This window comes from Ovis canadensis, chromosome 14 (assembly GCF_042477335.2).
Source record: "Ovis canadensis isolate MfBH-ARS-UI-01 breed Bighorn chromosome 14, ARS-UI_OviCan_v2, whole genome shotgun sequence".
NCBI lineage: Eukaryota > Metazoa > Chordata > Mammalia > Artiodactyla > Bovidae > Ovis > Ovis canadensis.
Genome location: NC_091258.1, coordinates 78,419,186 through 78,561,552, shown reverse-complemented (window position 1 = coordinate 78,561,552; position 142,367 = coordinate 78,419,186). Strand labels below are relative to the sequence as shown.

The 142,367-nt window shown below is 51.6% G+C and overlaps 2 protein-coding genes across 6 annotated transcripts; one reads left to right on the top strand and one right to left on the bottom strand.

Annotated features, from left to right (window-relative positions):
* Positions 1–29,065: 29,065 nt before the first annotated feature.
* LOC138419380 (uncharacterized) lies at positions 29,066–107,466 on the bottom strand. Of its 2 annotated transcripts, XM_069552233.1 has the most exons (5): positions 106,912–107,466; positions 71,054–71,153; positions 53,487–53,611; positions 44,205–44,377; positions 29,066–29,467 (listed from the first exon to the last, which is right to left on the bottom strand). In XM_069552233.1, the coding sequence occupies exons 1-5, from the start codon at positions 107,112–107,114 to the stop codon at positions 29,442–29,444; spliced, it is 627 nt and encodes a 208-aa protein (XP_069408334.1). In that variant the 5' UTR covers positions 107,115–107,466; the 3' UTR covers positions 29,066–29,441. The 2 variants fall into 2 exon arrangements, with proteins under 2 accessions (XP_069408334.1, XP_069408335.1); XM_069552234.1 differs by lacking the exons at positions 29,066–29,467; positions 44,205–44,377 and adding an exon at positions 52,162–52,262.
* Positions 107,467–107,665: 199 nt separating this feature from the next.
* On the top strand, positions 107,666–130,510 carry PEG3 (paternally expressed 3). 4 transcript variants are annotated; one of them, XM_070289276.1, is made up of 10 exons: positions 107,666–107,878; positions 111,578–111,651; positions 113,629–113,702; positions 115,752–115,917; positions 116,153–116,242; positions 116,931–117,077; positions 117,156–117,256; positions 119,469–119,571; positions 120,054–120,146; positions 120,622–130,510. In XM_070289276.1, exons 4-10 carry the CDS (start codon positions 115,902–115,904, stop codon positions 127,035–127,037), a joined length of 6,966 nt encoding a protein of 2,321 aa, XP_070145377.1. In that variant the 5' UTR covers positions 107,666–107,878; positions 111,578–111,651; positions 113,629–113,702; positions 115,752–115,901; the 3' UTR covers positions 127,038–130,510. The 4 variants fall into 4 exon arrangements, with proteins under 4 accessions (XP_070145377.1, XP_070145378.1, XP_069405607.1 ...); XM_070289277.1 differs by lacking the exons at positions 107,666–107,878; positions 111,578–111,651 and having other exon boundaries at positions 113,608–113,702; positions 115,442–115,917; XM_069549506.2 differs by lacking the exons at positions 107,666–107,878; positions 111,578–111,651; positions 113,629–113,702 and having other exon boundaries at positions 115,275–115,917.
* The last annotated feature ends 11,857 nt before the right edge of the window (positions 130,511–142,367 follow it).

Genomic DNA, 142,367 nt, shown 5'->3' with positions numbered 1-142,367 from the left:
GCTCTGCGCCTTGAGGAACGTTTCCTCCTTACAAGGCAGCCTGTGTTGGATTCTGGGGGGAGACTTGCCCTCTTAGTAACTGCTCACAAATGCCAGTTTTTGGGGCAAGCGTTACCCAAAACACAGATATCAATGGAGAAAGGGACGAATGTCAGCTCCCCAGTAGGAGGATGAAAACAGGACAGGGTGTGACGGTTGAGGGCCGGCTTGGGAGCACAGCTGAACGCTGAGTCCCTGCAGTGAACTGGGCAGTGTGGGGTGGCGCTGGGATGACCACACGCCGCGCGCTGAGGCTCTTCACAGACACAGGTGCCATGGGACTGGGCTCCTTCTGCGGCCTGCAGGCACCTGCAGCATGGATTTTATGTTTCACTGAAAGCTTTTATAACTTGCAGCTTCTTACAATGTGATGGTACAGATTCAGCTCAGTTCAGTTCAGTCGCTCAGTCGTGTCTGACTCTTTGCGACCCCATGAATCACAGCACGCCAGGCCTCCCTGTCCATCACCAACTCCCGGAGTTCACTCAGACTCACGTCCATCCAGTCGGCGATGCCATCCAGCCATCTCATCCTCTGTCGTCCCCTTCTCCTCCTGCCCCCAATCCCTCCCAGCATCAGAGTCTTTTCCAATGAGTCATCACTTGGCATGAGGTGGCCAAAGTACTGGAGTTTCAGCTTTAGCATCATTCCTTCCAAAGAACACCCAGGACTGATCTTTAGAATGGACTGGTTGGCTCTCCTTGCAGTCCAAGGGACTCTCAAGAGTCTTCTCCAACACCACAGTTCAAAAGCATCAATTCTTTGGCGCTCAGCTTTCTTCATAGTCCAACTCTTGCATCCATACATGACCACTGGAAAAACCATAGCCTTGACTAGACGGGCCTTTGTTGACAAAGTAATGTCTCTGCTTTTTACTATGCTGTCTAGGTTGGTCATAACTTTCCTTCCCAGGAGTAAGCGTCTTTAATTTCATGGCTGCAGTCACCATCTGCAGTGATTTTGCACCTCCCCCCAAAATAAAGTCAGCCACTGTATCCACTGTTTCCCCATCTATTTCCCATGAAGTGATGGGACCAGATGCCATGATCTTCGTTTTCTGAATGTTGAGTTTTAAGCCAACTTTTTCACTCTCCTCTTTCACTTTCATCAAGAGGCTCTTTAGTTCTTCTTCACTTTCTGCCATAAGGGTGGTGTCATCTGCATATCTGAGGTTACTGATATTTCTCCCACACTATTGATTCCAACTTGTGCTTCCTCCAGCCCAGCATTTCTCGTGATGTACTCTGCATAGAAGTTAAATAAGCAGGGTGACAATATACAGCCTTGACGTCCCCCGTTTCCTATTTGGAACCAGTCTGTTGCACATAATAAACGCTGGAGAGGGTGTGGCACAAAGGGAGCCCTCCTCCATTGCTGATGGGAAGGTAAGCTGGTACAGCCACTATGCGGAAGAACATGGAGGCTCCTCGGAAAACTAAAACCGGAACTGCCATGTGGTTCAGCGATCCCAGTCTTGGGTATGTATCTGGAGAAAGCTCTAATTTGAAAAGATACGTGCAGCCCAGTGTTCACCGCATCAGCCGTCACAATAGCCAAGACAGGCAAGCCGTCTAAATGTCCATCAGCAGAACGGACGAAGAAGATACGGCCCAGATACACGTGGAATACTCCCAGCTGTAGGAAGGAAGGCATGGAAGCATGCCACTCGCACCAACGCGGATGCACCGAGAGACTGTCATGCTGGGTGAAGCAAGTCAGACCGAGCTAAACAAATACCACACGCTATCACTGATACGTGGAGTGTAAAATATGGCAGAAATGAGCTTATCTACAGAACAGAGACAGGCTCAGCGCCGTGAGAACGCAGTCGGGGGTGGGCACGCGGGAGGGATGGGCCGGAGTTGGGCATGAGCGGAGGCAAACTGGTCCACAGAGAGGGGTGGACAACAAGGTCCGACGGTAGAGCGCAGGGAACTGTATTCAATATCCCACGATAAACCACGATGGAAAAGACCGGCAAAGAGAGAATGCCTGTACACACATGTGAACCTCTGCCGTGCCGCAGAGCCTGGCACCACACTGTGAAAAACCATACTTCAGTTAAAAAACAAAAACAAAAACAAAAACAACGATGAGTCTATTGTAGACTTTAACACATCGCCAGAAAAGCTCACCAGGGTGGATGTGTCCACCACCGCAGGCAGAAAGGAGCTGGATCTCCTGGCAGTCCAAGGGACTCTCGAGAGGCTTCTCCAGTGCCACAGTTCGAAAGCATGTTCTTCGTCGTGATATCAAGTCCCTTGACTACCATGTCTGCAGGAGTGAATTTAACCTGCTGTGGTTTTTCCTTGCTAGCCACACACATTTTCCTTTACACAGCCACACACACTATTTAACTTCTTTTTTTAAGCTGTGACAAAGTACAGACCACACAGACTTTACCATGTGAACCAGTTTTTAGCACACGGCTCAGTGGCATTAAGTCTGCTCACACTGTTGTGTGACCATCAGCCTGTCCGTCTCTAGAACACTCTTCGTCTTGCAAAACTGAACTCTGTCCCCATTAAGCACGAACGCCCCATTCTCCCTCCCCAGCCCCTAGAAATCACCACCCTGCTTTCTGTCTTTATGAATCTGTTCTAGGTGCCCCATACAAGCAGAATCATGCAAGATTTGTCTTTTTTCCACTGGCTTATTTCACAGCATAACGTCCTCAGAAGACTAGAGAAGACTCCTGAGAATCTCTTGGACTGCAAGGAGATTAAATGAGTCCATCTTAAAGGAAATCAGTCCTGAATATTCATTGGAAGGACTGATGCTGAAGCTGAAGCTCCAATAATTTGGTCACCTGATATGAAGAGCTGACTCACTGGAAAAGACCCTGATGCTGGGACAGACTGAAGGCAGGAGGAGAAGGGACAACAGATGGTTGAATGGCATCAGTGACTCAATGGACATGAGTTCGAGCAACTCTGGGAGTTGGTGATGGACAGGGATGCCTGGCGTGCCGCAGTCCATGGGGTCGCAAAGTCAGACACGACCCAGTGAGTGAACAGCAAGAACATCCTCAAGGTTGGTCCATGTTGTAGCCTGCGTCAGAGTTTCCTTGCTTTTCAATGATGAGTCATATTCCGCTGAATGGGTGGACATGCTTCATTCATCTGTTCACCCACTGAGGGACACGCGATGGTTTTTACTTTTTGGCCACATGAACAATGCTGCTGTGAACACGGGTGTGCAAACATCTCGTCAGGATGCTGCTCTCGACTCTTGTGGGTGTACACCCAGGGATGGAATTCTAGGATCATATGGCAATTCTTTCTTTTTTGGCCCTGCAACATTAACTCCCCTACCAGGAACTGAACCCCTGTCTCCCGCAGTGGAAGCACGGAACTCTAACCACTGGACCACCAGGGAATTCCCCATACGGCAATTCTGGCAGTAGCGTTTTTGAAAGTCCAAGTGTTGGTTGCTCAGTTGTATCCGACTCTTTGCCACACCATGGACTGTAGCTCGCCAGGCTCCGCTGCCCATGGAATTCTCCAGGAAGGACACTGGAGTGGGTTACCATTCCCATTTCCAGGGGCTCTTCCTGACCCAGGGATGGAACCTGCTTCTCCTGCATTGCAGGCAGATTCCTTCGTGTTGGAGCCACACCTCCAGCCTGTTCTCCATACCGGCTGCACCATTTTACATTTCCACAACCGTGGGCAAGGGTTCCAATTTCTCTACATCCTTTCCAGGACTCGGCACGGTCCCCCATTGGTTCTGGGACCTCCGTGGGTCAGAACTCCGAGGCTGCCTGAGTCCCTCAGGCGTGGCTCTCCAGTAGGCACGGGTTCAGCCAAGCTGGGCCTGAATCCACGTGCGGTGGGTTAAATCTACAGCTGATGAACCTGCGGATATGGAGGGCCAGCCATATTTTCTGCTTTTGTTTTATTTAAAGGAATCATTACCATCCTAACGGGTGTGAGGTGGCATCTCACAGTTTCTACATGGTTATGTCCTCTTCTTTCACGCTTGCGTGCTTTCGCGACCTGCTGAAACAGCTCCTCGCCTGTCCATGACGATAAGAACGTTCGCACCGAGCCTCGCGTGGAGCTGCAGGCAGGAGACCGCTGCTGCCCACACAGAGGAAACTCTGTTCTTCACCGCCGTCCTGGCTGCGGTTGCTCACGGAGGAAGCCGAGCCAGCATCCGACTGAAAAGACGGTTCATACGGGGGAGAAGTTTCTCCCGGAAACCCATGGCCCTTTGGACGGAGCTCTCAGAACGTCCCCATTGAGCCTGTGTGCCAGATACATCAATCTACCTCAGGATTTTCCCTGATTAATGAGCGAAAGGCCAGACCGGAGCCCCAGCTCTCCCTGTGTTTGCCTTCTCACTCAGAAAGTGAACGGCCTTCTCGGAAACAGTGAAACACAGCCAGCGTTCTGGGAGACACGCACCCCCCCCAAACCGTAAACATCTACAAGACTAGCTGTCTGTCCTGTAGGTTACGTGCCTGGAGCCGCTTACCAACCAGTTTCTCTCAACTTTTCTGGGCTAGAAACAAAATCTTGATGCTTTCACTCCCTGCGCCGAGTGACTTTATCGGGACCTTGAGGGCCTCAGGCGTTTGCAGCCCACTTCCAGAGTCCGGCGTGATGTCGGATCACAGTAAAAGACCGACAATAACTGATAATACCTGAGACACGGAAGTGGGTCTCTTGACACTCACTTACTACATGAGAAGCCTTTCTGATTTGTTACCGTGCCTTCTGGGCACGTCTGTCCACGCATCTACAGAAACACGGTGAGGCGGGTCCTGTTCTTTCTCTCTCTCCTTTTCTTTCTGCTTCTCTTTCCCCTTCTCCCTCTCCTTTCTTTCTTTCTCTCTGCTCCTGCCCTCCCTTCTTTCTCTCTTCCTCCTGATTCTCTCGCTGTGGGTAAGGATTCTCCTTTTTCCCCCCTCAATGCACGCCCATTAGTGGCCCAGCAGAGCATGCCTTCTGAAGCGTGAGCGCTCACGGCCAAAGATGGCAGAGGTGGCAGTGAGTTCCTGAGCCTGGGATCGGTGGCCCCCGTTTTCTCCCCGGGCCTGTCCTGAGGCCAGTCTGTCTCTGACAAGTCTGGCTCCAGAACCTCACCTGGGAACCTAAAGCCTGCCTGTCTTCCCTCAGATCTGCCCGCTATCTCCCCCACATCTCTCTGAGCAGCCGGAGTCCTACCCCGTGGTTTCGGCGGCTCGCTGCCAAGAATGCTGCCTGTTAGACACAGGCCTCTCCTGGGCCTGGTGTCTCAAGCTCCCGAGGAGTCACGGCCTCCAGGACTGTGGCTCATCCAGGCCTTGGCCTCCGCGTGAAGAAGCCAAAGACGCCGTCTCTTTGGGAGGGCGCAGCCTCGCACCGCGAGGCACAGCGGGGTGGCTCAGGGTGGTCTGGATTCCAAGTCTCCCACTTGCACCCTTGTGCAGTGAACGGCCCAACCAACCATACACTGCAGCCCTGTGACCACTCCTGCCTTTAGCAAGACAAGGGAGAGCTTCCCACTTCGGCTGCAAACGCCAAGCTAACGAGCGCTGAGCGCTTCCTGTGTGAGGCACAGACCCACGTGTGGAGTGTGTCGAGAGGGCCTGTCAGCGCCACTGATCGTACACGCCTGCTCACGCCGATAAAGGGTGTCATCTCTACCGGCACCTGTTCACTCCCTCAGCCAGTCGTGTCTGACCCTTTGCGACCCCTTGACTGACCCCAGAGCGGGCCAGGCTCCTCTGTCCACGGGATTCTGCAGGCAGGAATACTGGAGCAGGTTGCCGTGCCCTCCTCCAGGGGACCGTCCCAGCCCAGGGTTGGAGGCCAGGTCTCCTGCACCGGCAGGCGGATTCCTCACCACTGAGGCACCAGGGAAGCCAACGGTAGCACTTGCAGTGGCTAATTAATAAAGTCCACAGGGCTGCCCATGCCCTCACGGGCCCTCCTGATCAGAGGAGGAAACACAGGCTCTGGCAATGACAGAGGAAAGGCGTGATGGATGAGGATGAGGCCAGCCTGGGTCCACGTCCCCACATCCGACCAGATGCCAGAGGACCTCCCGTCTTCCTTCGTGAGCCTCAGGGGCCTCATCTGTGAACCGGCGGGGTGCGGGGGAGAGCTCCCCTCAGCTTTCAGGGTTGTCATGAGGGCTGAAGGGCAGGCACACAGCAGGCGCCTAGCGGGGTGCAGTCAGCCAGTGGGGGTGGGCACCCCATCCTCTAGGGGCTTCCCTGGCAGCTCAGGCAGTAAAGAATCCGCCTGCAACGCAGGAGAGCCAGGTTCAGTCCCTGGGTGGGGAAGATGCTTTGGAGGAGGAAATGGCAACCCGCTCCAGTATTCTTGTCTGGAGAAGCCCGTGGATGGAGGAGCCTGACGGGCTACAGTCCACAGGGTCATAAACAGTCGAACTCGACTGAACAACTCACCAACAATAGTTGATGGGCAGTGCTGGTTTAGTTTCGGACGTCCAGCAAAGGGACTCAGTTATATACACACGTGTCCGTTCTTATTTAGATTCTGTTCCCGTGCTGGCCTACAGGGTACTGAGTAGAGTTCCCTGCGCTATGCAGCAGGTCCTTATTGCTTGTCTGTTTTACATACAGCCCTGCGTGTATATAAAGCCCAGGGAAGAGCTCTTTGTGTCTCTGTTTCATCCGCACACCTCGTCCATGTGCACCCGGCACCCAGCGCGCCCTCGGAGGCTGCTTGCGGAGTGAATCAATGCGCCCGTCGTGATAGAAACCTCAGACGTGAGGGTCTCGGGCACACACCCGTGTTTCCCTAACACTGCATCCCTGGCTGCAGGGAGAGCGGCGGCCCCAGCGGGCTTCGATCATATGCTGAATGAACCCGATCACTGGGCGCTGAAAGGCGGGGAACAATGACCCCGGCTCTGGCAGGAGGCCTGCGAGTTCTCCAAGGCCTGCGGGGACCCGGGCAGCCCGCTTCCCTTTTCTTCTGCAGTGACCCCTGTCTAATGCCGCGTCGGAATGTGCACAAAGGCCGGCCTGACCCGGTGACGGAGCCGGAGCAGAGGGGTGGCAGGTGTGGATCTGCCCGGCCCCGGCCCGCCGCCCCCTTGCCCGGACCCCGGCTTCGCGCTTTGTCTTGGTGTTCCCGCAAGAGCCTGCGCCTGATGCGTGCGCGGCCGGCCGTTGCCATGGCAACCGCTGCCTGATCAGCCGGCGGAGACGAGGGCAAGGGGGGGGCCGCTGCGGGCTGGAGATTTCCAGTTCTGAAGTCAGACGACATCGGGGTCCACAAGCCTGGCTATCACGAAGCAGGTGCTTCTTCCTCTTTCCTAAACTTCTTACTTTGTATTGGTCGTTACAGCCAATTAACAATGCCGCAGGTGGACCGCGAAGGCACTCAGCCCTACATACACGCGTGTCCATTCTCCCCCAAACTCCGCTCCCATTCAGGCTCCTACATAGCACCAGCAGAGTCCCCTGCGCTCACAGGAGGGCCTTGCTGGCACTCCATTTTGAATGCAGCAGTGGGTGCATGTCCGTCCACACCCCCCATCAACCCAAAGTTCATTCTAAGTCTGTGGGTCTCTGCTCTGTAAGTAAATAGTTGACAATGCTGTGTCACTTTTGAGGTATACAGCAAAGTGACTCAGTTATACACACACATATGCAGTCACAGAATCAGTTCATAGACACATATATTTTCTGAAGACCACAATATCGTTACTACATCTTCAGAGTTGGAAAAGGTGTATGTGGGGGCAAGCGAGCTTCTAAATACCAAGCTCCAGAGTTAGGGCAGATAATGAGGGGTACCACGCCTGTGTGTGCCACACTCCTTCAAGTGTCTTCCGGCCACGGGGGGCTCCGCCCTCCTCCCCAAGGCTGGAAGCAGGAAGATCCACCCCTCGCGGCCCTGTGTTTCGAGCACGATCACACACGAGCGGCCCACCTTCCGAGGGGAACCTGTCCCCAGATTCCAAACGATGCCAGAGAACAGAGAAGAGAGAAAACATTTCGGGAGGATGTGAGGGCAGCACCTTGGAGAACTCGGAGCAGAGAGGGAGAGACAAGGGGTGGGAGGAGGTTTACTAATCATCCAGCCACTTGGGCACATTTCCTCATCCTTGCTTTTCTTTTTTTAAAAAAGTGTTTATTTTCAATTGTAAAGGAAGCCAGCCCTGAATATTCATTGGAAGGACTGATGCTGAAGCTGAAGCTCCAGTGAAACAGCTGGCTCCCTGGAAAAGCCCCTGATGCTGGGAAAGACTGAAGGCAGGAGAAGGGGATGACAGAGGATGAGATGGCTGGATGGCATCACCAACTCGATGGGCATGAGTTTGGGTAAACTCCAGGAGTTGGCGGTGGACGGGGAGGCCTGGCGTGCTGAGGTCCATGGGGTCGCAAAGAGTCGGACACGGCTTAGTGACTGACCAGCAGCAGCTTTTAACTGGACGACCATCGCTCTATAATGTCGTGCTGGTCTCTAAGCAGCCCCAGGTGCGCACGGGGCCCCTGCCTCTGAGCCTCCCTGCGCCTCCCAGCCCGCCCCACCCCCAGGTCATCAGAGCGCCGTACAGCAGCTCCCGCAGCATCCACGTCACGCGTGCTGGTGTATGCGTGCCAGTGCTCCCTCTTGCTGCTTTCTCAGCGTGTTTTCATTCATTTGGCTGAGCCGGGTCTTCGCTGTGGCCCTTGAACTCCTACCTGCAGCGAGTGGGACCTAGGCCCCTGACCAGGGATGGACCCCAGGCGCCCTGCACTGGGAACACCGCAGCCTTAGCTACCGCACCGCCAAGGAGGCCCCTCACTCTTGCTTTTCAGCGGCTCACCACACTCCACGGACCAACAGACATCAGTTAATCTGCCTCTTCTCCCACGGGTGGACCTTTAAGGTGTGTGTGTGTGTGTGTATGTGTGTGTGTGTGTGTGTTTTGCCCTTGCTACGACAAGCAACCCTGGATGTCTCCAGCGCCTGTGACAGTGTCCGGTACGTGGATTCTGCTCAACAAACATTTGTTGGACGGGTGAGGGTCACAGTGAACCAGTCTCCTTCCACACGGTGAGAGTCTGTGCTGGGCACAGACCTCAAGGTGGATTTTCTGAGTGGTCGAGGAATGCCCATCACCAGCTCCTCTAGACACTGTCCAGCTGCTCTGCAAGTTGGCCTTATGCGTGCTGAGCGGCTCAGTCGTGTCCGAGTCTTTGTGACCCCACGGACTGTAGGCCCCCAGGCTCCTCTGTCCATGGGATTCTCCAGGCAAGAATACTGCAGTGGGTTGCCATGCCCTCCTCCAGGGGATCTTCCCGGCCCAGGGATGAAACCCGGGTTTCTAAAGTCTCCCACTCTGCCAGGCAGGTTCTTTACCACCAGCGCCTCCTGGGAAGCCCGAGCGACGTGTGTGCAGGAGTTTAATCCAGTTCTTGTCTATGTAACACGGAATCATACCATCGAACCGCCTTCAGAGCACAGTTTCCTCATCACGCAAGCATTTATGTCTTTGGGCTCTAAGACCCGGCCGCGACAGCACTTTCGAGGCCCCACACAGATGAGGACTGTGGCACTGGTCCTTCCCCAGCACCTCTGACCGAGCACCCTGTGGTGCGTGCACCTCTGTGAGCGTCTGCAGGGGGCAGATTTCCAGGGGTGCGTTTGCCGGGTCAAAGAGCAGGCGCATATAAATCTGGATGCCTTCTGCCCAAAGAACCTGCCAGGAAGGCTGTAACAAATTGCATCCTCCCACTAGCCTGTGAAGGCATCAGCTTTTTCTTTTTCACACAATCACCAACTCTCTTTGTCTATATTCCCATTTTTGTCCACTTGACAACTGGAAAAATGACTTGCCAGTTTGGTTTTCATGTCTTTTTTTTTTTTTGGTGTACAAAGAGGTTGGAATGTTATTTTGTAATCTTTTTAACATTTCGACTTTTTCCTATAAAGACTTTCTGTCCATTCTGAAATACTATACTTTAAAATTTATTTTCACCCATATGTGTATATATATATATTAGCAATGCTTTATTTTTAAAAAAGTTTTTGGCTGTACTGTGCAGCTTGTGGGGTCTTAGTTCCCTGACCAGGGAAGGGACCCGGGCCCCTGGCTACGAGAGTGCGGTGTTCTAACCACTGGGCAACGAGGGAATTCCTTCTCCCATGTTCTTAATTCATTTCCTTGTAAACAAATGGACATATAAAGCGTATCGTTTCTTTGGTTCCCGTTGGGTTGCCAGTGGCCTTACGCACTGGGTGACTTTATTTTGTCTGACGTTGCTTTTGACCTCTTCTCGGCCTACAATCTCAGCTCTCTGGGGGCCAGGCTGGTTTACCTTTTCCTCTCTGTGGCTGTAAACTCAGCTGTAAACTCAGTGAGCGGTGCTCACCGAGCCCCTTCTCCACGCAAATTATACAAAGACTCACCCAGGCTTTCTGATGGGGAGCAGAACATTGAAAACCTTCAGCTCTCTCTCCGCCCAAATGCTGCCCTCTCTCCTCCTACTCAGATTCTTTTTAATTTATTTTGTTTGATGAAAGCACTCGCTGTTAAAAACAGATGCGGTTTTTTTCCCCTATTGGAGTCGAGTTGTGTTACAAGGCTGTTAGTTTCTACCGTGCAGCGAAGTGAATCAGCCCCGTGTACAGATACACACCCCCTGCCTTGGACTCGTTCCCCACTTGGGTCTTCGCAGGGCAGAGCTGCCCGAGCTGTTCAGCAGGCTCCGTTAGGTGCCTGTCGCGCGCACGCATCGGCACTGCGCATGCGCCAATCCCAGTCTCCCAGAGCACCCCACCTCGTCTTCCCCTCTCGGTGTCCATACATTTGTTCTCTACGTCTGGGTCTCAGGCAAATTCCAGGGTATTCAGCGTCCCACTAACTGCCTGTCCCTTCAAGAAGATACACAGAATGCTTTCTGCACGCGTCCCTGCGTGCTCAGTCGTGTCTGACACCCCACAGACTGCACCCCAGCAGGCAGGAACACTGGAGTGGGCTGCCATGCCCTTCTCCAAGGGGCCTTCCCGACCCAGGGACCGAACCCTCACCTCCCAATCTCTTACGTCTCCTGCATTACAGGTGGATTCTCTACCGCCTGAACCACTGCGAGAGCCCCAGACTTCATGCCAGTCCGTGATGGCAAGTGAGTAAAGGCACAGAGCCCTCATTTGGAGCCAAACAGACTCCACTCCCTTGTCCACTCATTGTCTTTCTGAAAGTGCTCGAAGGTCCCACCGGGCATTCTGGGCAGGGATCTGACGTTCACTCTTTACGACAAACTCTCTGCGCCTCGTGTGACCCTTGGTACGCAGTGCGCAGTGGTCCTTCCATAACCTTTCGCTAAATGAATCTGAAACATTCCCGTTTGAAGGAGCAAATGTCCCCAACAGCTTGGCTCTCGGACCGAAGAGCGTGCCTTTCCCAGTGGTTGTTTTTCTCTCGTACCACCGGCTCTGGGCACAGTGGATCCGTGTTTGCCGAATGAATGAATAGACAAGTGAGCACAGAAGAGACCATAGTGGGTGTCACTGGTGCTCAAAAGACACGCGACTCCGTGCAGGTCCAGGCAGACGAATTCACGGCCTTCTGCCAAGCTCCTGCTCGAGTGTGTTTTAAGGGACAGGACAGTGGCTGTCGCAGGAGGCCTGGGGGCTGGGTTGTCGCCTTTCCCCACACTCCCCCCCAAACCTCGCGCTGCCCCTGCCCTTGAGGAGTAATTACCTGGTGGAGAAGGAGGCAGGCTCCAGCTGTTGCCATGGAAACCGCAGCCAGGAGCAGGGGAGGGAGGGGGTCGGGGACTGCACCAGTGAGGCTGGAATTTTCCAGGCTCTGACGTCAGCTATGTGTGGTGATGGGGATGCTGGGGAGGTTCAGGATGCCAGGCAGCATACCTCAGGTGCATAATAAACATCCACCCACAGGAGCGAAAGTTTCTCTCCTCCCTGCAGGGCACAGACCTTCGCGTCTTCTTGTTCTCGGGGCGCTGACTCACGGGAGCCGCACATGCTAACTGGGAGCTGCGACCCCCAGGGACGGAAGGGCCTGGGGCCTCTCTGGGTCCCACTCGGAGGCTGGAGGCCCAGCAGGCAGCCTGCTCTCACGTGTCTCTACAGAGGGGGCTTCCCAGGTGGCTAAGCGGGAAAGCATCCGCCTGCCACTGCAGCAGACGTGAGCTCAATCCCTGGGTCGGGAAGGTCCCGTGGAGGAGGAACCGGCAACCCACTCCAGTATTCTGGCTGGAGAGTCTCATGGGCAGAGAAGCCCGGCGGGCTGCAGTCCACGGGTCACGACGACGAGTCGGACACGGCTGAGCGCGCACACACACATCTATATGGATATGGATACACACACATCTATATGCGTATGGATACACTCGTTTCTAAATTGGCTACACTGTATTCCTCCAAAGGAACGAAGCACGATCGGTTCCTGTTGGTAGACATAATTCCGCTACAAGGAGTATGCCCAGCCCCCATCGCAGGGCGGGGCCTGGCACACAGAGGGCCCTGAGCACGCTCAGCAGTAGGCAGCCTTGCACCTCCTCCCATCCCTGGGGTGTTTACCCACAAGCAGAAGGGCTGGGCTATAGAGCAGCTGCTTCACCCTCAACACAAATGACATTTTGGGCCAATTACTCTTGGCTCAGTGGGTCAAGAATCTGCTTGCCCATGCAGGAGACACAGGAGACCCCAGTTTCATCCTTGGGTCAGGAAGATCCCCTGGAGGAGGGCATGGCAACCCACTCCGGTATCCTTGCCTAGAGAATCCCACGGACACAGGAGCCTGGTGGGCTACAGTCCCTGGGGTCACACAGAGTCGGACATGACTGAGAGACTTTTTGGGGGTGGGGGTAGCTGTCCTGTGCATTGTGGGATATTCAGTAGCATCCCTGGTCTCTAGTCACTAGATATCACAGCATCCGTCCCCACACCCCAGCTGTGACGATCGAGAGCGTCTCTGAGCCTTGCAGAATGTCCCCACAGGTGGAAGAGGCAAGGCGCACCCCCCCCCCCCCCGCCCCGGTCAAGAGCCACTGGCTACAGAGAATCCGCCTCTCCAGCCTTTCCAGACAGATCCCTGTCAGCCTCCTGTACTTCCTCCTGTCTGCTCTCCCCCTTCACTGGAATTCTCTGGGACAAGGGGCCTGCCTGGGTTTGTTCTGCTGGAGCAGACCCTGCAGATGGATACTTTTTTGGTTCAGTGAAGACCCAGTTCCCAGAGCAGACAGCTCCTGGTTCTCCTGGTGGCCGAGGATGAATTTGGGGCTCAACGTGAGTCGAAAAGAGGGTTCAGGCGGTTAACGGTTAGCTGTTGTACAGGGTGTGGACAGGACGCAGGGCGAGGAGGAGCCTCTGGGGCAGCTGGAAAACAGCAAACGCGTCTACACCTTTATAGACGGGGAGGCCTGACCCCGAGACAGGTCACACCGAGATGGGCCTGCACGGACGAGCACTGTCAGGCAGGATGAAACCCGAGTTTGTCCACACTTCAGGAGGACGAGAGGCAGTGCCCACGGGGAGGAAGCCAGCCCAGAGAGAAGCAGACTGGGAGCCCAGTGGGTGACACGGCCTCCCCTCCGAGTCCGAGCAGCTGTCGGTGAAGCAGTGGGCCCAGCGAGGGCTCTGCCACTCAGACACGCGCCCGGCGCCTCTGGCATCACCAGCGCACTGACTGGGCACCCTGCTCTGCCAGGGCTGGCGGGTTCCCTGGGATCGCTGCCAAGACCAAGAACCCTGCCAACTAGGCAGGCCAAGCGCTTTTCCTTTATTCTAGTGCTTGTTTATTTATTTACTTTGGCCGAGCTGCGTCACTTGTGGAATCCTGTTGACCGACCAGGGATGGAGCCCAAGTGGAACCTCAGGGTCCTAACCCCTGGGCCGCCGGGGAAGTCCCTCGTTATCTTTGCCACGGCAGTCATCTGCTGGTGTGCTGGCCCAGCTATTCTGGAATAAGAATAGCATCTGTGTGTTCAGACACTGGGTGACTGCTGAGCCGGGCAGGACGCAGGAGCGCCCAGGAGGCTCCTGGCTGGAACTGTACTTTACAAACATCGGCCTAAGCTCAGAAGCTCCCACCCTCTGGGCACCTGCTGCAAAGAGCCAACTCACTGGAAAAGCCCCTGATGCTGGGAAAGACTGAGGGCAGGAGAAGCGGGCAGCAGTGGATGAGATGGCTGGATGGCGTCACCGACTCCATGGACATGAGTCTGAGTAAACTCCGGGAGATGCTGATGGACAGGGAGGCCTGGTGTGCTGCAGTCCAAGGGGACGCAAAGAGTCAGACGCAACTGAGCGACTGAGCAGCACCAAAGACAAAGCTAGACAGGGCTTCCCTGCGGGCTCGGTGGTAGAGAACCCGCCTGCCAGTGCAGGTGGCTGGGGTTCCACCCCTGGGTCGGGAAGATCCCCTGGAGAAGGGCCTGGCAACCCGCTCCAGTGTTCCTGCCTGGGAAACCCCAGGGCCGGCAGCCTGGTGGGCCACAGTGCGTGTGCTCGCAGTCGGGTCTGAGTGAGTGGCCAGGAGGAGGGGTGGGACGGGGAGAGCGGTGAGGGCGGGGCTCCCGTCCACTCGGGAGGGGCAGGCGCTGCTGAGGGTGGGCGGGAGCGGCCGTCTCGGGTGCAGGCTCGTCCTCTCCTGCTGACGGCCCCTGGCCCTCTGTTTACTGCGTCTACTCTCCTCTCACAGGCGGGACGGTGGACCGCAGACACCTCCTCCACCCCCGTCTGTCTCTCACCCAAGCCTGGGGCCTCGGAGGCGGCCTTCCCTGACTCGGGGCCTGTCGATGGCGGTCTCGCCGCCTCTGCTCCAGAACGCTCCAGGCTTCCCTGATGACTGACCATCTCTCTCAGCTCCGGCAATGACCTCTCCGTGGCCCTGCCTCCTTCCCCAGCTAAAATTGGCCCTCACGCCCTTCGAGTCATACTCCTGGCGCTTTTAAGTGACTCCCCTCCCCACACTGAGGCCCACAGCACACAGGAGCGGCAGCATCTTCCTGGAGGAGGGGCCAGCGGGCTGGCGTTGGCAGGATCTCTCTGGCCGGCTAGTGAAAAGCATTCTAGGGGCTTCCCTGGTCGTCCAGTGGCTAAGACGCTGCACTCCCAAAGCACGGGGCCAGGTTCACCCCTGGTCAGGGAAAGAAATCCCACAGGCTGCAACTAAGAGCTGGTGCCACCAAATAAATGCATTAAATAAATATATATATATGTTTTAAAAAAGCATTCTAAACCTCAGTCACTATGGAGAACAGTGTGGAGGTTCCTTAAAAAACTAAACAGAACTTTCATATGGTCCAGCAATTCCCTTCCTGGGCCTGTTCCTGAGAGAAACCCATCATTCCAGAAGACACACGCACCCCAGGATTCACTGCAGCACTATTTATTAGTGCAATCACCGGGACGTGGACGCAGCCTAAATGTCCATCAACAGAGGAATGGATAAAGACGATATGGCATAGATATACGATGGACTATGCCTCAGCTGTAAAAAGGAAAGGAACTGGGTCATTTGCAGAGATGTGGATGAACCTAGAGTGTCAGACACAGTGAAGTCAGTCAGAAAGAAGAAAAATTACCACATATTAACACATAAATGTGGACTCTAGAAAAATATGGTACAGATGATCTTGTTTGCAAAGCAGAAACAGAGAGAGAGACCAAGAGAAGAAATGTACGGGCACCGAGACGGGAGGTGGGGAGAGGGAGGAAGCGGGGGGTTGGAACTGACGCTGCGGTACTGTGGACAATACAGGGGCTGATGAGAACGGACTGCGGAGGACAGGAAGCTCTGCTCAGTGCTCTGGGGTGGCCTGAACGGGAGGGAAGTCCAAGGCAGAGGGCAGGCGTGTGGAGACCCAGGCATACGTACGGCTGACTCACTGCTGCAGAGCAGCAGCAAGCGCAACCTTGCCAAGCAGCTGCACACCGATGAGATTCATTCAGAGAGACCCCCAAACTGCCAGGTGCGGCCGTGCCCACAGACATGCGTGAGTGTGGAGGCGTGCAGACGAGTGTGGCTGGCACGCTCGCAGTGTCAGGGCAGAGACCAGCAGATGCACAGGCGTCACGTTGCCTGGGCGTGCTCGGGACGCCTTGCACAACCCAGGTGGCGAGTGCTCATTGAACATTAACTGTGCGCCGGATCTGTGACAGCCCTTCAGGATAAGATACTCAAACACCCAGACGTGCACTGCGGGGTCATCAGCCTGCCCTACAAATTGAGAACAACTTGGTAAACACGGGGCTTCAGCCTCTTATCTCCAGAAGCGCTGGGTGATGTGTAACCGCTGTTTGCACACAGGGGCGCTGCTCATTTCGCTCAGTGCAGCTAATGGCGTTGTGTTTACGCAACAGACCGCCCCTGCTAACGGAGGGCGACGGCGACCCGTCCGGGGGTAAAGGGCCCGGAGGTCTGAAATCTGCTTGCAAATGGGTCAGCCTCTCCACCCACAAAGGAGAGATAAACAGACAGGTCGATGGACATCACAAGGGAAGCGGTTACTGAACCCATGGCAGATGTGTGACTCTTCAGGGCAGGGGTCTCTCCTTTTCTCCATGGTTAAAACCTTGGCATGGTTACAAGGGAAGTGATCATAAAAGAAAACTATAAGCATGCTTTAGAAGTATCACCTAAAATGTGCTTCTTCTGGGAACGAAATTCTGTCCCTCTTTATACAGAGGAGAAAAAAATGTAATGCCACATGTATGTTTCTCCATTTGTTATGTGTAAGGTCTATGTGTTTATACAGAAATATATGTGTATAAGATATGTATGTTTGGGTCTCCCTGCTGGCTCAGTTGGTAAAGAATCCACCCGCAGTGCAGGAGACCCAGGTTTGATTCCTGGGTCGGGAAGGTCCCCTGGAGAAGGAAATGGCAACCCACTCCAGTATTCTTGCCTGGAGAATTCCAGGCACAGAGGAGCCTGGTGGGCTGCAGTCCACGGGGTTGCAAAGAGTGGGACACGACTGAGCTACTAAATTACCAAGATATCTATGTTTACAGAGATAGAAGTCTAGGAATTCCCTGGTAGCCCACTGCTATAGACCCTGCGCTTCCGATGCAGAGGCCTTGGTCGCCAGTCCCCACGCCTCATGACACAGTCAGAGCAGAAGAACAAAACGCCCCAAACGCACCAGCAGAGAGGGAGATGCACGCGTGTACGTGCATAAGTGGAAGCAGTGACAGCTGTTGCTTTCTTGGGCTCCAAAATCACTGTGGACTGTGACTGCAGTCGTGAAATGAAAAGATGTTTCCTCACTGGAAGGAAAGTTATGACAAACCTAGACTGTGTACTGAAAAGCAGAGACATCATCACTTTGCTGACAAAGGTCTGTCTAGTCAAAGCTATGGTTTTTCCAGGAGTCATGCATGGATGTGAGAGTTGGACTGTACAGGAGGCTGAACACTGAAGAATTGATGCTTTTGAACTGTGGTGTTGGAGAAGACTCTTGAGAGTCCCTTGGACTGCAAGGAGATTCATCCTAAAGGAGATCAGTCCTGGGTGTTCACTGGAGGGACTGATGTTGAAGCTGAAGTGCCAATACTTTGGCCCCTGATGTGAAGAGCTGACTCTTTTGAAAAGACCCTGATGCTGGGAAAGATTGAGGGCAGGACGGGGAAGAGGCAACAGAGGAAGAGACGGCTGGATGGCATCACTGATTCGATGGACGTGAGTTTGAGCAAGCTCGGGGAGATGCTGAAGGACAGGGAGGCCTAGTGTGCTGCAGTCCATGGGGTCACAAAGAGTCAGACACGACCGAGTGACTGGACAGCAACATCTATACATATGCGTGTACATATAGCGCTGTGGCCAGGAGTCAACCTCATAAACCACACGGATCAGGAGCCGTGCCTCGGCTGCTGTGTGAGGTTCTGGCCCCTGGATGCTCTCAAAGCTCCCCCCAGCCATGATTCTCACTTTCAGTGCCGGCCCCCTCTGCTCTCCTGACAGCGGCCCGGGCTGGTCCGAGAGGCCAAGGCCAGACCCCGGGGGCAGCCACAGCCCCTCCTCTCCTCCTCTGCTCCCTGAGCGAATGGTGCAGCTTCGTCCCTGTCTCCCCACCGCCCCACCCCTCCTCCGTCCATCAAGCAGACAGCGACCTTTCTGACGGACACTTCGTCAATACTGTACGCACCAAGGTCGTGACACCTCTGCTTTGGTCTTCCCGCTAATCCGATTGGAAGGATTGATCCCTCGTTACTGCAATCCAAGTACACAAAGATGTGGACAGAGGGGACGGTCACACCATGCTGGTGAGATAATTGGAAACAAACCATAACACACAAGGGTGGCGTGTCAGGGACTGCCCTGGCGGTTAGCACTCTGTGCTGCCCCCAAAGAGGGGACTGGGTTTGGGCCCTGCTTGGGGAACTCACATCCTCCATGCCACTCAGCACGCCAAAGTAATAACAGCTAGACTTTTTAAAAAAGAATGGCCTATCAGATGAGAACTTAGCACTGTAATGAGCAAGAGAAAAGACCCAATTCCCCTCCTGTTAAACATGTACATTCTCACGCGTCAAATAGACAGCCAGTGGGAATTGGCTGTATGAGGCAGGGAGCTCAGCTTGGTGGTCTGTGGCGACCTAGAGGGGTGGGACAGGGTGGGAGGTCGGAGGGAAGTTCAGGAGGGAGGGGACACCTGTATGCCGGTGGCTGATTCATGCTGAGGTATGGCAGAGACCAACACAGTATTCTAAAGCAGTCATCCTCCAATTCAAAATTGCTGCAGTTCAGTCGCTGAGTCATGTCCAACTCTTCGCCACTCTGTGGACGTGTAGTCTGCCAGGCTCCTCTGTCCGTGGAATTGCTGCCGTGGGTTGCCATGCCCTCCTCCAGGGGATCTTCCCAGGGATGGAACCCGAGTCTCTTGCGACTGCTGCATTGGCAGGTGAGTCCTTCACCACCAGCGGCCCCTGGGAAGCCCCTGAGTTCCCTAACCAGAGACCAAAGTCATGCCCCCTGAGGTGGAAGTGCAGAGTCTTGGCCAGTGGACCACCGAGGAAGTCCCTTAAATGCTGGAGAAGACTCTGGAGAGTGCCTTGGACAGTAAGGAGATGAAACCAGCCCATCCTAAAGGAATCAGTCCTGAATGTTCATCGGAAGGACTGATCCTGAAACTGAAGCTCCAATACTTTGGCCACCTGATGGGAAGAGCTGACTCCTTAGAAAAAACCCTGATGCTGGGAGAGACTGAAGGCAGGAGGAGAAGGGGGTGACACAGGATGAGATGGTTGGACGGCATCACCCATTCAATGGGCGTGAGTTTGAGCAAACTCCGGGAGTTGGAGACGGACAGGGAAGCCTGGTGTGTGGCAGTCCATGGGGTCGCAAAGAGTTGGACACAACTTAGCAACTGAACAGCAGCAACATCTTGACTGCACTGGCTGTTGCGTGACTGACCACCACGACGAAGACAGCTAACTGTGCAAAAAAAAGGACAAACTGCAGCATATATAGTTTATACCTCAAAGACCTGAAGGGTTTCTTAAAATTTCAGCCTCACAAATATTTGCTTCATGATGAGAAGATGGCTCTCAGTGAACAGAATGCTGGGGGTGTCCCGGGGGTGGGGCAGGGAGAAATCCCCTCTGCAAACACTGATTAGCCGCCTGCTGTATGCGAGGCTGGACCCTTGAACCCACAGACAGCTGCCTCCAGAGTGCTCACAACGGTCGTCTCTGCAGCCTTGGTTTCCGTGAATGGCTGGCGCGTGATGTGCTGATCTGAGCAGATCTGAGCTCATAAAACAGATGGGGAGGGGACCCAAGCCTTCAGTGCTCACGGCCTGGTTTTCTCCTACCTTAAAATACGTTCTCAGTGAGTTCTTTGGGGAGGAGTAGGCTGTGGGCGCGTGGGAGCCACTGCCTCTCGTCTGAGTAAGAATTCCCTTCTCAACAGGAAGAGCTGTGTCCAGCTTCCACAGCAAAGGGAGTTGCTGAGAGGACCTTGGGCAGATCCCAGACTCTCCAAGGAGGCTACAGGCCCAGAAGTGTGTCTCCAGGCGGGGTTTCCAGGACCTGGTGTGGCTCCTGGGTTGGTTCTTCCTCCCTGCTACCATCTCCTCCTCTCCCCTGGTTACACATACCAGCTCGTTTCTCCACAGTTCCCAGCCCAGTGACCCCACAGCCCAGAAGCCCCTTTGGAGTCGCAGATAAACTCCAAACCAGAAGAGGCCTGACATTCCCATCTAGAGACGTTCACAATGGGCATCATGAGAAATGAGAGACCAAGTCCACTGGTACATCAGATCCAGCCACACGTCCCCCCTACAATGTAGTAATACCTTCAGCCATTCCACGCGCCCTGAGTAACTCCCCAATCCTCCCATCCTCTCTTAAAACTCTGCCATCACCCTGGCCTCCCTCCACAGTGGTATTTTAGACCCGTGGTCTCAAACGTGGTCAGCCAGTGCAGGAGGTGCAAGAGATGCGGGTTCGATCTCTGGGTTGGGAAGATCCCTTGGATAAGGAAATGGCAACCCACTCCTGCATTCTTGCCTGGAGAACCCAGTGGAGAGAGGAGCCTGGTGGGCTACAGTCCAGTTCGAAGAGTTGAACCTGACTAAGCACACACACACACACACACACACTGGACGTTTCCTAACTTTTACTTTGCATGTAACATTTTTATGTGAATACCATTTATAAATAAATTCATAAAAGTCCATGAGAAGAATTAACTCTATCCTTTATTTCCAGCCAGCTCCCCTGGTATCTCTCTGTCCCCTTCTTTTCCTCCTGCCCCTCCTTCCCTGAAGCCAGATTATCTTTCAACCTTGTAGCTTTAACCAGGAGCCTTTCTGAGTTGGGGGCGTTTGGGCACTTGAACCTTCACAAAGTTCAGAATTGATCTCATCCTGTTCAACAAAGCTTATCCATCAGCAGATCCAGCCAAGGTTGTCTCTCAACGATCTCTCTGGTTACTGTCTAAATCGCTCTTGTAACCTTTCTGCTTTTTCTGATTACACTGTACACAAAAATTCAAATTTTAACCTGTCACGGGTAGACCAGCTGCTCCAAAACTGGATGGCTGTAAGGGGGTCAGTGAACAAAGGTTCTCAATGGACGTTTGGCCAAGAAGATGGACAAATGGCCAATTAGCTCATGAAAAGATGTTTGCTATCATTAGCCATCAAGGAAATTCGAATCAAAACCACAGTGAGATACCTGCCTCATACCTACCGGGGAGGCTATAATCAAAAAGACAGATTTAAGGAACTCCCTGGGAGGGGGGTTCATGTTTGGGAATGCATGTAAGAATTAAAGATTTTAAAATTTAAAAAATAAAAAACTAAAAAAAAATAAATAAATTCAACATTCAAAAAAAAAAAAAAAAAAGGAACTCCCTGCTGCTGCCAAGTCGCTTCAGTCGTGTCTGACTCTGTGCAACCCCATAGAAGGCAGCCCATCAGGCTCCCCCGTCCCTGGGATTCTCCAGGCAAGAACACTGGACTGGGGTGCCATTTCCTTCTCCAATGCATGAAAGTGAAAAGTGAAAGTGAAGACACTCAGTTGTATCTGACTCTTAGCGACCCCATGGACTGCAGCCTACCAGGCTCCTCTGTCCATAGCATTTTCCAGGCAAGAGTATTGGAGTGGGTTGCCATTGCCTTCTCCGAAGGAACCCCCTAAGCCATGGTTTTTCCAGTAGTCATGTATGGATGTGAGAGTTGGACCATAAAGAAAGTTGAGCGCAGAAGAATGCTTTTGAACTGTGGTGCTGGAGAAGACTCTTGAGAGTCCCTTGGACTGCAAGGAGATCCAACCAGTCCATCCTAAAGGACATCAATCCCGAATATTCACTGGAAGGACTGATGCTGAAGCTGAAGCTCCAAGACTTTAGCCACCTGATGCGAAGAGCTGACTCCCTTGAAAAGACCCTGATGCTGGGAAAGATTGGAGGAGGTGGAGGAGGCGACAGAGGAGGAGATGGTTGGATGGCATCATCGACTCAATGGACATGGGTTTGGGTGGACTCCAGGAGTTGGTGATGGACAGGGAGGCCTGGTGTGCTGTGGTTCATGGGGTCACAGAGAGTGGGACACGACTGAGCGACTGCACTGACTGAGGGAGCTCCTTGGTGGTCCGGGGGTTAGGAAACCGTGCTCCCACGGCAGGGGCACAGGTCCCACCCCTGGGGGAACTAAGGTCCTGCAAGCTGTGGTTTGTGGCAAAAAAAAAAGACGGCTTTAAACAGGTACTGGTAAGGATGTGGAGAAACTGGAATCCTGGTAAAATGCTGGTGGGCATGTAAGATAATGCAGGCGTTTTGGATGACAGAGGCAGCCCCTTGAAAGGTTATGGGTGGGATTCCTGTTTGATCCAGGTTTTCCACTCCTAGAGAAATGAAACCTAGCTTTTTAAAAAAACTTGTACTTAAATGTTCACAGCAGCATTGTCCATAATAGCCAAAAAAGTGAAAAAGCTGAAATACCCATCAACTCATGAGCAGATAAGTAAAGCATGGCCTATCCACACAGTGAAACACATTTATCCCTAAAGAGAAACTCAGTGCTGAGACATATTAGAACAGGGGCTTCCCTGGGGGCTCAGTGGAGAAGAATCCACCGGCAGTGTGGGAGACGCAGGTTTGATCCCTGGGTCGGAAAGATCCCCTGGAGAAAGAAATGGCAACCCACCGCAGTGTTCCCGCCTGGAAAATCCCACGTTACATGTAATAACATGTTACAACATACACGAACTTGAAAAATTAAGATAAGTAAGTAAAAGAAGCTGACCACCCAAGGCTGTATGTGACTCAGGACAGGACATCTACAGAGACAGAAGGTGGGTCAGCGTGCTGCCCAGGGCCCAGGGCAGCTGAAGGACAGGACATCTACAGAGACAGAAGGTGGGTCAGAGGCTAGCTAGGTGGCTGCCCAGCGCCCAGGGGAGCTGAAAGAAAGGGACAGTGGCCACGAAGGAGCCCAGGACTTCTTTCTGGAGGGAACGTCCTAAAATTCACTGCGATGGGACTTCTCTGGTGGCCACGTGGCTACGACTCCGAGCTCGCAGTGCGGGAGGCCCGGTTTGATCCCTGGTTGGGTAACGAGATCCCAATGCAGCAACCAAAGGTCCCACGTGCCGCAGCTAAGCCCCTGCTCAGCCAGGTCAACAAATTAAAAGCAATTAAACACAGTAACGTTCACTGTGGTGGTGCCTATATGGCTCTGTGAGTATTCTGGATGAACTATAGAGTCTGTGAAGGACATCTCAGCAAAGCTGTTATGGAAACAAACACAGGTGAATTCCCACGTGTCCAGCTTTGCTCTGAACGCACGACAACGTTCCCTTCAGCTGGGCGTAGGCTGGCATTAGGCGCCACAAGGTGAGATATCCACACGCAGCTGCTATCTGCACACTGGGACCCCCAAGAGACCCTCGAGATGGGAAGTGGGACCCGAGAGGGCAGGACACTCTCCCCCACAAAATGAAGAGAGTGGGGGGAAAGAAGTCAGTGAAGGGTAAAAATCAGGGACGCACTCCACCAAACAGATGGCTGGCATTTGGTCTTTTTGTGGTCTGGAAAGAGGTTTCCAGAACACTGACTGGGCTGTGCTCTTTCTGAGAAAGTCGGCCCCTCCCTGGGTTGGATGGCAATGTGTATATTGCTCGGATTCCAGCCCAGCATCCAGCTCGTTAATCAGGGGAAAAATTCCGTGGTGGGTCGTTGAACTGGGGTTTTATCTGGCAACGGGGCCTGATGTTGACATTCAGACAACTTCTGGTGGACTGAGAGTCTCCAGTCAGAACGGCTTCTGCCATCTGAACCTCTTCGATTTGTTTCAGTTGGGCCCAGATCCTTCCTGTGGCTACAGATACTGTCTTTTTTTTTTTTTTAATGTATTTTATTTATTTTAATGGGAGGCTAATTACAATATTGTGGCAGTTTTTGCCACACGTCAACATGCATCGGCTGTGGGTACACATCTGCCCCCCATCCTCAACGGCCCCCCCACCCGCTCCCTGCCCACCCCATCCCTCTCAGATGTCCCAGAGCACCCGCTCTGAGTGCCCTGCTTCACGCGTCGGACTTGCGCTGCTCACCTATTTCACATTCGGTAATACACATCTTTCAGCGCCGTTCTCTGAAAACATCCCGCCCTCGCCGTCTCCCACAGAGTCCAAAAGTCTGCCGTGCACACCGGCATCTCCTCTGCCGTCTCACACATGGGGCTGATGCGGACGTGAGGGCCCTAGACGATGCTGCCAGGTCGCGGCGGGCGCCACCTCGAACCTGAGTGTTCTACTAGCCGAGGCGGCGCACCGCCGTGATTTCCTATTTCCTGTCTTAAAAGAGGTGGGGTCCCTCAGTCATAAAAGGGAGCGTGACGCTGCCATCGGAAGAGACACGGATGGACGGAGCAGCTGTCACACAGGGTGGAGGAGGTCAGACCGAGGGCAAACAAGCATCGCGGCGTCGAGGAAAGTGGCACAGACGACCTCCTCTGTAGGGCAGAAGTAAGAGTCCCAGACGCAGAGAGCAAATGCACAGACACCAAGGTGGGCAGGCGGGCGTGGGGCGAGCTGGGAGGCTGGAGGGACGCGTGCCCCTGTCTGACACTGCGTGTAAATGAGAACCTACTGCAGAGCTCAGGGAGCGCTACTCAGTGCAGCGTGGAGACCCCAACGGGAAGCAGGCCCGAAAAGGAGGGGACGCCTGCACACGTGCGGCTGATGTGCCCTGCGGCGCAGCAGAGACTCGCCCCACACTGCAAAGCAACTAGAGCTCAATAAAAACTAACTGTTAAAAAGGACTAAGGACTTAGCTCAACGTCTGGCACAGCCTTCAGAAATATGAAAGAGGTCTCAGCTGATATAAAACATGGTCTAAATCTGCCTTTCCAATTCCTATCTGACAGCTTCAGCAAGATCCTCTCTCTGCGGAGCACAGCATGCGGAGGCCTTTTATCACAAGCCAGACTTTATTATTTTGGGTTCTGGAAGGACTGATGCAGAAGCTGAAGCTCCAATACTTTGGCCACCTGAGCTGAAGAGAAGAGTCATTGGAAAAGCCCCTGATGCTGGGAAAGGTTTCAGGGCAAGAGAAGAGGACGACAGCGGATGAGATGGCTGAATGGCATCACTGACTCAACGGACATGAGTCTGAGCAAACTCTGGGAGATGGTGAGGGACAGGGAAGCCTGGTGCGCTGTGGTCCCTGAGGCCACGGAGAGTCAGAGACGAGTGAGTAATTGAAAAGCAACACTGAGCTAAAGTCAGACCTGTTTCTCCCAATCCACATAAATAAAACCTGATTCACCTACAATTACAAAACATGCGGTGGGACTGATTTCACTAATACATTGCGTGCCGCCCAGTACATCAGAAATTCTCCTCTTTCAGCACGTTGTTGATGTAAAAGCTGTTGACAGATATCTTACATCCTTTCACTCATACTAAGTGGAGAAGGCAGTGGCAGCCCACTCCAGGATTCTTGTCTGGAGAATTCCACGGACAGAGGAGCCTGGTGTGCTGCAGTCTATGGGGTGCTACAGAGTCAGACACGACTGAACACGCACATTCACACCAAGTGGAGCCCACCATGTGGCCCATCTCAAGCCAGCCCAGCCATGTCTGGAATGCTCAGCAGCCACAAGTGCCCAGCGGCTGGTCTCCTGAGCAGTCCGGCCCAAAAGCACTGTCTGAGCAGGGAAAGCAGTGTTTGGAGCGGAGGACAGGACTCCTGGCTTTCGATTCAAGGTCACGGCCAGAAAACTGAAGAGAACAGTTTCGAAGCAACAGGATGAAGGCGGGTTTACTAAACATGGCAAACAGTCAATGAGCACAAAATAAGTAACAAACCTGTGAAGCTGGCGCCACAAGGATGGGAAAACGCACGTACGAGGGGAGCTTTCACGGGACCTAAGACGGAAATGGCCAACCCAAGGCAACTATGTAGAAAAAGGGGCAACAGCGCAGGGCTTTATTTCATCAGTGCGCGGAGAGTCACGTCACAGAGAGAGCTGAACACCGCAAGTGGAGAGGCGGGCGAAGGACGGGGATCGACCATTTACAGGAGGATGTGCACACGTGCGGTAAACACAGCACAGACCCGGCATCATAGTTCTGATAGCGAAACAGACGCCCGGCGCAGAGCGGCTCGGGGAAGGTGACCTGTCCAAGGGGCCAAGTGGAGGAAAAAGGTCAGAAAGGTTCCAAGGAAATGGACATTCTCAAATGCTGGTGGTATCCGGTCATAGGTACCACAGCCTAAAACGTGGGTGCGCCTTGTATTTACGGCAGCTAGGACATGGGAGCAGCCTAGATGTCCAATGGCAAGACGAGCGGGTAAAGAAGCCGTGGTGCACACGCACAAAGGAGCATTACTCAGCCACGGAGACCAAGCTTCTGACTCGGTTCTGACGAGGCGGACGAGCCTAGAGCCTGTTCTACAGAGTAAAGCAAGTCAGAACGAGAGAGAAAGACAAACATCACATATTCGCGCTATATATGGAGTCCAGAAGGATGGGACCGGTGGACCTATCTGCAGGGCGGCAGTGGAGATACGGACGTAGAGAGCAGCCTGTGGACACAGCAGGCGGGGAAGCAGCTGGTGGGATGCGCTCAGAGCAGTCCTGAGACACCGCCACTACCCTGTGTTGAATTAGACAGCCAGTGGACACCTGCTGCGCGACACACCGAGCTCCAACCCTGCGCTCTGGGGCGGCCCGGAGGGGCGGGATGGGGCGGGAGGAGGGAGGGAGGTTACATGTGCAAACCTATGGCTGATTCATGTTGACGCATGGCACAGACCAACACAACACTGCAAAGCAATTATCCTTCAATTGAAAATGCATTTATAAATACACAAGTGTGTGTGCTTGGACCTAGCACGTCCATTTCTGGGAATCTAAAGTCTATGAACATTCACAGTATCCAGAAATCTACAGAGCTCTTTGGGATGGCAAGAAGTTGGCGACAAGTGTATACACTCATGCACGTGATCACTGCATGAAATGAACTCTTTCTGCCTAAAAGATCTTGTCTCTTGAGGAACATCAGATGTCATAATACGTTCAATGAAAAGGCAGGATAAATATATGAGCAGACACCTCAATGCCAATTTTGAGGAAAAAAAACCCATCCATTCATGTACTCACCCATATCGGAGACAGACAAACCAAGGCTCTGTGACACTTTGCACCAGATGCTGGGGACGTTTTGAAGGATGAACACAAGGCAGGTCCTTGCATATGGAGCTGCCAAGAGAAAACACAGCCTCAGAGCGAAATCCAGCACCATCTAAACACAATGTTTCCCTCTGTGCCTGTCTGAGCTGGAGAAATTCTCCGGCACGTGGAGACCGCAGCCCCAGACTGCTGCCTGCAACCTCTGTTCATTCACTCCAGTGCCCACCACGAGGGGAGGCGACGAATGAATGATGATGTCGTCACATGGCGATTACCACACACAGCCAATGCCACCCTAGACGACGGGGACAAGTCTCAGGAGTAGGATGCCAGCCAAAGGCAGCAAGCTGTGGGCTGAGGAAAGGTCACAGAGGTCCCCCCCAGGACCCCAGGGGCGTGACGCCCGCAGGCGGCCACTGTTACGTCTCGGCTTGGTTTAACTTTCTTCACTGCTCTCCCGTCATCTGGGGCTTTCCAGGGGCCGCAGTGATAAAGAACCCTCTTGCCAACGCAGCAGACGTAAGAGACGGGGTTCGATCCCTGGGCTGGGAAGATCCCCCGGAGGAGGAAATGGCAATCCACCCCAGTGTTCCTGCCTGGAGAATCCCACGGACAGAGCAGCCTGGGGGCTACAGTCCCTGGGGTCGCAGAGAGTCGGACACGCCTGGAGGGCCTGAGCAGGCACCATCATCTGAGCGGGCCACCCTTCCTTCCCCCTCCCCGTTTCTCCGTCACCCACGAGTGAGCTGTAATGTCAGGGAGAACTAAGCAAGCCGTTCCCGAGACTCCAGAGTTTGTCTTCCCCGGAGGGAGAATTCTCTGTGACATGTAGACAGAAAGGACAGGCCATCGTGGGGGATGGGCTGGGCGGCTTGTTCTTCAGAAACGTGTAGATGATGCCCCACAGTGTGCCCACATGTTGCTTGAACCTGCAGGTATTCGTTTCTGTGGGGCTTGGAAAACTCCAGTCCCGGAAGCTTCTTCCTCAGCGCGCCCCCCCGCCCCCCGACCCGGCAGCTGTTCCCACAGCGTCAGCCTGAGCCTGAGCCCCTCACCTGCCGCGGGCAGACCGTGAAACACCCCAGCGGGGAGAGCCGAGGCCTTCTGGGAGGGGCCGCAGCCCACTGCACCCCCGCTGGAGCGCGTGCCACCATCCCACGCTCGGAACCGACTTCACAGGAAACCAGGTCTCCACCAGGCCTCCGCATCCCCGTTTCCAGCTTCTCAAGGGCTGCAGGTGCCATCCACGTGGAGACTACGGTGACCTGGGGAATCTGACGTCGCTGAGGTTAAGGCGGGAAGTGAACGGTGGGGATGAGACACGTGGCTGAACCGTGCATGAATGCTCTGGAGTCTCCACGCCATTAAATCTGGGTGGGCCTACAAACCTGCATTCCTAACCTGCTCCCACGGGATGCTTCAAATGGGCCACAGCTGATGTTTCCAGAGTGACCGGCCTTAACCCCGTGGCTCAACGGTAAAGATTCTGCCTGCAATACGAGAGACCTGAGTTTGATCCTTGGGTCAGGAAGATCCCCCTGGAGAAGGGAATGGCAACCCACTCTAGCATTCTTGCCTGAAGAACTTCATGGACAGAAGAATCTGTTGAGCTACAGCCCACGGGGTCACAAAAGATTTGGAGAGAAAGTAACTTCTCCCTGGAGGAGGAAATAGCAACCCACTCCAGTGTTCTTGCTTGGGAAATCCCATGGACAGAGGAGCCTGGTGGGCACTGTCCACAGGGTCGCCAAGAGTCAGACTCGACTGAGTGACTGAACGATCCCGCCTAGCTCACCTCTATGAGCCTCACTGCTTGCTGTGGTCCACAGACCCAGCACGGGCGTCCCCTGGGGGCCTCTGTAGAAGCACAGGATCTCAGGCCCCCACCCCAGACCTTCCGTTATGGATGGAGTTGCATCCCCCAAAATTCACGTGTTAAAGGAGGTGATTACTAATAAGTTTTTTTTTCATTTAAAACATTTTAATGAATGTTTATTCTATTCCCCCTCTCTCCTCTCCCCACACCATATCATCCTCTCCCCGGCTCTGCTCAGCCCCCACGTCTCCATCCCAGCCCAGACCTCGCTCTTGAATTTCCCTGTGTTCCACACCATACGCGTGACTGGACAGAACTCCATCTCCACAGATGTCAAAACCCACGTCTTTGTGGACGACGAAAGGAGTCTTCTCTCTAGGCCGTGTCCCCACTTACGCCACGGAGGACTCTTCTCTTATTTTTTTTCTTCCAGTTTCACGGAGATATCTCTGACATCCAGCGTGTAGGTGTAAGGCATACAGTGTCACGGTTTGACTCACAGACATCATGAAGTGATTATCACAGAATTTCCATCGTCTCATTAGCTGCAGAATAGAAAAAAGGGAAAAAACCACGTTTTTTTCTTGCGATGAGAACATTTAGGATTTACGTTTCTTTTTTAAAGCGAATTCTGTCTATTTATCTGTTTGGCCATGCCGCCTGGCCTGTGGGATCTTAGTTCCCCGACCAGGGATTGAACCCATGTCCTTGGCAGTGAAGGCCCAGCATCGCAGCCACCGGGTCGTCAGGGAGTTCCCAGGATTCACTCCTGTTACCATTCACACGGACCACGCAGCAGCGTTAGCGATACTGATCACGCTGTACCTCACACCCCTAGTACTCATTGAAGGGCTTCCCTGGTGGCTCAGAGGGTAAAGCGTCCGCCTGCAATGTGGGAGACCGGGGTCCGATCCCTGGGTCGGGAAGATCCCCTGGAGAAGGAAATGGCCACCCACTCCAGTCTTCTTGCCTGGAGGACCTCATGGACAGAGGAGCCTGGTGGGCTGCAGTCCACGGGTCGCCAAGAGTGGGACACGACTGAGCAACTTCACTCACTCATTGATCTCACGATCCGAAGTTTGTTTGTACTTTCTGACCCCTTCATCCAATCGTCCCTCTCCACTCCCCACCTCAGATAACCACAAATCTGATCTCTTTTTCTTTAAAAAAAATTTTTTTTATTTTTTATTGAAGGATAATTGCTTTACAGAATTTTGCTGTTTTCTGTCAAACCTCAACATGAATCAGCCGTAAGTATACATATATCCTCTCCCTTCCTTTTTTTAAAATAAAGTTTTTCAAAGGCATCGTTCGTTTACGTATCTGGCTGTCCGGGGTCTTAGCTGGGGCATGTGAACTCTCAGCAGTGACACATGAGATCTGCTTCTCTGACCAGGCTTTGAACCCAGGCCTCCTGCAGAGGGAGCGGGGAATCTTAACCACCGGACCACCAGGGAAAAGTCCCTGATCTCTTTTTGCAGGAAGCTACCCTTCACTTTCTTCACGTCTCTGATTTTCTTTCTTTTTTTTAAAAATTTATTTATTTAATGGAAGGATAATTGCTCTACAATACTGCGTTGGGTTCCGCAACACATCAACACGAGCCTCTGATCGTCTAATCTCGGGATGAGGTCAATGATGGGCTTCTCTCCTCTGCGCCTAGAATGGTTTTAGGCAAACAGCATCCTTGGGAGAGTTGAGAAATAGAGGTTGTAACACCATTGTCAAAGTTGTATGGTTCACACGAGGAACCCGGTAAAGAGAGGCTATGTCTGGGCCAGCGTTTCTCAAACCCGAGGGTCATGAGAACCCCTAGAAGGGCCAGTCTGTGCTCACAGTGGTGGCTCCCACCCCCATAATTTCTGAACCAATAGGTCTGGGATAAGGTCAAAGGACGTGCATTTCTAACAAGTCCTTGGCTGGCCTCGGGAGCACACTTTGAGAGTGTTACTTAGTGTGTGTCGCTCTAAACACTCTAAACTTTAGAGTAGCAGATGATAGAAAGAGTCTGAAAGAAGACAGGTCACTGAGGAGTAGCTGTGAGTCAGACCTGGGGCAGACACTCACACTCACAGCCTTGAGGGGATATGCACAAGGGCAAAGCTGGGTTAGAAAGCTGTGCCACACACAAACATACCCAGTTGGTTTTTTTTTTTTTTCTAGTACACTTCATTTTTTTATAGCAGCTCAGGTTCACAGAAAAGTTGAGCAGAAGCATGAAGAGTTCCCACACCCCTGGCCCCAGGTACACAAGAGCCCACTCCTGACGTCCCCTCCCCCCACCCAAGGGCAGGACGTTTGTTTCAGTCACTGAACAGTGACGAGTCATTGTCAGCTAAGGTCCTTGGGCTGCACTGTGGTGCATTCCTGGTGCGGTACTGACATCTCATAAGTTGTTGTTGTTTAGTAGCTGAGTCACGTCCAGCGCACTGTGACCCCATGGACTGCAGAATGCCTGGCTCCCCTGTCCTTCACCATCTCCCAGAGCTTGCTCAAACTCGTGTCCACTGAGTCGGTGATGCCATCCAACCATCTCATCCTCTGTTGTCCCCTTCTCCTCCTGCCCTCAATCTTTCCCAGCATCAGGGTCTTTTCCAATGAGTCAGCTTTTCGAGTCAGGTGGCCAAAGTATTGGAGTTTCAGCTTTAGCATCAGTCCTTCCAACGAATATTCAGGACTGATCTCCTTCAGAATGGACTGGTTGGATCTCCTTGCAGTCCAAGGGTCTCACAAGAGTCTTCAACACCACAGTTCAGAAGCATCAATTCTTTGGCTCTCAGCTTTTTTTAATGGTCCAACTCTCACATCCATACATGACTACTGGAAAAACCATAGCTTTGACTAGACGGACCTTTGTTGCTAAAGTAATGTCTCTGCTTTTGAATATGCCGTCTGGGTTGGTCACAGCTTTTCTTCCCAGGAGCAAGCGTCTTTTAATTTCCTGGCTGCAGTCACCATCACTGACTCAATGGACATGAAATTTGAGGAGGAGACAGTGGAAGACAGAGGAGCCTGGCAAGGTGCAGCCATGGAGTCCCAAAGAGCCAGACATGTTGGTTAGTGACTGAATCAACAAACATCAAATTTTCTGTAAAACTCCATGTGGAGATGTGCATAGAGAAAAATACTGGAGAAAACTGCACCTAGATATAACCGACATTTTTCACTGGACGGTCTGATTATGGAGGAAAATGTGCTCACTGACATCCAGAGCCCTGAATATATTCATTCTCTGTGATCAATTTTTGGAGAGACACACACACACGTACATAGATAGAACTATTTAACGCCCCTTTCCCACCCGGAGATATAACAGGTCCCTGAGGAAAGCAGCACTGTATCTCAGCTTAGTTCACTTCGGTGGATTCCCTTTGCTCTGGAAGCATTGCCAGCGGTTGGTGGGCGCTCCTCCAGAAATTCTACCCAGGCGGGGCTGAGAGGACGGCAGGGCTTCCCGCGGCCAAGATTCATTTGCATGAGGTTTTGAGTCTCACCGGCTGCCTTTAGAAACGAGGCAGACTCTTCCTTTGAATATATGTGCATACGCTGATCCGTGTGTGAACACAAAGGAACAGAAGTGAAATTCTTCTCGCTGACCCAGCCACGATGGCCTTGCATTGTGTGATTCGGTTTAACCAAGCATATCCGGAACCAGATGGCTTTTGTGTATAAAAACCTGCCCTGTGTGCACACAAGCAGTTTTGTTGCCCCCTGGACCCAAGCAGGCCCCCATTCCATCAGGAAGAAAAAGAGGAGGCCGGGATTTCGCTCCAGAAAGCTAAGAGGACAGCTGAGGAAGAAGACCGTGAAAGAGTGGGGTCTGGAAGGGAGATGGCTGGCGTGAAATATTTTCATGATTTGAACACTCATGTCTTCGGAACAGAGGTCAACGTTGAGTCATTTCCAAGAAGTTCAATTGCTTCCTGCGAGGGAGGCAGAGTATGTGTTGCTTGGCTGAGCTGATGAGCCACGGTGCATCCCTGAACTAAAATAACGATGACTGGGCCAGGAAGCGACATCCACGCGCCTTCCTTTCCAGGACCGCCAGTCACCAATCAGACGTCTGTCTCCTGACTGAGGGGGTTCCCTGGTGGCTCGGACGGTAAAGAATGCGCCTGCCAACGCAGGAGACGTGGGTTCCCCTGGAGAAGGGAAAGGCAACCCCCTCCAGTACTCCTGCCTGGGGAATCCCATGGTCAGAGGACCTAGTGGGCTACAGTCCATGGGGTTGCAAAGAGTCGGACACGACTGAGGGACTAAACAACGGCAACTCCCAACTGAGTGCAGATGTGGCCAGTGCCTTCTGTAACACTGAGATCTGGGAGCCCTGGTGAGGACTCGAGCTTCCGGGTGTAGGAAGGAGGAACAGGGACTGAACAGGGGGAGGGCTCTTTTCTCAGCCCAACTCAATACAGCGCAGGAGAGGGACTTCCCCGTGGCCCAGTGGTCAAGGCTCTGCACCTCGACTGCAGGAGCGCGGGTCCCATCCCCGACTGGGGAAGGTGCGGCCAAACACACCCACACAGAGACCACAGGAGAATATGTTTCTGATCGCGGGGCTGGGGGAGAAACGCTTTGTTGAAGACAATCCAGGGCTTCCCTGGAGGTGTAGCGGTTAAGAATCCGCCTGCTAACGCAGGGGACACAGATTCAACCCCTGAGCCAGGAAGACGCCCCTCACGGCGGCTGCTGAGCCTGGGAGCCTGCGCTCTGCAACAGGAGAGGCCACTGCTGGGAAGAGCCCAGGCGCAGCAACAGAGACCCAGCACAGGCAGACAGGGACGGGAAGTGGGGGAAAGTCACTCAGTCATGTTCAACAGAGACCCAGCACAGGCAGACAGGGACGGGAAGTGGGGGAAAGTCACTCAGTCGTGTCTGACTCTTCGCGACCCCATGGACCATACAGTCCCTGGGATTCTCCAGGCCAGAACACTGGAGTCAGCAGCTGCTCCCTTTTCCAGGGGATCTTCCCAACCCAGGGTTCAGCACTGCAGGCAGATTCTTTACCAGCTGAGCCACAAGGGAAGCCCAAGAATACTGGAGCGGGTAGTCTATCCCTTCAAAAATGAATAAAAAAATCTGAAAAAAAGCACAAGCTGGAATCAAGATTCCCGGAAGAAATAACAATAACCTCAGATGTGCAGATGACACCACCCTTATGGCAGAAAGTGAAGAGGAACTAAAAACCCTCTTGATGAAAGTGAAAGAGGAGAGTGAAAAAGTTGGCCTAAAGCTCAACATTCAGAAAACGAAGATCATGGCATCCGGTCCCATCACTTCATGGGAAATAGATGGAGAAACAGTGGAAAACAGTGTCAGACTTTTATTTTTGGGGGCTCCAAAATCACTGCAGATGATGACTGCAGCCATGAAATTAAAAGACACTTACTCCTTGGAAGAAAAGTTATGACCAACCTAGATAGCATATTCAAAAGCAGAGACATTACTTTGCTGACTAAGGTCCGTCTACTCAAGGCTATGGTTTTTCCTGTAGTCATGTATGGATGTGAGAGTTGGACTATAAAGAAAGCTGAGGGCCAAAGAATTATGGTTTTGAACTGTGGTGTTGGAGAAGACTCTTGAGAGTCCCTTGGACTGCAAGGAGATCCAACCAGTCCATTCTAAAGGAGATCAGTCCTGACTGATGCTGAAGCGAAACTCCAATACTTTGGCCACCTGATGTGAAGAGCTGATTCATTTGAAAAGACCCTGATGCTAGGAAAGATTGAGGGCAGGAGGAGAAGGGGATGACAGAGGATGAGATGGCTGGATGGCATCACCGACTTGATGGGTGTGAGTCTGAGTGAACTTCATGTGTTGGTGATGGACAGGGAGGCCTGGCGTGCTGCAGTCTACGGGGTTGCAAACAGCCGGACACGACTGAGCAACTTCAGCGAACTGGAAAAAAATCCCAGGCAATCCAAACATCAATAAGCAGAGAGAGAGTGCTTCACCTTATCCCATCCATGAACACTAAGGCAAGAACATGAACATCCCCGTCACAAGGAAGCTTTAACGACTGGTGAAATGGGCACTCACACTTTAAGGAGGGCGAGACGAGAGAGATACAGACAGAGAGCCTGTCCTCTGCCCTTTGGCCTCCTCCCTCCCCACTGATGTGTTGGGCCTTGGCACTTTGTGCTGACCTCCTCTCCCCAAAGGCAGAAATACCTGCTCCACCATCAAGATCAACCTTCTTCCTTCTGGAGCCAGCCATGCGGCTCCTCAGAAGATAACATTCCTTCCTCAGTCCTGGAAGGGGTCAAGATGAGTCTGCGCTTGCCGTGTATGTGCAGACATCTCTGGGGAAATATATTGTCCAGCCACTCAGGCATGTCCAACTCTTTGTGACCCCATGGACCACAGCACGCCAGGCTCCTCTGTCCTTCACCATCTCCCAGAGTTTGCTCAAACTCACGCCCATTGAGTCAGTGATGCCATCCAATCATCTCACCCTCTGCCATCCCCTACTCCTGCCCTCAGTCTTTCCCAGCATCAGGGTCTTTTCCAGTGGGTCGGCTCTTCATACCAGGTGGCCAAAGTATTGGAGCTTCAGCTTCAGCATCAGTTCTTCCAGTGAATATTCAGGGTTGATTTCCATTAGGTTTGATCTCCTTGCTGTCCAAGCGACTCTCAAGACTTCTCTAGCACCACAGATGGAAAGTATCCATTGTTTGGCCCTCAGTTTTACGGGCAAGAACAATAAATCTTTTCCCCTTAAAGACTGGTACAGAACTGACTGGCCTGATGACCTGGGAAGAAACTGAGCTGCAGCTAATGGAAGCCCTTAACACACACTTGCTCATGACCCTGATAGTGTTACGACACGTTACTTGTATTCTGCCTGCTTTATGAGGCGACTACTCCTTCAGTGACCGATGTGTGACTGAGGCCCCCATAAAGTGACTGGGGGACTTGAGCAAAGCACCAGAAATACAGTTCTGTAAGGTCAAGGACCCTAACTCCCCATACGGGAAGGAGCAGCAAGAGGGAGCCTGCACCTCAATACGCTAGCAAGACGGCGGGGCCATAAAGAAGGCCGAGGGCCAAACAAGTGACGCTTTCGGACTGTGGTGCTGGAGAAGACGCCTGGGAGCCCCTTGGACTGCAAGGAGGTCCAACCAGTCCATCCTAAGGGAGATCAACCCTGAAGATTCGTTGGAAGGACTGATGCTGAAACTGAATCTCCAGTACTTTGCCACCTGATATGAAGAGCCGACTCACTGGAAAAGACCCTGATGCAGGGAAACGTTGAAGGCAAAAGGAGAAGGGGACGACAGAGGATGAGATGGTTGGATGGCATGCTTAAATAGACAAGAATTTGAGCAAAGTCCAGGAGATAGTGAGGACAGGGGAAGCCTGCTGTGCTGATGTTCCTGGGGCTGCAAAGAGTCAGACACGACTTAGCAACTGAACAACAGCAGGCTGTATATGAAATCGCTAAGAGAGTAAATACTGAGAGTTCTAATCACAAGGGAAAAATATATATTTTTGCATTAATTTTGCATTTATATTAGATGATGGATGCTCACTACACTTATTATGATCATCATTTAATCATGCATTAGTCAAATCACTATGCTCCACCCATACGTGCTATATCTCAGTAAAGCTGGAAGACGTAAAAAGTGGGGCGGAAAGGAGACTTAGAGGCCAAAACCCAAGTGAAACACCATTGCTCTGACAGAGGTGAACGACCACACTCAGCGTCGGCAGGAGTAGGGAGGGTAAATGGGCCCTTTCAGAGCAGCCAGTGGGACCAGGTACAGACACAGGCGATTGCGGCCTGACGGGAGCATTTCAGCAACAAGCCTCAAAGCGTCAGGTGTCCAGGCGAGCCCTTGGGCTCGGCACCCCTGCTTCTGGGAATCTGCTCAACCTGAAAATCGGGAAGGTCTGCCTGTCTACACGGCGGCCACGCTGACGCTGTAAGTGACCGTGAGGCTGCAGAAGCGGGAGCGCGGAGAGAACCCACGAGGTGTCGACTGCCGTGGCAGTACAGCGACTCACCGTCAGGAGCAGGAGCCTCCTTCCTTAAACATTATAAATGGCATTTTAATGCCGGGGTTGGAAAATTGTAATTAACTCCCACTCTAATTCACTACTGAAAACTGTTATCTCTCAACTCTTCAGCTAAGATATTTAATTACCTACTGAAGCGATAAATTGCTTGAGAAAGAAAGCGGGATAGAACAGAGGACACGGCGATTCCAGTTCTGACCAGTTATCTTTCCTTCGTTCATTCACTTGCATGTACTCTTGAAGGGCTCTGTGCAACAGAGATACAATAGCCACAAATTCAAGCCACATAGGAAACTCTGCGCCTTCTAGGGACTGCTTTCATACCAAAAAAAAAAAAGAGATGTGAAATTAAGGACACAAAATATTGAACAAGGAATTAAAAATCTTTTCCACTAACTTTTTGAAATCTACTGTGTGTTTTGCAATGAGAGTCCATCTCAAATTGAACCAAATTCTCTTTTTTCAAAACTTTTCCTTGGATTGGAGTTGATTTACGACGTTGCCTTAGTTTCAGGTGTACATCAAAGTGAATCAGCTATGTGCGTACATATATCCACTCTTTCTTAGATTCCTCTCCCACTCGGGTCACTGTGGGGTGCTGAGTAGCCGCCCCTGTGTTCCCCAGCAGGTCCCCATCAGCGACCTGTTTTACACCTAGCGGTGTGTACATGTCAGTCCCACAGTCCCGATTTATCCTTCCCCACCCTTGTCCCCTGGAAACCGTAAGTTTGTTTTCTACACCTGTGACTCTATTTCTGTTTTGTAAGTAAATTCACCTGTAGCATATTATTTTACAGTCCACATATAATGAATATCATATATTTGAGACCAGATATATTTCAAGCTCTCCATGAGCTGAGGGTGGCCAGTGGCTACCATGTTTGATGCCCCACGCTTACGGTGTGCTGAGACACCTTTGAAGCCACGTGTGTTCACCTTTAGAGGCTGAAAAATTCCAGATTCTGCAGGTCTTTCTCCATCTCCACAGCCCCGTGCCTCTGCCACGGCCCTGGCTCCAGTTTCCATGGCAACAGCTGCAGCGAGAAAGCTCTGGAGGGATGAACAGAGCAGAGCAGCTAAACCAATGCAGCCCGGCCAGGGGAAGGGTCCAGTGGGGACCTCCCCGCCCCCCAGGCACGTCTCAGGCACCGCCTCTGTGCCTGGGACACAGCGTGAAAAAACAACAGCAGTAGCAGGCAGGGTCTCTGCAGAAGGTGACAAAACCGGTTTCTCCGGGGTCTCAGCACACAGCCCCCCAGCGAGCCCCAGGGGTAACCAACACTGTTTGCTTCACCGTTCACACACCCTTGCGTTAGTCCTCGTGGTGATGTCGGGCTGGGTCCTTCCTGACTGCCACACCTAGGGCTAGGAGTCTCGGCCATGGGAGACGCCACCTCCCTCAGACAGAGTCCTTTCGCTCACTCTAACTCAAGTTCTCACTTGCCGGAGACCAGGGACTCTCTGAAAGCAGCAGGAAAAGCCTGGGGACGCTGGGAACTCCTATTCTAGCCCAGGAGGTGGGCTGCGGGCACGCACGTGACGTGACGGTGGGGTGAGGAGTCCTAAGATGAGGACTAGCTCAGGGTCCTGGTGCAGACGGTGAAACACGGGGGGACGGCTTCGACAAGGAGGTCTGGAGGCCCTCCCCAGGGGCCCAGCGCTGGGGCAGGTGAGCGGAGGAGCCGCCCGCGGAGGGCACAGCACACCGTGCCGCGTAGGCCCTGAGGCTGGAGCAGAGGGCGCCGGCCGGCAGGGCCCTGAACTCAGGGCGCCCGCTCTGGCGTCCGTGAACAAGTGGGAAATCGTGGAGCGGCAGCGCTTGCTCTCTGGTTTCTGTGGCCCTCAGCTGGGGCCGACTCTCTGCGACCCCCCGGACTGTAGCCCGGCAGGCTCCTCTGTCCAGGGGAGTCTCCAGGCAAGAACACTGGCGTGGGCTGCCATTTCCTCCTCCAGGGGATCCTCCCGACCCAGGGATCAAGCCACATCTCCTGTGCCTCTTTACCACTGAGCCACCTGGGAAGCTCTGAGTGTCCATAGGATCCATCTTTTTTAAAATTTGCTCTCTGATTTCATCGTTGGTTATTTTTTGCGGAATGTTGTTCAGTTGCCATGTAAACATTTTTAAAATTTTTTAACTGGAGGATAATTGCTTCACTACATGGCGTTGGTTTCTGCCGGGCGGCGACGCACATCACCATGACACAGAGGTCCCCTCCCTCTGGAGCTCCTCGCCGCTCCCCATCCGCCCCTCTCGGCCACCACAGAGCACCAGGCTGAGCTCCCTGTGTGGCACCGCAGCTCCCCGCCAGCTGTCTGCCTCACACACAGCAGTGCGTACACGCCAATGCCACTTTCCCGGATTTTTTTTCTCATTTGTTTTTCCGCCGTCGATCTGTTTCATGGCACTGTGGCCACAAAAGATGCTTGAGACGCAACGTCTACCCTCTTACACTTGCTGAGGCTTGTCTCATGCCCTGGGAGGCGGCCAGTCCTCGAGGCCGCCCATGTGTGCTTGAAAAGAATGCATACTGCTCTGTCTGGGGCTGCTTCTGGCCATACGGTTCAGATCGATTGTGCGCCCACTAGACGCTGGCTCTGGGTTGGTGACTCACGTGTTATACCTCTCTTCTCGAGCACCTCGGCTGTTAGGGTGACGCTGAGGCTCAACTGGAGCAACTTAGACACGCAGAATGACTAGCACATGGTAAACCCTCTGAAGCGCCAGTACTTCGGCCGCCTGATACGAAGAGCTGACTCACTGGAAAGGACCCTGATGCTGGGAAAGACTGAGGGCAGGAGGAGGAGGGCAGGGGATAAGATGACTGCATGGCATCACTGACTCAGTGGACATGAGTTTGAGCAAACTCTGGGAGATAGTGAAGGACAGGGGAGCCTGCTGTGCTACAGTCCACTGGGTCCCAAAGAGTCAGACGTGACTGAGTGACTGAACCACAGAAAACAACCCTCACAACTGCTAGTCTCTCCTGCCTGCCTTCTGGAGAAGACAGGAGGGATCTATCTGCTTTCCCATACATGAAGAGTGATAAAACCTACATTTGAAAATGAGGCAGCAGGGAGGTTCCGTCGCTGTACAAGCGACCATCAAACTATCCTGGGGTGGGCACAGCTGTCAGCACCATCAGCCACTGCCGGCCCTGAGAATCAGGCCCTGAGAATCAACCCGCTCAGACGGGGCCCCTGCCAGCAGGGTGCCGTCTGCCACTGCGGAGCCCCTTCAGCAAAGCAGGGAGACCCCTGCCCAGCCAAGGGCAAAAAGAGAAATCTGAATACATTAAATATGTGTCTATATATTTTTTTAAAGTATAACAAAATTAGGAGATAGGGAATAGCATACTTACATCACTATATATATTAATTTATATATAGATATATATATAAACAGGGGGTCTTCCTCAGTGGTCCGGTGGCCGAGAATCTGCCTTCCAATGTAGGGGGCATGGGTTCCATCTTTGGTGGGGAACTGAGTCCCCACAGGCCACAGGGCAGCCAAGCCCACGTGCCACAACTACTGAGCCCGCAGGTCACACCTAGAGACACCCACGTGTGCAACAGAGAGCCTGCGAGCTGCAAGGAAGACTGCGTGCAGCCGGAAGTTAAAACAAATAAAAGCATGTAAACAACAAGGGCCTACTGCGTCGCACAGAGAACTCTCTGCAGTATCTTATAACCTACAAGGGGAAAAATCAGGAAATACGTGTGTGTGTGTGTGCTCAGTTGCGTCCGACTCTTTGAGACCCCATGGGCTGCAGCCCGCCAGGCTCCTCTGTCCATGGGATTCTCCAGGCCGGAACTCTGGGGTGGGCTGCCTTCTCCAGGGGCTCTTCCCCACCCAGGGATGGAACCCGAGTCCCCTGTGTCTCCTGCTTGGGCAAGTGGATTCTTTGCCACTGGGACCATATGCCAATCTAGTTATTCACCTGCAGGACCTCCAAATGTGACCCTATTTGGAGAGGGGGGTGTTTGCAGAGGTAATCCAGTTAAAATGAGGCCATAGGGTGGACCCCAGTCCAGTACGACTGGAGTGCTTTTAAGAAGAGATTTGGGGACAGATGGGGACGGCAGAGGGCTTCCCAAGTGGCACCAGTGGTAAAGAACCCGCCTGCCAATGTAGGTAGCCACAGGAGACGTGGGTTCAGTCTCTGGGCTGGGAAGATCCCCTGGAGAAGGAAATGGCAACCCTGTCCAGTATTCTTGCCTGAGAAATCCCATGGACAGAGGAGCCTGGTGGGCTACAGTCCATGGGGTCACGAAGAGTCTGAGGTGACTCAGCACATACACAGAACCCTTGCCCCGCAGAGGGCAAAAGCCCCGAGGAGCCTGCAGCGGATATCTGCAGATAGACAGGTACAGAGAGGGCCACAGGCGCAGACCCGGAGATGAGAGCTGCCGGTCAGCGGGAGGGGAGAGCCCGCGGCCACCTTTCCACACGGCTTCAGAGGGAGCCCGCCCTGCCGACACCCCCATCCTGACCTCGCAGCCTCTGGAGCCAGGAGATAAAATGCTTCTGATGCTTACGAGGCCTGGTCTGTAGCACTTTGTACAGCAACCCGAGGGAACCCCCACGTCACCATGAGAAGAATTTCAACGGCGCGCGGGGTAAACCTGCCCCCGGCACGTCTGACCATCGGACCCCCTGCCCCGCTCACTAGCTGGATGAGTAAGGAGGGGTCACCCTGCCTTGGTTTCTGAGGCTGCCGTGACACACGACTGCTGACTGCTCAGTCTCTCTGTCATGTCTGGCTCTCTGCCACCCCGTGGACTGGAGCACGGCAGGCTTCCCTGTCCTTGACTGTCTGCCCAAATTCACGTCCATCCAGTCAGTGATGCCACCCAACCATCTCACCCTCTGTCGTCCCCTTCTCCTCCTGCCTTCAGTCTTTGCCAGCAACAGGGTCTTTTCCAATGAGTCAGCTCCTCGCATTAGGCGGGCCAAGTATTGGAGCTCCAGCTTCAGCTTCAGCCCTCCTGCTATGAACCTGTCGCCTGGTTCAGGGCACCAGAAATGTGAGAAGAAATAAGGTTTGAGAGGCACAGAGTGGAAGCCAGTTCATGGAAACCTCTTCTAAACATGAGAAACGTGAAGCCTGAAAGCGAAGATTCGATTGCCACCGGTGCCTGGCCCCACGCCAGTCACTCCCTGCCGGCCGTTTACCCCTCCGCAGGGCATTGTCTGTGATGATACCGTTTTGGTAAACTGTGGCGTAGATTTTTAGCAGAATCTCTGCTTTGCTCGGGTCAGACTTGATGGACAGACAGAAAGTAAGACCGTCTGTGAGGATGTGCAGACAAATGTCTGACGCGTGTGGGGCCGACGAGGTCTGGCGGTTCCAGTCAGAGTGGCACATACAGTTTCCTCCGACACAGAGACGACTGAGGAAGGAAGTGCTTCAGGGACCTAGTTCTTGTATGTGTTCGTTCATCAGAAAGAGAAAGTCAGAGTGTTAGCCCCTCAGTCATGTCCGAGGGGCATGTCTTTGAGACCCCGTGCAGTGTAGCCCACCAGGCTCCTCCACCTATGGGATTCTCCAGGCCAGAATACTGGAGTGAGTTGCCATTCCCTTCTCCAGGGGAATCTTCTCAGCCCAGGGATCAAACCAGGGTCTCCCTCACTGCAGGCAGATTCTTTACTGTCTGAGCCACAGGGAAGCCCTCCTTCATCGGTCCATCCATCAATTACGCTAGTGAAACAGTGATCTGATCGCCCCGTTTTTCAGCACCATCCTGTACAGCATGACGGCAATTTGAAAAAGCATTTCAACTGCCCTTGGGTATGATTTAGTTTCAGATCAGATTTACATTTTTTTTTTTTTTCAGAATTATCAATCACATCAGAATCCAAATATGCCAGAGACTGAAACATGCCCGTGGAAGCCAAGTTTCAGTCTGAAAGAAAGAAAGTCTGGCAGGGCCTTCCGAATTCGAAGACAACAGAAAACACTGTTAGACAAAAGTCATAATGAAAAGAAACAGAGCTATCACAGCCAAAAAGATAGAAGTCATGAAAACAACTGCAAAAGATGTTGGGTTTTTTTTTTCCCCTCATTACAAGAACCCAGAGCTCTTCCAAACAGGAAATTAAAAGCAGAAGGCAACAGGGCCAGGAGAGCAGACACAAGCCAGTTTCTGGGCCACCAAAAAGTGGGCCAGGAGGCCAGCAAGAGCTTCGTCTCCATAAACTCACGCTGAGTTTACAGGAGACACGATTATGGTAACTAACACCACAGACACCCGGAGGACCGCAAGAGGCTGCGTGGACAACTGTACGCCAACAAACCGCTCAACCTAGAAGGGATGGGAGGGTTCTCAGAAACACACAATTTACCAAGACTGACCCAGGAAGAAACAGACTTGTGACTACCAGCAGCAGAGTGAGGAGGAGGAGCAGTTAGAAGCAGGGGGTCAAAAGGGACGGACCTCCAGCCACAGCCATGTGGAAGGGACATGATTCAATGGACAGGAAGCGGAGCAAGCTCCAGGGAGCAGTGGAACACAGAGGGGCTGGTGTGCTGCAGTCCAGAGGGTCGCAGAGTCAGACACGACTTGGCGACGGAACAACAGTATGCGGAAGGGACGTAATACGCAAGCTGACTACTGGAGCGGGCTGCCATGCCCTCCTCCAGGGGATCTTCCTGACCCAGGAGTCGAGCCGGGGTCTCCTGCATTGCAGGCAGAATTTTTACTGGCTGAGCCACCGGGGACACCCATAGCTGACAGTATTGTATGATAGGTAGGAACGTTCTTAAGAGAGAAACCCTAAGAATTCTAAACATAAGGTGAATGTTTCCCCTTTACTCTTTTCTCCTTTTCCCTTTCTCATATCCCTGTAAGAAGGCAGCTGTCAGCTGACCTCCTGTGATAATCATTTCACAACAGACGTAAAGCAAGCCATCACGCTGTGCCCCTTAGACAGTGATGTATGTCAGTCATTTCTCAACGAAACCTAAAACAATTAAGCTAGGGAAAAAACTGCTGATTTTAGGAAGGACTTTGAGCTTTCATCATGAACTGGTGCGACAAGCCATCTTTCATTGAACATGGTTTTCTTCCCCTCAAAGTGTGATCTCAGTAATATTTACAAAGAGTCCACTGACTAGGCCATGGCAATACATAGCTTATCTTGAGATCGAGCCTCATTATTTCGAACACTAACGTTTGCACATCACCGTTTTGTTTGTAAACAGTTTTCAACCAGAACAGCATTCCTTGCATCAAACAGGTTTTCAAAGGAGGAAAACATACCTTGAGCTATGCAACGCGGCAGAGGCTCGGCGCAGAGCACAGAAGGCCGTGTTGACTCAGATGATACATTATTCAAATACAGATGCACTAGGCCAGACAAGAAGGAATATTTACTCTCTGAATAACTCTTTAAGTAAATTCCATGGGAGCTGTCATCATCCTCGTCTTGGGCACTTAGGAGGAGGTAAAAAAAGAAATCAAAGTGAGGAAACAAATGTGCCTTATTTAAACAGAACTGTATATAAAGAATTAATTTAAATAACAGGGGAAGTGTTTACTAAACCAAGTGGCAAATCACACTCTCCACGCCAGGCGCCAACTGGGACGCCGAGTCCACGATTCTGCCCTGGACGCTGCGGGGACTGTCCAGACGCGGCCCCCCTTGGGCTTGTCGCCCTGGGGCGCTGTGTGAGACAATGTGCCTGGGAGCTGCTGCCTGCCGCGCTCTCTCTCGGGGAGGTTACTCAAGAGAGGAAAACAAGTTCTGAGCGGCTGTCATCCACTGCAGAAAACATTCTTGCAGCTGTTCGGGAATTTGAAAGCGAAAAAGCAGCCCCTCTGTTTCAAAAACACTGATAAATCCGTGGATCTGTAGGAATGCGTCTTACGCCACTCACTCCCTTGATCTTGACAGAGGAAGAGGCGCCTTTGCGGGGTCTGAGGTTGCTCACTGTCTCCGTGTGTTGCAAGAACAGTCACCATCTTTCCTATCTGGGGCGCCCATCTCATTTCTACCATTTCTGAAGTGGTGGAAAAATGTACATGCCACGACCGTCACCTTTGAAGCCAGCTTTTATGGACAGCTGTGCACTGCTAGGTATGTCCCTGTTGCCAAACTGAGACCCCGTGCCCAGCAACCTCCTCACCGTCCACCCCCGGGCACCACCGTTCTCCCTCTGACTCTGACTCTGGGGGCCTCATGTAAGTGGGAACATACAGCTGCTGTCTAATCACTCTGGAGCAAAATTATTTTCAGAAGAAGGGGCGATGCAGCCAAAACCAACAGGCAAATGTGCGCAACACACAGGAGGTGCGTTCCAGAGGTGCGCCAGGCCGCCGACTCATAAAATACTGCATGTCACTTGGGTGACACTTTTTGTTATTCGAGTCATTCTGTGGCATTTGGGGGGTGATTCCATGCTGCCTGTACACTCATCCTGAGCACATTTTCACGTGTGTGTCACGTCCTCCTGTTTGCTGTTTTGCGTTCTCTTCCTCAGAGGGGCCCCCCACCCGCCCCCCACCCCAATTGCCCAACTTCAAAGCCTACTAAGCCCGGATCTCCTCTGGGTCAAGTGCTCGATAACTTCTCTCTTATGTTTCAAAACCCAGACTTTGAAACCAAACTGAGACGTCATTTCCCGCCTTATCAGGCAGATAAAGATGAAAGAATTGATACCACCCAAGGTTGACAGGGGACTGGAGGAAGGGGTGTTGGAGAGGGACGGCCGGTTCATCCTTCCTAGCAAACATTCTGGCGGGGATTATAGAGTTTAGAAAGCACATTACCCTTTGATCCAATAATTCCACTTCTGGGACTCTGTCCCTGCCCGTCTGTGTTCACACAAGAGCACCCACCCACGCGGGGCTGAGGTGAGGCCTTGACTCTGACGGTCAGGAAACCAAGAACAAGGACCTGTAACACAGCCCCAAGCGTGTCAGAGAAAGCGCCTCAACAACAACTTTTAACCTCTGTGCAAGACCAGACTCATGGGCGCGGTGGGGATGAGCTGAGCGAGGAACAGTGACACACACACACCACCGTGTGTGGAGCAGACCGTCACGGGAGCTGGTGCCCAGCGCAGGGAGCTCAGCTCAGCGCTGAGGAGCCATCGAGCAGACCCGGGCCTAGCAGGCTTGGAAGTCTGGCAGTCTGGGTCGGGGGCGGGTGCAGAGCCTCTCTGAGGAAGACAATGCTGCTGCTGCTAAGCGGCTTCAGTCGTGTCCAACTCTGTGTGACCCCATGGACGGCAGCCCACCAGGAGCGGGCTTCAAAGGTGACGGTCGTGGCATGTACATTTTTCCACCACTTCAGAAATGGCAGAAATGAGATGGGCGCCCCAGATAGGAAAGATGGTGACTGTTCTTGCAACACACGGAGACAGTGAGCAACCTCAGACCCCGCAAAGGCGCCTCTTCCTCTGTCAAGATCAAGGGAGTGAGTGGCGTAAGACGCATTCCTACAGATCCACGGGTTCATCGGTGTTTTTGAAACAGAGGGGCTGCTTTCTTGCTTTCAAATTCAAATTGAGAGAGCAGCATTGACATGTACACACCACCATGTATAAATCAGATCACTGATACGAAGCTGACGCACAACACAGGGAGCCCAGCCCGGGGCGCCCCATCAGCCTGGAGCCCTGGGGTGGGGTGGGAGCTGGGAGGGAGCTTCCAGAAGGAGGGGACATATGTATGCCTATGGCTGATTCCTGTTGATGTATGGCAGACACCAGCATAACACTGTAAAGGAATTATCCTCCAGCTGAAAAGAAGCTTTTAAAAGATGAAAACAACTTTTAACAAAATACTTAATATCATAAGAGAATGTTATATGAAAAAAATTAAAATTCACATATGTGCCATGATCCCAATTTTGGGCAAAAGAAAATAATTCGCACTTTCCTGATTCATCTACAAGTTGTACTGGGTATTGACAGTGTGCCTGGTGTTCTGACATGATGGAGAGGGAAGACGGAAAACGTCTCTGCCCTCCGGGGGGGCTTCCTTTTAGTGGGAGAAACAGAAGACAAGCCAGCCATCGGGACAGCCATGCCACAATGCATAGAGAGGCTGAAGCGATGAACTCCAACAAGCAGCCCTAATTCCCTTCCTGGACAAACACCCCGGAGAGACTCTCCACATAGGGCAAGGAGAAAAACACCAGAATGAACACTGCAGCCTCTCATTTATCTGCCGAAGGCTCATGCCAGCTTCTCTAGTGTGGTGTACACTAGCAAAAACCTGGCGGGGGTGTGGGAGCCTGAGGTCACCAAGGAGAGAATGGACATGTTAAACAAAACAGAGCGCCTTCACACACTGCACAGGCCTTCGAATGGACGAACCGAAGCTCCAAGCTTCCACACGCACACATCTGGGCAACATGACTCCTGCACCAGGAGCCGAAGTCCCAACACGCCGCCATCACGGACGGACGCTGGCAATCGCCTCTCCAACAGCACTCTCCCACCGCACTTGTTTAAAACCATCTTTTTCTTTCTTTCCCTTCCTTCCTTCCTTTTTCTTTTTAAAGTGGACTAGAATTGAATGAGCATAGTATAGTTGAATTGGAGTATACTTGAACCCATCTCCTGCATTACAGGTGGATTCTTTACCGAGTCACCGGAAAGCCCAGTCCATCTACGAAGCTGCGTTAGTTTCAGATGGACAGCAAAGTGATTCGGTTCTATATACGTTCATATATATTCAGTTATATATATATTCTCTTGAATACACTCGTTTCTATTATGGTTTATCATAGGATACCAAACATAGCTCTCTGTGCTATGCAGAAGAAACTTGTTGCTTATCCATTCTAGGTAAAAAGCTTGGGGGCTTCCCTGGCAGCTCTGCGGTAAAGAACCTGCCTGTCAAGGCAGCAAACACAGGAGGCTCGGGTTCCATCCCCTTAGGAAAGATCCCTTGGAGGAGGAAATGGCAACCCACTCCGATATTCTTGCCTGGAGAATCCCGTGGACAGAAGAGCCTGGTGGGCTACAGCCTGTGGGGTCGCAAAGGAGTCAGACACCACTGAGCGACTGAACACCTATGTAAAAGCTTTACAGCTTCTCTTCTTTTTAAAAAACATACAGAAAGGCTATATCCTATTTCAGATGACTTTTCCTTCTGGTTATGACTTGCTGTTATCTATTTTGTGTGTTTATGTTAATCCCAGACTCCTGATTTTGCCTTCCGGCCCCCTCTCCCCTTTGGTAACCCAGTAAGCTTGCTTTCTGTGTCTATTTCTCTTTTGTAAACAAGCTCATCCCTATCGCTTTTCAAAGCCCCCCGCCCCCAGGCCATGCCCCGGGGCATTTGTCTTGCTCCGCCTGGCTGGCTTCCTCAGTGCGATCCTCTCCAGTCGCACCCATCCATCTTCTTTCTCTGCGTGTTTACAGCTCTCCTTACTGTTTTGCCTCCTACCATCCATAATTCAATTAAAAAGGGCGGTTCAGGGAGTCGACTGTCTGCTGCAACGTGATGCCCACTCGCGGGATTGCCGACCCTCCCAGGAGGAATCTAATACTCGAGCAATTAGACGGGCCGTCCGCCTCCTCTGTCAAGAGGCACAGAGACGTGACAGCGAAGTGCTGGCCCGTGTTTCTCAAACCCGAGCATGTTTACCTCCGGAGCCTGGAAAATTCCAGCCTCGGAGGCTCCCTCTCCGCCGCTTCCACCGGCTCCCGCCCCTCCCACGCCAGGCGGCAGTTTCCATGGCGACCGATAAGCCTGCCCGCGGCCGCCGCTGGTACCGCAGAGAACAAAGCGGAGCCGCGATAATGACATTGCCTGGCGGGGGATGGGGCCAGCCTGGCCGAGGCCGCCATCCGCGCCCCCCACCCATCCGCTGCACCGACGAGTGCATGCGGGACCACATTTCTGCATTCCAGAAAACCTTCTGTTTTTTATCTTTGGACTTGAAAACTTCTTTCCATTGAGATAGAACTGAGCTATCCTTGTATAGGTTTAAGGCGGGCAGCGTCTTGAGCTGATACATTGAGGAGTCACAACAGGCTCACCACTGTCCCCTCCGCTAACACCTCTATCACAGCACATAATTCTCATTTCTTTTTCTTTAAGAGCAGTTTCTCTTCCACTGAAAACTCCTAGAGCAGCGTAATTTGGAGAATGGAGTTCTCCAGGGCGACGGGAGGATGGGGAGGCTAGAGGGGTCCATGGAGAGGATGAGGGACGTGTGGCCGACTGGCCGATGTCTGCACAGTTGAGGGGCGCCCCCGGGACCCGCGGCGGCAGCCCCTGAGAACTTTGGGGGCTCCTCCTCAGATGCTAATGGGCGCGCCAGGGTGTCTGAGACTCCAAGGAACTCGAGAGCCGCTGGGCTGCACTGCTGATGAACACCGACTGGGATGGCTGATATTTCCGCGTTCTTCCGCAGTATTAGGGAAAGACCCGAGTGGAGTTCTCTGCACTGTGTCCGCACTGAGCCCCGGGGTGTCCTCCAGCTCGGGCCCACATCCGCCTACCAACCCTCCAGGTCCTCGCCCACCCAGATGGCCAGGGGCTGGGCGGAAGCGGGGGGGGGGGGCGGGGGGGGCGGGGCGGAGGGGGAAGGGCTGCTTAGTGGGGTCCTTTGGGGGCAAGTATTTTGCTTCTAGATACAGGTGGTAGTGGTACACCGCTGTGGATGCACCAGACGCTACTGAATGGCTCTCTTTGGAGGGGACACGTGGCTGGCTTTATTTTGGGGGGGCTCCAAAATCACTGCAGGTGGTGACTGCACCCATGAAATTAAAAGACGCTTACTCTTTGGAAGGGAAGTTATGACCAACCTAGACAGCATATTAAAAAGCAGAGACATTACTTTGCCAACAAAGGTCCGTCTAGACAGCATATTAAAAAGCAGAGACATTACTTTGCCAACAAAGGTCCGTCTAGTCAAGGCTATGGTTTTTCCAGTAGTCATGTATGGATGTGAGAGCTGGACTATAAAGAAAGCTGAGCGCAGAAATATTGATCTTTTTGAACTGTGGTGTTGAAGACTCTTGAGAGTCCCTTGGACTGCAAGGAGATCCAACCAGTCCATCCTAAAGGACATTAGTCCTGAATATTCATTGGAAGGACTGATGCTGAAGCTGAAACCCCAATACTTTGGCCACCTAATGCAAAGAGCTGAGTCATTTGAAAAGACCCTGGTGTTGGGAAAGATGGAGGGCAGGAGGAGAAGGGGACGACAGAGGATGAGATGGCTGGATGGCATCACTGACTCAATGGACATGAGTTTGAGTGAACTCCGGGAGTTGGTGATGGACAGGGAGGCCTGGTGTGCTGCGATTCATGGGGTCGCAAAGAGTCGGACACGACTGAGCGACTGAACTGAGTGACTGGCCGATTCAGGGGATGTATGGAGAAATCAACACAATATTGTAAAGCAATTATCCTTCAATTAAAAATTAATAAAATTTTTAAAATCCTCATTTTTTTCATATAGATATCCGCTGTGAAGTTGCTCCATGATGTGGGGGCTCAACCCTGTGCTCTGTGAGGACCCACAGGGGTGGGAGGGGGTGAGGGGTGGGAGGGGGCTCTGGAGGGAGGGCACACGCTGCACTCATTGCGATTCACACTGCAGTATGGCAGAGACCAACACGACACTGGAAAGCAGCTACCCTTCAGTTAAAGAGAAATTAAGGAGAAGCATCAAAAGACATCCTTATATGTGGGACCTAAAAAGAAATCATACAGATGAAACTTACAAAACAGAAAGAGACTCACAGACCGAAAGTGAACTTATGTTCGCAGGGTAGAAGGGACAGTTCGGGAGGATGGGAAGGCCACGGACACGCTGGTGTATTTAAAATGGAGAACCAGCAAGGACCTACTGTGGGGCACAGGGAACTCTGCGCAGTGTTCTCTGGCAGCCTGGATGGGAGGGGGGTTTGGGGAGAATGGATACATGTAGATGTACGGCTGAGTACCTGTTGTTCACCTGAAACTATCACAACATTGCTAATGTCACACCCCAGAACAAAATAAAAAGTTTAAAGTTTGAAAATTTTTTTAAAATTTAAAATTAAAATAAAAATTCTTAATTTTTCGATTAAAACTTTTACTGCTAACTTTTCCTGGAGTCTAGTTAATTTATAGTGCTGCATTCGTCTCTGCTGTACGGCACAGTGAGTCAGCCACACGTTTCATATATCTCCTCTTTTTTGGGGTTCCTTTTCATCTAGGTCAGCACACAGCACTGAGTAGAGTTCCCTGTGCTATACAATAAGTGCTCATTAGTTATCTATTTTATATGGTTCTCTTGAAAATAGTTCATTTTATGGCATGGGAATTCCACCTCCATAAACCTATAAAGCAAAACTTCAAATTCCACGCATTTCAAACCTGGGGGCATTGTTTACAAGAAACCTTGATGATCGGAAAGTAAGAGAACGGCTCTCCCTAGACCGCTGCCGTCCAACAGAGATAGAAGCCAAGCCATGTGAGTGAGTAAGCGACTTTCCTAGTAGCCATGACTTCAAAAGGGAAAGCAAAGAAAGCTAGAGTGAACGCTAGTCATGATTCCATCTCACTCACCACACCTGGAAACAAGGAAGCGAGACCAGCAAAGCCAGCGCCGTTTCCATAGCCCTGCAGCCAACTGCTCCCCAGACCTTGTGGGTTCTGCCTGGTCTGGCGGCTCAGGCTCCTCGTGCAGAGGGCACAGATATGATCCCTGGTCAGGGAACTAGACCCCACGTGCTGCTGCTAAAACCTGGCACAGCCAAATAAATAAAATTTTAAAAAAGAAACAGGGTTTTCACCAGCCCATCCTATTCACCTGTTGTTCAACTGACTGCAAAACCCACCCTCACTATTGTGCCCTCTCTAAGGAAAATCTGCCAAACCACCATCTGCTGGGCCTTTCAGCCAATTCTTGCTCTTAGGATAAATTCCACCCTCTGCAAAACAGTCCACGGGGGTTTCCCAGGTGGCTTAGTAGTAAAGGACCCACCTGCCAAGGCAGGAGATCCAGGTTCAATCCGTGGGTCGGGAAGATCCCGTGGAGCAAGCCGCTCCAGTGTTCTCGCCTGGGAAATCCCATGGATGGAAGCTGCAGTCCCCAGGGTCACTCGGACGTGAGTGAGCCGCTGAACGGCAGCAGCAGGCCACAAGCTCGAGGGGCCCCAGACCTTCTCTTCAGAGGAAGGTGGGGGCACCAGCTGCGCTGTAAGGGGCTCTGTTTGAATTGTCCTCAAAGCTGGGTCCACGTGAAGTTCTGAAGCACTAGACACACGGGCTGAGCTGAGGTCTTCCCCCAAGGTGTCCCAGAGTAAATCCTTTAGGCTTCGGAGGTGATGTGGTGTGTGACTCAACTACCACTCAGTTCTGCCTCTGGGGCACAAAAGCAGCCATGAGAAAAGTGAAAAGTAAAAGCGTTAGTCACTCAGCTGTGTCCGATTCTGCCCACCAGGCTCCCCTGTCCTTCACGGACTCCCAGGGTTTGCTCAAAGTCATGGCCATTGAGTCAGTGATGCCGTCTACCCATCTTGTCCTCCGTCGCCCCCTTCGCCTTTGGCCTTCAACGAGATGAAGTTGTATCCTTAAATAATAATAATAATAATAAAATTGGAGGGTCAGATGTCAAGAAAAGCAAGAGGAGATGTGCCAAGGGAAGACAGGGTCACGGCTGAGCCGGGAACACATCAGGAGCGGGCAATCGCTCTTTGAATGCACACCCAGCTCTTTGTGAGGAGCTACGAGCAGAGAGAACTCTGGGATTCCCACGCGGAAGGGCGTCGAGGTGGGCAAGCTTGGAGGCTGGGGGGCTCGGGGATGTGCCTGGCAGAAGTGTTTGCACCACAGTGCTTGCTGTTACATGAGACAGCCCACTGGAAAGAAAGCAAACAACCCCTTGAATGCATGTATTTAGGGATTTATAAAGTCAGGTATGGAGGAACAGGAGTGGAAAGGGACCCACTGTCGAGGTGTTATCCCCATGTTTATATGACTTAGCTCGACAAACACACCTGGAAGTAGACGGCCGTTGTGCGTCAATACTGAAAACCTTCGTATATGAGGCAAACAGTGGACTGCGCACACGTGGAACAGACCTTCAGCTCGTCTCCAGACAAGGACACGAGATCTCTCACCCCAGAAAAATAGAGAAAACCCAGCTATGTGCACGGCTCAGGGATCTAATCTGTAAAGAGGTAGCTAATGTTAAACCTCTTTATGGTTTAGAAGTGGACGTGGCCAGAATACTGGGCATTTGTGCCTTTTCTGGGAAAACCGTTCCCTTCCTGAGCTGGGTGTCGATGTATACGGAGCTTGGACCTGAGCCTGGCCTCCGTAGGTCATTAATCAGGGGGAAATTCCACGGTGGGTGTCTGCCCTGGCGTTTTATTTGGCAGCTGGGTCCGAGCTGACATCCTAATGGTTAGTTTTCAGAGACGGTTTGTCTCTTCTGAGAAACAACCACCTTCAGCGGGACCCTGGCTGGTGTCCGTGTTTGGTCCAGGTCTTGCGTTGGCGCCTGACTGCTAAAGGACACTGCGTGTGTGTCTGCACGGGGGTGGGGGGAAGTGTTTGGAGCAGGCAGGACGCTCCTTTGCTCACCTCACCAGGAGACAATGTAGGTGAAGATGCGCTTTCATAGTCGTGGGATGGGGCAAGGGCCCAGGAAACGAAGCAAAGAAGCCGGTGAATATAAAGGAAAACGTTGATAAGTCTGTCTCCGCAAACTGGAAAAACGAGAGACAGGGAAACCCCGTTACGAATAAGCCTTAATGAACATCTGCGTGAAAACGTCACGAAACGTATATTCAAAGCATGTCTACACAGACACAGGAGTCCAGACTGTGACGAGGTGAAAGAGAGGGGAAAACCTCAAGATAAAAATGTAGGCAAAGGATATCGGCAGGGGGGTCAAATATTGAAAAACACCACCTTACTTGGGACCCAAAAACTGGACGTCGAGACCAGAATGAGAGGCTGCTGACTCCCGTGAGACTGACAAGTTATTTCTGAGACGTGTTGTCTTCTCAAGACACTGAAAGCCATCTGTAATAATTTTTAAACACATTTTACTTGGCTGTGCCAGGCGGGGGGTGCAGCACTCGAGATCCTCAGTCGCGGCACGTGAGCTCTCGGTTTCACCGTGTGGGGTCCAGTTCCCTGGCGAGGGACTGAACCTGGGCCCCTGCACTGGGAACACGGAGTCTCAGCTACAGGACCACCAGGAAAGTCCCTGTCATGATTCTAACGTCACTGATGCACGCTGCATGCTCATTAAACATTCTCCTCCTCGCTTCCTAAGTTGTATAAATAGACTACTAACAACAACAACAACAACAACTGGGAAAGATGAAAAAAGCAATAAAACCCAGGGCTGTCAAAGATGTGGAGAAAGGGGCAAAGCCCTAAGGTGACTGCGTGTGGTTGGCACAGTCTTTGTGGAGAACACGGAAGACAGGTCTCGGAGTGAAGGACAGACAGAACTCAACACGGGCAAGCCCACCTCCGGACTGTGAGGCTATTCACAGCATGCCCACAGGGCCGCACGGCAGCAGGAGGCCAAGGGAACGGGGGCAGGGCCGAGAAAATCCCACGCCTGCCCAAGAGCATCCAGTGTGGAGATGAGGCAGTGCTTCGCGGTCAGAGAAAGCAAGCGCCTTCCTTTAAAAGTCAGGCAGGAAGAGGAAAACGAGCGTCATATGTTAACACGTATGCATGGGATCTAAAAAGATGGTAGAGATGGACCCACATGCGCGGCAGCAGTCAAGATGCAGACCTGCGGAACAGACTTGTGGACGCAGCGGGGAAGGAGAGGCTGGGGCGAGCGAGCGCGTAGCCCAGAAACAGACAGCTGCTGGGAACCTGCTGTCTGCTGCGGGGAGCTCAGCCTGGTGCTCCGTGCTGACCTAGAGGGGTGGCGTGGCCGGGGCGGGAGGGAGGGGACACGTGTATCCCTACGGCTGGTTCCTCCTGATGGGGAGCAGAAACTAACACAGCACTGGACAGCAGTAAACCTCCAATTAAAATGAAAGAATTTATAAACATTTGTTTTTGAAGGACGTTTAGTATCCTGCTATATCTGAAGCGAGGTGAAAGTGAAGTGGAAGTCGCTCCGTCGGCTCTTTGCAACCGCATGGCATTCCGCAGGCCAGAATACTGGAGTGGGTGGCCGTTCCCGTCCCCAGGGGACCTCCCAACCCAGGGATCGAACCCAGGTCTCCCGCACTGCGGGCAGATGCTTTCCTGTGGAGCCACTGGGAAGCCCAAGAATACTGGAGTGGGTAGCCTATCCCTTCTCCAGCGGATCTTCCTGACCCAGGAGTCAAACAGGGATCTCCTGCATTTCAGGCAGATTCTTTACCAGCTGAGCTATCAGGGAGAAAAAGCAGGACATAAGCCTTTGCATAGGGGCTCCCCATGTGGCTCAGTGGTTAAGAATCCAGGAGACCCGGGTTCCATTCCTGGGTGGGGAAGATCTCCTGCAGAAGGAAATGGCAACCCACTTCAGTATTCTTGCCATCCATGAACACAGGAGCCTGGCGGGCTACAGTCCACGGGCTCACAGAGAGTCAGACACGGCTGAACAACTCAGGTAAGGGAGATAAAAAAGAGATAAGGGGACAGACTGATACACAAAAAAAGTTACAAGGAAACAGAGGATCTGTGAGTTTGATCCCTGACTTGGGAAGATCCCCTGGAGGAGGACACGTCAAGCCACTCCAGTATTCTTGCTGGAGAATCCTGTGGACAGAGGAGCCTGGCGGGCTACAGTCCACAGGATCGCAAAGAGTCGGGCACAACTAAAGCGACTTAGTATGCAGGTGCTAAGTGCTGGGAAGGCAGACCCAGCAGATAACCAGAGCGGGGATCTTTTTTCACTTGGATTATTACGGGACAATGGAGAGGCACTGATTTCAGTGAAACCGAAGCCGGAAGGATGACAGAGGGCCAGTTCTGTTAGACATGAGCGTAGTGGGGCTGGGCACAGGCGGAGGGCAGGTTCAGGGGCGAGCAGAGGGTGGAGGTGAGACTGCAGGGAACATCAGAAGCCACAGCGTCGAGAGGCCCTGGGCTCCTGCGGAGGTTTTTTTATCTCCAGAGTGATGGAAAGCCACTGAGAGCTTTCAGTCAGAGGAATAGCTTGGTCAAAGACGCAGATAAGGGACTTCCCTGGGGGCCCAGTAGTTAGGAATCCACCTGCCAATGCAGGGGACAGAGGTTCAACCCCTGGTCCGGGAAGACTCCATACACCGCGGGGCAACTAAGCTGAGCGCCACAACTACTGAGCCCGCGCTCGAGAGCCCGAGCTGCGCCGTCAGAGAAGACCCCGGGCCACAGTCCAGAGAGCAGCTCCGCATCGCCAGCGCCAGGGGAAGCCCGCAGAGAGCCGCGAAGGCCCAGTGCAGCCAAAACAGATGGCTGGCTGGAGGGAGAGTGATGCAGCGGAGTGAAGGGCGGGTGCTAAATAAACCCATCGAGAGAGGGACAGACACCTTAGTGTGAGCTATTCAGAGGGGCACAGGGGAGCCGCGGCCCTGATTTTAGAGCTTCACCTGTGTCTTAAAGGTCTCCGTGGTTCGAGACTCAGAACAGTCCACATGCCAAGAAAGCATGTTTGTGGGGAGCATGTTCTGGCCCCTCGAGAGCCACACAGGCGTCGTGTTGGTTAGATGGCACACCTAGCAGACAGCAGTCCTGGAATCAATGCTCGGTTTTCTTCTCTTTTGGCCGATCACATCGCTCGTGCGCTCTTAATTCCCTGACCAGGGACCGAACCCTCGGCAGTGAAAGCAGGCAGTCCTAACCGCTGGAGGTCCAGGAAGCTCCCAATCCATACTTTTTAAGTGAAGAAATTAACCGAGTGTTTAGAGCAGAAACAAGCTCATGAGGTATTCATAAGAAAAATAAAAATCAAACTGAAACAACATAGCGAGACACTCAGCTGTGTGTCCGTTTAGGCAAACCAGGGTTTGAGTCCCCGCTCCACTGTGTATTAGCTGTGTGACTGGGTGGGTCATTAGAACGTCTCAGAATCTCAGCTTCCTCATCTATGGCAGGAGAGCCAATCTAGCCCCAGGATGCCATTTTTTCTGAAGAATAAATTTTAAAATGCCTGTTAGCGCTCCGCACCGTGCCTGCTTTCCAACAGTCACTTGGTAAACCTCAGCAGTCACTCCAGCTGTGAGAGGGCACAAGCGAAACACGGGAAAGGAGCACTGAACCCGGGCAGCTCTTGCGCTGGACCGACAGCAATGATTCACTGAAAAAGCAAACTCTTCCTAGTTTTGATCCACATACGATGTGAGCTTCCCTGCTGGCTCAGATGGTAAAGAATCCACCCGCACGCAGGAGACCCAGGGTTCGATCCCTGGGTCGGGAAGATCCTTTGGAGAATGGAATGACTACCCACTCCAGTACTCTTGCCTGGAGAATTCCATGGACAGACTGTGGGGTTGCAAAGAGTCAGACACAGCTGAGTGACTAACACACTTATGTAAGATTAGGTGTCAGCGATGAAAGCAACGGATTAGAGTAAAGGTGATCGTAAAATCGGGCTGGTGCACTAACCTATGGGAAGAAGAAGCAGATGCGAACCATTTTTCATATTGTTACACCGTGGGGTGGCAGTGGAGCAGTCAGGGGCACTCTGTTGGTTTTCAGAGATCTCTACCTTGCTGTTCTGTTACAACAAGCTCGAGTTTATTCTGAATGAAAAGAGGAAGCATGAAAGTCTAGAATAAATGTATTTGCACACAGAGACTCTTGAAAGTTGATTGGACTTGCAAGGAGAGCAAACCAGTCAATCCTAAAGAAAATCAAACCCTGAATATTCACTGGAAGGACTGATGCTGAAGCTGAAGTTCCAATACTTTGTCTACCTGATGTGAAGAGTCAACCTGTTGGAAAAGACCCTGATGCCGGGAAAGATTGAAAGCAGGAGAAGGGGACAACAGAGGATGAGATGGTTGGACGGCATCGCCGACTCAATGGACACAAATCTGAGCAAACTTTGTGGAGATACTGAAGGACAGAGGAGCCTGCCGTGCTGCAGTCCGTGGGGCTGCAAAGAGCTGGACACAACTTAGTGACTGAACAACAACACACAGAGCCAACTGCCTTTCAACAGAAAAGGCTGAGCTACTTTCTTCGGATGTTTCCCCATAACTTCATTTGGGATTTGCTAGTGCAATTCATGGGGGCCCCGTGGCACAAACAAGGGAGTCTTGAAAATTCTTCCTATTTTCAGACAAAAAGAATAAGTCCCCAAATAGCTGAGAGCCAAAAATCAACAAGACACACACACACACACACACATTTAAAATTTTAAAGAATATTTTCTCGGCCACGTTGCATGACATGAGAGATCTTAGTTCCCTGACCGAGCCCACAGTACTTGCATTGGAAGAGCCGAGTCTTAACCACTGGGCCACTGGGAAAGTCCCAAGGAAATATGTATGTAAGACTGAGCATCCGATGATTTTCTATTTACCAGATTTTAAGAATCAATAATCACATTCTACCAGCTCTTGTGTATAAGCTGCCTTTTTTTTTTTCCCCAGGTGTCCAGACAAAACACCTCCCTGTGAAAGAATAAAGTGGAATTCTGTCTAGAAAGCTCTTAACCTCTGTGACCGAGACCGGAAGAAACAAAGCACAATACTTTCCTTTTAGGAACACATAAGCGTCTATGAGTTAACTTAAGACCCCTGAAGCTTTGCTCGGGAGTCAACAAAAACAAATAAAAGTTTCTCATTTTTTTTTTTTTTTTAAGAAAAGGTATTCTGAATATGAAGAAGTAAAAAGGAAAAAGTTGAAAGGGGAAATAGGAGGTGGCACAGCCGGTGTGGGCAGAGGTTTAAGTCTGTTCTGCAGGCCCGGGGTGCAGGAACCTCAGCCCTGGGCCCAGCTCCCACCGCACTGTGTGCGTTGCTGGAATGGAAGCGCGCTTGTGGGCTGGGGCAGGATTCCACAGCTGCAGACGGCGTCTGGTGGTGAGACCATTTTTAAAAATTATTATTTAATTCTCGATGGCTTTGTTTCGATGGCCACCAGTTTCATCCCAAACAAGTTGAATCGAATCCTGTTTCTGTTCCTTCTGGCCCGTGGGAATGTCTCCCCTTATCTCTCTGTGAAATATGTCACATGTAGAGAAGAATGCATGAGGAGATGCGAGGGGAACTTTCATAAAGACACTTGTGAAACCCAAGCCCAGACATGGGCCGGGCCGAGCTTTCTGACTGCCAGATCTCAGCTTTCAGACTCACTGAGAATCAGTTGTTCCGATGACGGCTTTGGCTGCATGGCTAATTCCCCAAAAGTGGACACACGTATCAGCTTTATCTACGCAGCAGCAGCAAGTAGAAGGGTGCTCCTCTGAGCTCTTCAGGGTGGTCACAGCAGCTCCATCTGGAAGAGCTTTGGAGTGATTTGAGGGTTCAGTTTTGTTTCTACGGGAGCGGAGTGCAAGCTCAGATTTATGGCGGCTAACAGCTGTCCTGTCACGACCACACTGGAATTTAGGGCACTCTGAGGAGTTTCAATCTCTTAAAATGAAGAACCTTTGGGTGGGTCTGGGATGTCAAGGGTGTTGTAAATGAGAGAAAAGGATTCCAGCACCCAACCTGTTTTTGTGACTGTCTTTGCTGTTTGAAATTCTCTGAGTGCACACATGTTTGAACGGCACGATCACGTAACCTTCTGACGTGTTTTAAACATCAGAGAGGAGCTCCGTGCCTCAGGTGAGGATCATACCCGCATCGGATGGGTGATAGAGCTGGGTCTGCAAATCAAGATAAGCCTGCCCAAATGAAACAAAAACTAGGGCAAAACCTAAATGAGTTTCGGCCCAAGGGAAACCGAAACAGCAAAGGAAAAAAACCTCAACTCCCCTCGCGGTCCACGTGGTCTCTGCAGTCCAGGCATGTCCAGCGTTAAGCCTGTGCCCACGACTCTCTGCACTGGCTCAGTAGTGCCCCCTCATCCCAACCCAGGTCAAACTCCGACCTGAACCTCAGCATGTGACCTTATCTGCAAACAGGGTCTCTGCAGATGTGCGTGTCCTGGAGTCGGGGGAGCCCCCAGTTCCAGTAGAAAAGGGGGGGGACGCCGGGACACACAGAGATGAGGAACGTGCGACGGCTGCGGCGGGGGCTCAGGTGGGTGGAAGGACCAGCGGCAAGCGCCAGAGGCCAGGAGGCAGGCAGAGGCGGGTGTCCACAAGGGCCCCTGCCCACACCTCGCCTCGGGGCTCTGGCCTCAGAACCGCCAGAAAATGAACTCCTGTTGTTTCAAAGCCATCAGGTTTGTGGTAACCTCTTACAACCACCCCAGGAAATGAATACACTCATAAACTTGACTCCTTTCTTTCTTTAACGATTTAATTTAGGGATTCATTTAATTTCGGAGACTCTACAGGTCACGATAGACTCTCCTACTTGCCCAAAAGTATACGCAAAAAAATATTTTAAATGATCTATTTTAGAGCTTCCTATTGTACACTTAAAATATTTTAACAGTATCAAATACAATATTTAAAAAATTTTTTAAAATAATTCCTATTGGATTGGAGTTGCTTTATACTGCTGTGTTAGTCTCTGCTGCACAGCAGAGTGAGCCCGCTCCGTGTATACACGCACTCCGTCTTTCTGGATCACGTCCCCACTTAGGTCACCACAGAGCGCGTAGTAGAGCTCCCTGAGCTACACAGTAGGTGCTCACTAGTTACCTATTCTGTGTGTGCTGAGCTCAGCACCTCAGTCGTGTCCGACTGTGACCCCATGGACTGTAGCCCGCCAGGCTCCTCTGTCCATGGGATTCTCTAGGCAAGAGTACAGAGTAGGTTGCAATTTCCTTCCCCAGGAGATCTTCCCGAGCCAGGGACTGAACCTTCGTCTCTCGCATTCACAGGCGGCCACAGTTTGGTGGCTGAACAACAGCAACGCACTGTGTCACGTAATGCTGTTACACTGCGCTGCGTCGCACACTGTATCCTGCTGCACCACGCTGCTATGCTAGCTTATGCTATGTTTTGTTATGGCATGTCATAACTAAGTTAATTTTGGGAGGCACTGCTCTCCCCCAAAGGACCGTTTCAAGCAGAGTTTTGGCTGGGGTGCTGAGCTGTAATGGACATCAGATGCTGATGTGAGGCTCAATCCAGTCTGCCCTGTGGACACTTCCGAGTGGGTGAGTGAGGACGGAGTGGATTCAGCAAGTCAGGACTGACACTGGGTAGGGGGGAACGTCGTCACCCAGAAATGTGGGAAGCGCTGGCCTGCAGCACGGGACGCACGCACTAGGAAGGGTCCGACCCGCTTCACTGGGGATGACCATGTCTAGGTCCATCCGCGTTACTGCAGATGGTGTTATTCCGTTCTCGGACAGCAGAAATTAACATGACACTGCAAATCAACTATGCTTCAATAAAATAGATTTCAGAAAATTAAATGGATCGAAAAGAAAAAAAAAACAGATTGTCTGATAGTCTAAATGAAGAGGGTTGATGGAAACCTGCTTATGGCTGCCTGTGAAATGATGCAGGCTCCTAACACCAGGTAGGGACCTGCAAGGGGTGTGTGAAACAGAGAGGATGTGGGGTAGTGTTAAGTAAATAATTAGGAAAACCACAATGGGCCAGGGGGCGGCTGCAGAGACAGAGAGAGAGAGATGGAAAAAAACACACAGGAAGTCTCTTAATGTTGCCTCAGAACATGAAAAGGGAATTCCTTTTCTTTGCACAAAAAACATACAGTACTTTTTCTTGATGTATAGTTGATTTACGCTGCTGTGTTAATTTCCGCTGCACAGCAAAGTGACCCAGTTAAACACATGTATGTACTCTGTTTTATATTCTTTCCCATGATGGTTTTTCACAGGATACGGAATGTAGTTCCCTGTGCTATATGTTAGGTCTTTGTTGTTTACCTAATACTTCTATAATCAAAAATAAAAACAAGAAAAGAGAGACTTGTAAAAACGTCCACTTTCTGAGTTTTAGAAAGCTGCTGTGAACGGCATCCCAAGACCGAGCTAATTTATTCCATCCTCAGAGGGGATTTGTGAGCACACACCCGAGAGGTCACAGTGCCGACAAGGAGAGGCTTCAGCACCCGAGACTCTCTGACCCAGAGCAGCAACAGCAGACACCACCATAAATGTCCCCCGCCCCCCCAAGAATTTGCCCAAAGGCACTTTCTGATGTCCTGAGAAGCAACGCAATTGCTTTCTTTCGGCCAAGCCAGGAAGCTATGGGATCTTAGTTCCCTGATCAGGGGTCAAATCCTTCTACCCTGCACGCTTAACCGCTGGACTGCCAGGGAAGTCCCAAAGTTAACAGACCTTTAAGACCACATGATCCCACTTTCACTCATCTCCTATCAATTTTATTTCCCATGCCTATCAAAAAAAAAATCACCCTAATTGGATACTTGCCCTTTAGTCTGTGAAACACACTATTGGGCTTCCTGTGGCACAGTGGTAAAGAAGTCACAGGCTAACGCAGGAGATGCAAGAGACACAGGTTCGATCCCCGAGTCGGGAAGATCTCCTGGAGGAGGAAATGGCAACCCACTCCAGTATTCTTGCCTGCGAAATCCCACGGACAGAGGAGCCTGGCAGGTTCCAGCTCACGAGGTCACAAGGAGTTGGGCACGACTGATCACGCATACACATATTAGTGGGAATGGTTAATTTTCAGTTTTCAAGAAAGCTTATTATTTTAATTTAAAAAGGTAATAAAGTGATATTAAATTGATATAATGTTTTAAAAAAAAATTTTTTTTAAACTACCTTCTCCCAGTTTGAGGACAAAGCTGAATACTAATTCTGTAAATTCTTAATCATTGTGAATGTTGACAAAACAGACCAGAAAGATGGCTTGCTTCTTACTTTTACGGAACATATGATGGTATGTAAATGAAAAGAATCTAACCTGGCACATGGGGGGAAAAAAAGCAAATACTGGTTTACATCAGTTTAAAAAAAAAAGAAAAAGGAGAGAAAAAGAAAACAAGGTTGTCAGAACCTGCAAAGGAGAGAAATTGACTAAAAGCAGGTCCAGGGGAGTAACTGCGAAACAGATGGTGTACTTAAATCTGTTTACTGCCAGGAAGTCGATGTGGCCCAAAAGCCGATCACACGGCACCGGGCTCCAAGAACACGGTTTCCTTGCTTAATTACACTGCAATGTATATATTTCTTGGAATCCAACCTGGCGTTCCAGCCTGGAGGGAAATCCCATGGTAGGCTGATGAGCTGAACTTGCCTCTGGAAACCGGGCCATGTGTTAAAAATCAACCCGCGCTGCCTCAGTGTTTGCACCGCCTTTCGAATCCATCCATCCTCAGCTCAAGTCCCCTCTCCTCTGCTCAGGAGTCCTGTGACCCTGAGGTCAGCTCCCCTGGGTGTTCTCAGAGCCGTGGTCGTTGGGGAAGGGGGAAGGACTCAGGCAAACGCAGTAAGAGACCAACGGGAGGTTTGATATAAACCAGCGGGGACCCTGTGCCTGGCAGCGGGCTTGCAGCATCAAAGGCGGCCATGCCGGGGGTGGGGGGCCGTCAAGCAGCCTGAGCCCCACCCCCAGCCCCACAACGTGCCAGCTGTGAGCTCTTCCTGCGGCCACCAGCTCTAGGCCGGGGGCCACGGGCAGTCAGCACCAGCGTGGCCCTGCTGTCCTCGTGGGATCTAATCCCCAGTGTCGGGATGGATGGCAAGCAACCGCTCATTCAAGCAAACTAAGTGTCCAGTCCCTTGGACTGCAAGGAGACCCAACCAGACCATCCTGAAGGCAATCAACCCTGAATATTCACTGGAAGGACTGATGCTGAAGCTGAAGCTCCAATCCTTTGGCCACCTGACATGAAGAGTGGACTCATTGGAAAAGACACTGATGCTGGGAAAGATTGAAGGCTGGAGGAGAAGGGGACAGCAGAGGGTGAGATGGTTGGATGGCATCACCGACTCGGTGGGCATGAGTTTGAGCAAGCTCTGGGAGACAGTGAAGGACAGAGAAGCCTGGCGTGCTGCAGTCCATGGGTCGCGGGATTCAGCCACTACCCACAGAAAAGAAACACGAATATCCCTTCTATGTGTAAAAAGACTGTGGCTTCAGCCATGGTACAAGAGACTCAGAATAACACCTCCACATACCACCTATTGCTCACCAGTTTGGCAAAGAAAAAAACTTGATCCCATACTGTGTTGGCCAAAGTGTGGGGAAGTCAGCCGCTCTCCTCCATGCATAGATCCTCAGTTGTGTCCGATTCTTTGCGACCCCAGCTCGCCAGCCATGGGATTTTCCAGGCAAGAATACTGGAGTGGGTTGCCATTCCCTTCTCCAGGGGATCTTCCCCACCCAGGGACTGAACCTAAATCTCCTTCATTGGTAGGTGAATTCTTTACCACTGAGCCACCGGGAAAGCCCCAATCACTGTCACGAGTGAGTGAGTGGAAGTTGCTCAAGTCGTGTCCGACTCTTTGCGACCCCACGGGCTATACAGTCCACGGAATTCTCCAGGCCGAAATACTGGAGCAGGTAGCCATTTCCTTCTGCAGGGGAACTTCCCAACCCAGGGATTGAACCTAGGTCTCCCACATTGCAGGCGGATTCTTTACCAGCTGAGCCACAAGGGAAACAGTCCCCATCATAAGTGGCACTAAACAGCCTGCTCAAAAGGCACCCATTTACAGCACGAAACCTGAAACAAGAAGGCAAAACTTCACGCAGGATGAAACTCTTTCACCACTCTGCACACATCTGGGAAAACTCAGTGAAGGTTGATTTGGGGGTTATTGCACATTTCAGGGAGTAGGTGAACCTGCAAACACAGAATCTGCCAATAACACAGAAGGACCGTAAGTGTTAACATGGGTTGTCTCCAGGAGAGAAGACTAGGTCAGTGAGACACAGGGATGGAAGGGAGAATTCACTCTTGAGCTAGTCTTTGCTACTTTGGGGATCTTTGTAACACATATGTTTATTATGTCTCCAAAAAAATAAATGAAAAGTTTCAAGAAACTGCACCAGTGATGAGACTTGGCTCACCTGTGTAAGACCTAAGACATCCTTTTGCTATAGGTAAAAAGAGGGTGACAATGTCAACCTCAGCGGGTGGGGACTTCCCTGGTGGTCTGGGGGTTAAGACTCTGGGCTCCCGAGGCGGGGGGGGGGGTCCCTGGTCACGGAACTGGACCCCACAAGCCACAACCAAGAGTTCATGGGCCGCAACTGAAGTTGCAGATCCCACGTGCTGCAGCTAAGACCCGCCCGACACAGCGAAATAAACCAAGATGTAAAAACTCATTGGGTGGTGGGAAGGCTCTAAGAAGAACTGTTAGGAAAAGGGTCTGGAGCAAGTGTCTGGCCTGTAACAAGCACTTGCTAAAGAGGAAAGGTGTGGTGATCGATTCCCTTTCCCTCTCTCCTCCAGACCCTGACTCCTAAGGGGGATAAGTCTTCAGCTCTCCTCCTGGAGACACCTTTGGCTTCTGAGACCCCGTTCTTTTCTAATTCTCTCCCCACTGCATCCAGGACTACGCCAAGCACTCAGGTTGCTTGCTGTTCTTCAGTCACTAAGTCGTGCCTGACCTCTGCGACCCCACTGACTGCAGCACGCCAGGCTTCCCTATCCTTCACTAACTCCCAGAGTTTGCTCAGACTCATGTCCATTGACATGAATCATCTCATCCTCTGCTGTCCTCTTCTCCTCCTGTCCTCAATCTTTCCCAGCATCAGGGTCTTTCCCAACGAGCCACCTCTTCACTCTATGTCCATTCTGCTCTTTAATAAATAAATAAATAAATAAATAAATAACTCTGATTTTGTTCCACATGGCAATGGGCTCAGTTACAAGTACTCTCCACCCCAGAACTCCCCTGCGGCTGCATGAATGGAGCAGGCAAGCCAGTTCTGGCCAACGAGACAAGGGCAAAAATCGTCTTGGCATCCCTTCTTGAATAAAGAGCAGAGCTTCATTAGGAGGAGGCACTTGGCCTTCCCTTCTACTTCCTGCCTGGAACATGGGTGTGATGTCTGGAAGTGCGACAGCCATCCTGGGACCATGAGGAAGACAGCCTTACACTATGAAAGGAGAAGAAGGAAGAAAAAAGGAACTTAGGGCTTTGGTGAAGTGACTGAGCCATAAGAGTCCATCCCGAGTTAGAGAAGAAAAAATTAAGCCCTTCCTCACTTAGGGCACCGTGGTAGGCTTTTCTCGTCTGTGCAATTGAGACATAACTAAATCGACATTGCTCCCAACAGAAAACTCAAGCACAGAGGATGTGGAGGGCCTTCATCCGCCTTCCTCACTCCTCAGAAAAGTCAGCTCAGGTCACACTCCAGCCACCACCAGTGCGTTCCAACTTCAGCCCCAATCTCAATCCCCAGACCCAGCTCCCAAATGCCGCTGCCTGAGGCTCCCAGACCTCTTGTGCTCAGGTCACCGCCTGTCTCCCTCTGCCCACAAACAGACTTCTGCTCCTGATCCCCATTCGGGTCCTGGTTACCATCCAGCCACCCCATAAAACAGGGTCGGCCCCACAGCCCACTTTGATCTGCCCTTCGCAGCTCTGAGCCTCAAATCCCGCATCTCTAAACTGAAATGATTACAAGACATGTTTCTCATGGGGTGTGGTGAGAGTTACATCACACCACTGGGCCTCCAGCCGCTTTCCCGGGAAGAGAATGTGCTGACCGAGTGAACGCACAGATCCAGGGGGGCTTAGCAGCTAATCATGACCTTGGACACAGCTGCCTGGATTACACGTGTGTGCACATGGCTTTTGGCAGATTTCGGTTGTTCTTAGTTTAAAACGACTGGCCGGCTCTGTGGGCCTTGGAGAAGCAGGAGGAAGCGGGGCTGAGATGGAGTTGACACAGTATCTGCATTCGGGTTACGTGCCAGATGCTGCTCTGAGGACGGGCGGTGAAACAGTGAACGCGTGGTCAAAACCCCTGGCATGATCATTTTCTTCTGGTGGAGAGAAGAGTCCACTGTATTTCAGAGGCTGGCAACTGGGGGAAAAGGCGGTTGCTACTGGTGCTGTTCAGTCGCTCATCCATGTTCGACCTTTGTGACCCCATGGACTGCGGCACAGCCCGCTCCCGTCCTTCACCATCTCCTGGCGTTTGCGCAAACGCATGTCCACTGAGTCGGTGATGCCGTCCAACCCTCTCATCCTCTGTGGCCCCTTCTCCTTCTGCCCTCAATCTTTCCCAGAATCAGGGTCTTTTCCAGTGAGCCGGCTCTTCGCATCAGCCCCAAAGTATTGGGGCTTCACCTTCAGCATCAGTCCTTCCAATGAATATTCAGGGTTGATTTCCTTTAGGGTTGATTGGTTTGAATCTCCTTGCTGTCCAAGGGACTCTCAAGAGTCCTCTCCAACACCATAGTTCAAAAGCATCGATTCTTCGGTGCTCAGCTTTCTTTATAGTCCAACTCTCACATCCATGTATGACTACCAGAAAAAGCACAGCTTTCGAGAAGGTGAATTCATGTCCAAATGCTGACTCCTCCACTGATGATCGCGGAGCACAGAAGGGGAGTTTCAGGGGTGCAGAAGTGGAGGGAGGGGCTACATGCACAGGCGGCTCTGACAGCAGTCTTTCTTTTTTACCTTCTTATTTTCTGTTGGAGGAGAGCTGACGAACAATGTTGCCATAGTTTCAGGTGAACCGCGAAGGGACTCAGCCTTACACACAGATCCCTTCTCCCCCAGGCCCCCCTCCCCTCCAGGCTGCCGCATAACACTGAGCAGAGTTCCCTGCGCTCTACAGTGGGGCCTTGTTGGTTTCCCATATCCCACACTCTCTGACTCTCCCGTTCCCCCATCCTTCCCTCTTGGCAACCATAAGTTCATTCTCTGAGTTGTACAGAAAATCTTGAGGGGGAAGAAACAAGAAAATGTCAGAAGCTACTGACCCTATGGAAGTGGAAATGATTTTTACAGTTTTTCTTTATACATTTCTGATATAGTTTGAGGTTTATCAGCAATTGCATATTATATTTTTTAATTTTAAAAAATCTTAAAAAACAACTTTAAGAAACTATTATAATCATACCACCCTTACATAAGTAATTTAACCAATTTATACATCAATCTCTCTCTCTTTACACACACACCAATGAGATATACAAGAATTTATATATGATAAACACATAATAAGAAATTTATAATAAATCTATAGATTATTACACATTAAACTTTATGTATTGTATGTGTATATATATACATACATACCTCTGTGTGTGTATATATAATGTCTGATAGAGATACACGTGTATAATGTTGGATAGATGTGTGTAGATCTATAAAATATTAATATTGGACTTAGAGACTGTCATACTGAATGAAATAAGTCAGAAAGAGAACTATCATACGGCATCACATATAGGTGGAATGTAAAAAAAAACTGTACAGATAAACTTATCTATGAAACAAAAGCAGAGTCAGAGATGTAAAAATCAAACTGATGGCTACCCGAGGGAAGGAGGGGCGGGATCAACTGGGAGGCGAGGATACACTTTGTTGCTGTTCAGTAGCTCGGTCGTGTCTGACTCTTTGCGACCCATGGCCTGTGGCCCAGCAGGCTCCTCTGTCCGTAGGATTCTCCAGGCAAGAATACTGGAGTGGGTTGCCATTCCCTTCTCCAGGGGATCTTCCCCACCCAGGGGCCAAACCCGCGGCTCCTGGGTCTCAGGCAGGTCGCTTACCACTGAGCCCCCTGGGAAGCCGCCGTCTGGTAGTGTGTTCCTTCTAGCCCAGACCCCTCACTGGGCCTCCCCGCCTCCAGACTATCCCCCGTAGTGTACACAGCAGAGTAACACAACAGTGTAAAGCAATTTTACTCCAATTAAAAAATAAAATAGCAGTTAAGGGCTGCCCTGGTGGCTCAGTGGTTAAAAAAAAAAAAAATCCGCTGGTCAGTGCAAGAGACACGGGTTTGATCCCTGGTCCGGGAAGATCCCACAGGCCGCGGAGCAACTAAGCCCGTGCGTCACAACCACTAAGCCTGGGCACCAGAGCCCGGGAGCCGCAGCTACTGCAGCCTGAGCGCCCGGGGGGCCCGTGCTCAGCAGCAGGAGAAGCGCCCGCAAGGAGAAGGCCGCGCACCGCAGCGAGAGAGCAGCCCGGCTCACCGCAGCGAGCGGAAGCCCCGGTGCGGCAGCCAAGAGCCGGCACAGCCGAAATGAAACAGAGTTCACAAACTCAAACCACCCCAACTGCTCCCTCTCCTCCATCCGCCCAACCCAGAGCTGTCGCGTCTGGTACGCCTGACTGTGGCTCCGCCCTCTCCCACACTTGCCTTCACGCGCATTTTCCGTCTCTCCCGCTGATACACCGCCTGGTCACAGAACGCGGGCCCACCCCACCCTGAGTTCTCTCCATCCACCCCCACCCCCATCCAAGGACACCCTCCCGAAATGCACATCTGATCGGCCACGCTCGGGCTTAGAAACGTGTCTTCAGTGACGAGAGACAGAGACGCTAACTGCCAGCGCTAAGACAGAAGAATGACCAAAAACAAGGTTTCTCCTGTACTAATGTGTAAATGTGGGGAATCAAGAGAAATGATACTGATGACCCTATCTGCAACGCAGAAATAGACACAGAGGAAGCCAAGAAACGTCGGGACACCAAGGGGAAGCGGGGGCGGGGCGAGCTGGGCGCCGGGACTGACACGGTCCGCTACTGACACTGCGCATAACACGCAACTGGTGAGAACCGACTGTGGCGCTCAGGGACTGCTACTCAGGGCACTGTGGTGACCCAAGCGGGAAGGGAGCCCAGAAGAGGGACATCTGTACCCGTGCGGCTGATGCACTTTGCTGCGCAGCAGAGACTAGCAGCATTGTAAAGCAGCTAGAATTCAGTAAAAACTGACTTCTCACACAGCTGACTGACTCAGGCACAGGGGTCTCTGGCTCCAGGCACGGGCGCACCCAGGTCCCACGGATCTGTCTCCCCCATCTCTGGCCTCTGCCTTCCCCAGCAGGCGTCCTCGCCAATCCCTTCCACAAATAGGCCAGGGCTGGGCCTCCCTCCCCAGCTGTAGTCACGTGTCCATCCTGGAGACAGCTACAGTGGTTTCAACTGACCGGGTAGAAGCCAAAGGATTGGAGCTTCAGCTTCAGCATCATTCCTTCCAGTGAACACCCAGGACTGGTCTCCTTTAGGACGGACTGGTTGGATCTCGTTGCAGTCCAACGGACTCTCAAGAGTCTTCTCCAACACCACAGTTCAGAAGCATCAATTCTTTGCTCTGCTTACTGGAGCCAGGAAACTCCCCCTCTTGGCCTGAACAAGCCTGAGTTGTTTTTGTCTCCCAAGCCCTCCCAGACCAGCTGTGCCCTGCCTGTCTACAGAGCCCCTGTGGGTGCTGACTAAAAACCTCATCTGGGGGGAGGGCTCAAGGTGAACCGAACAGCGCGTCTTTCTCCTGCAACCAGGGGTGTCCTGCGGGGCCACCCAGAAGGAGCTGCCTTCAGAGCAACGCGCCTTCGTTGTTTGGTTGCTCAGCTGTGTCCACCTTTTTGCGACCCCATGGACTGCAGCCAGCCAGGCTCCTCTGTCCATGGGATTCTCCAGGCAAGAATGCCGGAGTGGGTTGCTGTTTCCCTCTCCAGGGGCTCTTCCTGACCCAGGAATCAAACCCCAGTCTCCTGCACTGCAGACAGACTCTTTACTACTGAGCCACGAGGGAAACCCTTTCATTTATACTTAACAAACCCATCTTTACTTTTCACACACCATTGCTTCCACTTCACACAATCCTTTATTGTTTTATTGAAGCACAGCTGATATGCAAGATCACACTGGCTTCAGGAGTGCAGCACAGAAATTCAAAATTCTGTAGATTATAGGCTATTCAAAGTTACTACAAGATAATGGAGATCAATGTTACGCCAACTGATGTGAAGGACTGACTCAATGGAAACGGCCCTGATGCTGGGAAAGACAGGGCAAGAGGAGAAGGGGCTGACACGATGAGACGGCTGGACGGCATCATCAACTCAGTGGCGTGAGTCTGAGGAAACTCTAGGAGACAGTGGAGGACAGAAGGGCCTGGCGTGCCGCAGTCCATGGGGCGGCCAAGAGTCAGACACGAGTTAGCGACTGGAGAACAACGGGATAACATATAAGGAAATGCAGAATAGAATGCTGGGACTTACCTGGAGGTCCAGCGGCCAAGGCTTCCCAGGTGGCTCAGCGGTAAAGAACTCGCCTGCCGATGCAGAAGACTCGGGTTCCATCCCCTGGGTCAGAAAGATCCTGGAGAAGGGAACAGCAACCCAGGGAAACAGATGGGGAAGCAGTGGAAACAGTGTCAGACTTTATCTTTTGGGGCTCCAAAATCACTGCAGATGGTGACTGCAGCCATGAAATTAAAAGACGCTTACTCCTTGGAAGGAAAGTTATGACCAACCTAGACAGCATATTCAAAAGCAGAGACATTACTTTGCCAACAAAGATCCGTCTAGTCAAGGCTATGGTTTTTCCAGTGGTCATGTATGGATGTGAGAGTTGGGCTGTGAAGAAAGCTGAGCACCGAAGAATTGATGCTTTTGAACTTTGGTGTTGGAGAAGACTCTTGAGAGTCCCTTGGACTGCAAGGAGATCAGTCCTGGGTGTTCACTGGAAGGACTGATGCTAAAGCTGAAACTCCAACACTTTGGCCACCTCATGCGAAGAGTTGACTCATTGGAAAAGACTCTGATGCTGGGAGGGATTGGGGGCAGGAGGAGAAGGGGACGACAGAGGAGGAGATGGCTGGATGGCATCACCGACTCGATGGACGTGAGTCTGAGTGAACTCCGGGAGTTGGTGATGGACAGGGAGGCCTGGCGTGCTGCGATTCATGGGGTCGCAAAGAGTCGGACACGACTGAGCGACTCAACTGAACTGAGTATTCTTACCTGGAGAATCCCACGAACAGAGGAGCTAACAGGCTACAGTCCACGGGGTTGCAAAGGAGTCAGACGCAGCTTAGCAAGTGAGCAACAAACAGGGGCTAAGGCTCCGCGCTGCCAGTGCACGGGGTCAGGGTTCGACCCCTGATCGAGGAGCTACATCCCTCACACTGCAAGTGAGGGTTCATATGTCACGCCACGTGCTGCAACTGAGACCCAGTGCAGCCACAGACATAAGCAAACGTCAGAAGAGAACGCAGGGCCAAAGGGAGCAGCCAAGTGCATTATCATTCGCACACAGTGGCCTGAGCATACAGCTATGCAACCGTCCATGCTAAGAACACAGAATCATCTCACCTCTGACCGCCCATCATCCTTCCTGTAGGGTCTGCATTTCAGCTGGCCCCATGGAACAGCGCTTGGTGGGAAGAAGCTGGCGGGGAGACGATTATCGGACAACTGAAGATTTATTTGGAGTCTGGAATCTGCGGCTGCAGCATGTCAACATCTTCCAGCAAAAGCTCGTGGAAGCTCGTCTCCTGCATGCCAGGGTGACTGTCCGGGGGAGAGGAAGACCCTGCGATTCTTCCCAGTCATTCCTTTGTGTGAGTCTGTGCTAAACCGTATCTGACTCTCTGCGACCCCAAGGACTGCAGCCCGCCAGGCTCCTCTGTCCATGGAGTTCTCCAGGCAAGAACACTGGAGTGGGTTGCCATACCCTTCTCCAGGGAATCTGCTCCACCCAGGGACGGAACCCACATCTCCTGCATTGCAGGCAGATTCTTTACCAATGAGGCACCAGGGAAGCCCAATACATTTATTTAACTTGACACCTTAGGCCTAATTCTGGCATTTTCTGCTTCCTGCTGCCTTAAACAGTATTTTGAATGGTCTCTCAGTGTGGGGACACCGGCAAAGGGCTTTCCTAACCCCAGGAGGATGCGCCTTGGTGAGAGTAGGGTGGGAATGGGGAGAGGTGTGCTGTTTAATTGCAAAGTGGTCGGAGGGTCACAGTAAAATGGGAACCCCAGGCGCCTCTCTGGGAAACGGCCTGTCTCCAGCAGTTCACCTCTCTTCAGCCTTTCTCCCCCGCGTGGAGGGTGTGCACGCCTCCGGGGTCACAAGGAACCTAATTGGAAGGCCAGGGCTCTGCTGACCTTCGGGTCTCCGGTTCCTCTGGGAGCCTCCAGCCCTCTGGCCCCTCCGCTCTCCAGGGACACTCCCCGGCGGCGGCCGCAGACTGCGGGGCGCCAGGAGCCTGCTCTCCTTAATCCTCCAGCTGGGGCCGGAGGCCCGTGGAGGGGCCGGAGGAGGACCCATCCCGCCCTGCGCCGTGCTGTCCCCACCGAGGGGCACTGCCCCAGCACTGACATCCCAGGGCACGACTTCTCTGCTTTCTTCTGGGGTTTCAACTTTTTTTAAACAAGTCTTTATAGTTGCTTTACTATGTCGTGTTAGTCCCTGCTGTGGAGCAAAGTGAATCAGTTATACGTATACATACATCCACTCTTTTTTGGATTTCCTTCCCATTTAGGTCACCGCAGAGACACCAACCACCTCACCTCAGGTATGCAGATGATACCCCTCTAATGCCACGAAGTGAAGAGGAACTAAAGACTCCCTGGATGAGGGTGAAAGAAAAGTGGAAAAGCTGGTTTAAAACTCAACATTCAGAAAACTAGGCTCATGGCAGTACTTCATGGCAAGCAGACGGGGGGAAAGTGGAAGCAGTGACAGGCCTGCTCTTCTTGGGCTCCAGAATCACTGCAGATGGGGACTGCAGCCATGACGTTAAAAAACGCTTGCTCCCTGGAAGAAACGCTTTGATAAACCTAGACACCACTTTGCCAACAAGGGTGCTTACGAAGTGTGGTGCTGAAGAAGACTCTTGAGAGTCCCTTGGACTGCAAGATCAAGCCAGTCAACCCTAAGGGGAATCAGTCCTGAATATTCATTGGAAGGACTGATGCTCAAGCTGAAGCTCCAATACTTTGGCCGCCTGATGTGAAGAGCTGACTCACTGGAAAAGACTGATGCTGGGAAAGACCGAGGGCAGGAGGAGGAAGGGGCGACAGAGGATGCGATGGTTGGATGCCATCACTGACTCGATGGACAAGAGTTTGAGCGAGCTCCGGGAGTTGGTGATGGACAGGGAGGCCTGGTGTGCTGCCGTCCATGGGGTCCATGGAGTCGGAGGTGATTTATCAACTGAACAACAAGCTGCTTTGCAATGTTGTTAGTTTCCGCTGTACAGCAGAGTGAAGCAGCCGTGTGTACACACATCTCCCCTCTCTTTCGGATTTCCTTCCCATCCAGGTCGCCGCAGAGCACTGTGAAGGCTTCCCTGGGCTCTGCAGTCGGTTCTCATCAGCTATTTTACGCACGTATCGATGGCGGACACGCGCCAATCCCAGTCTCCCAGCTCACCCCGCCCCCGCTCCCCCCTTGGTGTCAGAACATTTTTTTGCTTCCTCTGTGTCTCTATTTCTGCTTGGCAAACAGGCTCTTCTGTGCCATTTTTCTAGATTCAACATATATGTGTGATTTTTCTCTTTCTGACTTACTTCACTCTGTGTGACAGTCTCTAGGCCTACCCGCAGCTCTGCAAATGTGTACATACAATGGAATATTACTCAGCCGTAACCAAAGGGCAGACCGTCTATAGCAGTGAGGGTCTGGGAGGTATAGCCTGGCGAGGGAGGGAAAGACAGTGTCACTCTTTCCACGTCCAGGAGTGGAGGACCCTTGACCCCAGGCGTGCTTCCTCACTCAGGGAGGAGCAAGCACGAGCCCTGTGAAGCGCTTCCCCACCTAGGAAAGGTGGACAGAGCCCCCGCCTCTGCTCCCGTCCCCTCCTGGGGCCCAAGACGCAGGAGAGTGCGTCCCCCGGGCCACTGGGGCTTCCCTGGCGGCTCAGGCGTAAAGAATCCGCCTGCCAGTGCAGGAGACCCAGGTTCGATCCCTGGGTTGGGCAGATCCCCTGGAGGAGGGAATGGCCACCCGCTGCAGTATTTCTGCCTGGAGAATCCCACAGACAGAGGAGCCTGGCGGGCTACAGTCCGTGGGCTTGTAGAATGGGACACGACTGAGCGACTCACACTTGTACTCTTTGCACTTGACCAGAGGCCATGAGAAGGATTGGGGGGGACGGGCGCTTCCCCAGCCTCCCTGCCTTCCTGCCACACGCAGCCTCAGCTTCCGTCGGCTTCCTGTGAACTGGGGAAGGGGAGCAGTGAGCCGGGTGGGTCAGGAGTGTCTCGCCTGGCTCACCCTGCGAAACAGAAGCCAAGAAGGCTTCCGGGTTCCAGCCCTGGCACAGAGCCCTCTGGGGCCCCCTTTAGATGCCACGTATTAGGACAGTGATGGGCGGGGGGCCCCGGAAGCCCTGCTCTCCCTCCGTGCTGTTCACCAGAGGGATTCAGAGATCCCGCCCGAGACAGCCAGGTGTGAACTATAAATGACTTTCTAACAGACATCAATAAGGGAGCACGCACGCCTCCAACAAAGACCCGGCCTGCTTCAGCCCTGGGCACTGAGCTGCATCCTGGGGAGCCTCGGGAGCTGAATCCTGCCTCGGCCCCTGGCACTGAGCTGAATCCTGCCTCGGCCCCGGGCACAGAGCTGCATCCCGGGGAGCCTCGGGAGCTGAATCCTGCCTCGGCCCGGGCACTGAGCTGAATCCTGCCTCGGCCCCGGGCACAGAGCTGAATCCTGCCTCGGCCCGGGCACAGAGCTGCATCCCGGGGAGCCTCGGGAGCTGAATCCTGGCGAGTCTCGGGAGCGCATGCAGATGTGTTCCTTTCCCCCTGGGGTGGGGGTGGAGGAAGGAGTAGGGACTCTGAGCAAGGCAAGATCATTCTTTAAGTGAATGGAGAGAGGCAACAATGCTGTGGTGTGAAAAGTGAGTGAGAGTGTGGGTCACTCCATCATGTCCGACTCTCTGTGACCCGAGGACTGCAGCCTGCCAGGGTCCTCTGGCCATGGAGTTCTCCGGGCAAGAATACTGGAGTGGACTGTCGTGCCCTCCTCCAGGGGACCTTCCCAAGCCGGGGACTGAACCTGGGTCTGCGGCCTTGCAGGCGGACTCTTTACCGTCTGAGAGGACGATTTCACGGACAGGATGCCAACCCACAGGCAACAAAGGCGACAGGGGACACAGTAGGACTACAGCTGGGTCAAGTCCTCTGCGGAGCAAGCAGACGCAGACCTGGACACCGCAGGGGACAGAGGGTGGGAGGAATCGGGAGCCTGGGGTAGACACGTGTCCTGTTGGTCCTGTGCGTAGCGGGTGGCTGACGAGAACCCGCTGCGCAGCACAGGGAACTCTACTCAGCGCTGTGTGACCCAGACGGGAAGGATGCCCGCAAAGGAGGGGACACACGCGTGCGGATGGCTGGTTCATTCTGCCTTACGGCGGGAACTAACACAGCATCCTAAAGCAACTACACGCCCATAAAAATTAACTTAAAAACCTTCTGTGCGGCTTCCCCGGTGAAGAACTTGCCTTCCAATGCAGAGGACACGAGTTTGATCTCTGGTCCAGGAAGGCCCTTCGTCGCACAGCAACCATGCCGGGAGGGCACCACTCCCAAAGCCCATGTGGCTAGAGCGTGTGCTCTGCGACAGAGGCCGCTGCAGTAAGAGGTCCTGGCACCGCGACCAGGGAGCAGCCCCCGGTCACCACAACTAGAGAAAGCCCGTGCACAGTAGGAAGACCCAGTGCAGCCAAAACTTAGCAAAATAAACACACGGCGGGGGGGGGGGGGGGGCGTGGGAGAGAACGGATCCATGTATATGTACAGCTGAGTCCCTATGCTGTTCATCTGAAACTATCAAACACTGTTAATCAGCTATACCTCAACACAAAATAAAAAAAGAAAACATAAAGATCGAATGTGATTAATTTTAAAAATTACCCACCATCAGGCAATATAGAGATAATGACTCTGAAGGTGAGGGGATATTTACTCCATGATTGTTTTCTACGCATACTTATCTGTCTGTCTGTCTACCTACCTACTCCGACTTTGTCATCATCAGAAACTGCACCGTGCCTGAAATCACGTATCAGATCGCTGCTGCTCTCAACGCTGGCCCTGGTCTCCTTAGGTCTTCCCGCCCCCCGCCCCGCAGACAATTCCGTGGCTTATTGGCATACTCAGTTCACAGCACCTGACCACAGCGCCTCCTGATCTAATTTAAATTCCACGGTCCATTCTGACAATAACTGTTAGTGTTCATCGCTCTGGAACAAATTACTGCAAACGTGGAGTCTGGAAACGATGCCACAGGTCACCTGACCGTTGCTTCTGACAGGTCCGAAGTCCAGGCAGCCTCCACCGGCTCTCACGAGGCTGAAGCCAAGGTGGGGCTGGGCTGGGTTCCCCCGCGGAGGCTTCGGGGAAGGACCCACTGCCACATCTGCCTTCACTGTTACTGGCTTTTCCTGGCTGTGGTGGCCATTCTCCGCCCCAGAGGTGGACCTCCCCACTAGTCAAGCCTTCAGATGACTGGAAACAACCCGACATCTTTGTTTTTTCTTTAAAAAAAGAAACCGCTAAAATGCACATAACGTCAAATTAACCATCGTAACGTTTTTGGCCACATGAGACGGCATGTGGGATCTTAGTTCCCTGAGCAGGGATCAAACCTGGGCCACCTGTAGTGGAAGACGAACTCTCAGCCCTGGACGCCCGGGGAAGCCCCTGTCTTCACCATTTTTAAGTGCACAGGTCAGCAGTGCTTAATACGCTCACAACATGGCACAACCGTCACCAGCGCCCATCTCCACAGCTCTTTTCATCTTGCACAACCGAGACTCTGTCCCCATGAAACACCGGCTCCCCACCCGCCCTCTCTGAGGCCCTGCAAACCACCACTGCACTTTCCGTCTCAAGGAGTTTACAACTCCAGAGACTGCAGATACGCAGACGGCACCACTCTAATAGCAGCAAGCGAAGAGGGACCAAGAGCCTCTTGAGGAAACTGAGAGAGGAGCGTGAAAAAGCTTGCTTAACACTCAACAGTCGGAAAACTAGGATCATGGCATCCGGTCCCATCACTTCACGGCAAACAGACGGGAAGCAGTGGAGACAGTGACTGGTCCTCTCTTCTTGGGCTCCAAAATCACTGCAGGTGGTGACTGCAGCCATGAAAGCAGAAGACGCCTGCTCCTCCGAAGGAAAGCTATAACAAGTCTAGACAGAGTATTAAAAAGCAGAGACATCACTCTGCTGACAAAGGTCCACGTAGCCAAAGCTTACGGTTTTCCCAGTAGTCGTGTACGGATGTGAGAGCTAGACCATAAAGAAGGCTGAGCACCGAGGAACTGATGCTTTTGAACTGCGGTGCTAGAAAAGACTCCTGAGAGTCCCTTGGACTGCAAGGAGATCCAACCAGTCCATCCTAAAGAAAATCAGTCCTGAGTATTCCTTGTAAGGACTGATGCTGAAGCTGAAACTCCAATACTTCGGCCACCTGATGCAAAGAACTGCCTCCTTCGCAAAGAACCTGATGCTGGGAAAGATTGAAGGCAGGAGAAGAAGGGGACGACAGAGGATGAGATGGCTAGATGGCATCATCGAATCAATGGACATGAGTTTCCACAAACTCTGGGAGATGGTGAAGGACAGGGAGGCCTGGCGTGCTGCAGTTCATGGGGTTGCAGAGTCAGACACAACTTAGGCACTGAACAACAACATGCAATGAGTTATATTGTAACATATTTACAAATAGTGACCACTGTGTTTAGGAAACTGTACAAACGCAGCTGCAGCTTCAGGCAAAGTCAAACTGCCTCCTGTCACTCCACTCCAGGTAACTGAATTGTTCTCCTCAGCCCTCCATGGTGGAGATTCTGAAGCTTTCACTGTTTATACGCCTGCATTTATTTATTTTTTAATAACTTTAATAAGTTTTAATAACTTTAAATATTTATTTAGCTTTGCCAGGTCTTGCTTGCAACATGTGGGCTCAGCAGCCCTGTGGCACGAGGGATCTCAGTTTACCGAACAGGGATTGAACCTGCATCCCCTGCACTGCAAGGCAGATTCTTAGCCGCTGGACCAACAGGGAAATCCTCCTAATTCCTTTTTTTTTAAAAGGGGCTTAAGAGTTTACATCTGTGATGTTACTTGTTAAAAAAACAAAGAGCATATACACATCTTTTGAAGTGTTGAAAGGAAAATAGTATTTTATATTCTTTATCATATTACATTTTATAAGTGCTGAATGTATTTGTTCATTTTTCTCTGTTCTGTTTCGTAGACTTAAGAAGTGTTGCAAACGTATCTGCAGGTACATGAATAAATACCCTACAGGGTGTGATGCTGCGTTATATATGAAATATATATGGACACCTATTAATTTTTGTCTCTTGAAAAAAATAAAATTAAAATAGGAGCCTAAATTTTTTTTTCCCCCTACCAGCAATGGGGAGGCACCGGTTGGTTTGATGTTAAGGCATGGCAATAACTTTTCTTTTTCTTTTACTGTGGACTATTTTTAAAACCTTTATTGAATTGTTACAAAATTGCTTCTGTTTCATGTTTTGGCTTTTTTGCCCAAGAGGCGTGTGGGATCTTACTCCCCGACCAGGGATGAGACCTGCACCCCTGCATCGGAAGGCAAAGTCCTGTCACTGGGCCAGCAGGGAAGCTCCGGCAATGGTCAAACCTCAATTACGTGGGGGACTGACCGGAGGGTGGGAGGGCAGGAATGGAAGTGGGGGTGCCCTCAGGAGACCAGGGGGGCAAGCCAGGGGGAAGATGGGGGTGGGGCGGCCGAGGAGGAGGCCCGCAGAAGGGGCGGGGTGACCCGCAGACCCTGCGGCCTGTGCTGTCTGGAGACTGTCCGCGGGAGAGGCTCGTGCTTCTGCCTCATGACCGCGAGAGGCACTTCCCACCCCCCAGGAGAAGGGTCTGGGTGGCCTGGGCTCCCAGATACTTCCCAGGTTAATGACCAGCCAAGGCCTTGCTCCCTGAGAATGAGAGGTCAACTCCTTCCAAGGAAGGGTCGCCAGCCCGGCTGGAACCAGCCTGGGAGCGGCTCAGAGGCGTTTCTGCTCCTCTCCTCCCCCAGCTCCCCTCCAGAGAAAGGACTGGGGGCCCTGGAGGCAGATTTGGCCGAAGATTGGAGATGGGCAAGAACAGATCCTTCCAGCAGGCCCCGTTCGCTGGGTCACCTGCGGCTATCCTAAAGCAGGCCTCAGACGCCGTGAATCCCAGCAGGAGTCCTTCGTCGCTGATTGCTTTGCATTCACTGTGATTTTTTAAAAAAGCATTGTTAAAATATTACACATTTGGGGGCTTCCCTGGTGGTCTAGCGGTTGAGAATCCACCTGCCAACACAGGGGTCACAGGTTCGATCCCTGCTCCGGGAAGACCCCACGTGCCTCAGGGCAACCAAGTCTGTGCACCACAGCACTCAGCCCGCGCACCCTCAAGCCTGCTCTCCGCAGCAAGAGGAGCCCCTGCAGTGAGAAGGCCCCACTCGCTGCAGCCAGAGAAAGCCCACGCCACTGCGGAGACCGCACGGCCACAAGTCAGTCTTTTAGACAATATTACACATTTAGGACTTCTGCGTGGTGCCAGTGGTAATGAACCTGCCTGCCAGTGCGGGAGACGTAAGAGACGTGGGTTTGATGTCTGGGTCGGACAGATCCCCTGGAGGAGGCCATGCAATCCACTCCAGTGTTCCTACCTGGAGGATCCCATGGATAGAGGAGCCTGGCGGGCTGCCGTCCACGGGGCCACAAACAGTGGGACATGACTGAAGTGAGCTAGCAGGCATGCACTGGCAGTCCTGAGGTGAGGACCTCACCACCCACTGCAGGGGGCGAGGGTTCGATCCCTGGTCGAGGAGCTAAAGACCCTCACGTGCCTCACGGCCCCAAAACCCCAAAACATGAACAGACACAATATTGTAACAAATTCAAATTCAATGAAGATTTTAGGAATGGTCCACGTTTTAAAAAATATTTTTTAAAAAAAATAAAGGAAAAACATTACATGTCTTGATGACCGAGTTTTCTACTGCCTCTCTAGACTTTGGGAGAGTCCCTCACCCCAACCTGGGCCCCTAAATGCATGAGACGTGCTGGGCACTCGCTGATTCCAGTCCTGTGAGACTCGCCACGTGGGTCTTTCCTTTCCAACTGGGAGCATGGGATGTGTGGCGAGAAATGACCCCAGCTTCCCGGCGCTAATTAACACCCGGAGGCAGAGGCTGGAGTGCGGCCGAGTGTCTCCAGCGGAACTCTGGATTCCCTGGGCAAGGCGGCCCGGGTGGGCGGGGTGGGGGTGCGGGGAGGAGGCATTCCAGGAGGGAGAGAACTTGTGTGCACTCGGAGAACTCATGGCCTATGTCCAAAACCCAGGGCCAAGAAGGGCTTCGTGTGTCCCAGCGGAAGAGAGACACGCCCGGGAGAGCACAGAGAGCTTGGGAAGGCAGAAGCCACCTGTTCCCATGCATGTGGCTGCGCACTGCCTCTGTGAAAACACGGGGAGGCCTGGATGGGCGTGGGGCTCGGTGGGAGAGCGGATACGTGGACATGGGTGGCTGAGCCCCTTTGCTGCTCACCTGAGACTATCACAACACTGTTGACTGGCTCCACCCTTGTACAAAAGAAATATTTAAAGAAAGAAAGAAAGAAAAAAACACACACACACACAGGCGGGGGCTTCCTTGGCGGTCCAGTGGTTAAGCCCTCATCTTATGATGCAGGGAGTTAGAGATTGATCCCAGGGTGGGAAACAGATCCCACATGACTCACGGCCCCCAAAACCAAAACATAGAACAGAAGCAAGATTGTAACAAACTCAGGAGAGATTTTAACAGCGGAGGTTGAGCCTCTCGGTCGTTTCTGACTGTTGCAACCCCGTGGACTGTAGCCGGCTGGGCTCCTCTGCCCACGGCATTTTCCAGGCCAGAATACTGGAATGCATTGCCATTCCTCCCTTCAGGGGATCTTCCTGACCCAAGGGTTGAACTCAACGTCTCCGGCACTGCAGGCAGACTCTTTACCACTGAGCCACCAGGGAAGCCCAATGGTCCCCATCAAAAAATCTTTAACAAGAAACGATCCAAAACGAAAACGGCCAAGCTACTAAGCTGTTACGAGCCGAACTCTACGCCCTCTAACTTCAGTCACCGAAGTCCTGATCCCTCGCGGCACGCCCAGGCGCTCAGACTGTGCCCGAGCTTGGATACAGGCTTCTCAGTCTTCAGAGAGTTAGTCGAGCTTTAGTCTTCTCAGTCTGCAGATAGGCGAAGCAAGGTGCGGTCATTAGGGCGGGCCCTAAGCCAACCATCAGCACCCTCTTATGAGGGCACGCGTGGTGAAGACCGGGCGAGGTGACCGGGAGAAGGCGGCCAACTGACGCCGCGGAGAGGGGCCGCGGGAGAGACCTGCACCCCCGACACCCTCATCCCAGAGTGCTGGTCTCCAGGGTCGTGAGATGACACACTGCTGTTGTTTCAGCCCCCTGGCCTCTGCTGCCCTGCTACGGCGGTGCTAGCAGACTAACACAACTTAGTACCCCAAATGAGAGCACAGTGCCTCCCCAACGCTCACTGCAGCACTGTTTACGACAGCTGAGACGCAGAGGCAACCTAAATGTCCATCGACAGAGGACAGATAAAGAAGACGTGGCCCATATGCCCAATGGAACATTACCCAGCCATTAAAAAGAGTGAAATAAAGCAACCGCGTGGACGGCCCTAGAGACGGCCGCACTGAGTGAAGTCAGTCAGACAGAGGAGGAGAAATATCACACAACACCCCTTCTTGTGGAATGTAAAAAGAAACGATGCAAGGAGACTTACTACAAAACAGAAAGAGACTCACAGATTTTGAGAATGACCTTACAGTTGCAAGGGGAAGGGACAGTTAGGGAGTTTGGGATGGACACGTACACACGGCTATATTTAAAATAGATAAGCAACAAGGACCTACTCTGCGGCACAGGGAACTCTGCTCAGGGTTATGTGGCAGCCTGCATGGCAGGGGAGTTTGGGGGAGAGTGGGTACATGTGTATGTATGGCTGAGCCCCTTTGCTATCCACTTGAAATTATCACAACATTGTTAAGCAGCTACACTCCAACACAAAACAAAAAGGTAAAAAGATAAATAAAAGGACAGTGCCAGATTTGCTTTTCCCCCTAAGGAGGGAGAGCTCTGCTAGTCAGGCAGTCTCTCTGTCCTGGATGGACCGATCTCATGCAGGGTTTGGCGCTGGGAGGGTGGTGGACCTTTGGAGGCCATCAACAGCCTCATGCCGTCTGTAGGACTGTGGTCTCTCAAGTGAGATCCCTGCCGACTGGCTGGCACCCGGAGGCGTGTTTACCAGAGTGAGTCCACCCCTGATGGGCTCTTTCACTGGCTGGGTTTGCAGGGAAGAGCGCTGACATGGATTGTTCGGCTTGCAGAAGCACGTCCGCTGAGGCGAGCCACCGTGGAGCGGCTGGACGGGTTTCTAACGGATGCTGGTTGGCGGCCTGCTTCTCTGGCTGTCTTTTCTGAAGCTTGTGGGAACTCTCCAACACCCCACTTGAAGGATGGTGGTGGTCCCCAAGGCTGTCGGCTCCATGAGAACAGGAAGATGATCTAAATTGCTCATAAAGGAGGCTGAGCACCAAAGAATTGATGCTTTTGAACTGTGGTGTTGGAGAAGACCCTTGAGAGTCCCTTGGACTGTTGGGAGATCAAATCAGTCCATCCTAAAGGAAACCAACCCTGAATATTCACTGGAAGCACTGATGCTGAAGTTGAAGCTCCAGTACTTTGACTATCTGATGCGAAGAACCGAGTCATTGGAAAAGGCTCTGATGCTGGGAAAGATTGAGAGCAAGAGGAGAAGGGAACGACAGAGGATGAGATGGTTGGATGGCATCCCCAACTCGAGGGACGTGAATTTGAGCAAGCTTCAAGAGACAGTGAAGGACAGGGAAGCCTGGCGTGCTGCAGTGTAGGGGGGCTTCCCAGCTCAGGGATCGAACTCCTGACCCCTGCATTGGCAGGCGTGTTCCCTACCACTGAGCCACTGGGGAAGCCCCATGTTCAGTGTTATTGTCTGTCACCTCCCTACGTCTGTACTCACACGCACACACTGGTGCACGCACACACCCTCAGAACCTACGGATGTATTGAGGAACACGGGCTTCTTGAATAGTAATATGACATAGTCATTCACAGTGATGCAAGGGGAGTGTCCAGACATATTCAGGCACACCCTGCGTTCACCTATGTTTAAGCCAAATGCCACCCGCTGGACCTTCCAAAAAGAACCTGGAGACTCCACTCCATGCAAGCCTTGGTGAGGAGCTGGGTCTTCGGCTAAAAAGCTGTAGGACTCTTTTTGAGGATTTTAGGTAGAGGAAAACACAGTCAGATTTTCATTTTAATGGAAAACACAGGCAAAACAGTCATTCACATAAACTGTGGCAATATTTTCTTAGGTCAGTCTCCCAAGGTGAAAGAAAATAGAAGCAAAAATAAACAAATAGGCCCTAATCAAACTTAAAAAAGCTTTTGCACAGCAAAGGAAACCATAAACAGAACAAAGAGACAACCTACAGAATGGGAGAAGATATGGGCTTGCTCTTCAAAGTATAAAAACAGCTTACAACTCAGTTATCAAAAACACAACAGCAACCACCAAATCAAAAAATGAGCAGAAGACCTAGACATCTCCCCCAAAGGAGATATATATGGCCAACAGGCACGTGAAGAGACATTCAATAACACTAATTATTAGAGAAATGCAAATCAAAAGCACAGTGCAGTCCCACCTCACACAGGTCAGAATGGCCATAATCAAGAAGTCCACAGACAATAAATGCTGGAGGGGTTGCGGAGAGAAAGGAACCCCCCTAAACTGTTGGTGGGAATGTAATTTGGTGCAGCCACAATTGAGAACAGTATGGCGACCCCTTAAAAAACTAAAAACAGCTACCATTTGATCCAGCAATCCTACCCCTGGGCGTATACCTGGAAAAGACAAAAACTCTGATTTGAAAAGATCCAGGCACCCCAGTGTTCACAGCAGCACTACTCATAACAGCCAAGACATGGAAGATCTCAGTGCCCACTGACAGATGGATGGGTAAAGGTGCGGTACATATATATGATGGAATATTACTCTGCCATTAAAAAGAAGAAATAATGCCACTTGTAGCAACATGGATGGACCTAGAGATGATCAGTCATATCAAGAAAAATAAGTCAGAGAAAGACAAGTATCACATGATAGCACTTACACATGGAGGGGAAAAATGGAAACAGTGGCAGATTTTATTTTCTTGGGCTCCAAAATCACTGCCAACAGTGACTGCAGCCATGAAATTAAGAGATGCTTCCTCCTTGGAAGAAAAGCTATGACAAACCTAGGCAGTGTATTAGAAAGCAGAGACATCACTTTGCCAGCAAAGGTACACATAGTCAGAGCTATGGTTTTTCCAGCAGTCATATATGAGCATGAAAATTGGACCATAAAGAAGGCTGAGCACCAAAGAATTCATGCTTTTGAACTGTGGTGCTGGAAAAGACGGTTGAGAGTCCCTTAGACAGCAAAGAGATCAAACCAGTCCATCCTAAAGGAAATCAATCATGAATATTCATTGGCAAGACTGATGCTAAAGCTCCAATACTTTGGCCACCTGATGTGAAGAGCTGACTCACTGGAAAAGACCCTGCTGCTGGGAATGATTGAGGGCAGGAAGAGAAGCAGGCGACAGAGGATGAGATGGTTAAATGGAATCACTGACTCAATGGACATGAGTCTGAGCAAACTCTGGGAGACAGTGAAGGCCAGGGAAGTCTGGGGTGCTGCAGTCCATGGGGTCGCAGAGTCAGACAGGACTTAACGACTGAACAACAGCAGGCACTCCAAGAACCCTGACTTACTTTATCTTGAAGTGGTCTACAAACTCGCGAGCTTCCGCTCCCTTCAAAGACTTTCTTCTCACTGTCCCTTTGGAACTCCCCCTCAACGCTGGCTGACAGTTACTGAGAGCCCACTTTGTGCCAAGTCCATTACATACCTTCCCCCCTCTACATATCAGAAGAGGCAGTGGGAGGCTCTGACTCTTGCTTTTGTCCCTAACAGGCAGACAGGACCAGTTTAGCCTCCTAGCAAAGAGCTATCATTCCTTACAGGAGTATCTCCGAATGCCTCACCTGGAGTCACATGCTCATTCCTGAACCAATCACGGTGGGCACAGCAACAGAACAGAGTGTCTGACAAGGCTTGGGTCAAACCCTCACCAGTTCTCCACAGAAAAGGCTTCTGTGGCAAGAAACAGTGGGGAGGGAATATTGGGCAGAAAAACCACCGAGATTTGCAAGAATAACAGAAATCATGTTTCTAAATAGAGGAGACCACCTATATCTCTGGCATCTTCAGTTAGTTAGGCCAATAAATTCTCCTTTTTATTTAAGTCAATTTGAGTTGAATATTTTGTGCGTTGTGACTGTCGTTGCTGCTGTTTAGTCACTAAGTCACATCCAACTCTTTGCAACTCCATAGACTATAGCCTGCCAGGGTCCTCTGTCCCTGGAATTCTTCAGGCAAGGATACTGGGGTGGGCTGCCACTTTCCCTCTCTAATGCTGTAAATGAAAGGCACTAAATGATTCATCTGCATATATTTCTTCTCTTTGCACCATCATGTAAGCTCCACGAGAACAGATACAAAGTCTATTTTGTTCATTGCTACAGTCCTTTTGTCTGAAACAGTGCCTGGCGCCACAGCAGGTACTTAGCAAATGTTGGCCACGTTTGTGATTATCTGTTTAATACCTGACCTCAAACCTATCAGGCTCATTTCCTGGCGGCACAGCATTTCGTTTTACTTTTTAAACTCACTCTGTTTCTCCCAGACTCTAATACGTCTCACACATCATGAGCTCTCAGAATATAGTGATGCACAAAAAAATCATCACAAAATAACCAAAGGAACAAATAACAACACAAAGAAATGCTGGCAAGGATGTAGGACAAAGGGGACTCTGCACACTGTCGGCGGGAATGGAACCTGGTACAGGTGCTACCGAAAACAGCACAGAGGTTTCTCAAAAGAAACGAAAAACAGAACTGCCATCTGCCTAAGCAATTCCACTCCTGGGTACACGTCGGAAAAAAAACATGAAAACACTAATTCGAAAAGGTACATGAACCTCAATGTTCATAGCAGCACTATTTAGAACAGCCAAGATATGGAAACCGCCTAAGTGTCCAGCAGCAGAGGAATGGACAAAGAAGTTGTGCGACATAGACACAGCGGAATTCTACTGAGCCCTAAGAAAGAATGAACCGTCGCCGTTTGCAACACCATGGATGGCCTTGGAAGGGACTATGCTGAGTGAGATGTCAGACAGAGGAAGACTAGTACTGTGTGATATTGCTTATACGGGGGATCTAAAAAATATAGCAAACTAGTGAACACCACGAATAACCAGACCTGTAGAGAAAGAGCTAGTGGTTACCAAAGGAGAGAAGGGAGCAGGGAAGGGAGAAATGGGGGTAGGGGACTAAGAGGTGCAGACTATTACGCATAAACCAACCTACAAGGATATGCTGTATAACACAGTGAATATAGTCAATAGTTTATAATAACTCTAAATGGAGTGTAACTTTTAAAAATTCTGAATAACTATATTGTATACTTGTAACATAATATTGTATATCAAAGATGCGTCAATTAAAAAATCATAAAAAATAAACAGATGAATAAGTATCTCTCCTGATGGACTCTAAGCAACAGAGACTATAAGTGTATTAATAGCCGTAGTACCTTTAGCATTCAGCACACATAGGAAGCCAGCTCTCTTCAGATCACTACTGATTGAGTGACAGAATAAATGAACTAATAAGTATTAAGCATGCAAAATGTTGATGTCACTGGTGCTCACGGCAGCTTATGAACTGACAGTCTGTGACTCCATGGAGTCTACAGAGGTTCACTCGGTCACCTTTTTATTCTTTTGCAGACACCTCATCCAAAGACAGACTCTAACACATACAGGCATCTAGCACAAACCACTGAAAGAGGCAGCTTTAGGGCTCCAGGCGCTCCTCCCATTCCTTAGGCAGCTTACACTGACGTCACTGGTTCCTCTTGTTCCCCTTCAAGAGCTCTTAGCTCTAGTTAGCAACACAGGCAGAGTAGGGTCGGTTACCATGGAAACAACAGCCGGGGTGGGTAAGGGAGAAGGCGCCTAAGCAGTGAGCAGAGACTGAAATTTTCAAGTTCAGGAGGCAGCCTGTGTGTGGAATAAAAATACCAGAACAGCACACAAAAATATTCTCAGTAACTATTTTTGGGGTGACTGAATGAAAATATGGCAACTTGGGCAAGCCACCTCCCATCTCTGGGCCTCTTTCTTCATTTGTAAAATAAAAATAATTATCCTACTACAGAGGACATTTCAATTATGATGTAAATACAATCCTTAGCACAGGGCTAGGTGGACTTTAAATCAAAGTTTCTCAAGCACAGTCTTAGGTCTGCTTCATAATTGGAGGCATTTATTTATAAATTCCAGGTGTCTTTTTTTTTTTTTCTTCTCCAGTTCTCTTTCTAGGAGGAATGAAATCATCTTCCCTCCCCACCTTAACATATTGCCTTCTCGCCTTCTCACTAGGGCGCCAGATAAAATATAGAAAATCCAGTATGGGACAATACTAATGCTAAAAAGCTGTCATTTATTTAAAATTCAAATTTAACTGAGTTATCCTTAATTTTACTTGCTATATCATGCAACCCTACTTCACACACTAGACTGCTTTTTAACAAATGAATATTTGGTTTTCTCAGCCAAGCTAGCGGATGGTTCACTTACCAGGAACTGCCAACTTTGGGGGCAGCATGCCCTTTTAAGAGCTTCCCAGGTGGCTCAGGCTGCCAACGCAGGAGTCGCGTGTTCAGTCCCTGGGTGGGGAAGATGCCCTGGAGAAGGAAATGGCAACCCACTCCAGTGTTCTTGCCTGGGAAATCTCATGGACAGAGGAGCCTGGCGGGCTACAGTCCACGGGGTCGCAAGAGTCAGACACGACTTCGAGACTAAAACAACAGAAACGCTCTTTCACAGACTTCAGCGATCTGAAAACTATTCACCGGGCATTCATTCTGTGCCAGGCACCCTTTAGGTGCAGCGGGTACTGGTATGACAAGTGCCTGCCCTCTCAGAGTTTTCATTCTGGTCACGGAATCTCTTCTCCAGAACATGGCGAATATTCAAAATATAACCTCATGGAATTCTAAAACTGAAACTCGCTGACAAAAGATGAACTCACTGTCGAGATCACGATACAAAACCACTGTGTCTGAAAACACATTTCCCCAACTCTCCCACGGACGGTTCGGGGAGAGCTGACGGCTACCTACGCTCGCGCGTCGCTCTCCGCTCCCGGCCCCTGTGAGAGCTCCTTGAGGGCAGGGCCCGGCTCGCTTCCCGGGCGGTTTCCCAGGCGCCCTTGCGCTGAGCCCCGCACGGTGCGCCTGCGCACTAAGTACCGACCCGTCGACCAGGCCAACGCCTGTGCCCGCGCCGCTTGCCGCTTCTCCTCAGGGACACGGCTCGGCTTAGAGGCCTGCGACTCGAAAGCTGCAGTCAATGGAGGGCGTGATTCTTCTGTCCGTTCTCTACCGAGGGATCGGGCGACTAGCCCAGAGCGGAGGGAGAGCAGCGGAAAGTGCGACGCCGCGGCGTGGGCCCAGGGGCAAAGCCGGCCAGGGCGCAGGCGCGCGGGCCCTCAGGCTCCCGGCGCCATCTTGCGCCGTCGCGGGAGGCGATCCGTCCCCATCCTGGCCGTTCGGGGCTGCGAGGTCGGTGGGCTCGGGTCGTGGAGCCCCTCGGGACGTCGGTTTTCCCTCCCTCGCGGAGACTCTCCGTGCGTCCTCGTCAGGCCCCGCGCTGCACTCCGGCCGTCGGGAATGAGGCATTCGGCGGTTCCCGCACAACCTCAGTCCCCTTTGCCTCTCCGCGCTGCGGGGCTGCTTCTTGGCCGGGCCCACCGAAGACCTCCAGCCTCGCCGCCAGGCTTCTTAGAACAGCAAGAAACCTTCCAGGAAGAGCTCCGCAAGTCCGGGGCCCGCTCCCTACCTCTGTGGCATCCCCGTGTTTTCCCTGAATGTGGGCTTTCCCGTGACTACCACTGACTTGAATAGAGGAAGCTTGGAGTCTAGGAAACTGCCTTCAATTAGGAATCGGTTGTCGGAAGAGCCAGCCTCTTGTCTTTTAAACAGCTTTTTTGAGACATAAATTTACGTACCTTAAAACGTACAATGGGTAACACTGTAAGTGTTCAACTCAACTTTTTTTTTCTTTTATTTTAAAGCACAATTGCTCAGCTGGTAAAGAATCCGCCTGCAAAGCGGGAGACCGGGTCGATCGCTATGTTGGAAAGATCCTCTGGAGAAGGGAAAGGCTACCCCCTCCAGTATTCTGGCCTGGAGAATTCCATGGACTGTATAGTCCATGGGGTCGCAAAGAGATGGACACGATTGAGCGACTTTGACTTCTCTAAGGAGTTGTGCAGGCCCTGCTGCAAGCTTTAGAACATTTCCATCACCCCTCAAAATTCGGTCCCGCCCATTTGCAGTCAGTGGTGGCTCCTACCACTGAGGAACCATGAGTTTACTTTGTCTCTTTAGATTTCCCTCTTCTGGAAGTTTCATGAAAATGAAATGGTACAGTATGTGGTATTTTGCGGCTGGCTTCTTAAACTTACCATAAGGCTTTTGAAGTCTCTTTATCAAGAGTTGGGAAGTCAGATGGTTTTGGTTCAGAACTGCTCTGCTGGGAGTTTAGATAATTTGTGAGGTCAGCTGACTGGGCACTATAGGAATGCTGTTGCCCCCACAACCCCTGCCATAAGTTTGGCTCAGTTTTTCCAATTTCTCTTTGCCCTGGGTTGAACATGTTTGATTAAGATTTTGAGATTTATTACCATGGAATGGTAGGGAATCTGTTGAGGATGCTGACTTTGCTGCCTGACTTGGCTTTGGGGCCAGCTTTTCTAACTTGTTAGTTGTGAGGCTTTGAACAGCCATTCAGTCTCTGTGGTTCTCAGTCTGCAGGAAATAATCTTTCCTAGGTTAGATGAATTACTGCATAGAAAGGCTTAGAACAGTGAGGGCCCTGACACAGTCCAGCTGAAAATGTTAACTCTCCTTATCTTACAGGGGTTCCTTTCGAGGGGAGAGAGGACGGTGAGTCAACAGATGGGTGCTATCGCAACCTGCTCAGCTAGGGTATAACACTGGTTGAGAAGCCTTTTTTTTTTTTTCAACTTTTTATTTTCTATTGGAGTATAGTTGATTAACAATGTTGTGTTGGTTTTAGGTGTACAGCAGAGTGATTCAGTTATACAGACACATGTACCTATTCTTTTTCAAAGTCTTTTCCCATTTAGGTTGTTCCATGATATTGAGCAGAGTTCCCCATGCTATGCAGTCGGTCCTTGTTGATTATCCGTTTTAAATATAGTAATGTGTAAATGTTAATCCCAAAGTCCCTAACTATCCCTGACCCCGTGACTTCCCTACTGGTAATCGTAAGTTCCTTCTCTGTGTCTGTTTTGTAGATAAGCTTATTTGTAATTTTATTTTTTAGATTCCACATACAAGCGATAGATGATAGTTCTCCTTCTCTGAGTTCCTTCCCTCCGTATGACAATCTCTAGGTCCATTCATTTGTTGCAAATGACATTATTTTATTTTTTAATGGCTGAGTGATATTCCGTTGCATATATGCACCACGTTTTCTTAATCTGTTCATTTCTGGGTGGACATTTAGATTGCTTCCATGTCTTAGCTGTTGTAAACAGTGCTGCAGTGAACGTTGTGGGTGCTGGGGGTGCGGGTATCCTTTTGGACCATGTGTTTTCTTCAGATATATGCCGATTGTAGGATCATATGGTAGCTCTGTTTTTAATTTTTAAAGAAATCTCTATGCTGTTCTCCTTAGTGGCTGCACCAATTTACATTCCTACCAACAGTGTAGGAGGGCTCCCTTCTCTCCACACCCTCAAATCAATTTGTGGCACATAATTATTTGTTCCCTGGGAGTCGGTAGTGGTAGTGAAAGTCACTCAGTTGTGGCTGACTCTGCAACCCCATAGATTGTAGCCTGCCAGGCTCTTCTGTCCATGGAATTCTCCAGGCAAGAATGCTGAAGTGGATTGCCATGCCCTTCTGCAGGGGATCTTCCCGACCCAGGGATCGAACCCTGGTCTCCTGCATTGCAGGTAGATTCTTTACCATACAGGTCACCAGGAAGCCCTGGGAGTCGGTAGGAAGCTTCTATATACTGTCCCCCACTCCCCCCAACCAAGTTTATTTTTGTAGTTTTGGTACTTTTTTTTTTTTCCTCAGGAAAGTGTGCATTTCCTCAATATTTGCAGACCAGGTTAAAATTAAATGGTGTCCTGTTAAGAGTGAGGTCTGAAGACTGAAGCAAGGGTTAGAGGCCTGAGCTCTTATCAACTTTAGCACCTTGGGCAATGTGCTTAACCTCCTGAGTCTCCAGTTCATCCACAGAATTGGATAACAATGGTACCCTGCTTTCCCTAGTTGAGGATTAGATGGAAATCTTGTATTTAGCAAAGCACCTGGAATCAAAAGTTCTGTGACTGTCAGCTGTTGTTATTTTCATTATGCAAAGTTCTTTCCAATTAAAACAGCTTAGGGATTGTAAACTTTTATGAACCAGTCATTAAAAGGAACTGGGACGTCCTCCACTGTTTTTGAGGCCTTGGAATGCGTTATGGAAAATAGAAATTTGTTCCTTGAAAGTTTGGAAGGAAGTTTCCATTCCTACTCCAGTCACCCTTTAAAGGCATGCTTTTTCTTCCTTTGAGGGAGTACTTTTTATATACTCCCCCTCCATTTTTCACTAAGAGTTTTAATACCAAAAAGAATGAGGGTCCATAAATCTTTTCTGTTAAGGGCCAAACAGTAAATATGTCAGGCTTTGTGGGATATGTGGTATCTTTGAGAATTACTTAGCTGAGCCACTGTAGTGTGAAAGCTGCCATGGAAAGTATGTCAACATGGATGTGGCTGTGTCCAATAAAACTGTGTTTATGAACACTGAAATTTGGATTGCATACCATTTTCATGTGTCACAAAGTATTATTTTGATTTTTTCCAATCAATTAACTACTTCATTCAACTATTTTGTGTCCAAATTTGGCCTGACGTAATGAATAGTGGTATGATACGGAGTGAAAAAGACTTGGTTCTGATCTGTATGAACTGGATGTATTTGGGCAAGCTAACCAGCACTCTAAGCCTCATGTTCCTCATCTTGCAAATAGGTACTCTGCTAACATATGTGCCTCCTCAAGTTGTTAGGCTGATACAATACATACTGTATTATGCACACTGCTGGGCATCTAATGAATCACATACTGGCTCTATCAGCTCTATTTTCTGAGAATCCGTCAGATGGAATATGTGGTAGAGGCTGGAGCTAGATGACCTGGGTTTCAATCCCGGCCGTTTATTAGCTGTGTGACTCTGCACTGGTCACCCAACCTCTGTGCCTCTCTTAACTAATCCCTAAGATAGGGACTGTAATAGTACCCACTTCAGACAACTGTCTTGAGTACTAAGTAAGCTAACACTTAATGAAACACTTAGAGAAATTTCTGACACATATAAATTCTCAATTAATATTAGCTGTTACTATTTCACAATAAGATGTATTTGGGGTTAAAAACTCCTGTGCTGTGTTGTTAAAATGAAAGACTTTTGCCTCTTTCCTCTGAAATGGTACAATTGATAACGCATAGGATTTGTTCCTTGGAAGTGAGAAGAAAGTTGCTGGTAAATGGCAAGGGCTTAGGGCACTTTCGGAAGAAAGCGCTCCCTTGATACTTGCCAAGTTTTTATTATCTGCCTTCCTCTCAAGAATGACCCACTTCATTATGGCTTTCAAATTTCATAGCACAGAAGTATATTTGGTGGTGAGAGCTTGGGCGTCTCGAAGGTCTGGATTTGATTCCTGACCACCATCCACTAGCATGTGACCTGAGACAATCTACCCACCTCCCACAGCTGATCTAGGAAACTTGGATAATAATAGTATCTATTTCACAGAGTTGCTGTAAAGATTAAACATACCAATGCATATAAAGTGCTTGGTGCCAGGCCTTGCCTGCTGTAAAAGTTTAATAAATGACAGCTATTACTTTTGTTGTCCTCCAGGGCACTCTTATTAAAGTCAGACCTATTTGAGATGGAAAACCACTTGCTAGCTTTTTAATGGGCAGCCTTCTCTCTCACTCTAGGTTTGGAATGTTTGATAATATTGTAGGAATTTTTTGTTCTTAGGAGATTGCCCTTGTGAACCTGTTAGCCACGAGTTTATGTCTCTCAACAAGGGGGCTATTTCTTGAAGATTCTCACTTTATTTGCATAGAATTGTGTTGGGAAGTAGAGAGCACGGTAGACAGACAGACCGAGGTTTGAGTCTTGACTCTCTCAACCAGATTATGAACTTGAGTAAATGTCATTCTCTCTGAGCTACAGATTTCCCATCTATAAAACAAGTATATTAGTTCTAGTTTCATTAAGATTATTGGGAGCACTCACCCAGATGCATTTTTTTAAATAACAGTCTCATCTAGATGTAATTAATTCACTACCATAAAGTTCACCCACTTCACTGGTATTTAATACATTCAGAATTGTGTAACCATAATCAAAATCAATTTTAAAACATTTTCATTACCCTAAAAAGAAATCCTCAGTCTTCATTCCCCTCTGCCCTAGCCCTAGGCACTGTTAATCTACTTTCTGTCTGTCTGTGCCTATTCTGGACATTTCATATAAATGGAATCATACGATATTGTGGGCCTTTATGACTGTTTCCTTTCAATTAGCGTAATGTTTTCCAAGTTCATCAATGCTGTAGCATGTATCAGTACTTCATTTTTTATTGCCAAATACTCTGTTGTATGGATATACCACCTTTTATTTATCCATTTATCAAACAGTTCAGTCGCTCAGTCATGTCTGACTCTTTGCGACGCCATGAATCACAGCACACCAGGCCTCCCTGTCCATCACCATCTCCCGGAGTTCACTCAGACTCATGTCCATCGAGTCGGTGATGCCATCAGCCATCTCATCCTCGGTCATCCCCTTCTCCTCCTGCCCCCAATCCCTCCCAGCATCAGTCTTTTCCAGTGAGTCAACTCTTTGCATCAGGTGGCCAAAGTACTGGAGCTTCAGCTTTAGCATCATTCCTTCCAAAGAAATCCCAGGGCTGGTCTCCTTCAGAATGGACTGGTTGGATCTCCTTGCAGTGCAAGGGACCCTCAAGAGTCTTCTCCAACACCACAGTTCAAAAGCATCAGTTCTTCGGCACTCAGCCTTCTTCACAGTCCAACTCTCACATCCAGACATGACCACTGGAAAAACCATAGCCTTGACTAGACGGACCTTAGTCTGCAAAGTAATGTCTCTGCTTTTGAATATACTATCACCATCTGCAGTGATTTTGGAGCCCCAAAAAATAAAGTCTGACACTGTTTCCACTGTTTCCCCATCTATTTCCCATGAAGTGATGGGACCATATGCCATGATCTTCGTTTTCTGAATATTGAGCTTTAAGCCAACTTTTTGGCTCTCTTTCACTTTCATCAAGAGGCTTTTTAGCTCCTCTTCACTTTCTGCCATAAGGGTGGTGTCATCTGCATATCTGAGGTTATTGATATTTCTCCCGGCAATCTTGATTCCAGCCTGTGTTTCTTCCAGTCCAGCGTTTCTCATGATGTACTCTGCATAGAAGTTAAATAAGCAGGGTGACAATATACAGCTTTGACGTACTCCTTTTCCTATTTGGAACCAGTCTGTTGTTCCATGTCGAGTTCTAACTGTTGCTTCCTGACCTGCATACAGATTTCTCAAGAGGCAGGTTAGGTGGTCTGGTATTCCCATCTCAGAATTTTCCACACTTTATTGTGATCCACACAGTCAAAGGCTTTGGCATAGTCAATAAAGCAGAAATAGATGATTTTCTGGAACTCACTTGCTTTTTCCAATATCCAGTGGATGTTGGCAATTTGATCTCTGGTTCCTCTGCCTTTTCTAAAACTAGCTTGAACATCAGGGAGTTCACGGTTCACGTATTGCTGAAGCCTGGCTTGGAGAATTTTGAGCATTACTAGCATGTGAGATGAGTGCAATTGTGCGGTAGTTTGAGCATTCTTTGGCAGTGCCTTTCTTTGGGATTGGAATGAAAACTGACCTTTTCCAGTGCTGTGGCCACTGCTGAGTTTTCCAAATTTGCTGGCATATCGAGTGCAGCACTTTCACAGCATCATCAAACAGTGGGTCCATCAAATGATGGGCAGTTATTTCCACTTTTTGAAGTGGAAACTTCAGTATCACTCTTGTGATACTGCTGCTGTGAACATTCATGTACAAGATTTTATGTGAATATATGTTTTTATTTCACCCAGAAAAGGAATTTCTGGATCTTTTGGTAACTGTTTAACCGCTTAAGGAACTGCCAGACTGTTTTCTAAGCAGCACCCAGATCATTTTTAAAGAACTTGACTCCTAAAACTTGACATAGAACAAATACCTCATACAAGATAGCCATTTTATTGTAAAAAATTTGTTCTTGGAGGCCACTCTTCTAATTTAGTTGAATAAACTGGCAAGCCTTCAGTCTTTTTAAATGCTCTGGAACAATGTGTACAAACTAAGAATAATTTGCTCCTTGAGCATTTGAAGGACAGGTCCAGTCAAACTGAGATTTCAAATAATTTCTGCTTCCCCTAGAAAGTGATGCATTCCTTTAAGCTTTTCCAATTTGTTAGCATAAAATTATATTAGCACAGTGGTTGAAGTCTGACTCTGCAGTCATTTGCTGGCTTTGGAAGTTGGAGTAAGACTCCATGACTTTCACTTTGCTCACATGTAAAACAGGTCATGAGGTCACCTATATCTCAATAAGGAGGAGCTGCAAATACATATAATGTTTTATGCTATATCCTGCATATAGGAAGTGCTAAATAAATATTAGTTTTTAATCTCATAAAGACTGTGAGATTGAAAGTCATTGTGCTAGGCTATTAAAATGTAGAGAGTCTTGTTCAGTCGCTCAGTCATGTCCGACTCTTTCCGACCCCATGGATTATACACCACGTCGGGCTTCCCTGTCCTTCACTATCTCCCAGAGCTTGCTCAAATTCATGTCCATTGAGTTGGTGATGCCATCCAACTATCTCATCCTCTGCCACCCCTTCTCATTTTGACTTCAGTCTTTCCCAGCATCAGGGTCTTTTCCAATGAGTTAGCTCTTTGCATAGAAATTATGAAGTAGAGAGTCTTAGCACATAGGAATTCTTTGTAAGAAGATTTCTCCTGATTTTTTTCCTATTCCTTTGGTAGTCAGTTTTAGTAATTCTTATTTTCCTTGACTGGAGAAGGAAATGGCAAACCACTCTAGTATTCTTGCCTAGAGAATCCCGTGGACAGAGGAGCCTGGTGGGCTGCTGTCTATAGGGTCGCACAGAGTTAGACATGACTGAAGCGACTTAGCAGCAGCAGCAGCAGCATTTTCCTTGACAATGTTCATTTTCATTAAAATTTTCATACCATTTGTCTAAAACCTTGGTTAATATTAACATGTTTGCTTTAACTTTTAATACATAATTTATTTGTGTGGCTCAAAATTCAAAAAGGAGAAAGGGTATACGGTGAAAATTTCCTTCCCACATCCCTTCTCTCAGCACCAGTTTCCCTCCCTGTAGATAACCAGCGTCACTAGTTTTGTGTATTTTCTTTGCAAACTTATTTCATGTATATTGAAGCAAATATATATATAGTTTGCCTCTTTGTTTAACAAATGAAGCATATTGTATTCAGTGTTCAGCACCTTGACTTTCACTTAACAGTGTATCGGAGATCATTCCATAAGGTATTTCTCATCCTTTCTTTTTAATGGCTGTGGAAGTTTCTATTATGTGAAATATGTAGAATTTATAAAATGTTTCTCTAATTTCCAGCTGTTTTCCTGCTGTCTGATTCATGTTTTACTTTTATGTCAATGATGGTCTTTTTCCTGTTCTCTTCAGATTTATTTTGGTGGGCCTTTGGCAAAATGAACCAGATAAGAGTGTGTTCTCTCCTGGGCTGACAACCTGCATTGTAGAAGCCAGATCACCTCTGCATACCATTCTCATCACATCGTCAGGTGTTGACATGTGAGTGTGCGTGGAAGTCATGCCACTTTTTGGGAGACTTGAGTGAGATCTGAGTGCTGGCTGGTCCCCCTGGGGGGAATTTTTGTGGTAAGCTAGAGATTGTGATCGTCAGGGATCTCCAGTCCTTACGTGGCCTCCAAGGCCTTGCAAGGTCCGACTTCTCTCTCCCTCCTCTGTCCTAAGCCTTTCTGTATTCTAGCTGCACGGTCCTCCGTACTCCTCTCTGCCTCCTAACCTTTGTACCTGCTGTTTATTAGACAGGCAGTGTTCTTCCTCAGCACCTGGCCCAGGTCAGACTCCCTCAGACACACGCTTATAGCACAGCGTGTTGTCGTCACATTTACTGCTCACTTATGTGGCTGTTTATAATTGTCTGGTGTCATCTGTGAACCGTACACCCCAGTGAAAGCACAAACTGCATCTCCTTTATCATTTTATCCCCAGTGTCTGGATGTGTTTGATAATACCTGTTTATTGAATGGTTGAATAAATGAGTGTCTGCCATTTTGCCAGTTCAGGATTAGAGCTTTCTGCCTGGCAAACCAACATGAGAAAAAAGTATGTGAATAACCTTGTATTTTTTAAATAAGTATTTTGTTTGGCATGTGACAACTTGACTCTGAGTGCTTCTGCTTCCTGTGAGAGAAGGCGCCTGGTGCCCTCTTGGACAGGGGTGTGTAAGCAGGACTGTGGGTAGGCGATCCTTCCTGGCCTACAGAAACTCTCATAGTTCTGAATCTTAACACCATCAGCCAGATTTGACACTGAATTTTTCTCTGTTAACATCAGATTTGCGACAGGGTTCTCCTTTGCCTGTCTTTAATCTTATGTATAGTTAACTGTTTAATAACTATACATAAGATAGTTGATTGAATTTAGAAGCAGTTTTTGTGATAGAGTTGGTTGCCTTTATGTGAATATTTGGTTTTCTGTTGTCTTGAAATTCCTAGAGGGGGTTAAAAAATTAAGTTCACTCTCAAAGAAAATTGGTTAGATTTGCATTACTGAGGAACTGTATACAAATTTGTATACTAAGATAATTACCTGTCCAGCTCTGAATATGCAAGAGTAGTAAACACTGAAGAACATATTCTTGAATTTATTTTTGTAGAGTACGGTGTTCACTTCACAGCTTCCAGAGTCAAAGCTCTAGCAGACCTCTCCGGAGTACCTAACTCAACATCTCCACTTGCTTGAGGGTAAGCATTTCAAACGTAACACATCAAAAGGAGAGCTCTGGATTTTCTGCTCTTCCCCTGCCCAAACCTGTGACTCGACGGCTCACTAAATAACACTTCCATCTACCCAGCCGCTCAAACCAAAAATATAGGAATCATTTGCGATGTTTTTCTCCTTTGCCACAAATACACAGATTATCAGCAGGGTTTGTGTATTTTGTCTCCGAAACGCCTGTTGTATTTGCCCACTTCTCCTTATCTCCTCTGCCATCCCGCTGGTTCAGAGTACTGTCATCCTGCCTCATAGCTGGTCTACAGGCCTCCCCTCTTCAATCTCTCGTCCCCTAGTTCTCCACACAGCGACATGACTCATCTTTCTATGGATTATGTCAGACCTTATTTGAACATCTTTAATGACTCCATATCACCTTTTGGATCAAATTCAAGATCCTCATCTTGGCCTCCAGTTCCTAAAGAACTGGCTTTTGCGTACCTGTAGAACCTCATTACTCCCCTCTACTCCCTTCTTGCTGTCCTCCAGGCATTCTGATGTCTGTCCTATTTTTTTCCTTTTTAGTCTTTGTATATTGCTATTTTATCTGTCCAGAATATCCCCCCTTGCTCTTCCCAGGGCTAGCTCTTTCTCACAGTTTAGTTTTAGCTTCTCTTCCTCAGAGAAGCCTTCTGACTGCTCTATTTAACCACCATACAAACACCTACCCTCCTCTCCACCTCATTGCAGCTGCCTGTTTTTTTCCTTCAGAGTCCTCACTGCAAGTTTTAAAGGTTTATTTTTTCAACTTTATGTATCTTGCCAGCTAGACTGAAGCTTAAAGACATACTTATCAAATAAATGACTTAGGGCAGGGGCTATTTTGAATTTAATTGCAGTGAGCCAGAACCTGGCCTACCACTGGTCCATATATATATATATGGCACTCAAATATTTGTTAAAGAATGGATGAGTAAGCATTCATTGAGAGACTTAACCATGCACTAAACTCTGTGCAAAGTCTTGGGATCATAATACCCAGATCACCCAATCTGTTAAAGATTTATTGTAGACCAGGGGTTGTCAAACTTTTTTTTTTTTTTTTCTCAAGACCCATTTACACTCTTGAAAATGATTAAGGACTCCACAAAGAATTTTTGCTTATGTGGATTACACTTATCAATATATATAATTGTAGAAATTAAAATTTTAAATGTATGTTAATTAAAATAGGTAGTAAGTTTATTACATGTTAATATAAGCAACCTTTTTTTAAATTTAATGTTGATAATTCCCGAAGCAAAAGACTACTGAGAAGAGTGGCATTGTTTTACGTCTTTACAAATCTCTTTAACAACTGGCTTGAATGAAAACAGCTAGAGTCTCAACTGCTTCAGCATTCACTCGGTCGAGATACCACACGCCATACAGCCTCAGGAAAACCCCACTGTACACTTGGGAAAGAAGTGAGAACTGCTGTAGATAATTTAGAAAACAGAATTTTGGAGCTTTCCCTGGCAGTTCAGTGGTTAAGACTTTGCGTTTCCAATGCAAAGGATGTGGGTTTGATCTCTGGTTGGGGAACTAAGATCCCACCTGCCAGGCAGTATACCCGCCTCCAACCAAAAAAAGGATAATAATTTTGATTGAGATGGTGCTGGGAGTGGTGCAGTCACACTTCAACCTCTTTTTAATATAACTTGCAGTGATCCAGAAGTGTATGACATTTGTATGGGTAAAAAACTGAACAGAAAAACAAGGATCTGTGGGGTTGAAGAGCTGAACCCGTTGGACTTCTGATCTTTAGATAGAGGTGGTTAACAATTTGACTGCTGTGGAGTAACAAGGTCCAGAAGTGCTCCCAGGCTCATCGCGTCAAACGGGCTGGGGTGAGACTCTCCTGACATGAAATGAGACTGAAAAAAAGCCAGTAATAGTTACTCAGGGCTTCAACTTACATTAAGAGCAGTGGCAGGAGTGAAAACATGGCCATGTAGAGTGGACCCAGCCTGAGCTTAAATTTTGCTCAGTGACTAACATACCCCTTTATCACATGGCACAGAGCCCCCATTTAACTTGTCTCAGGACTAACTTTCTCACAACAAAGAAGACACAAACAAACAAAGGAAAAAAAGCTAGATATGGAGGGAAGAGACAGGTGGGGTCAGGGGTGATAGCTAAGTGTTCTAAGAAGCACTTAGAAATTAAAATTATAAAACACTGAGTTAAACATAGGAAAATTTACAATAAGCAAGACAACAAAATCAGCTGTCAGGATAAATTCATTCCTGATAAAATGCAATTCTAATAATTTCAGTGTAACTTTAAGATTCTTGAAAGATAAAGAATAGTATTCATACAATGTTCATCCACTTGAGAAAGGTGGATATAAAAAAAGTACTGATTAAAAATCTGAAACTTGAAAAAAAAAAAAAAGGCCACTGTAAAACACATCAAGGTAAACACTATATTGGATGCAGTTCAAAAGAGGAGTTACTCAGAAAGCAACCCAGAACAGTATATGAAAACCAGAGAATGTGAACAAAGGACAGACTGAGAAAGGCAAATACACACTAATAGCTTGAGAAGAGCATAAAGTTGAAATGGCAGAAAAGCTACTTTGGCCAAGATAGACTGGCCAAGAATTCTGCAGAATGGCAGAAAGACCTTCATTGGCCACACAGTTTCTGAGCAGGAGAAACGAAAATAGATCCATATATAACACCTTTTGAAAAGCCACAGAGGAAAACACCAGTGCTATTAGGAACATTTAGATCATAGCAAACACCATCGGCCATGTTAGATGTTGACGACAACAGAATAATATCTTCAAAACAAGAGAAGAGAAGGGTCACTTTACAATTCCATACCTAAGTAAACTGTCATTCAAAAAATATCTGAAAGCCATTTTTAGAAACATAAATAGACTGCCCCCTACACTAAAAGGCTTATTTAAGGATTTATTACAATGTGGGGGGAAAAAAACCTAGAGAGGAGTAAAATTCAGGAAACGAGAATAAATTATCAGTAAACATAATTAATCATTGACTGCAAAAATTGTGCTTTGGGTTTGTTTTAAAAATATGTAGCTAAAATTCTAGACAATAACCAGGAAAGTGGGAATAAGAAATTAAATGAATTGCTAAGGTATGCCAGGTTCCTTTATGATTTTACACTCTGTTTAAAAAAATAAGTACTTGTATATAATTAGGAATTTAAAGATAGACAATAAAATAACAAATTTAATTGAAAGCTTTCAAATTAGCGAAGAGAAAAAAAAAGTAAACTTGATCAACTCAGTAGAAGGCAGGAAAGGAAAAAATAAGGAACAAAGGAAAAGACACATTTAACAAGCAAGTATATCGGAAATATAAAATGTGAACAGATTAACTCCCCTATTAAAGGCAGACTTCAAGATTAATTTCTTTGATATCTGATTTACAGGAGATCATGAGCTTGTTCCTACCTAAAAACATGGCCCTGAAACACATAAAGCAAAAACTAAAAAGAATTACCAGGAGCAGTGAGTGAAGCCATAGGCTAATGGGAGATCTTTTTAAAAAATGATTATTTAGAGTTGATATATCAAGCAGACAGAAAATTAATAAGAATACTGAAAATGTAAACACAGAACTTGATCCTATGGACATAAATAGAAATTGGTACCTGATAATTAGAGAATGCTTATTCTTTTCTGATCCACTGAACAAGTAAAAATTGATTACATCCTAAGATCACAAAAGAAATTTTAACAAATATCAAATAATAACATATAGACCATATCATTTGGCTATAATATAGTTAAATTGGAAATCTATGGTCAAAAGACTTTTAAAGAACTTGAAAACCTAAATACATTCCTTAGTGTGACTAAGAGGGAATCTATTTGCAGCAATGGAATATAGTACCAAACAACAGTGAAATGTATGGAATGCGGTTCAAGTGGTACGTGAAAGGAATGTAATAGCCTTAAAGGTACCTGTTTAAAATTAAGAAAGATTAAAGGTAAATAAGTTAAATGTGCAACTCAAGATGCTAGGAAAAGAAACTCAAATAAAGAGAAAAAAGGAAATAATAAAATAGAGAACAGAAATTAAATGTAAAAGAATAAGAGGACGATTTTGTTAGAAAATATAAATGACCTAAATTGACTAAAACAAAGTAGAAATACAGTACAAAACTAAGGAAACCAAGTAAATATTTCATGTTGTAGTGAGTTATGTTAAACTTTCAAAAATGAGAAAGTCTATTTTTTATGATCTGTTATAGAGAATATAAGCAGGAAGAAAATCTAAATAATTTTATGAGGCTAGTATAACCTTGATACCAAAATGAAACAAGTATAGTAGAATAAGAACTTAGGTGCAAAAACGAAAAGTAAAATATAACTCAGTAGTATCCTGCTGCATGTGTATATAAATCAGACCCTCATTATCATGAGCAAGTAGGGGTTACAAATGCCACGTTTCAACATCAGAAAATTTGCCTTAATTCTCCACATTAACAGATTATATAACATAATCTTCCCAATAGATAACAGAAAAGTCATTACATAAAAATTAAATGTATTCATGAAAAAAGTTTTAGAAAACTAGAACCAAAGGGAATTTCCTTAATCCCCAATAAAGAGGCTTTGCAAACAAGCTTACTGTGGACATTTTTACTTGATAGTAAAAGATAAGTATCCCCTTTCAGATCTAGAACAAGATTTATTCCATATTTCCCCAGAGGTCCTAGAGGATGCATTATGATAGAAATGAGACATAATTGTCAATAAAAATCTAAAAATTGTCATAAGCAGGTTGACATTTTCAAAGCGTCCAGGAAAATCTGAGAGAAACTATTAGAACTAACAAGGACAGGTCAGCAAATTCACTGGATTTACCAAAAAAAAAAAAAAAACAAACAACATATAAAAAGCAATAGCAGATAATTCTCAAAAACCATAATCCAAGACAAATCATGAGAAACTGTCAGACAAACTCAAATTGAGACTTTCTACAAAATAGTTGACCACTACTCCTCAAAATTGCTAAAGTCATGAAAAACAAGGAGATACCGAGGATCTGTCACAGCCTCGAGTTGTCTAAGGGCACATAACTAAATGTAATGCGGTGTTCTGGATGGGATCCTGGGACAGAAGGAAGACATTTATGGCAAATCTGTAGTATAATTACTAGCTTTGTACTAGTGATAATTTCTTCATTTGACCACGTACCAAAGCTAGGTAAGATGTTAACATCAGGGGAGACTGAGTAAGGAATGTTTACATTATCTTTACAACTTTTCTGTAAATATGAAATTATTTTTAAAAAGCTTTATCACTGTTTTAACTCAAAAATAACCTGTTAGGTAAGTAACAGGAAAAAAGACCTCCGAAAGTCAACCAAGATCTTTACGGGAAAAAATTACAACATACTGTTGTTGGCTGTAGAAGACATGAATAAACAGGTAGGAGAGATCAAAGAGAAAGATGAGATGTCGTGATAAAATGTTTTTAGTTCTCTTTAAATTTTTTTGTGGATTCAGTAAATTGTCGAGGGTTAAGAATAGCCAAAGACACTTTTGAAAAACAAGGTAGGGCAATTGTCCTTTAAGATATCAACATATTGTAAAGCTCCAATAATTAATGCACGCAGATAAACAGATGGACCTACGGGACAGACTAGGGTTTAGGTACAGTCCACTCATACAGAAACATATATGTCAGAAGAAAACAATAGATCCATACCACAGAACATATATAAAACTAAACTGAAAAAACTAAAACTTAAGGGTATTGTATCTTTATGATTTCAGCGTGGAGAGGGGTTTCTTAAGGTATAAAAAAGCAGAAATACGAAGGAAAAGATTATTAAATTTTATAGCACAAATATTTAACATTCTTCTGTGACAAAAGATATTGATGCCTTTTCTTTTAACTTTGTTCATGGTATGGATTTTAGACATATTGAAGTGTGATTGGGGTCAAGAATAGGAGGTAATTCAAGCTGCGACCTGATGTCTTATTCACGGTTAAAGAAGATGCTATCTAGAAAATACTAGAGGGAAGGGTTTGAAGTCAAAGCAGGTGGTCAAGTGAGTAGGCTAATACCTAGGGGGTAATGATTAGGACTATCATGCCGAGCAAAAAGGGGACAAATCTGGAGTGTATCTTGGATGTAGAGCCAGCAGGACCTGCTGATAAACTGAATGTTGTTGGTAAGGGAACCAGGAATCCAGAACAATTGTAAGATTTTTGGCTACTGCAACTGGTGCTGTTTATACAAACAGGGAAAAGGGAAATTACTGTTTGTTTTCAGTGTTTTGAGTTGCCCATTAGACATCCTGGTAGAGCACTCAACTGTTAAGCAGCTAGTTGGGTATATGAGACTGGGCTTCTGTAGAGACTTCTGTGCCAGAGGGAGCTGTTGGCATGCAGGTGGCATTTAAACCATCCGGCTAAGTGAGACTGCTGCCTAGGGAGTAGATGTTGAGGGAGAAGGCTAGTGACTGAGTTCTGAGCACTGGGAGCTTGAACGGAGCAGAAGCCAGCTAAGAGAACAGAAGGGGAAAACCAGGGCAGTGTAGTGTCTCTGAAAATAAGATGGTGTGAGTTTTTATTACCATTGTTTTAATGAGGATGTTGAATGTTACTGAAAGATCAAGTGAGATTAAGGACAAGTTTCCTAGCCTCATAGCGAACTGCTGAAATTGCCAAGTGGTTTCAGGAGTGTGGAAAGGAGAAAGCCCCCAGTGTGGCATGGTAAGGGGAGACAATGTGCAGTAAAGCTGCTGAGTCGGTGACAGAGACCACTCCATCAAGAAGGCTTTATTCGCTGGTGCCAGAAGGGAGTGCTGAGAAAGGGGAGCCGCTCTGGAACATGTGCTATCTGATGGGAATGAATGATGTGGGACCCAGAGAAAAACCTGTGTTGCAGACAGAGGTTTTGAGGAGAGAGGAGATGGAGGGCCCTTGAATGTGTTAAATCACCTTCCAGACCCTAGCCAGACTTTAAATTCCCCTCCGGGGTCCGGGGAAAACACCTCTGTGGGACGCTGGGCACCTGCAGCGTCCAACAGCTCCCCCAGCGGCTGCTGACGAGTGTGGCCGGACTTGCAAGCCTCTGCCCTAAGCTTAGGAGCGCATTCACTCTCAGTGGTCCCGCTAGAATTCCTGTGGATGCTCCTGGGGAGTGCGTTTCAAGGGTGCCGCGCAAAGGCGTTTTTATTCAGATTTTCTGTTTATGTGGCACTGTTGGCTGACCGGAGACTGTTGAAGGCTTGGAGGGTTTCAGACACTGACCCCCCTCGCCCCTCCGCCCCAGGTCAGCAGCTTCCCAGTATCCCCAGGAACCACTGATTGATAAATATTTATACTTACGAGGTGTACATGTGAAATTTCATTTTGGATATCCTATTCTTTATGCTCTTGGGTAACGTACATTTTGTAATTAATTACATCTCATGAATCTTTTCCTTTAAAATTCGAGTCTTACGTTTTAACTGGCCACATAAAATCGCACGGTATGGCTTTGCCCCAGCACAGTTTGGGGCTTCCACAGAGTGCCTTTTTCTCATAGAAAGTGGCGCTCGCTAAGCACGCCGGCAAGGACTCGCTCGCACCTCGCCGCTTCACTCCCGTGGCCCCTGCGGTGGCCGGCTGACAAGTTTCTCGCATGCTTCCCCAGAGGTTTAACCGCGTGTGTGTTCACCCTTCGCAAGCGAACAAGTGGGACGACTTACCGGTCGGGTCTGCACGCTTCGGCCGGACCGCCGGTGTGACTGCCGCCCGAGTCCTCGGTGGTCGTCCGGCCGCGGCCCGCGTTGCCCGCCGCACCCAGGTCCTCAGGCGGCGGGGCGCCCCGCACGGCAGCGGCCGGGCTGCACGGCGGCGGCACCGCGCGAGTCCGCGCGCTCGGGTTTTCGGTCTTTGGCAGTCGGGTCATGAGTTCTGTCCCGCAGGTCCGTCAGCCATTTGTGCTTTTCTGTGAGTTGCCCGTGTCCTCCCTTTCTGCCCATTTTTCAGGCGCTATTTGGTCTGTACGCTATCGGTTTCCAAGAGTTCTTCGTTTATTGGGGAAGTTAGCCCCGGGTCTTTCGTGTGTCCCAGGCAGGAAAGTCTCGTCTCCCACTTTCTCGTTTGTCTCTAACTTCAACATACATATTTTTGCCCACCAGCTTTTCACTTTCTTAGACAAATGTACGGGGTTGTTTGTTTGTTTGTTTGGTCTCTTCAGACGGTTTGCATTTGGGAGTCGTTGGTAAGGCTTTCTCCGTGTGCCCCCCCCTTCTTTGTGTGGGGGTCGAACACCCCCCCCCCCTTTCCAGACCCTTCCTCAGGGCCCCTGGCGTTTGCTCCGTTGACGTCAACCTCCTGCCTTCGCGCCAAACAGTCGCCACGGCAACCGCGGCCCGATGGGCAGGGCTGAGGGTGTGGCGAGGGGCCCCGGGCGCAGAGCACAGCCGTTGATTGGCCGGTGCCCGGCCCCGCCTCTGCGGAGAAGCAGACAAGGAGCCGCGGGGCCGGGGCTCGGTGCAGACGCCGTGAGCTGCGGGAGAAAGAGGTTGGAGCAGAGGATCGGACATGTCCACCCTTGGCTGGTGGCGCCGCTGAGCGCCCGTGGTCGTGTGGGGGCACTAGAGCTTGCACAGGCTGTTCAGCGGTCGAGCTGTCAGCCCGGGGCAGGGCGGTGCCTGGAGGTCCGGTGAGGTGAGTCCGGCTGCTCCGGCCCGCACCGCCGCGTCTGGATGGTGCGCCGGGACGGGTGCCGCAGAGCCGGGACCCTGGTCCGTGGGCGAGAGCTGCCGCGCTTGCCGCAGCCGCACCGTGTTGCGCGGCCAGCTGGAGTCGGGTCGGGGCTCCCGTGCCACCTGTCCTGGGCGTAGCGGGTACAGGGACGGCTGATCATCCTGGGCAGGGGGTGGGACGGCCACGGGCTCCGGGCTCCGCAGTCCGCTGGGGTGGGTGCCGGAGCAGTGGCGGCGGTCCCTGACGAGCATAGGGAGTCACGGGGTGCCCCCCGTCTTCCTCAGCTCGGCCTGGGGGCTGCAAGGGCCACCCCCGTCCCCCGGGGTCCTAGACTAGCCAGGTCCCCTCCGGCCAGCCCTGCATCCTTGCCGGTGTCTGGGGCGGGGCTTGCTTGCCGCAGTGGCGGCGGGAGGAGCTATAGGCGGGGCGGAGGGTGGCAGTGCCTGCGGGGTGTGTTCTCAGGGCGGCCCACCCCCCCTGGCGCTGCCTTTGAAGCGGCGGCGGCGATGGGCTGCGAGGGCACTGTTCTGATTGGCTGGGGAGGGGCCGAGGGCTGCCGTGACAGCGGGTCTCAGAAGAGACCGTCCAGTCAGACGCGCCGCCGCGGCGCCATCTTTGATGGGGGCGGCAGAGGCGCGGCCGGGCTGGCCAGCCGCGGGGGCGGGGCCGCGGCCGTGCGGGAGTCTGTGCTGTGATGGAAGGCTGCGGGGGCCCTGTCTCAGCCGTTTTGCTGGTCTCGGGTCGGCCGTGGACACTTGCCGCGGGCGCTTGCCGCAGAGGCTTGCCGCGATGCGTCGCCCCTGACGGGCGTGCGGTCCGGTGACGGGAGGGGGGCTTCTTTTTGACCAGCAGGGGCCACAGTGTTGTCAGTAAGGAGCTGTTGGTCCTGAGCGACGGGGTCACGGGCTGTCACTGTGCCCGCTGCCTCTCCTTGGCTGCTCTGGGGCTGCGGGGCACGGCTCCTTTCTGGACTGCTTTCACCCCGGGATGTTTCTGGCTCCATGTTTTGGTTGGCGCCGTGGGGACTGGGCCGTGGGTGCAGCCTAGCCGCATTTCACAGTTGCCCTGGTGGCGGGGCCGAGGGCGTGGGACCGCGGGCGGTCTGTGGGGACTGAGCGCTGCAGAGTGCGCTGAAGCCCTGCCCGCTGTGACAGTGTGTGTGTTGGCCAACAGGTGGCGCCGAGGCTCACTGCGCAGGGACCACTGTGAGTGACGGCGTCAGGTCGAGGGAGGGGCTGCGGAGCCCTGCCCTCCCCACTGCAGTTTGTTGACAGACAGGCTGAGGCTTATTGTGCAGGCGCTGCCTTAAATAACAGTGAGGCGGGTCCCGGGGCGGGCAGAGGGAGAGGCTGTAGCAGTCTGCCCACTCGAGCGCTGTTTGTTGACTGACAGGTGGCGCCGAGTCTTACTGCGCAGGCGCCATCTTGAATGACAGCGGGGCTGGCAGCAGGGGGCGGGCTGAGGGAGGGGCTGCAGAGCCCTGTCCTCTCCAGCGCTGTTTGTTGACTGACAGGTGGCGCCGAGGCTTACTGCGCAGGCGCCATCTTGAATGACAGCGGGGCTGGCAGCAGGGGGCGGGCTGAGGGAGGGGCTGCAGAGCCCTGTCCTCTCCAGCGCTGTTTGTTGACTGACAGGTGGCGGTGAGGCTTACTGCGCAGGCGCCATCTTGAATGGCAGCGGAGCTGGTCTCAGGGGGCGGGTCGGAGGCGAGGCTGCACAGCTCTGCCCTCTCTAGCACTGTTGACTGACAGGTGGCGCCGAGACTTATTGCGCAGGCGCCATCTTGAATAGCCGCAGGGCTGGGCGCAGGGGCGGGCCGAGGGCGGGGCTGCAGAGCCCTCCCCACTCCAGCGCTGTTTGTTGACTGACAGGTGGCGGCCGAGGCTTACTGCGCAGGCGCCATCTTGAATGACGGTGGTTCTGCAGGGGCAGCCCGGGGGAGGGGCTGCAAGCCCCTACCCACCTAGTGCTCGCGTGGCCGACAGGGGGCGCCGAGGCTTACTGCGCAGGCGCCATCTTGAATGCCTGTGTGGCTGGCTTCAGGGGGCGGGCCGGGGGAGGGGCTGCAGAGCTCTCTGCTCACCTAGAGCTCCGCCGACCGACAGGTGGCGGTGAGGCTTACTGCGCAGGCGCCATCTTGAATGGCAGGGGGTGGGCTTTGCTTGCTGCGCATGCACCGTCCGTGAGTGCCAGCGGGGCTGGATTAGCGGGCCACCGCCTCTGGTGTCCCGGGAGACCGAGCCCGCCCCGCGTCCTCCGCGGTGCAGGCACCAGGTGGCCCGCTGCTTGCCTCTGCACCACGTCTCAGTGGCCGCGCGATGGCGCCATGTTCCCTGGAGGGGATGGGGGCTGTGGGACAGGGTTCAGATGTGCACATCCAGGGGTCACGTGGGAAACAGAACCTTAATAGATTTGGGGGAGGGTGGGTTCCTAAGTGAGAGGGTGGAGGAGGCTGTGCATATGAGATTTGAGGGTGGGAGGCTCTGAGGGTGGTAGGAGGTGACTCGAAGGAAGAAAGCTCGTAGATGGCCTGGAGCATGTGCAGTGGCGGAAGGCTCTGAGGGAGGCGTGGCGTGGGGCCTGGCGGGACGGAGGCGGTGCTGGCAGGTGGGAGGGGCTGAGGGGCGGGGCGGGGCGGCCCCAGCAGGGAGGGTGGTGTGAGGGGGGCGTTGCCAAGTGTGTGGTGGGCGGAACCTAATTATAAATAAAACGCTGACAACTGCTAGCGTTCGTAAAAGCCAGAGGCACAGTCCTGACGGAGCTTCTACAGGCCGTGGATTGAACACATGCTCCGAGTCATGGTGGGACTTGAAACGTGTAGTGTCGTCCACAGGGATCTTGTTGATAACCTCAAACGTTGTGTAAGGTTAAGTAATGATGCCGTTAACTCATAGCAATGCTGATGACTATTATTAAGGTCCCGATATAAGCTAGTCTCTTCATGCTGCATAGGTGTGCAGCACTGTAAACCTTTTGGCATTGCGTCACTGGTCATCGCATGGCAAACTAGAATTTCAGCTCATCTTTCTAAGTGGTGTCTATATCATTGTTCCATAAGGTTTCCATAGAGAGTATCTATAGATGTACTGTTTTCCAAAATTACATTAGTTGATCTGTAATTGCCGTGAACTCTGAGGTTGAGTTCTCTGCTTCATTTTTGTAAAATATGTAGAAAATTAATAATGTGAGAATTAACAGAGATGCTGAAAGTAAGGTACTAAGCACTATAGGAGGCACATAATTAGCAATAAATAGTACTATTTTCTTAGCCATTACTATTTTCTTTCTCCCTCCAGTTTCTATCTGCAATGTGTATACCTTGACTTTAGAAGGGTGGCCAGTGCAACAGAGCTAATAAGTGGGAAACTGGGGTCTTGAATTTATCAGCCCCAAGTCCTGTGTTTTCACTATTTTGCTCTGCTTATTAGAGAAGGTTCTGAGACACACACTTAGAGTCGGTTGCACACCCACTGACATGACCTCACTGGGGGAAGGCTGTGATTACAGCCCACAGTACAGCGTACACCCCAGGGGGTGAGACTGATGAGCTGTCCACCCCGTGGGAGGTCAAGATGAAACTGTGTGGGGTCATTTCCAGCCTGGGGATTCCAGTATTTGGAAAGTAAATTTGAGGTCTCGTGTTTTCTTTTCCTTCCTCAGCTCTGTTCTGCTCTTCTCCGAGGTGATCGGCAGGAGGAAGAGGGACTAGGTCCAAACGCCAGGTGTCTGTCCAGGTGAGCTGAAGTCCCTTCTCACAGTGCCACACCATCCTTGGGGTGAGCATGTGCTTCCTACGCCTGACACTTCCCTGCTGCACACGTGTTCCAGCTGACCATGAGCACCGTTCGTGCCCGCTGAGAACGTGCAGACTCTTCCGGTGGACCGTGTGTTCGCCAGATTCTCCTGGTGTCACACCGTTCTTTGCAGTGTCCAGGCTCTTTTCCCAACTTTGAGCTACTCCTTCAGGCCTCCCCTTTCTTTCTTATTGGGTGATTAAGGAAGCAGGAGAAATTCATTGAGTCTTCTATCAGTCATGACCCTGAGTGGGAAAGGAAGTGATTCCTTGGAGCTCATAGTCTTTTGGGTAATGAAAGCCATTGAAAAAAGTAAGGCTGTGTGCAGAGACGGGCAGGAGAACAGAGCACATACGAGAAGAGAGCGTGCCGCCTGCTGCCCCTGAAACGAAGGCAGTAACTTCTCAATTCCAGCCCCTCTGATAAGGTAGGGAGCAGGAGAGAGGGAGGGAGCCACAGGAGGAGGGGCTCCTGATGGGCACTGGCCAACAGAAAGGAGAGGAAAGCCCCACAGCTGCTGAGCTTACTTCAAATTTAGATTCAGATTTTTTTCTGATTGTGAACTTCAAATAACATTATAAATTGGAATGTATAGTAAAGTGTGTTTTATTAATCATTTCTTTTTTCGGTTTACCTCTCTTTACTAACGGTCTTTATACAAGTTTTGTTTACGTATCGTTTGGCCCACCGTGCGGCAAGTAGGATCTGTTCCCCGACCAGGGGTCAAACCTGTGCCCCCTTCACTGGACGCACAGAGCCTTAACGACGGGACCACCAGGGAAGGCCCCAGTTTGTATGGAAATTTGCTTCTACCTTGGTTTGTACGCACTTACACACATTTAAGTACCTATGTAGCTTTTTTGATTTTAGTAAGACTATGCCCAATTCATTAAGGCTTCAAACTCAGGCCACCAGAGTGAAGCATAAGTGGATGTTAGGCAACATTTGGCTGGGGGGGATGTGATGTGAAAGCTGGGACCTTGTATCCGTCACATTTATGTGGGTGTGTTTCTGTGTGTAGACATGACTTTGTGCAGCTCTTTAGCAATGGCCATAAGAATTTCAGTATAAACACGCCTCCATCTCTAGCTTTGCTTTCTAAAACTGCATTTCATTCCATGTGGGGACATCCTCATCGTCTTCTGTGTGCATATAAATGACTAGGTTTGCAGTAAGAATGCCACATATGCTATATACCGTTTCATACCCTAGCATTTTCATTTAATGCTTTAAACAGCTTTTACATTAGTCATTTCCATCAAGTGCGGATTGACTGGATCCATAGAAAGGAAGACTGTGTGGCCTTCAGGCACAATGACGTCAGTCTATGTATACTGATTGGAGAGATGTCTATCAAAAATTACTGCGTCTAACAATACACGCACAGAGAGCACCCCTGGTGTGACCTCATTTTGTTAGAAACGATGTAATATGTATAGAGATTATAAAAGATTTAGTGTAGGAACAAATGGGGTCGAGGAGTGTGGCTTGCAGTCTCAGGGGGTGTGGCTTGCAGTCTCAGGGGGTGTGGCTTGCAGTCTCAGGGGGTGTGGCTTGCAGTCTCAGGAGGGTGTGGCTTGCAGTCTCAGGGGGTGTGGCTTGCAGTCTCAAGGGGGTGTGGCTCAGCAGTCCTAGTAGTATGTGTCTGCTTCAGAAGGGAGTTTGGTCTGCCCGGAGCTCTCTGTCTTAGATTTCTTAAATCATTCAGGTTTCATAGCAGAAATTCAAAAGCTTTCTACCTCCTGTCTCTGGTTGGTTTATAAGATGTGGGAGTGGGCCTTTTCTTGAAGATGACACCTAAGGCCTTGCCCACAAGCGCGGTCTCAGTCCACAGCCACATGGAGAATGAATTCTCTGACAGTCTTGACGCTTCTGTGTTGATTTGTCCATGTATTTCTTTCTTTAAAATGTCTGCAGGTTCCTGGCATTTTGACTGTTCCTGTGGATAGCTACTTGTTCAGAAGTTCCGGAAGGGACCCTGTTCCCACCAGGTGATTTACATACCCAGGGGTGTCCTCCTCTTGAGAGGCGGGGCCGTGGCCGTCTAGGGGAGCATGTTCTCTGAATCGGAGGCCACGGAGGGATCAGGGCTTGCTGCCCTGTCCCCCGCGGGCTCTGAGGGCCCTGCTCTGGTCAGGCAGTCCCTCTTAGCCAGGCTCCGGATCAGCTCACAGCGGCTCTCCAGAGCTGAGGGGCTTGCCCAGCAGGCTGTCACCTGGTGCCCTGTCTGCTGTGGAGGAGAGGAGGGCAGGGCAGGCAGGATGGGCGTGGCGGAGGCAAGGGTCTGCCCGGCTGGCGGGCAGGACGCTGCAGAGAGAGTGGGGGTGTGTGCATGGGGCAGAGCGGAGCACACCGCAGAGAGGCGCTCTGGCCCTGGGCAGGAAGGCTGCTGTGAGACGGAATAATTGAAACCCCTTTTGTTTTCTCTTCAGACATTAAAAACAATTTTTTTTTAACTTACTGGTTTTCCTTTTAAAACAAAAAAGAATTTTTGCTGCATGTGGTTTTGTCCTTCTCTGGAAGTAAAGTCAGAAGTACAAAACTGTCAGGTAAGTTCCTGCACCCCGACCTGGACTTCTTTGCTGTGCCGCCTGCTTTCTGCTCCAGCGTGGCCCACCACTGAGGACAGGGCGGGCCGGAGGGCTCGTGGGCCGCTGAGCGGCTCAGGTGGAGGGGTGCGAGGAGCCTTAGCTGATGCCACCAGAGCGAGAGGAGGACGGGGAGCCAGCTCTTACACACAGCCGAGAAGCTCTCTTAGCAGGGTGAGGGCAGACCCTAGACTAGAGACGCAGCGACAGGAGGGTGAAGGGAGTAGCGTGCTGGTTTCTCTGGAGGCCCCTGGATCTCGGGCGAGGCTGGCCAGAGCAGGAGGAGGTGCGGGGCGCACAGAAGCCTGCTGGTTGCTTGGGCATGTCGTCACCACGGATATGAGTGCTTGATGTGGGGTTCCCGCGGACTCAGCGACGCCCCGTCCCCCCTTCTGCCGGCTCGCTGAGCTGGGTGCCAGCACCCGAGCTCCACGAAACACCGTCAGGGCTGATGTCGACCCCTGACCTTCCCAGTGAGGGAAGCATCTGTCTCTGATCCCTTCACAGTGGGGCCCAGGCCAGTTAGCTCAGATATTTAAGACTAAATTCGAGAGGTGCCTGGAGCACCAGTAGACTGACCTCGGTTCAGGCACCAGAGGCAGGGGTGCAAGCAGGAGCCCAGGGCTGCCCTCAGGGTGCATGCTGGGGGGAAGGCATGCCTGCTGCCTGCAGACGCAGACGCGGGGCAGCCCCCCGGCTGTTGCGGTGGGGGCGTGGCTAGTGTGCAGAGGCGCTGAGCTGCTGGTTTCAGGGGCCGTTAGCTTGGTCAGCACGTGTTGCACATGCGGAGCACAGGTGCAGAGAAGTTGCCCAGAGCACCCGAAGCCCAGGACCCGCGCTGTCACGTGTGTATGCGGCTTTCCCGCACTGTACACTGAGGCCGTGAAGGCCCGGCCGCGGAAGGGACGCGGGCCCGTGGCCCCTGGTCTGCTGAAGAGGGGCGGACTGCAGGCCGCGGGCTCCGAGGCCTAGGGTCCCAGAGGCAGTCAGGAGCAGAGCACGGTCCTTCCGTGGCCGGCGTGCTGCTTGCGGCTCCTCGCGTGTGTCTGTGTCGGGGGTGTGGTGCGGCGCCCCTCTGGGCCTGTCCTCCCGCCGGGCGGTCCTCAACCCCTGGGACATGTGTGTCTCCTTACGATCCGCAGGTCCCTGAGCACTGACTGCCCCCGCTGCCGCGTCTGCCCTGTTGGCGCATGTTGGGTTCCTCCAGTGAAACTTTTCCTTAGAGACATGCTGCCTCCCAAGTCCTTGTCCGCCACCAAACCCAAGAAGTCTTGGGCCCTAAACCTGTATGAGCTAGACAGTGACTTGTCTGAGCCGGACTCCGTCCCAGGAGAAGGCGCCACTGACTCTGAGTTCTTTCATCAGAGGTTTCGGAACTTCCTCTACGTGGATTTCATTGGGCCTCGGAAGACCCTTCTCAAACTCCGAAACCTCTGCCTCGATTGGTTGCAGCCGGAGACTCGCACCAAGGAGGAGATCATCGAGATCTTGGTCCTGGAGCAGTACCTGGCCATCCTTCCGGAAAGGATCAAGCCCTGGGTGTGCGCACAAAAGCCGGAGACCTGTGAGAAGCTCGTTACTCTGCTGGAGCAATACGAGGAGATGTACGAGCCGGAAGGTGAGCCGAGGGGGAGGCGGCGGGACCGTGCTGGGGGCCGGGGCGGGCGGTGGGGGGGCGGTGTAGGTGGCAGCCGCGGCCTTTCTGCCCGCAAGGAGCCGGAGCCCTCCCCGCCCCAGCTCTGATGGTCTAACCGGGCCGGGGGCGGTGGAGAGGGACGTAGCGGGTGCCCTCGGGGTCTAAGCTAACGGACAAGCGTGGCTGAGCCCCTGAGCCGTGTCTGGTGTCCCCTCAGACGACAACAGCAGCGACACTCACAGCGAAGGCGGCATGAGCCGGAGGGCCGCGGAGTCCCCACCGCCGCGCCCTGCCCTCCCCTGCTGCAGTGAGTAGCCACCCGCCGCCGCTGGGTCTGCGTGCAACCCTTCTCTGGGGCCCTGCTGCTGCTGCTGCTCGGGAACCTGAGGCGGGGGATTCCGGGATGGCGGAATGAGACGTTTTCATCAAAGCAGACACATGCGTGGAGTGAAATACAACTTTTTACTGTTCAGTGATGAGGGAAAACATTTAAAATTTTGAAGCTATTTGGAATTTGCCACAGGTTGTTTCAGGCTGTGCCCAGGGCCTCCGGGGGGCAAAGTTCATCACCACTTTGCCTGCACAGCTGTCATTTGTTCAAGGTTCTCCAGAGAACTTTCTGGAGCAGCAGTGCTCCGGGGACGGTGCTTTGTCTATCTGTAGTCAGGTGGGGGCACATTAAGACGGGCTGGGGTTGGCCAGGCTGTGGGGGGTTGGCAGATGGCCCTTCTGAAGGCGGAGACCTCAGGAGCCGGGACACCAGGAGAGCCTGAAGCGGGAACGGGCCCCTCGAGGGCGGCGGCTTGACCAAGGCCAGGCCAGCCTGCGCGAGGCCGCGGAAGCGGGCCCAGGCCCCGGAAGCAGTTCCAGGCCGCAGTGTCCGGGGCATCTGCCCCTCAGTGTGGGACCCAGCTCCCAGGGGAGAGCAGACATAGCGTTCAGGTGTGGAGGGGCGTGCAGAGCACACGGTCAACTCTGCGTGTCTGTGTCCGCAGGTGACCGGGACCGGGACCGGGACTGGGACCAGGACTGGGAGCGAGACCGGGAGCGAGGCCGGGCACGGGAGCGGGAGCGCCGCCGCGGCCGAAGCCGGGACATGGAGTCACGGGACCGCTGGCCGTCCGTCCGGAGCCCCAGGAGCAGTACGTGTCCCCGCAACCCCCCCACTCGCCTGCCTGCCAACCGCGCCACGTTTGTTCATGCTGCCTCTCCCTTCCCAGGGTTTCACCAGCGCGATCTTGCACTTCCTCTGGCGGAGAGAGCCAAGGAAAGAGAACACAGACGCAGGGACTCCCTGCTGGATTTGGATGCCAGATCCGAGGTGCGCCCAGGTTTCCTCTCGTTCTGGGAGGGCCGTCTTCACTCCGTGTTGGAGGTGCCTTTCTTTCTCGGGAGGCTGAGTTGTCTGCCACCTGGAAGCCCACCAGGGTTGGGGAGAGAGCCCAGGGGTGGCCAGTGGCCGCAGTGACTGCTGCCTGTTTTCTGGCTCGCCAACGAGGTCAGCACTCGTGTCCCCTGGGGGTCACCTGCCCCATGCACAGAGTGGAGGGAGAGGGCACTCAGGTCCTGGAGCCGAGAAGAGCTGAGTCTGCAGCCTGGCTCTGCCACCTGCCAGCCCGCTAGCTGCACCAAGCCTCAGTTTCCTCATCTGTGAAATGGGTGTGATAATAGCCTCACCAGGGCTGTTGTGAGGGATGCATGAGCCACACACAGATGCACAGTGTGCGGCCTGGCACGCGGCGGGCACGCTGTCACTTGGAGTCCCTGTGCACTAAGGACAGGGGCACAGGCAAGGAGGGGCTCCAGAAAGAGGGTTGCACGTGAGGTGGCAGCGTGGAGGAGGGCGCCTGTGCAGCCATGTGAGAAGGCAGCATCTGAGAGACTCAGGCGCAGCTCAGGGCTGCCTACTCGTTGGGTCAGCTCAAGTCAGAGCAGCGTTCCCCGTCCTGGGAACAGTGTAGTCCAGAACGTAATGCACGTTTATGTCACTCAGATTCGACCAACAGGAAGGTGTCAAAAGTGCCCCTTTCCTTTTGCCATTGCCTGTTGAGGTCCGTTAGCACCAGGGGTGGTGCCCTGTGGCACCCTCGGCCCCCCGAATTCTTGACCTCGTCTGCTCTCTGCCAGCCCCAAGCTAGGAGCTCCGGTTTCCTCCTGTCCCACCACAGACACACCTGTGCTCCCCACCCCTGTGGCTTCTCCTGCACTGTGATACCCTGGGGAGGCCTTAGGAGGGGGTGCTGTCAGCCCTGAGTGCCGCGCAGCGCCTGCTTCGGGGAGCTGCCCACCGTGGAGGACAGCTGTGAGAGATGCCCCAGAAAGGGGGCATCTAGCTCTCGGCGGTCAGCACCGGCAGTCCAGCGGTGCCTCCTGCTTCGGCAGCTTCCCGTCCTGGACTCCACAGCCCTGGCCTGGCAGGGGGTTCACTTCTGAAGCTCTGCTTCAGTTTGCCAGGGGTTTTGTTTCTAATTGCTGAACAGTGGCAGTTGTATAAAGGAGGTTTTCTTTCTCTTAAACCCCAATGCCTGTGCCTGTTTATTTTTCTCAGTAGGAGCTGCACCTAATTGTGCCCACTTCGTTTTTGTTTTCTCTGCTACGCTTCCACATGGCTGTCCTGTTGTATAGTTCCCAGAACTATAGCAAATTTAATATCAAAGTATCTTTACATAATAGTTCAGTAGTGACAACAACTTATGTTTTATTTACATAATTTTTTTTTTTTTACTCTTTGGCCGGGCCACATGCGTGTGGGGTCTCCGTTCCCTGACCAGGGACTGAACCCACGTGCGCTGCAGTGGAAGCCCAGGGTCTTAACTGCTGGCCCGCCGGGGGAGTCCCACCCAGTCTTCCTCCACACTTAGCCCCACGTGCCACAGACCACGTGGCGGGACATGCACACATAGTGTTAGCTCCTCGGTGCTTCGCCCCAGGCCAGCAGCCCAGGCGACAGGGCCCCCACAGCCTGGGCGGGGCAGGTGGACACCCTCCTCTCCATTTCACAGATGAGGACGCTGAGGTTTGGGAGGCCTTCCGTTCCCAGCTTGCTCGGTCGTGAAGGTGCTTGAGCGCCTCTGACCCTGGAGTTCCTCTGGCTGCGCCGCTGGGGGCCCCTCAGGCTCCGTGCCCTACCTGGGGCCTCAGCAGCGCTGCAGCCCCGCCCACACCTGCGGGTCTTGCTCACGCCCCCCCAGCCCACCCTGAGCCGTCCCCGCCACGCCCGCTTAGCGCCGACTCTCTGCACCCCGCTTTGTTGTTTACTGTTCTCTGATTGTTTCTCTCCAACCAAATGATAAGCTGCATGAGGGCAAGGAATATGTGCCCTCCGTCTTTGGGAGCTTCCTCAGAGTGTAGCGCCAAGGTAGGTACGACGTAGGTCCCTAGTAGAGCCTGACCAGATCACTCGGAACCCCCGGCGCTGTGAGCACTTGCCGCACACTGTGTGCGTGTGTGTGTGTGTGGCTCCCGCGCCGCTGGCGCGGCCCTGGCCGCGGTCGCCCGGGCAGACCCCACTGAGGGCACATCTGCGGTTGCAGGAGGCGGTGTTGTACCAGGACATGGTGGCCCTCACCGAGGATCGCAAGCCCCAGAACCCGATTCAGGACAACATGGAGAACTACCGGAAGCTGCTCTCACTGGGTGAGTGCTCGAAGCGGTCAGAACGGCTGCTGGCGGAGCGGGAGCGGGAGGAGAAGGGGAGCGGTCCTGTGACCTACTCTGGCGGGGCCACGCCCACATGGCTCTCACCCCAGAGTGCCGCCCTGCGACTCTAGTCTGCTCTGAGGCAGGTCCGGGGTCCTGGGTGGCTTCCCCGGTGGACACGTGGTCAGGTCTGAGGTGGCAGTGACCCCGCGAGGGGCCGCACGGGCAGTGACAGGTGGGGAAATGGGCGGAGCCTGAGAGCCAGCAAGGACGCCCTGGGTTTAGGGGCGCTCAAGGCCTCTGCACAAGCTTGTCAGCAGAGTCCGGAAAATTAACCAAGACAGGCTGGGCAAGGGGCCAAGGAATGGACAGTGAGGAGAGGAGAGTGAGACACAGGCCTCCAGGGCACGCTCAGCACCTGAGAGCGAGCCCGTCATCCACGGTGACACGGTCTCATGCTGTGTTCTTCCTGCGGACAGGAGTCCAGCTTGCTGAGGATGACGGCAACTCACACATGACCCAGGGCCACTCGGCAAGGTCAAAGAGAAGCGCCTACCCGAGCACCAGCAGAGGTGAGCTCGAGGCCCTGCTGCAGGAGCGGGCGCTGGGCGCGTGCACAGACATGCCATGGGGGGGTGTGCACAGACACGGTGGTGTACACACACTGCCATGCATTGGGGGTGTGCACAGACACGGCGGTGTACACACTGCCATGCGTTGGGGGGTGTGCACAGACACGGTGGTGTACACACACTGCCATGCGTGGGGGTGTGCACAGACACGGCGGTGTACACACACTGCCATGCGTTGGGGGGTGTGCACAGACACGGTGGTGTACACACTGCCATGCGTTGGGGGGTGTGCACAGACATGGCAGCATGCACTGACGGGGTGGCATGTGCACACACGCAGCAGCACACAGTCACACAGGGCATGCACATGGATAGGTGGTGGCGTGCAGTGACACTCGGGGGCACGCGGTCGGCGCACAGGGTACAGGCGTTCATCCCAGGGCCCCAGGGAGTGCTCACACGGGGCTTCTTCCAGGTCTGAAGGCGCCCGAGACCAAGAAGTCAGCCCACCGGCGGGGCATCTGTGAGGCCGAATCCTCTCACGGAGTTATCATGGAGAAGTTCATCAAGGATGTGGCCCGCAGTTCCAGGTCCGGGCGGGTGCGGGAGCCAAGTGAGCGGCCGCACCGGCTCTCCCGGAGGGCAGGCGGCGACTGGAAGGAAGCATCGTTCAGCAGGAGGGAGGCGGGAGCCTCAGAGAGGGGCCCAGAGGGGGGCGCCTTTGGGGGAGGAGGCTTCAGCTGTAGCTCAGACCCGGTTTCCAAAAAGCGGGCTCTGGAGAGAAAAAGGCGCTACCACTTCGATGTGGAGGGGCAGGGCCCAGTGCACGATCCCAGGGGCGGAGCAAGGAAACGGCCCTTCGAGTCTGGAGGCGAGGCCCGCAGGGGCGCCAAGGCAGCGGGCGCCAGCAGCCTGAGCGCTCCGCCCGTGGCCCTGTCTCAGCCGCTGGACGTGGCGGCCATGCCCTACGTGTGCGACGAGTGCGGGAGGTCCTTCGCGGTCATCTCTGAGTTCGTGGAGCACCAGATCGTGCACACCCGGGAGAGCCTGTACGAGTACGGGGAGTCCTTCATCCACGGTGCCGCCGTCAGCGAGGCCCAGGGCAGGCCCGCGGGCGCCAGGCGCCCTGAGGGTGCGCAGGCCGCTGGCAACGGTGCCGGCCCGGCCGAGCATCAGCGGGGCCAGGCCCGAGAGCCCGTCGGAGGCAGTGGGGACGAGGAGCAGGACGAGCCCTTCCTGCCCAGCCCCACCTTCAGTGAGCTTCAGAAGATGTACGGCAAGGACAAGTTCTACGAGTGCAAGGTGTGCAAGGAGACCTTCCTGCACAGCTCGGCCCTGGTCGAGCACCAGAAGATCCACAACCATGAGGACCGGGAGAAGGAGCGCAGCACGGGCGCGGTGAGGCGCACCCCCATGCTGGGCGAGCTGCAGCGGGCCTGCGGGAAGGAGAAGCGCTACGAGTGCAAGGTCTGCGGCGAGACCTTCCACCACAGCGCAGCCCTGCGGGAGCACCAGAAGACCCACGGCCGGGGGAGCCCGGCCGACAGCCGGGCCCGCGCCTTCGAGGAGGCCTTCGCTCCTGGCCCGTCCCTGAAGAGGCGCCAGAAAACCTACTCCAGAGAGAAGCTCTACGACTTCAGAGAGGGCGGGGATGCCTTTGGGCGGAGCTCAGACTTCATGGAGCACCAGAAAATTCATTCTCGGAAGAGCTACTTCGACAGCCGGGGGTATGAGAAGCCGCTGCTCCACAGCATGCCTATGCCCAGCTCTCAGAAGAGTCACACAATCACCAGGCCGCCCGAGGACGAGGACGAAGAGAAGGCATTCACTGCCAGTAGCAACCCTGAAGACGGCCAGGAGGCCCGGGCCTACGAGAGGAGCACCTACGAGAGGGCCATCTTCCACAGCCTGGCCGCCTTCCGGCCTCCCCGCAGCCTCAGGGAGGATGGAGAGCCCTCCACATACTTCTCAGGCCTTCGTGACCCGCCGCAGAAGCCCCCAGCCTGGGAGAGCCCTTACGCCGGAGGCAGGCACAGCTTCTTCAGGAGCTCAGTCTTCTATCGCGCATCGCGCCCTGCCCCTCTGGACCACCTTGCTGGGGAAGGCCCCAGCGGGTGGAAGAGAGACGGCGAAGCCTCCAGCCCCAGCTCAGATGGCCACCAGCACCAGAAGGCGCGTGCCAAGAAGAAGAACATTGAGCGCAAGAATTATGACGCCTCCATGATCCCCACCCTGCGTTTTGGTGAGCCTCAAACGTTTCGCCCGAGAGAGAGATTTTACGAATGTCCAGAGTGTGGAGAGTTCTTTGTCCGTAGCTCCGAGCTGGCTGAGCACCAGAAGATCCACAACAGGAAGAAACTCTCCGGAAGTAAGAGCTACCTGCGGTCTGCCCTTCGCAGCCTGTCCTCCACTGACCCTCAGACCAGCTACCAGAGCCAGTCAGTGCAGATAGGTTATGCCCAGGAAGCAGCTCAGACCAGCTATGCTGAACTAGCAGCTCAGACCAGCTATGCTGAACTAGCAGCTCAGACCAGTTATGCTGAAGAACCAGCTCAGACCAGTTACACTGAGGCACCAGCTGAGGGTAGTTATACTGAGGAACCAGCTCAGACCAGTTACACTGAGGCACCAGCTGAGGGTAGTTATACTGAGGAACCAGCTCAGACCAGTTGTATTGAGGAACCAGCTCAGACCAGTTGTATTGAACCAGCTCAGACCAGTTATACTGATCCAGCAGCTGAGACCAGTTTCTCCGAAGAACCAGCTCAGACCAATTATACTGAGGCACCAGCTGAGACTAGTTATACTGAGGAACCAGTTCAGACCAGTTGTATTGAGGAACCAGCTCAGACCAGTTATACTGACCCAGCAGCTGAGACCAGTTACACTAAAGAACCAGCTCAGACCAATTACACCGAGGGACCAGCTGAGGCCAGTTGTATTGAAGAACCATCTCAGACCAATTACACCGAGGGACCAGCTGAGGCCAGTTGTATTGAAGAACCGTCTCAGACCAACTACACTGAGGGACCAGCTGAGGCCAGTTGTATTGAAGAACCAGCTCAGACCAGTTGTATTCAAGAACCAGCTCAGACCAGTTGTATTCAAGAACCAGCTCAGACCAGTTGTACTCAAGAACCAGCTCAGACCAGTTGTATTCAAGAACCAGCTCAGACCAGTTGTACTCAAGAACCAGCTCAGACCAATTACACTGACCCAGCAGCTGATACCAGTCACACCGAAGAACCAGCTCAGACCAATTACACCGAGGAATCCGCTGAGGCCAGTTATACCGAGGAACCAGCTCAGACCAGCTGTATTGAAGAAGCAACTCAGACCCGTTACAGTGACCCAGCAGCTGATACCAGTTACACCGAAGAACCAGCTCAGACCAATTATACCAAGGAACCAGCTGAGGCCAGCTATACTGAGGCACCAGCTCAGACCAGTTGTATTGAGGAACCAGCTCAGACCAATTACACCGAGGAATCAGCTGAGGCCAGTTACACTGAGGAACCAGCTCAGACCGGTTGTATTGAGAAACCGGCTCAGACCAGTTACACTGACCCAGCGGCTGAGACCAGTTACACCAAAGAACCGGCTCAGACCAATTACACCGAGGATTCAGCTGAAGCCAGTGATACTGAGGAACCAGCTCAGACCAGTTGTATTGAGGAACCAGCTCAGACCAGTTACACTGACCCAGCAGCTGAGACCAGTTACACCGAAGAACCAGCTGAGACCAGTTACACCGAAGAACCAGCTGAGGCCAGTAACACCGAAGAACCAGCTGAGGCCAGTTACACCGAAGAACCAGCTGAGGCCAGTTACACCGAAGAACCAGCTCAGGCCAGTTACACCGAAGAACCAGCTCAGGCCAGTTATACTGAGGAACCAGCTCAGACCAGTTGTAGTGAGGAACCAGCTCAGACCAGTTATGCTGAGGAACCAGCTCAGACCAGTTGTAGTGAGGAACCAGCTCAGACCAGTTATGCCGAGGAACCAGCTGAGGCCAGTTATGCCGAGAAACCAGCTCAGACCAGGTACGACGAGGAACCATCTCAGACCAGCTATTCTGAGGAACCAGCTCAGACCAGTTATGCCAAGGAACCAGCTCAGACCAGTTACGCCGAGAAACCAGCTCAGACCAGGTACGATGAGGAACCATCTCAGACCAGCTATTCTGAGGAACCAGCTCAGACCAGTTATGCCGAGGAACCAGCTCAGACCAGTTACGCCGAGGAACCAGCTCAGACCAGGTACGCCGAGAAACCAGCTCAGACCAGGTACGATGAGGAACCATCTCAGACCAGCTATTCTGAGGAACCAGCTCAGACCAGTTATGCCGAGGAACCAGCTCAGACCAGTTATGCCGAGGAATCAGCTCAGATCAGATATTTGGAGGAACCAGCTCAGACCAGATATGCCGAAGAACCAGATCAGACCAGTTATGCCGAGGAACCAGATCAGACCAGTTATGCCGAGGAACCAGATCAGACCAGTTATTCTGAGGAACCAGATCAGACCAGTTATGCCGAGGAACCAGATCAGACCAGTTATGCCGAGGAACCAGATCAGACCAGTTATGCCGAGGAACCAGCTCAGATCAGTTATTCTGAGGAACCAGCTCAGACCAGTTATGCTGAGGAACCAGCTCAGACCAGTTATTCTGAGGAACCAGCTCAGATCACTTATGCTGAGGAACCAGCTCAGACCAGTTATTCTGAGGAACCAGCTCAGACCACTTATGCCGAGGAACCAGCTCAGACCAGTTATTCTGAGGAACCAGCTCAGACCACTTATGCCGAGGAACCGGCTCAGACCAGATATGCCGAGGAACCCCCAGCTGAGACTAGTTATGCAGAGCTAGTAGCTCAGATTAGTTATGCTGAACTAGCAGCTCCGACTAGTTATGCTGAACTAGCAGCTGAGACCGGTTACTTTGAACCACCAACTCAGACTAGTTATACTGAACCAGCTGAGACCAATTATGCTGAACCAGCAGCTCAGGTCAGTTTTGATGAACCACCAGCTGAGGCTAGTTACGCTGATCTAGCAGCTGAGATCAGTTATGCTGAACTAGCAGCTGAGACAAGCTATGCTGACCTAGCAGCTCACATCAGCTATGATGAACCACCAGCTGAGACTAGTTATGCTGAGCTAGCAGCTCAGATTAGTTATTCTGAACCAGCAGTTCAGACTAGTTATGCTGAGCTAGCAGCTGAGACCAGTTACTCTGAACCACTAGCTCAGACCAGCTATGCTGAGCTAACAAGTGAGACCAGTTACTGCGAGCAGCCAGTCCTCAATGAATGTAAGGAGTGTGGGGAATGCTTTGCCACCGTTGAAGACCTTGGCAGACATCAGAAAATCTATGCCCGGGAGAAGTTCCATGATGGGAAGCTGTTTGGAGAGCCCGTGATGCAGGACCTGGGCCTGGATGGGTCTCCGGAGGAAGAGCTGGAGGAGCAGGAGGAGCCCGAGGAGCCCGAAGACTCCATCTATGGCTGCAAGGACTGTGGGCTGGGCTTCGCGGACCGCGCAGACCTCCGGGACCACCAGAAGGTGCACGGCCGCCGGTGCCTGGTGGACAGCCGCGAGTACACGCACCCCGCGGTGCACATGCCGCCTGTCAGCGAGTACCAGAAGGGCTGCCTCGGAGAGCAGCTCTACGAGTGCCCGGCCTGCGGGGAGTCCTTCGTGCACAGCTCGTTCCTCTTCGAGCACCAGAAGGTCCACGAGCAGGACCAGTTCTACGGCCACAGGCGGTACGAGCCCTTCACGCAGCCCCTGATTGCCAGCCCGCGGAGGCCGCAGGCCCCACCAAAGAGCGCCCCCGCCGGGATGGGCCCTCAGTGCCAGGTGTGCGGGCAGGAGTTCATCCACGCCTCGGGCCTCAGCGAGCACGCCCGAGGCCACGCCGGCGAGGGCCTGCCTGATCAGGGCCAGGGGGGCACGGGCGCGGCGGGGCCCGGCCCGGCGCCCACGGAGCCGCAGCAAGACCCGGGCGAGGAGCCGCGCTACGAGTGTGAGACCTGCGGCGAGTCCTTCCCCAGCCAGGCCGACCTCCAGGAGCACATGCGCGTGCACGAGAAGGGCGAGCCCTACGACTACGGGGCCGCCTTCGTGCACACGTCCTTCCTCGCGGAGCCGCCCAAGAGGGACTGGCCCTTCTACGAGTGCAAGGACTGCGGCAAGTCCTTCATCCACAGCACCATCCTCACCAAGCACCAGAAGCTGCACCTGCAGGAGGGGGGCGCGGCCGCCGCGGCCCAGGAGGCAGAGGCCCACGTCCTCGTCCCCCGGGAAGTCCTGCGCCTCCGCGGCTCCAACGTGGAGGCGGCCGAGCCTGAGGTGGAGGCGGCCGAGCCCGAGGTGGAGGCGGCCGAGCCCGAGGTGGAGGCGGCCGAGCCCCTCGGGGAGGCCGAGGGCCCGGAGTGGGAGGCCGCGGAGCCGAGCGGCGAGGCGGAGCAGCCCCACGCCGAGGCCGAGCAGCCCGACATGGATGCCGACGAGCCGGACGGCGCGGGCATCGAGGACCCGGAGGAGCGCGCCGAAGAACCCGAGGGCGACGACGACGACGACGAGCCGGACGGCGCGGGCATCGAGGACCCCGAGGAGGAGGGCGAGGAGCAGGAGATCCAGGTGGAGGAGCCGTACTACGACTGCGGCGAGTGCGGCGAGACCTTCCCCTCGGGCGCCGCCTACGCCGAGCACCTGACGGCGCACGCCAGCCTCGTCATCCTGGAGCCCGCCGGCCTCTACGGCGAGGGCGCCGGCAACCCCGAGGGCGGCCAGCCCGACGCCGAGCTCTTCAAGTGCGACGTGTGCGGGCAGCTCTTCAGCGACCTCCTGTCCCTGGCCAGGCACCAGAACAGCCACACCGGCTGAGGCCCAGGGCCCCCCCTGGGACCCAACCCTCCTCACCCACACTCACCGGACCCACCGCGACCGCCCGGACTGCACCCACCCGACCTGGACTTCAGACACCCGGACACAGCCCCACGCCAGCTGAGGCTCGGCGGGCCGGGGCCTCCACTGGGACCGGGGCCTCCACTGGGACCCGGCCCCCCTCACCCACGCACAACCTGACCCACCGGCCTGGATTCAGACGCTCGGCCCCAAGGTGCAGACGCCTGCAGCTCCCGTGTCCAGCACAGCAGGTACTGCGGGACAGCAGGGCACTCGGCCACTCTCCGCCGGGGCCTTCGCGGCTGCAGAGAGCGCCCGTCTGTGGCAGCCCGGGACCTCGGCGCACTGCCTCCCGAGATGTACACAGCACAGCCCAGCACAGTGAACTGGACCGAGTGTGACAGACACTGGTCGTTTACCTGCAGACACACCTCACCTGGTACTCTGGTTTTGCTTTTTTCTTTTTTTTGGAGGAGGAAGAGAGCAACAAATTACAATATATTTGTAAGCATCTTAGAGCTTTAGAAAGATTTATTGTGCGCTGTTTGAACCTTATCCATATCTTTTTGACTGACTGTGTGGTTCCTTACTCTACATAACCCCCTCACGGTGTAGGCGTGAAAGTCAGAGCGTCTTGCCCGCTTCGCTGTGTGAAGGGAAGTCCTCTCTGCTCCCTTTTCAGCGCCTCGTCTACACCGACACTTCTGAAACCTCGTGCTGTGTAAGCCTTTACTGTATGTGGATTGGCCTTTTGTAACCTCGTTGGTTGGTTGCCACCTTGTAACTTTGCAGTGGGTCTCATGCAAAAAACACTACAAGTTTTTATTATTTTTCTAACCCACCTTGATGTCTCTTCGATAGTGAATTTTACAAAAGCCGAAGCTTTTCCCTGTGAGTCTTACATCCTTGCCTTTAAAGAGTGGGTTGTAACCATCACTAGATCACGTGTGCCTAATGAAGGTTGAGAACCACAGGGGGAGAGGGGGCTCTCCTGTTGTAAATAAGGTTGAGGGCCTACGGCTTCATTACTTCCCTTTGCGCGCTTCCTGCCTTAAGTGACAAGCAGCAACGTGGCTTGGCCCCTCCGTGCCGCCACATGGCAAGTTTGCACCCTGGGTGCCCAGGAGCTAGTATCCTTAGAGCTTTCCAGCCTGAGACTTAATCCTCCTCTCCACCTGTCTGACCCTCAACCAACCCCATGTCTAACTTGCATTTAAAAAAAAAATAGAAAAAAGCTTTCTTTACAGCCAACTCGAGCTCGACACGGACTCAGGTTCCCCGGCAGCCTTAATTTGCTTCGTTGCCATCTGTCCTTCTGTCCCCCTCTCAGGTCGAGCCTTCCTGACAAGCACCCCCGCCGCCCTCAGAGCGGCTCCCGTCCCCGCGCTGCCGGCCCGAGCTGACCTTGCCGCTCTAGGGTCTCCTGCGTCCTGCCCTGTGCCCTCCCTTAGCTTCCCCGCCCCTTCTTCACATAAGGACTATTAAGAAATTTCTTGGCTTTGAGTTGGCTGGCAAAAAAATTTTAAAATTTTTTTTAAAACTTAAAAAAAAAAAGAGGATCTTGTAGATGCAGTGAGCAGAAGCTAAGAGCAGATTGTTTGGGAGAGCAGAGTGAGAAGACCTGCTCGAGAGCCGCGTCTGGACCCCCCCCCCCCTCCTAGGTCCCTGCCACAAGGGCTGGGGAAAGTGTGTCAGAGCTGGAGGGAACGCCAAAGTCAGGGAGAGCCAAAGACGGGGGTCCTGACGCCTCACCAGACCTGCAAGGGCAGGGTCAGATGGAAGGAACATCGGAAGCAGTGACTGGAAGGCCCCGATGGGGGAGGGTGAATGAATGAGCAGGGTGTCCTGGCAGTTAGGAGAAGGGGCCGCTTGGTGGCCTGGTGTCAAGGAGGGCAGCTGCATCGCGAGACCCGGCGTTGGAACGGGCGCCCCGGAGCCCCAAGGGGCTGCGAGCTGGGAGACAGCCTGCAGGGCGTGGGGGTGAACCCGGCGTTCATCCTGTCAGTGGCACCAACTGGTAGAGAGTTTTCAGAGAGCCACCTGCCCGGTGTCCGTGCCAACCGTCCTCTGGTCAGTGAGCGATCAGGGACAGCTGATGAATGCCAAAAATAGGAGCAAGGTGGAGGGAATGAGTCCGTGGACTCTGAATGCAGCTGTCTAGAAATGATAATCATGGAGAGCTATGTAGTGACGTGGAGATATATTTACGGAATACCAAGTGGAGAAAGCAGGACACAGAATTATATTTATACTACAATTATAGCTGTTTAAAAATGTATGCTTATAGTCAAAAGCTGTGGTGGTGGTGCTGTTGTAGGCTTATAGTTGAGCATTATTTTCTTAAATTCCTTGAATGTTCTTTATGATAGTGTTAATCAAAAGTTTATAATCACATTTCCATTGTGAACATAATTTGAGCTCATTATTCAGGCATTCAGAGAATACAGAAAAGTGGAGGGGGAAGAAAAATCCATATACCCACCATCCAAAGATGACAGACATACTCCCCGCTATATTGTGTGTTCTTTCTGTGCACAGGCTTAGAACTCTGCCCCAAACGTGTACTCAGATTAAGCGTTCCCTTTGTGGAATTAGGGTTAAACACTTCCATCTCAATGTTTTCAGATGGCTCTTAAAATAGTTTCCTGATAACCAAGTTTATTATGCTTGCTTCAATTAGCAAGCATAATACGCACCCAGAGGAATAATTGGAAAATACGAAATAAATTAGAAAAGAAGAAAAAAGTCACCCATATTCCCAACACCCAACAAGTACTGTTAACACCTTGATCCGTTTCCCCCATCTCGTATCGGTGCACAAGCTTGTGATTTATGGTCGTGGTGAATATGTGTGCATAGAGTCCAAAATGAAAAAGAAATTACAGGAAATAATTAAAAGTAGTGTTGTCATTGTGGGATTATGGTTAATCATCTTGTCTCAAATTTCTTGAATGATCTTTGGTGTTTTGCGTATTAAATCTTATGTATGTTTTTCCATTAAAACTCTTTAATACATACTCATGGCATACTTTGGGGGAGATTTAGTAACGCAAAAGAAATTCACGCGTATTCCCGACACCCAACAATCATTGCTGTTAAACCTTGATCTGTGCACAGTCAGGACCGGGGTGTCTGTGGTGAGAATGCAGAGGGTCGAAGAGAAGCAGCGTGGAAAGCAGGGAAGACACGGTGGTGTGGTCTTTGCCGGCGTGACGGCTGTGGGTCGCGCCTTCCTGGAAGGCCTGTCTGGTTGTGTTGCGGTCGCCGCAGTGTCCGGCACTTGCGGAAGTGTGGGAGAGAGGCGTGCCCCAGCCGCCGCCACCCGAAGACCCGGGTAACATCTGGACGCGCTTTCTTCGTCCTGTCTCTGTGCACAGGTTTTTGGTTTGTTAGTATGGTTGTGGTCGTACTATCTGTAATCGTGTCACCAATAAAAATAAAGTTGAAAATAAGATAGCTCTCAGCCTCTTCTTTTGTCCATTTGAAGCGTTTGGGGTGTTTAAAAAATCCGAACACTTAGTGTCCCCTTGGGCCCTACAAATCTCATCCCTTTTAAAATTATTGTGAATTTCAACAGCTCGCTTCTAAGGGATCTCTCAGTACTACACAAAGCCACATTTGTAACTGCACTAGTCAAATTAAAAGATCCATCTCAATAGTGTTTTTAAACTTGACATTAAGCGTTAGATAAGTTCCGCTTACTTTGAGTCTGCATTTAAAATTTTAATCTCATCTAAATACAATACTCCCTCAAACACAAAAAAGAATGATCCCCGTAACAGTTAAAAAAAAAAATGTTAATACTGAGATTTGGAACCTTTGTATTCAGTCATGTCTGACTGTGACCCCAGGGTCTGTAGCCCACCGGGCTCCTGTGTCCATGGAGTTCTTCAGGCAAGAATACTGGGGTGGGTTGCCATTTCCTCCTCCAGGGGATCTTCCCAGCCCGTCTCCTGCATTGTAGGCAGATTCTTTACTATCTGGGCCACCAGAAGACCTATTACATAAAGTGTGCGTCCCTAACTCCCCTGAAGCTGAATGGTTCTGCTTAGAGGTGCCTGACCAGCTCTCGAGTCACAGCTTCAGTAATCCTTCCAGGGGCGTCCGAGATCGTCAGGGCAAGGGGTCAGTTCTCTTTTAAGGCTGACTTCCTGCTGAGTTCGTCACTAGCGGATGACTTGTAGGAAGGGAAAAGGTGAGGGTCGCTGGGGCTTGCCTGGACAGCGCTTGCCCTCTCAGACAGCTCCCCGGTGCCCCCGCCACACACTTATTCCCCGAGCCAGACCCCTCCCTGGCCTCAGCTGAATATGCTCCTGGGTCCCCGGGGTCCCGTCAGACTCAGACCAGGGGCTGCTTACACCAGGAGACTGGGCACCCAGCCCCTGGGGCTCCTGGGGGCACTGCCACCCGTGGGCTCCCTAAGAACGCCTCTCCCACGAGCTGACTGTCACCGGCGCAGTAGCCCCAAGTCCTTGTCCCCTCCCTGGGAGCTGCCAAGTCTGCAGAGAAGGATCAAGCCCCGGGGCCCTCCCCCGTCCCGAGGTCAGCGCTGACCACGCATCCGTGTCCCCCGTTCATTCTCTAAGCACGCCATCCCAGCAGGCTTCTGCTCTCTCGCTCTACTTGGCCAAAGTTGGTCATTTGTAGCCCCAGAGAGCCCTAACGGAGACAGAGAGTGGGCCGGACGTAATAAACCCTGAGGGAAACCGGGATACTCTGAAAAACTCAGGATCAGGCCCCGGGATGGGGACGCGGACTGTGAAGACTGAGGCTCGAGGCAGCCAGATCCTGACGTCGGTCCTCGGGATCCTCTGCGTGGGGGGCGGGGCGGGCGGGATAGGGGAGGGCTTGACAGCAGCTGCCACAAACCCGGGACTGCGAGGCATGTCCAGGTGAAAGCCACAGGTGGGTTTCTCTTAATGCACAAACCAGGACACTGCGGGTCTGTCTCGGACTGTGCTCAGCCACGCCCATAGCCCTGCCCTGTTTCCAGCGACAAAAGCTGAGGCAGCCCCGGGAGAAGTGGAATCCTGGCCATCAGAAAGGTGGTGTCTGGGAGACTTGGGAACACCGGGACCCCTCTGAAGCTCCAAGCCCTCGAAAACCCTCCTCACCCACCACCTCCCTCTCACACGACGGGAAGCAGGGGCCGCTGCCTTTGGGAGCGGCAGCTGTCGGTCGAAATGCCCTCTGATGTCCTTTGGGATGGGCTGAACCCCCGTATTGCAAAGGAGGAAGCATACGCTGACTCAGAGAACAAGCTTATGGGCGCAGAGGGAAAAGATGGAGGGGGATGGTTAGGGAGCTTGGGATGGACGTGCACGCACGGCTAGATTCAAAATGCAGAACCAGCAGGGACCTATCAGAGCACAGGGAACTCTGCTCAGGGCTAAGCGGCAGCCTGGATGGGAGGGGAGCGTGCGGGAGAATGGCTGCATGTGTATATATGTGGCTGAGTCCCTTTGCTGTTCCCCTAAAACTATCACAGCTACACCCCAACACAAAATAAGTTTAAAACAAGAAGAAGTATGGCTGGTGTAGTCAGATCCTGGAATGGGCGCAGGGGAGTTCTGACAGCTTCAAAGGGGTGGCGGCCCCTCAAAGGACCCACTGCAGCGAGAGACTCCGGAACCACAACTAGAGGGCTGCCCCGCTCTCCGCAGCTAGAGAACGCCTGAGCTGCAGCAAAAACCCCGTGCAGCCAAAGAGTGAATTAACTGAAAATACACCAGTAGTCTGGTGTTCACTCTTAATATTAAAAAGCTTTCTCTACTTAAGGTTTACAATATCATGTTTTGATTCCGTAAACATTGTGTAATAATTAGCGCAATCAAAATAAGTAACATATCCAGCACCTCACATGGTTATCTTTTTGAGGGGGCAAGAAGAGAGATCCACTCTTCTGGCAAATTTCAAGTATATAATAAAGTAGTATTAACTAAAGTCGCCAAGCTGTACATTAGAACTCTAGAACTTATTCATCCAGCATAACTACAGCTTTATACCTTTTGGGCAACACCCCTTCATTTACCACACTTCCCAGACACTGGCAGTGACTATTCTAAGAGCTCGACTTTCTTAAATTCCACATGTAAGTGAGATCATGCAGTATTTATCCCACATTGTTTTCCATAGTAGCTCTATCAACTTGTATTTCCTCCAAAAGTATGCCAGTTCTCTTTTCTCCACATCCTTAAATTAGTTATCTTTTGTCTTTTTTTATAATAGCCATCCTAACAGGGAGGCGGTGCTATCTCTCGTGTGTGTTTTTGGCCACGAGGCAGATGGGATCTTAGCTTCCCAACCAGGGCTCGAACCTGTGCCCCCTGCACAGGAAGCTCAGAGTCTTTAACCACCAGACTGCCAGGAAAGGCCCTCTTATTGTTTTGATTTGCATTTCCCTCAAATACAGACTTAAATTGAAAAGAGCAGGGAAAACCACTAGACCATTCAGGTATGACTAAATCAAATCCCTTATGATTATACAGTGGAAGTGAGAAATAGATTCAAGGGATTAGATCTGATAGATACAGTGCCTGAAGAACTATGATGGAGGTTTGTGACATTGTACAGGAGACAGGGATCAAGACCATCCCCAAGAAAAAGAAATGCAAAAAAGCAAAATGGCTGTCTGAGGAGGTCTTACAAATAGCTGTGAAAAGAGAAGCGAAAAGCAAAGGAGAAAATGAAACATATACCCATTTGAATGCAGAGTTCCAAAGAACAGCAAGGAGAGATAAGAAAGCCTTCCTCAGTGATCAGTGCAAAGAAATAGAGGAAAACAACAGAATGGGAAAGACTAGAGATCTCTTCAAGAAAACTAGAGATACCAAGGGAACATTTCATGCAAAGATGGGCTCGATAAAGGACGGAAATGGTATGGACCTAGCAGAAGCAGAAGATATTAAGAAGAGGTGGCAAGAATACACAGAACTGTACAAAAAAGATCTTCACGACCCAGATAATCACGATGGTGTGATCACTCACCTAGAGCCAGATATCCTGGAATGAGAAGTCAAGTGGGCCTTAGGAAGCATCACTATGAACAAAGCTAGTGGAGGTGATGGAATGCCAGTTGAGCTATTTCAAATCCTAAAAGATGATGCTGTGAAAGTGCTACACTCCATATGCCAATAAATTTGGAAAACTCAGCAATGGCCACAGGACTGGAAAAGGTCACTTTTCATTCCAATCCCAAAGAAAGGCAGTGCCAAAGAATGCTCAAACTACCACACAATTGCACTCATCTCACATGCTAATAAAGTAATGCTCAAAATTCTCCAAGCTAGGCTTCAACAGTACATGAATTGTGAACTTCCAGATGTTCAGGCTGGATTTAGAAAAGGCAGAGGAACCAGAGATCAAATTGCCAACATCTGCTGGATCATGGAAAAAGCAAGAGAGTTCCAGAAAAACATCTATTTCTGCTTTATTGACTATGCCAAAGCCTTTGACTGTGTGGATCACAATAAACTGTGGGAAATTCTTCAAAAGATGGGAATACCAGACCACCTGACCTGCCTCTTAAGAAACCTATATGCAGGTCAGGAAGCAACAGTTAGAGCTGGACATGGAACAACAGACTGGTTCCAAATAGGAAAAGGAGTACGTCAAGGCTGTATATTGTCACCCTGCTTATTTAACTTCTATGCAGAGTACATCATGAGAAACGCTGGGCTGGAAGAAACACAAGCTGGAATCAAGATTGCCGGGAGAAATATCAATCACCTCAGATATGCAGATGACACCACCCTTATGGCAGAAAGTGAAGAGGAACTAAAGAGCCTCTTGATGAAAGTGAAAGAGGAGAGTGAAAAAGCTGGCTTAAAGCTCAACATTCGGAAAACTAAGATCATGGCATCTGGTCCCATCACTTCATGGCAAATAGATGGGCAAACAGTGGAAACAGTGGCTGACTTTATTTTGAGGGGCTCCAAAATCACCGCAGATGGTGACTGCAGCCATGAAATTAAAAGATGCTTACTCCTTGGAAGGAAAGTTATGATCAACCTAGACAACATATTAAAAAGCAGAGACATTACTTTGTCAACAAAGGTCCATCTAATCAAGGTTATGGTTTTTCCAGTAGTCATGTATGGATGTGAGAGTTGGACTATAAAGAAAGCTGAGTGCCAAAGAATTGATGCTTTTGAACTATGGTGCTGGAGAAGACTCTTGAGAGTCTCTTGGACTGCAAGGAGATCCAACCAGTCCATCCTAAAGGAGATCAGTCCTGGGTGTTCATTGGAAGGATTGATGTTGAAGCTGAAACTCCAACACTTTGGCCACCTGATGGGAAGAGCTGACTCATTGGAAAAGACCCTGATGCTGGGAAATATTGAGGGCAGGAGGAGAAGGGGACGACAGAGGATAAGATGGTTGGATGGCATCACCAACTCGATGGACATGGGTTTGGGTAGACTCTGGGAGTTGGTGATGGACAGGGAGGCCTGGTGTGCTGCTGTTCATGGAGTCACAAAGAGTCGGACACGAATGAGCGACTGAACTGCACTTTGTGCCCCACTGTGTGTTCTTAGCAGCTTTATTGGAGATCTGAAGATGAATGCCCTTATTTCTGACTATCCTGTTCCGTTGCTCTATGTCTGTTTCCGTGCTGGTTCCATACCAGTGTTACTGCTGTAGATTTATAAGGTTCTTTCTTTTTTCATCAAGAAATGTGATAATTCCAAAATTGTCTTTTCTTGCTCAAGATTGTATGGGCTAGTCAGGACTTTTGTAGTTTCATCTGAATTTCAGGATTTCTTTTCTATTTCTGTTAAAATGCTATGGAATTTTTATAGGGATTGCATTGAATTTGAAGATTGCTTTGGATAGAATAGAAATCTAAACAGTATTAATTCTTCCAATCAATGAACATGGTATATTGTCCCATTTATGTCTGTCTAGGAAACGGCAACCCACTCCAGTACTCTTGCCTGGAAAATTCCATGGACAGAGAAGCCTTGTAGGCTACAGCCCATGGGGTCACAAAGAGTCGGACACGACTGAGCGACTTCACTCACTCACTCACTCGATTCCTTTCTGCGGTGTTTTATAATTTGCAGTGCACAGATCTTTCACCTCTTTGGTTAAATTTATTCTTAAGTATTTTCTTTTTTTGATGGTTTTATAAATAGGATTGTTTCTTAATTTCTTTTTTAGATAGTTTGTCTTTAGTTTATGGAAGTGCTACTGATTTTTGAGTGTTGGTGTTTATACCCTGTAGCTTTATTGAATTTGTGTGTTAGTTCTAACAGATTTTTGGTGGAGTATTTAGGATTTTCATTTAAATATCTATTTTACGTCTTCCTTTCTGAATTGAATGCCTTTTGTTTATTTTTTCTTGCCTAATTGCTCTGGCTAGTGCTCCTAGTATTATGTAGAATAGGATTGGTAAGAATAAGCTGCTGTTGCTGCTAAGTTGCTTCAGTTGTGTCTGACTCTGTGTGACCCCATACACGGCAGGCCACCAGGCTCCCCCATCCCTGGGATTCTCCAGGCAAGAACACTGGAGTGGGTTGCCATTTCCTTCTCCAATGCATGAAAGTGAAAAGTGAAAGTGATGACGCTCAGTCGTATCCGACTCTTAGCGACCCCATGGACTGCAGCCTACCAGGCTCCTCCATCCATGGGACTTTCCAGGCAAGAGCACTGGAGTGGGGTGCCATGCCTTCTCCTAAGAATAAGCATTCATGTCTTATTGCAGATCTTACAGGAAAAACTTTCAGCCATTCACCACGTACGTGATGTTAGCTGTTGGCTTGTTATAAACGGCCTTTATTAAGTTAAGGTTCACTCCGTCTATAGCCAGTGTATGGGGACTTTTTATCATGAAAGGATATTAAATTTTGCCCAGTGCTTTTTCTTCATCTATTGAGATGATAATATGATCTTTATCTTTGTGTCTTAATGTTGTATAATTTATTGATTTGCATGTGTTAAACCATCCTCAAATCCCCGTACATATTCACCAGACAACTCTTTTTAAAAAACTATTCCAATACCACTGTTACACTTAAAGTAATTTCTTAATATTGCCAGATAGCCAGTGTTCAAATGTCTACATCAGACACGACCATCTATTTTTGAAGTACCGTTTGAGATCTGTTTTAAAATTACTCTCATACAAAATCTGCGTAAACTTGTGCTATTGTTGAGCGCAGTGTTTTGCTTTTTGTTGAGTGCGCACTGCTCTTGGCAGCGCAAGGCTGCTCAGGGATGCTGGAAGTTTTGGGGCAGGGTCTCTAGGGACCTCTGTGCCACTTTTGTCGTTGTTGTTCAGTCGCTCAGTCGTGTCCGACTCTTTGCGATTCCGTGGACTGTACCATGCCAAGCTTGCCTGTCCTTCACCATCTCACAGATTCTGTTCAAATCCATGTCCATTGAGTCCCTGATGCTACTTTACCCTCTGGTAAGCGGATGAGGTGCTGAGCATGAAGTTTCCCCCCGCCCCCACCTCGCCCCCGACTCCCCCTTCATACCTGCAGATGAAGGTAAAGCTCTCTCCAGCTGCAGGAACCCGGGGCTAGGGTGAAAGGAGTGAGGCAAACCACTTGGTCGCCCTCCCCATCACCTCCACCACGCCTTCGGTTTCAGGACTACGTTTCCCAGCGGTCCTCGCGCGCCACCCAACCTCGGGCTCCTTAGCAGACACAGGGAGGCTGGCGGCGGCGAGGCGCGGTGCCTTCTGGGACTTGTAGTTCGGTGGGCGGCTCGGGGGCACTTAGGTCCAGGTTTGAATTCCGCCCACCCGCATTCAGCTCAGGGAGGAGGCAGACAGTGCCGGGTGAGCGGTGAGTTTGCGGCAGGAGAGGATGGGAGGTGGGCTGGTGCGGGGGGAGGGCAAAGGGAGAGAGAGTGCGTGTTTTGGGGTGCTTTGTCTCTGTCCGTGGAGCGTGGGGAGAGGGTCGGAGGAAGCCGGGTGGCTCAGCTGCGCGCTCTGGGGGGGTGACAGCGGCTGGGTCCTGGGCCACCCCTCCCTGACCTGTTGTATCTCCGAGGGTGAAGGGTCTGGGGTGGTGGGTGTGAGTGAGTGAGCGTGTCAGGATGCGAGGTGAGCCTGTCAGGGCGGGAGGGGGCCGTGTGGATGCCCGGGGTGCGTGGGACTGACTCGGAGTGTGTGGCCTTGTCTGCGCGTCCCAGGGCGGGAGACTTCGTGGGATTCCACACTGCAAGGATTCTGACTTTGCGAGGCGTCTGTGAGAGGCTGCACCTGCTCTGACAGGTGGAGTCTGAGGGCACCGAGGGGGTGTGGGCGTGCGCGTGGACCCGAGTCTGACTGTGTGTCTGAATTCCGGCAGCTCCCTCTGTGAAGGGCGTGCTAATCTGGCAGAAGGTATTGGGGGGGGGGCGGGGGAGGGGGGGCCTCCCGGGCGCTGGACGGGAGCATTGAGAGTTAAGAGGGCCAGTGATGAGGGCCAGTGATGAACTTGGCCGGATGGAGCAAGTATTAAGGACTTGCAGGGAACACCTGAGGCAGTTTGTGGGGGGCATTGGAGCTGCAGAGAGACCCTCAGGAGGCACCTGAGTGTTCCCCAGAGTGGGTGTGAAGTTTGGGGTTTTAGAAGGGTTTTTGAGCTTGCAGCGGGTATGAGCAGGAGTGCGGGGCTGAGGGTGGGGGCTGGAGCGCGGCTGGTGCTCACGTGTGAGAGGGGGCAGCCCTGGGTGCTGGGTCCGGGTCGGGCCCTGGGTGTCAGCCAGATGGTCCTGTGTCTCGGGTGCTTCTGAGTCCCGCCATATGTCTGCAGGTGTGTTTTGTGTCTATTCCCTGGTGTCTGAGGTGTTTATCTGAAAAATGTGTGTGTCTCTACAAGTGTGTGTGTACCTGTCCATGTGGGTTACCTGCAGATTGAAGTTGTATGAATCTGAATCTACATATATGTATGTGGGGGAGCGAGTGATTTTTACTGTTTTTAAGAGGCCTGGAGGCTGAGAGGGAGACTGATTTTCCAGGTATGTGTGTGTCTGCAGGCCCAGATTTCTGTGGATGGATTTCTGCATATCTGTCTGCTTTGATTTCCTAGTAGGTTTCAATTTGTTCCAAGTCTATACTCCCAAAGGAGTGATTCTGAAGTTTAAAGAAAACCATCTGGAGTGTAAAGGGGAGTGATGGGGGTCTGAGAGGGGGGCGTCCTCTGGGGGGTGGGTCCCCAGGTGAGACTGAGGGTGGACCCTGGGGTGTCAGACAGAGGTGGTCTGGGTGTCCCATAGGGTGTCCTTTGAGATCAAAGCGTGCAAAGGCGTGTGTCCTCAGTGTGTGTGCCTGGAAGGATTTGAAGCTGTATCTGCACGTCTGTGTGTGTGCCTGTGCCTGACCTTCCCTGAACCTCAGGATGTTCCTGCCCATCTGTGTGTGCTTCAGGATCTACAAGTGTGTCTTCATTTGCACACGTGGGGCTCTGGGGCCAGGGGTGTGTCTGGGAGTTGTTGAGAGTGTCCTCCTGGGAGTCCCGGGCACGGGGTCAGCTCCCAGGAGGGAGTCACTGTGTGTCTGTGATCCTGCAGGACCCACCCCTCCCCCCACCCCCGAGGGGTCCCCAGCGCCCCCCTCCCCTGGGTCTCTGACCTCCTGCCTTTCCCAGGAAGGCTTGGCCTGGACAGTGGGGTAGGGGCCATGCGCTGAGGTCCAGTAGGGACACCTCAGAAGAGGGACAGTGATGCGGGCAGGCTGAGGGGTCTTCCTGGACGAAGAGGCCCGGGACCCTCCCCACCAATAATGAAATTGCTGGTGTCAGAGACTGTGTTGACCACCTGACTTGTGTTTAGGGGCGGGGGTTGGGGTGGGAGTTTGTGCGTGTCTGTAAGCGACTCAGCCGCGTTCATTCATGCGAGTTTGTCCACAGCATCCCTTCGCATCTCCAGAGCCAGCGTGGCCCCAGCGCCAAGGACACGCGCTGAGCAAGCCCGCCCGCCCCTGCCCAGCAGCCGGGACAGAGTCTGGGTCCCCTGGGTCCGGAGGTCAGTCCCGCGGCCTCAGCTCCGAGGGGTCTGCGCCATCGGGGCGGGGACGCCGCGCGGGGCGAGGGGGTCCCCGCGGGGAGGCCGGGGGCGCCCGGGTAGGAGGAGACCCCAGGGCGCGCGCGGTGCGGGCCCTGCAGGAACCCCGGCTCCCCTAAGGGCGGGGGGCGTCCTCAGACCCTCGTGAGCCGCGAGGACTCGAGGGTTTCTGTGGCCACTGGGAGGAGGGGAGCCTGGAGGGGACACAGGAGGCTGGGGTGTCCGGAGGCGGGGACCCCTCCAGGGCAGGCGGCGGGGAGCCCGGGTCCTGGTCCCCGAGCGGCGGGGGGCGCGGGCCGGGGCGCTGCTGTTCGCGGGCGGAGGCGGGAGGGCCGCGCGGGGCTGCTGTGAGCGCGGGCGGTCGGGGGGCCGCGCGGGGAGCTTCCGCCCGCACCGCCGCGCCGTGTCCTCGAATGCACCTCTCGGCGCCCCGCAGGGCCGGCCCAGTTCTGAAGCCCACCCGACCTGGTGACCCGCCCCTCGTCCCTGTGCCGCAGCGGCTCGGGGACCCGGGGGGCTTCTCCCTCCCGCAGGGTTCCTCTCCCCCGGACGACCTGGCCCAGAAGGAGGCCCTGGACTGGTGGGGAGGGGCGCCGGGGAGGTCAGGGTCAGCCTGGAGGGTCCCAGCATCAGAGACAGTGATTCAGGGAAGGTGGGTGGGAGCCGGTGGGGGGAGGCCCCCTGACCCCCTCCCCCAACAGGGATAGAGTCGGAGCCGACACACGACTGCCTGGGTCTGGGTCAGACTGTGTGCTCAGCACCTGACATGCATTTAATCCTGTTTAATCCTCACGTTTCATCATTCTGCTCATTTTGTGGAGGGGAAAGGTGACAGCACAAGAGGTCAAATACCCCCAAACGGGGGCACAGGTCGAATACTTACATTCGATTTTCAACAAATAATAAATTACCTTTTAGTATAAGTACATCCCAATATTTCATGGGATTTGCCTATACTTAACAGTAATATACTGAAGTAAATTTTTTAAAATGAAGTTTTAAAATGTAGACATGTCCCATGCAGTGTTTGGAGATATTTATGCTGAAAATTGATTTATGTATCTGAAAGTCAAATGTCAGTTTGCTGCGTATTTGTTATGGTTAAATCTGGCGAACTTGATCCTTGAGATCTCTCAGCTAGTGACTGCGAGGCTTGAATCCCCCCAGCTCAGTCCCAAGACACACTGGCCCACATCCTGCCCAGGGTGATGCTGGAGCAGAGGTGAGGAGCCAACACTGAGCCTGTGCCCAGCACCCTCCCTGCAGGGCTGGCCCCGCCCCAGGGCTGTGCTGGGGGTCTGGGGCCTGGCCCCTCCACTCACCTAAGTCCTGAGGGCAGGACTGATGCTTCCTGTACCTGGAGGGGCTGAAGACCAGAGGGCAGGGCCTGTCTGCACCCCTTGGGCAGGCTGCCTGGGAGCCCTGGGAGGAGCTGAAACATGGTGATGGTAATGCTGACCTTGAGGTGCACTTACTGAGTGCCTGCTGTATGCCAGACTCCAGAGGCCCTTTTGATACCCAGTTAGCCGAGCTGCAGCTTCCTAGTCTCAGCACTTCGTGTCACGGTTGTTCTAGTTTTAAAGGGGGGTGAGCCCCAGGTACCACGAGCCCTGCCCTTGTCCTCGCCGGGCGCCATTACCACCGCTGTCCCCAGATCACACCCTGGGCCTTGGAGGAAACCAGCAGGAGGCATTGGCAGCACGTGCCCTTGGCTGCTGGGGACCTGGAGACGTGGGAGGGGATGGAGCTGCCTGAGTCCACCCGAGCTCTGAGAGCCACACCCGGGCCGCCCGGCTCCACCGCCCAGGCACTAACTGCTCTGTGTCCTGTCTGCAGGGAGCACCTGTGGTGCCATGATGCTGCCTCTGAGCACCATCGAGGGCCAGGAGACCGAGGAGGTGCAGACCAGGCCTCCGGAGAAAGGAGGTGAGACCCGGGAAACTGTGGGCAGGCGGGAGTGTCCAGGCAGTGGGCCTCCAACCCCAAATATCTGCCCCGGCTCCTCTAAAGGAGGGAGGGCCCTGAGCAGTGCCTGGGAGGAACCCCCAGACACTACCTCATGTAGTAGGTCCCACAACTCCCCTGCTTGTAGAATGCTGAAAAGCGTGCCTGGCACATGACAAGTACTCAACACAGGTGCCTTTCATCACTGGTTTCATAATAAAGACCTTGTGACTTAGTTTCTCGAGCCTCAGAGGGCACGGTGGCCTCACGCCTCTTTCTTCCCCTCCTCAGCCCTGCCTTCTGAGAACCCTGATGATCTGCTAAACCAAGAGGAGGGGACGATGTCAGCCAAGTTCCTGCCCATCTGTC

Bases quoted from the DNA above. Each gene is read 5' to 3' on its own strand.
- PEG3 (XM_070289277.1), top strand. From the start codon at position 115,527: ATGCTGCCTCCCAAGTCCTTGTCCGCCACCAAACCCAAGAAGTCTTGG. The intron at 116,243-116,930 runs GTGAGTAGCCAC...CTGTGTCCGCAG, and splicing joins CCCTGCCCTCCCCTGCTGCA to GTGACCGGGACCGGGACCGG. The intron at 119,572-120,053 runs GTGAGTGCTCGA...TCCTGCGGACAG, and splicing joins CCGGAAGCTGCTCTCACTGG to GAGTCCAGCTTGCTGAGGAT.
- LOC138419380 (XM_069552233.1), bottom strand. From the start codon at position 107,114: ATGACCCGACTGCCAAAGACCGAAAACCCGAGCGCGCGGACTCGCGCG. The intron at 53,612-71,053 runs GTAAGTCCCAGC...TCGTTTTTCCAG, and splicing joins CTTGGCCGCTGGACCTCCAG to TTTGCGGAGACAGACTTATC. The intron at 44,378-53,486 runs GTGAGCAAAGGA...CCTCCTCCTAAG, and splicing joins CTACATTGTCTCCTGGTGAG to TGCCCAAGACGAGGATGATG.